Genomic DNA, 144,179 nt, shown 5'->3' with positions numbered 1-144,179 from the left:
CTACATGGAGCGACATGCAGGGCCAAGATCCTGGCTACTCGATGAGTCTCATGTCATGGCAATGGAAATGTGAAGTGGGCAGGTGATTGATGTACCAATCCATACTTTACCTGGCTGAAAGGGGCGGGGGGGAATGATGCATACTTTACCTGGCTGAAAGGGGTGGGGGAATGATGCATACTTTACCTGGCTGAAAGGGGGGCGGTGATGCATACTTTACCTGGCTGAAAGGGGGGGGGAATGATGCATACTTTACCTGTCTGAAAGGGGGGGGGATGATGCATACTTTACCTGGCTGAAAGGGGGGGGGATGATGCATACTTTACCTGGCTGAAAGGCGGGGGGAATGATGCATACTTTACCTGGCTGCGAGTAGCAGAGGCAATGGAGCCAGCTCATACCCTAAAGCAGCACAAACGTCAGCTGACACCTGTACAAATAATGCCCGATGTAAGCAGCCCTACCATGTGAATGAAGGTGTGTCCCAACCATGACACAACCATCTGCAAGTGCATTGTACCGATTCGGACCACATTGACTTCAACGAAATGCACCTACATGCACGGCACCAAACACCATCAACTGAAAGGCCTGTCTCCCATAACTGCGCACAAAGGAGGCACGTGAAGGACAGAAACATCAATACACCACTACACAGAGACCGAGGCCCCAGAAATGTCCCTATCAACATTAGTAGTGCTCAGTGGGGTCATCATGAGGCTGACAGCAATGTTGCCATGATGAGAGCGTTGATATCACAGGACACCTGCCAGGTCACCAAAACAAATGCCATGAACGAACACAGTGGATGGGCACACACAAGGCACTTGACCCCCCTGCATACATTGGTTGATGGCATGCAAAACAGTCCATGAGAGGAATACACATATACCGGTCACATAGTGTGAATCCATTTGTGCATGTAAAAGTTGAATGCATGCCATGGTGGCACGTCATGTTTGGAATTTGATGTCATGACTGACACATACATTGTTGCCCACATACAGGTGATGCAGGCTATCCCCTGAAGAGGTGGCTTCTTACACCAGTCCGGAACCCACAGAACCAGCACGAGGAGGACTTCAACCGTTCACATGCACGTGCCCGTGTGGTGATTGAGCAGGCATTCGGCCTACTGAAGGCACGGTTTTGCTGCCTCAGCAGGTCTGGTGGGGCACTCCTGTACCGCCATGAGAAGGTGGCAAAGATTGTCATGGCATGTGTCATGCTACACAATATGTGCATCAGACGAATTGTGCCCCAGCCCCCTGACGCAGAACTGCAACCACCTGACGATGAGGATGAGGAGGGTGGGGATGGGGCAGCACCTCAGGGAGGCAGCGATGCACAGGGGGGGCGTGAAATGCGTCAGACTCTGATCAACCAATGTTTCTAGCACACACGGATGGGGTTGTCACATGGAGATGGCAATTGGGGCACTGTGTGTGTCTGGGATATGGACACTGTGGACTGTTCACCAATAAATCACACATACGCAATGAGCAATGTCCACACATGTGACTTGTGATCTTGAAAAAATTGTATTATAAATGTGAATTCAATTAACACACCCACTTCCCCCTCCCCCCTCAACTCACCAACACACCCACTCCCGCCTCCCCCCTCAACTCCCCAACACACCCACTCCCCCCTCCCCCCTCAACTCCCCAACACAACCACTCCCCCCTCAACTCCCCAACAGACCCACTCCCCCATCCCTCCTCAACTCCCCAACACACCCACTCCCGCCTCCCCCTCAACTCCCCAACACACCCACTCCCCCCTCAACTCCATGGATCCCTGTGTCGAAGTGCCTAATGTGGAATTTATCCACTGAGTGGCCTCTACTGGCAGCCCCCTCTGCCATCTCCCGGGGCACCCCTGCCTGTACTCCGCAGGTTCCTGGCCGACCTGCGGACGGGGCTTCTTGGGGCAGAACTGGCAGCGGAGGAGGTACTCGGCTGCTCGCTAGGACGCATGTCCCTCATTGTCTGTACGAGCTCAGTGAGCACGTGCCGCACCGCGGCAAGTTCAGCACAGATGTCCTTGCTGGAGGATTGGATGGCTGCCTTCACAGTCTCGGCACATCTTTGCATTTCAGCACTGGCACCTCCACAATCAGCCACATGCTGCGTGAGGAGTGAGGACAGTTGGTGTTGCCTTGTCAATATTTGGTCCAGCGACTGTTGGTATTTTGGGGCATTGGATGATGCAATTGGCGGGGTCATTGGGCTACTCCCCTCCTCCACACCTCCCACTGGGCAGGGAGTGGCTGGCCAGGAGTTATCAGGGGATGCCCCTGTGTGTTATCAGCGTGCAGGCTACATGGGGACAGGTGGGGGGAATGAAGGTGGGCAGTGGGGGGACATTCTGTGTCATCCTCATCATTCCCCACATCACTATCAGAGCAGGCTGCAATGGCAGCAGTCTCCCCAATTGTACTGCTTCCTGCAGACACATTCCCTTCAGCGGCCACTAGTTGTTGCATGTCTTTTGCTGTGGTACCATGCTGCTTGCCTTGGGGATCATCGCTGCCCTGGGCTGTGTTGTGGCAGTCAATTTTGGCTGCTGTGGTATTTTTTTGGGTCCAGCAGAGGTGGAGGGTTGGTGTGGTGTTACCTCTGGCCTGGCCTTCTTGGCAGGTGTGGTGCCAGTCTCGTCCTCGCTGGGGTCCGAATGGGAGCCTGTGGTGGAGCAAAGGAGGGAAAGTGTTATTGATGGGTCAGCGGACATTGAGCAGGCATTGTGATGACTGCCATGAATTTGATGAATAGATGGTGCACTTTGGAGGCTGTGACATACAGGTTGTCTCCCTTTTAGGTGGGTTGAGCATGCAGGAATGTGGGTGCCTACTGTGGAGTGTGCATACTGCATGTGTACAGGGTGTAGGTCAATGATGCCTGTTGGCAGTCTTCTGCTGATGTGTTGCGTTAACCCTATTGGGCAACATTGTGATTCCCATGTAAGTTGACTTCAGGGAGTTTAGCATGTCTTAATTTGAGGCACCTACCTGTGTCACTGGATGTTGGGGCTCCTCTCTCCATTCCACCGACCCCCTCGATGCTCTCGATGCGATCATTGTGGCACATATCTCCTCCCACGGCTCCATTTTAATTGGAGAGTGTGCTCCTCCGCCAGTTGCCATGCCCATGTTGCGGTTGGCCGACAGTATGCTCCTTACACGGAGCCGGAGGTCGTCCCACCTTTTACGTCACTGTTTGGTGGTGTGGGGTGTTGTTCCTACGGCACTGACCCGTTGTGCAACTAGTTCCCATATGGCCTTTTTCCGTCCTATTGCCGGTCTGGTCATTTCGGTGGAGAATACGATGTCCGCGTTTTCCTGGAGCGTTTCCGCCAACATTGTAAGCTCTTCTCTACTGAAGCGCTCCTGCCGCTGCCGATCGCAAGATTTTTTTACAACTTTCGGCATTGTGGGGATGCGTGGATGTGGGTGAAGTTTTGTGCCAGGTCTCGGGTTCAGATGTGCACTGGTTGTGGAGGATTGCAATGGATTGTGTTTTTAAAGATGGCCGCCGTGCTCTTTCCCGTTCCGGTGCGATGGCGTAAGTTCCGGATCTGCTTCTTTACGGTCACTGCTAATAGCGGTCACCGATATTTGCGGTGCTCGCTAATATCGGTGGGTAGGGTGGCAGTGTTGCAGTTTGTACAGCATACAATGCCGGTAGCTGACGTTTTTGGGACGTTACCGGCATGGCGCAGATTACATTACCGGCATGGCGCAATGCTCGTGCCCGAGAGGTCGTAATTTACCGCTTTTAACGGTTCAAGGCCAGCACGGACACGTTAGTTGCGCCATGCCGGTAATGTCCATTACTTACCGCCGGGGTCGTAATGAGGGCCAATGTGTTATAATCTGGCTGACATCACACACCATCTGCACATTTATCGAGTGGAATAGCTTTCAATTGCAGTACACCGTCTTCATGGCATGTGGGACTACCAACTCTACGTGGGCATGCCTACCAGTGCATGAAATACTATTTTGGTGGCATTTGCCTCCTGTGGTGTCCGTGGTAGGGATATGTAGGCCCTTGAGTGCTTTAGTAGTGCATCCAGAACTTGGTTTAGCAAGACAGAGAAACATGGTTGCGACATGCCATGCATTTGGCCCACTGTGTGCTGGTAGGTGCCCGTGGCCAGGAAGTGGAGTGGATATAGGGCTGGGGGAGGGGCAGTAGCTATGAATGACATATTCATCTACCTCTAAACAGCATTAAATGTCTGCTCCACAGAACAGTGAAAAATTGACTGACTAAAACATTTCACATGGTCAGTGTGATTTACTTTCAGTGCCTGGAGAAAGTGTGGAGGTGCAGTTAGTTTGGCTTCACACTTTCCAGTGATGGGGAAAAAAGGTAATTTGCCAGGTGCTGCTTGTCTCGACAAAGGGTCTCATATTACAGTAAAGGGCCCATCACCGATATTGCAAACATTGATGGCAAGTACTGTATTTGGGATACATGGACAGACCCCGGAAGTAATTGAAAACAATGAAGACATCACATGCACAAACTCCAACAATCTGTAAACTGGTACAGTTCAGCCTCACAGAATTCCACAAAGGTCCCACAAGGGTAAGAACACGGCTTCCAGATGATATGGAGAGAGAGGTTAAGCTGTTAGGTATCAGTGTGGCATATTGAACTACAAATGCAGACATTCCAGTCCCACAATTTGCAATGTACAAGGAGGCACTAGCCACAGGGACACTTGTCCCCAATAGGAGGTACGTATAGTACTGCTGTCCACAAATAAGTCTCCACCCCAAGCATTGATCATCAAATCACCCTTCATTGCTTATTACCAGCAACAATTCTTCAAATGTATTCAATCTTCTTATGAATAATGCTGTGACATGGATGAAGGGAGCCAATGCACATGTCCCCCAAAAGGGGAAAAATTCCCATATTGCTGTTTGGCGATGATTATTATTTTGAGTACCAACAGTAGCCTTCTAACATGGGTCAAGGCCTTCAGAGAGTATTGCCAAGTCAAAGGCCTAACAGTGACCGTAACTAAGGCCAACTTGATGGAAACAGGCTTGCAGCAGCAGTAGAAGCACTGTTTGAATAAAAAAGGAGGATGATTTGAGGCAGTTAAATTTCATTATTATCTGGGTGTACAAACTTCTCTGAAGGCTTGTAGAAAATTGTGCATGGCAAGTGCTGCATATGGAAGTAAAGAATGGTGTTTCACAAATGTTGCAAGAATCCAGGTTGCGGAAAATACATTTTTGAAGAACTTTTTGAAGCCTCTCCTTAAGAACTCCCAATATGCTTGTGCATGAAAATCTGGGAAATTACCTTACCACTCAGCAAATAATTTGAACCCTCTGCTATATTGTGCAATGCTGCATTTCAGTGTCAATAATTTAGAAATGTTGTATTAAAGAAGTTGCTGTCCTTGAGGGAGTAGGGAATCATTCATGGCTTAGGCACATCATGAAATGGCCTGCAGTGCTGGGACTGGCAAATTTATCGCATTCTCATGAGATAACTAAGGCTGATATATAAGTTCAAGATGACTTTTGGAAATACCAGGAATAATATTCCATGTTAAAACATGCAATAATGATATATATCAATATCCTCTATTAGTCTTCTGAGGAAGATATTACTAAGATTGAATTGGCAAACATTCCTGATTTGCGTAGTGCATCGCCAATGACAAGGCTTCAACCAGAGATTGGTGTTGCAGGCCACAAATCATACATTTACACCCATTTAAAGTGCATAATATCTTGCCTACTGCCTAGAAAATCCATTTCAGATTTTAATGTCAAATGAGCAAGAAAGAGAATGTTTGAAGTCTTTGTGGACACTAGCATTTGCTTTCTTTTAATGACATTCTGCTTGGAACTCATCCCACTGAAAATTGAAGTTTGGAAATTGGAAGGGTTGCTTGCTAGGGACTTCCTCTGCCCCCACTATTCCTCTCTAAGAAGTATGTGGCCAAAGCATCTTGTGAAGAAATCCAGAGCACGGGGGATTCGAGAGGGGATGACATGGGCAAGGGAAGACACCTACAGGATGGTATCATTTGGTTTTGCATCGTTTTTGGGTGGAACTTGGAAGATTAGATATAGATTGAAAAAGGGGTTGTCTCTAGAATAGCAGAGGGTTTAGGGAAGTGGACCTTTCTTTTCTCATTACTTGAAATGGCAGCAGGACAGCTGTATTGTAAGTGTGCTTGTAAGTTAAGCGTTGGCCCCTCATCCCTCTTTTTTTTAGCAGAGTTGTATGCAATGATCAAGGTTTATTGTTATCTTATTGTATGCTTAATGGTTTTAGTGCATTTATTTGTAATTGTTCTGTTAGCAAAAACAATTGCTGTTGCACAACAAACTAAACTGCTAACAAAGACAACAAAATCCTGTCAAAACACCTATGTAATCTTCTTTTTTATATGCGCTTAATGATAGTTTATGAGCAGACCGTTTTCATCTCATGCCATTCAAAGCAGAATCATTTGTGGCAGTTATTAGTTCTCCTGCATAACAGAGTCTATAACATCCCCATGGTCCTAGAATCCCTCCTTGCTCTATCATTTCACATTCTCTATTTGAGGTCGTTCAATTGCTAGGTGTGTGGTAATATTGCCTATATGCAGTGGAACTATAATATTATCTGCAAAACTCAAGAGGTGATGGCTGGAAGGTTTAAAATACATTGTAACACCTAGCATTTCTCTATGCAACCCTACAGACCATAGTTCTTCATCTGCCAAGCCATTACAAAAGGGGAAATACCATATACAAATCAGGCATGGTCCCACCCCAAAAAGGGCAGTCCCTTAGCACAAGACCACAAGCATCCTAAGACATGTTTGCCAGAGGTTAAGATTAATTCTAAACCTTCCATCCATCATCTCTATCGTTCTATTTTTATAGTCTCAGCCACTGATTCAGGTGGTCACTAACAGCATGGTATGCATCCCTTTTCACGTCGAGAAACATATGCAATGAATGTTGCTTCAATCCACTCACAAGCAAACACCTACCCTGCATATTCCATGAGAAACAGGGGCATACACATATATTGGACAAAACCCCTCACATCACTATATGCAGGAAACATGATGCTGTAGGAAGTTAACCAACAGTGCCCCTTCCTCTGGTTATTGAGTAGATTTGCAAGTTTGTGATTTTTCAGGCCTCAATAACCATCAGGATAAATCAGAGCTGCTATCCTTGATTCCATCCCAGATTTGACTGAAGACATACTCCTGTTTAAGATAAGTTAATACACCACTGAGATTCGGAGGGTAGAATCTTCATGTAACCTGTAGATTACATTGGGGAAATTATGTCAGGATACCGAATGAGCTCAAGGTTAAAACCAACGGATGAGTTACTGCTAGCAGCTCGAGCCGTACTTGTTACGAAATGGAAATCAACTTCACTGCCCACCAAAAACGAATGGGCTAACGTTGCCACCAATATATGCACAATGGAGCATATCACAGCATCGCTCCATGGAAGGTCAGCGCAGGTAGAGGGCCTATGGATGGACTACAAAACCAAATATCTCCCCAACCGACTCTGTTGAGGTCCACCATCGACCCCTCCCGTGTAAACTTGAAAATAAAAATAGGAAGCGACCCGCCATGATGCTTCACCCTACTCTCACCGATGAAGCTGCTACTTTGACAAATGAGAGACCATGACTGCCATTTGTAAAACGCTGCAATGATCGAACTGAATGCTGCATGACCAACTGGGGGGTGGAGGGTGGGAAGGGGGGAATGGTGAAGTCGGGTACTCATACAGAACTTAATCAGAGACAATGGGCTTGTCAATATGAACTTTTGCTGTTATTAAGCTTCACTGATGTGTCCTGTATATCAAAGCCTTTTTTTCTGTTTTTGTACCATGACTTCTGTTTGTAAACTGAATAAAGACACATTTAAAAAATAAAAAAAATAAAATGGATGGGTCGTGTTACCCTTACCGATCCCTGGCCTGAAATGGTTGTCATGCCTACATGTTGCTGTCTCTTCAAGTGACCCATTTTACTGTTCATGCCTACCTCCTTAAAAAATTATCACGAAAGCATGGCGGATAAACAATGTTCTATCCACTGTGGTAGCTTCATATGAATTAGAGGCGCGGTGGCTCATGATCACGTGGCATTTTTTTAATCTTGCCGCACAAGCACGGTATGCACACTGTGGGATCTGGCCTACCGTGACTTTCCTTACATCGCCTGAGAGAAGGCGGTGGACTACCCTTGCACTTCTTCAATGTGCTCTTAGGATCCTACACAAAGCCCTAAATTGAGGTATATCAGCATCACTCGATCTGCAAGAAGGTTGCATGAAACTTGGTAAAGGCAACCGGAGAGTGGTTCCCAGACACGCTTCTCACTGTTCAGCCTTCAGGGTGGGGATGCAACATTTGGACGTGACCTCGTTTTAATTGAAGATTTCAGCATGAGTAGTCTCTCTCTAGGAAACACATCCGTTGATGTCTGCTTCCGGTCACTAGAGGCACAGAGGTGGGCTCACTATGATTTCATAATTTTGCCAGTGAATTACCTTCAAGGCAAAGCCACCCGGTTTTCCTCAGACATAAAGGGCCTCTGCACTGTTAGGACACAACTCCAGACAAGCAACAAACCATAACTAGTTTCCAGTCTTTACAACAGTGCTTAAGCTGAACACCTACCCCCTCTGTTGCTGAGAGGAGTCACAGGGCCAGTCAGTCCTTGACGAGGATTGGCAAATATCCAGTCACCAGACCCAAGAGGGCTACGTGTACTAAAGGCACAAGTGATTGCACTTCAAGTTACTACGTCAATTTTACTATCCTCCACATAAATTACACTCCATGGAGGTCATTTTTTCTGCACCAGAATGCAAACATGAGCTGGAAAAACAAGCAGAACCGTCAGAATCCACAGCATTTACGCCAGCATGAAAATGTTGCACTTGCGTAAAGGCTGTCACATTTGTATAGTGGAGAGGCAGGGTGAAGCAGAATCGTAGATTACGATAGGTGCCCCCCTCTCAGTCATGCGAATGCATGTGAATGAGGAGTACAAATAAAGCTAACATTTTAACCTTTGATTGGACACATTATTTGTCTGTAAAAAGAGCCCCCAGTATGACCTAAGACGCCTTCAAAGCCTGATAAGTAGCCCTCAGATATAACATTTTACTTTTTACAATGATATGGAAGACACCATCATATGATATCATAATGAATGCGCTCGAGCCAAGGTATCTATGGTGCACCTTCAAAAATGGTGGAAGAGTACTAGTTTTGTTTGCATGAATGTACTATATTGTACAACCCTTTTTGGAACCGTTCCTCAATTACAATTGGCTCATTTATCTAAATAATGTGTCCTGACTATTTTCCATCTGTATCATCCTTACTCTATCTGTTGGTGTGATTGTAACAGTGTTTCAATTGTTTGTATCTATGTTGTACCTATGTTAAAATGAATAAACAGAACTTAATAAAATGTCATGCAACCACTGACCTCTCAGTTGGCGTGATGGTTTGGGGTGCACGTGATCTGCACTAGTATCAGTGGGTTAGTGTGGCAGTACATTATTTGGACCCCCCTGCGAGTGTGCCCTTCACTCAGCCACGCTCTTCCCTATTTTATTCCGTATGCATGCAGGACTGACAGACCAATGCAGTCCCAGATGCCAAACCCCATCAGGGTTTAAGTTACCACTTTATCTCTTTGTCTTTATTTGTTTAATTGTTTTAATTGTGACACTGGTCTTGGTGGCGGTGGCATCTCTGGCTGTCGGTTGTTAGGAGATGGTTGCGCACTAGTATTATAGGACTCAGTTTCCCTTCTGGGTCCTTGCTTTTAGATCCAATGGGCCTCATTAGGAGTTTGGAGGTAGCCATGCTGTTTTTAGCGGCATGGCTATCCCCAAACTCTGGTCCGGGTCCTGAAAAATTGGAATTACCGGGCCATTCCGACCTTTGCGGGCCTTGTAATTCTCATTGGCGGGACCCAGACCCGGTACGTCCCCATTCCCATTTGAGCCCGCATAGGGCTCAGTGCGAATGGGGAGGATGCTAACAACGGTCCCGTTAATGACAGGCCGTTGTTAGCATCCTGTTCTGCTAGCGGGTGCCGCTCTGCACGTCTGGTCTGACCAGGCGTACAGAGCTGCCTCACAAGCAGAACTCGGAATGTTGCGGCGAGTTAACAACGGTGCCGGTAGCACTCATACTGATACTCATAATGTGGCCCAATGTCTGTTAACTAAAAAAATTATTTTTTTCTCATGAACGTAATTTGTTTTGCTTCTGTAGAATTTTAATAAACATTTTATATTTGATGTATTAATTGAATCATTAGACGTTATTTTGATTATGTTCAGCATGTCACAAGGACCTATTTTGCCTTGCATGTTTGGTAGCTCCCACTCTTGGTCCTTGCAACCTTGAGATGGGTTTCCTCTTGCATGTGGGGTTCATGCTCCTCCGTGTAGGCAGTCCTTCTTGCAGTCTTTCTTCCCTCTCTATGCATTTCCCTGCTATTTGACGAGTGTTGTCCGCTGGGTGAGTGTCTGGTTGTGTGGCTATTTTACTTGACGTAAACATTGTTTATGCACACCTATGTCCATCTGCACCTTTTTCTTTAGATGGGTGAGGATTCGTTCATTGCGAAGATTCTGAGGCCAGATTATAGAAACTTTGGACCAGTGCAAGTGCAAAGTTGCACCGTATTAACACTAGGGCAATGTTTGACCTAGTGCAAACAAAATGTGCACTGTAACAAGAGCAGTTTTTCATGGTATAAACACTAGGGCAATAATGTCCCTAGTGCAAAAAACATGCACTTTTTATGCATGCTTGCACCATGGCAAAGTTTGCGTTGTGCTAATATGGTGCAACGTTGCACTTGCAGCGGTGCAAAGTTTCTGTAGTGTAGCCGATGCGGATGCATATTTATTCATATTTATGTATTCTATTGCTTATATAGCTCCACATGCCCTTAGGCCTCTGGGCGCACAATAAAAGACATGGACACAACAAACACCACACAAACAACAGAGCGCCAATCAAGGAACAACAGACAGAAACAGGCAACAATTTAATCTGGCATACATTTTTTCAGCATGCTTATGTTTTTCATGCAAACTGTATGGTGATGATGTGGGCTGCAAAACGGGTGCATTGTTGCCTGAATCTGCCTCTCTTTCTGATAAGTGTATCTTTGTGAAGCAGGCCTTGTTTCATCATCGCTCAACAACACATTCTGTTGCTCATTATGTGACCTCCAGATGTTTTGGACTTCAACTTCCATCATCCTTAGCCTGCACAGTCAGTGGTGGATGGATGAACATGGGAGTTGTAGTACAAGGCATCTGGGGCAGACACAAGATGAATGACTATCCTTCCTCTTCATCTTCATATAATAGGTAACCACCCTCTTCGTCAAGTTGTCTTCGCCCCAAGCATTTTATCTGTAGGGTTATGGATTTGGGATTTTATGCTCATTTCACATAAGAGACACTCATATTTTTTGCCTCAACAATAATCGGCAGTGAGTCTTCATAGATAAGTATATTTGTGGCTGTACCCTTCTCATAATAACGCAGGTGATTGGTCAGGCAATGCTCTGTGTTCGTAGTCATTTGTTTCTGAGACCCAACTGCACACTGTATTTTTTAGTTTACTTCTTTCCCTTTCAGATTCGCAATAAGCACTTATCGTCTGGTTCAGGTCATGACCTTCGCCATCAATGAAATCAATGCCAACCGGAACTTCCTCCCTAACATCACCCTGGGATCCCTCATCTACGACACCTGCCTGTACTCGCCGAGAGCACTAGCGGGCACACTTTGGATGTTGAGTGGCCAGCCGATTCCCACCCTGAATTACAGATGCCACCAGCGCGCCCCACTGGTGGCCGTTGTTGGAGAGTCTCGCTCCACCACATCCATATCAATGGCCAGAGTGCTAGGACTCAACAGATTGCCACAGGTGAGGATGGATATTGGAATGCCAAATGTGAGCAAACACATGCCACCATAGGTGCCTTTTCATCCAAAAAGGTGCACATTTGGCTGAACCTTTGCCTGCAAAATTCAAAGAAAAACACTATTACACCGTTTTCTAGCTTTTTATTTCAGACGGAAAAATAAAATGTACTTTTTGAAAGCATGAATTCCTTTTATGATGTCAATGAGAGCAGGACTCCCCTCTGACCTTGGAAAAGCGTGAAACAAACAAGATAAGCTTGAAATTGCAAGTTTGGCTGTGCAGGAAAATAGTTGCAGTAATTCCGTTACTGATCTTTTTTTTTTCGTGGTAACAGAATTCCTGCAATTTTTCCTGCAATAGTGTTGGATTCACCTCCAGCTTCTTGCTGGAGGTAAATCCTCCTTTTTTTTGTATTCATGATAATTGCGCCAAGGCAAACATTGAGACGAAGAACAACATACAAAGTAAACAAGACAGACGGGAGCTACTTAGTCAAACCTTGAATGGTCTGCTGTGTCTAAATAAAGACGGTGGTCTTCAGAGCCTTCCCTAAAGACAGGTAATTGCTCCCTAGTCTGATTACAGTCGCCAGTGCATTCCATGATTGGGCTGCTTTTCCGGCAAGGATCTACCTAGCCCTTTTAATCATTTAAACGCTGTGCAAGCGATCTGACCCCTAGATTCAGATCTCAACGATGTGCCTGGTATATGAGGGCAAATGAGATCTTTCAGGTAGGCGGGAGCCCGCCCATGAAGACATTGGTGGACTAGGGTCATGGCCTTGAATGTGATCTGTTCTTTAACTGTCAACCAATGCAGTGCTCTTCTGTCAGAGGTTATACGCTCCCTTCTGGTTTTCCTCTTGACAATTCTCACTGCACTATTCTGAATGATCTGACGTCTTGCAATGTAACCCTTATTTGCTCCTAACATCAGTGTATTTCCGTAATCCAGACTAGATAGAATAATAGCTCTGGAAATGGTAATGGTAGCACTATTCTTTTCATTCACAAATGGTCTGATGTGACTGATGTGATTGAGCAGACGTAGATAGTATTAGCAGCTTTTGTTGACATTGCTCACATGCAACTCTCCATTTAATGAGGCTTCCAAAATGACACCCATAGTCTTTACTTTTTTATTTTTTTTATTTGATATGGCTGAAAAATTAAACTTTTCAATACAAAATCCATTTACTTCATTAAAACATATAAAATGTGTCATAACACTACATAAATATTATATTCATTTAACTGATCACAATTCTCATAAATTATTCTAAACTATTCTAAGCATAAATCATTTAAATTCATAATAAAACAAAGAGAAAAAATAAGCAACAAGAAAATATAAAAGTATAGAAACAAAAAGAGAAAGTGCTGTGTTCAGGGTGCAATCAAATGGCAGTTATTTAGCATACAGAGCAAGGTGCTTTAAACAGTTCTCAACATAGCATATCATTATTATTTGTTTTGATTGAGTTATTTGTTATTAGAAAGTTTACCGTTGCATATCCTATTGATTTGGAGTGCACATGAAATATAAACTTCCATAGATCTTTAGCCTCCATGTGTACTCGATGTTTAAAAATGTTTTTAAAGTATTTAACTCTTAAGCAATCCAACTTTGTACACTCAGTGAGCAAGTGTTCTAGTGATTCCTCATGCTTACTACAGAAGCGTCATAGACTACATTCTACAGCATCAGGAAACCATCTAGATGTAACTTCCCTGGTTTTCCATTGGTTTAACCTCAAGCGCAGAAGTCCTGCTCGATGCGAGACATTTGGTGATTTTAAGAGATACTCTTCAGGGGAGCCAAGGGATTTTAAGGCAAAAGGATTCTGTCTGAAGCATTTATAGACTTGACATTGTTCTCTAGTGCTTATCCAATCCATTTCCCAGATCTTTTGCTTAGCTTTGTCAGGATTTTGTAACAAAAGCTCATTCCCTACGTCTGCTTCTTGCAAAAATCTCTGCGCTTGGGCTTTCCAATGCTTAGCAAAACTGTCATTCAATGTTTTTACATAATTTGCTAAATGTTTTACCAGCCTATTCTTATGATCTTCCAGGGCACATTTCCTGTATAGCATGCATACTCTCCATTTATAGGTGGCTTGCATCGATATAAGCCCGAATTCATGCGTTATGAGGGCTATGGGTGTAGATTTCGAGAGTTTCAAGAGATTTTTCCAATATTCCCCTTCTTTCTTATCCCAATAGTTGCGTATTTTGTATAATCTTGTCTCTGACCCATACAATTGTATTGGCAGAGCCTTTTGCTTATAGTATGTCAGCAGGGGAGCGTTGGTGAATTTACAATACTTGCCACTGATGATTTTTGCTTGGGAGATTAAATTATTCCATGTTATTATTGCAGTAGTCTCATATGGAGTGTCCTGTGGGTTGTTAATATTCACTCCCAGGTAAATATATTCACCCACTGATTCGAGCTGCTGATTATCTAAAACCCACCTATGTTCTTTGTTTCTTTGCTGTGAGTTTCGAAATTGGATCACTTTTGTTTTTTTAATATTTATGATCATGCCATTGAATTTGGCATAATTCTCCAATACATAAAGCATATTACGTAACCCCATCGGTGTCTTCGATAGGAGAAGGAGATCATCAGCATACAAGAGCCATTTAATCTCGTGCTTGCCTAATTTTGGGGAGTCAGTTATGGTGTTAAGAAACTCTTTACCCATGTCAGAAATTAAAAAATTAAAAATTGCCAAAGCAAGTATACACCCTTGCTTAAGACCTCTCGATGTGTCAATGGGGTCAGTCAGCAGACCATCACTGTTTAATCTTATTTGGAGTGAGGTACCCTGATGAAGCTCAATGATCCACTTCAAGATGTTCCATGGGCAATTGTTTCTCATTAGCTTCGCCACTAGCAGCTCCCTCAGCATAGAATCAAACGCAGTTTTGAAATCGATGAATGCAATATACAGTGGTAGATTTTTACTTGCTTGCTTTGCAATAATGGCATTTATAGTAAATAGGTTAATACCTGTTCCTGGGCCTTTAATGAAACCTGTCTGCCAAGGGTCCCTCAGGTTCTCCCTGTCTAGCCAGTTGTTAAATTCATGCAAGACAAGGCGAGCAAATATTTTCCCTGGACAGTCCAGAAGGGCTATCAGTCTATAGGATCCTGGATCAAGTCTGTCTCCCTTCTTGAATAACGGGATTAAGATAGATTTTTTCCATGATGTTCGAATCAACCCGGTGCGCATCACTTCCGCAAATATTTTCATCAGTATTAGTGACCACACTCCTATCTCTTCTTTGATGGTTTTATTATCAAGCCCATCCGGGCCAGGGGCCCTTGAGGAGCTTAGTTTTGAGATGTAAAATATAATGTCACTTTGATCGAATTGTATCGTGTGATCCCAATTCGTACCTTTAAGAGGCATTTGCTGGATCATCATTGCTGTCTGATATATTTTCAGGAAGTAATCGCACCAGGTTTTGGCCGATATGGAGTTAATTTGAACAGAAGACTGGTTTTTGTAGGTGACATTATTCAGGTCCTTCCAGATTTCCGCTGAAGATTTGGAGGCTATTTTTTTAAGCATATCCTCACTGTCTCTCTGGTAACATTGGGCCTTTCTACCTCTTAACCAGTTTTTATATACTGTCCGTATGTGCCTTATCTGCGGGAGTTTCTCTTCTAATGTTAAATCTTTTAGTAGTCGTATTTGTTTTCTCATGTTAGCTTTTTTGGTTTTGACATCAATGTCAAAGACATGAGCATGTTTGTACCCTTGTCCTTGTGAGGTGTTTTTCACATATGCATATTTCTGCATTATTGATACATAATCCAAACCTGGATGTATGGACAAATGTTTGTCAAAATCCCACAAGGAAGCATTAGACCACTTGATTTTATTCCTCCTGTTGTTAGCGGTTATATCTCCATTATAGGTCTCACAAATGCTTTTACTGCGGGGTTTTTCTGTTTCCCACACCAGGCAAAGTTGGCTATGATCACTTTCCCTTTTTGACTTGAATTCAGCAGTGCACTGTTCACAAATATGTAATCTAGTATGGCTTCAGATGGAGCATTATGCCATGTGTTAGCAGCCTGCGTGCCCCCTCCACGGTCCCATTTAGCATAAATAACTGCATGTCTTCCATTATTGCTTTCTTCTATGGTTCTTTTTCTTTTTCCCTTATTCAGCAGGTGCATGTTAAAATCGCCCATGATCATTACATGATCGACATTTCTTTCTTTAGCAATTCTGGCAAATACCTCTTGACAAAGGTCAAAAAAACAATCAGCAGTTAGATGAGACCTTCCCCAATAGATGTTTATGAGTATAAGTAGATGTGAATTACTCTTCAATTTTATTGTTTGAATAAAAGGGGTGGTGCAATCATACATAGCTATTGTAAAGCCTTTTGATTTCTTTACTGCAACCAGAAGCCCTGCCATCGGTCTACCGCGCGGTAGGCATATTGCTGGTTCCAAGTATATTTCATATCCATTCCAGATTGGGGCTTCGGCCAACCATGTCTCCTGCAAGACCACTATGTCAAACTTGTCAAGTTCAGTATTCGCCGTATTCGTAAAATGCTTGAACCCCCGAGTGTTCCAACATATCAGTTGGAGTTTCTCTTTTGCTATGGGTTGTTATGAACGATCTAAATGATTACCTCTGCCCTCATTTGATGCAGCAAAGTTGGCGCCATAAATGCGGGGAATCCACTTTGTGGAGCCTATGACTTCTTCATTCGTTTGACAGTCTTCTTGATACAAATTAAAGCCCATTTGAAAGAGAGCATCCCTAGCCTGCCAAATATATCTGCAAGAATGGTTGAGTGTACAGAAACTCTGGATCGTGTAAGACCCTGATCATCCATAAACTCAACTCTGTCAATGTCCGACGTTGATATGTTCCTCAATTGAGATATCTCCCTGCAGATGTTATTGACGCTTGATCTATTCAGGTCAAATTGCTGGAATGGTTGGTCCCTACATTCCAGTATAAAGCAGTGACTGTTCTTCTGGGCCACTGCTCTCTAAATGAGACCTCTTTGCTCATATTCTTATTCTTTTGCCATTGTGCTGTTTTCTTCATACTAGCATTCTCCATTGTCTCTTTATTTGAGGACATTACGTTGTTTACAAGACCTCTCACTAGGCGACCTTCTGGCATGGATTTTGTCTCCATCTTGCTAGATCCAGTTTCCGTAGTCTCCTTTAACCTGCTGGCCATGTAATTTTCTACAGTTTTGTTTATTTCTACTCTCATTTGCACCTCATTTAACCCCCTCCACCTTGAATCTATCTTTTCATTGTTGGGGAGTGCCTGAGGTTGGGCACTTTCACTTCTTCTCATTGCTGTTTCCACTGCAACTAAATCATTTAATGGTTTGTAGAATAGGCTTGGTGTGATTTTATTTATACTGCTTGAGGGCATAGTTCTCATATGCTCACTGCTTTCATCAGTGATTTTTGATTTTTCTCTGGTTTCTTTTATAGCACTTGTTATCTTCAAAATTCATCTATTCTTTACTTTCACTTTAACACCTTTTGCTACAGACATGGTGCTTTTCATTTTATTTGTTAAAGATTGACCCTCTTTGTTTTGCTTGTTCTGTTTTGCATCTGTTTTCTGTTGTCCTTTTTCACTATTATTGGTCTCAATAGTTGCTTCCACGATTGGCTTAGTCGTGGACAGCTCACCATCGCTACCTTTTGCAACATTCTGTAACAGATGCTTTGAGGGTTCTTCAAGTTTATTAATACTAGGCGCCCCACCAAAGTTGAATTGTTTTGACTGCAAAGGAGTCTTAAACCTGCAGTTCGTAAAACTTGGGGGGAGTGTGGTCTGGGTTCCTGTCACGCACGGCGGTCGCTGGCAGCTGTGGAGACGCTGGCGGTGGAGCGGCCATTGATTTAGCCGTCACGCCGCCCGCGCTTTCCTTGGCAGCGGTCTAGTTTTCCAGCCCTTCCGACCAGCGACGTCCTTTTATCGAGCGCCAACCCGGAAGCAAGCGCGTTGCAACCTTTTCACGTTAGGCTTCCGGGTTGGTACGCTTCAGTCCTTTCCTTCGCGGCCTCCGCTGCTCCCTTTCCTTTTTCTCCTGTTTGCTTGCTGACAGTCTATTCGCCCTTGGCACGCCTCGCTCTGTTGGAGCCTTTTCTCTGCCCCACCTTAGCTCTCTCTCTCTCCCTCTCCCCGGTTCTCCTGGTTCCTTCCCCTCAGCTCATTTCATTAGTCACCCCATCTTTGTACTGTTGTTTCTCCCCTGGAGCAGTCGCCTTACTCTACTTTCTGTGGATTTCCTTATCAGCTGAATCAAGTTACACAGTTCCACCTTGTATCCTGCTGCCATCATCAACAAAGAAGGGGTTTTTTGCGCCTATCGGCTTTTTCCCCTTAACCGGTCTGCCCCGCTACGGGGGCCCCCTTGGCCCCGGTTAGAGGGGCAGGGTGGCTTCCTCTCGAGGCAGGCCTCATTCACTCTCCAGAGAGGAGGCATTGAGAATAAAGAGATTCGGACTTGCACCGGACGAGGAGACCACAGGTGAGCAGGAGGGTGTGAAGGGCACTCAGGGAAGAGGGGTGAAATTGACGGAATCCAGGAGTGAGCCTGACAGTTTGCAACGCCAAAAAGGGAAAATGGCCACCCCAGAACAAATACAAGAACTAGTGGCCGCAGTCCAGGCCATGAACGTAGAATTACAGAACGTGAAGGCTGATAACGCAGTCTTGAGACAGATGGTCTCTACTCGGGAACCTAGGGATTCCGACTTACCTCCTATGGCCCTATCCTCGGGCAAGTTTGACGGAACTCTGAAGCGCCTCAAGGAATTTCTGGAAGCCTGCTCCATTTATTTCGCCTTTAGACCTCAGTTGTTTCTCAATGATCACACCAAGGTGGGATTTATGGTATCCAACTTGACAGGGAATGCCTCAGCTTGGGCCGCCCCTCTAGTGACCAACAATAATCCTATCATCAGAGACTATGAGGGCTTTTTGACCTTACTGCGTCAGACTTTTGAACAACCTGAGATAATACATGTTGCTGCGGAAGAACTCTTGGATGTGCATCAAGGTTCCAGTGATTTGCTGACATATATCTCCACTTTGAAACGTTTGGCTTCAGAGGCTTGATGGCCAGAACGGGCCCAGTACACAATATTCTGTCGAGGTTTGAAAGAGGAGATAAAGGACTAACTGGCAAGGATAGCCCGCCCCACCACCCTGTCTGATTTATTCTCCATTGTTACCCAGATTGACTATCGCCTCAGTGAACGCAAGGCGGAAAGGAAGAAGCAAAAAGCCCCTGGCCCCTTTCTACCAAGTGCCCACTCATTGCCCTCCCTGCCTCACTCCAGTAACAAGGAAGAACCGATGCAAGTGGGGTCCGCTAGATCCCCCTTGACACCTGAAGAGAGAAGACATTGGAGGGATGCTGGCCTCTGCATGTATTGTGGATCAGGCGCCCAATACATGTCCAGAAGTCCCGCCTAGACAGTCGGGAAACGAACAACCTCGGAACTAAAGGGGACGAGTAACCGAGGTCAGAGCGCTAGTCCCTATGTCACTGTGACGGTAGCTTCACACCCAACCATGTAGGACTCTCTCCTTATGGCTGTACCTATCCAGTTGGAAACTCCGACAGAAGTACTTACCACCATGGCTTTGGTGGATTGTGGTGCCGCGTGGGTATTTATGGATACCATGTGGGTGCACCAACAAGGTCTCCCTCTGCTAAGACGGGAATAATTCCAGAAGGTAGAAGGAGTAGATGGTTCCCCGCTTTCGTCGGGGCCTATTACCCATTCCACAGTATCCTTGAAGGTCCGCATTTTCCAGCATTCGGAACAGATACAATTCGACTTGATTCGAGCAGCCCATTTCCCAGTAATCTTTGGGATTCCTTGGCTGAGGAGGCATAATCCGCTCATCGACTGGGCGCAGAACACCATGGCCTTTACCGCCCCATACTGTAAACAGAATTGTTTATTTCATTCTTCAGAAGAATTGGTCCAAGTCCTTACTCCCCAACAAGAAGGAGTAAATGAGATTTGTAAGGTTCCCCCGGAGTTGGCCGAATTCAAAGAAGTCTTCAAAGACAACCTTGTCTTAGATCTACCCCCACATAGGCCGGAAGACTGTGCCATTGAGCTGGTGCCAGATGCCCTGGTTCCGTTTAGCCGCATGTTTTCTTTGTCTCTACTGGAGAAGAGGACTCTTCGTAATTATTTGGACTCTCATCTGACCAATGGCCTCATTCGTCCCTCCAAATCTCCGGCTGGAGCCTCTCTATTCTTCATACCCAAGAGGGATTCCTCTGAGTTAAGGCCATGTATTGACTATCAGGGTTTGAACAAGGTCACGGTTCGTGACCGCTATCCAATGCCTTTGATAACAGACATATTGGAAGCTGTCCAGGGTTCTACCACCTTCTCTAAGTTAGACCTCCGGAGTGCCTACCACCTTCTCCGAATAAAGGATGGAGACGAATGGAAGACTGCTTTCCGGACTCCGTTTGGCCTTTTTGAGTATCGAGTGATGCCATTTGGCTTGGTTAACGCTCCTGCCATATTCCAGCGCTTTATGGATCGCCTGTTTTCTGATCTGCTATACCTCAGTGTCATAGTATACCTGGATGACATTTTAGTTTTTTCGAAGTCCACCTCGGAACATACATTACATCTCCAGACGGTCCTACATTGTTTACAGTCGCAACATGTATTAGTTAAACCCGAGAAGTGCCTCTTCAATAGGTCTTCCGTTCCATATTTGGTATACATTCTTTCCCAGGAAGGCATCACCATGGACCCGAGGAAAGTATATGCTATCCTGGACTGGCCCTCACCCACCTCTTTGAAAGATGTTCAACGGTTCCTGGGTCTAGCCAACTTCTACAGGAAGTTCATCAGCCAATTTTCGCAGATTGTGCTGCCCATTACCTCTCTACTTAAAAAAGACGCCAAACCTTTTCGCTGGTCGGAACCAGCTAATCAAGCTTTTATCGATCTCAAAAGGAGATCCTGCTCCGCTCCCATTCTATCTCAACCAGATCAAGACCAGCCTTTTATAGTCGAGGCCGACGCCTCTGCGAGCGCCTTAGGTGCAGTACTCCTTCAACTGAAGGATGGCAAGGAACATCCAGTAGCATATCTTAACAAGACTCTTTCCACAAGTCGACAGAACTACTCTGTTATTGAAAAAGAACTTTTGGCTCTCAAGGTGGCCTGTGAAGAGTGGAGACACCTGCTACAAGGCGGAACCCATCCATTTACATTACGTACTGACCATAAGAATCTTAAGATTCTCCGTAATATGGAATGTGTCAATTCAAGGCAGGCTCGCTGGGCGCATTTCTTCAGCCAGTATGACTTTACCATTACCTACATTCCTGGCACCCAAAACAGCTTGGCGGACGCCCTGTCTAGATGCCGATCTGCAGACTACCACTCTCCCTCCGTTAGCCACCCTATGTTTCCCCGAAACAGAATCGTGGGGATAGTTTCCTCGTTTCTGCAAGAGATTAAGACAGTAACCAAACCTGATTTGGCAACCACAGTACCCGGTGACTTACGGTCTCAAATCCATTGGTCTGAGGGTCTTTTACTGGTGGGACAGCGTTTGTACGTCCCCTCTAAGTCCTTACAACTTAAGGTTCTGGAATGGGGTCACAACCATGTAACCGCAGGGCACAGGGGAGTCCGAGGTACCTTAGAGCTAATTTCTCGATCTTTTTTTTGGCCTTCACTCTCCCATGATGTAAGGCAACACTATAAAACGTGTGTTGTTTGCGCCCAGAATAAGAACTCCACCCACAAACCCTACGGGTTGCTTATGTAGCCAGTCTTGCCAAACCGGCCATGGTCCCAAATTTCCACTGACTTTATAGTAGACCTGCCCAAATCCCAGGGGTCGACTTGTCTCATGGTTACGATCGACACATTCACCAAGCTGGCCCATTTTTCCGCATTGCGGGGAGTGCCGTCGGCCACCGAGATGGCCGATGTTTTTCTCAGGGACATTTTTAGGCTCCACGGACTTCCTGACAAGATTATTTATGACCGGGGTAGTCAGTATACATCTCGATTTTGGGGTGCCCTGTGTCAACGGTTAGGGATAGAGAGGGCTTTGTCATCAGGCTTCCATCCTCAGACCAACGGTCAGACGGAGCGGCTTAATGCCACTCTCGAGCAATACCTCAGGTGTTATGTCAATAAAAGTCAGGACAATTGGGTGAACCTTCTGCCCACCGCCGAATTTGCGTATAATAACGCTGTGCACTCGGCAGCGGGACTCAGCCCTTTTTTCTGTTCTTATGGCTATCACCCTCGCAATATTCTCCCAGTTTTTTCCTCACCTACTAATATACCCACCATTGAATCCACCCTGGATCAAATAACTACAGCCCACACCACAGTTCAACGGAGTTTAGCTTCGGCTAGACGCAGGTATAAAGACCTATCTGATCGAGCTCGTTTACCCTGTCCTGACTGGAAGGAGGGCGATCGGGTCTGGTTATCTACTAGATACTTGCCTAGGTGGGTACATTCGACCAAACTAACCCCCCGATTTATTGGTCCCTTCAAGATAATCAAGAGGATTAACCCAGTGGCTTTCAAATTGCAACTTCCCAAGTCCATGAATCGGGTGCACCCGGTCTTTCACTCCTCCCTTCTCTGCCCAGTTGATCCAGACACCCCCATTAGTAAGACTACATGGCTATTGAGTGATCCCTAGTCTATACCTGAAGAATATGAGGTGTCTGCCATCTTAGATTCCAGATATCGTAAGGGCAGGTTGGAATACCTGGTGTCGTGGAAGAACTATCCCAGTTCAGAGGACTCCTGGGAGCCCAGGTCATACGTACATGCGCCTAGGCTCGTCAGGCGTTTTCACTGGACACATCCAGGGAAACCCGGAGGGTTCGGGTCTGGAGGGGGGTATACTGTCACGCACGGCGGCCATTGATTTAGCCGTCACGCCGCCCGCGCTTTCCTCGGCAACGGTCTAGTTTTCCAGCCCTTCCGACCAGCGACGTCCTTTTATCGAGCGCCAACCCGGAAGCAAGCGCGTTGCAACCTTTTCGCGTTAGGCTTCCGGGTTGGTACGCTTCAGTCCTTTCCTTCGCGGCCTCCGCCGCTCCCTTTCCTTTTTCTCCCGTTTGCTTGCTGACAGTCTATTCGCCCTTGGCACGCCTCGCTCTGTTGGAGCCTTTTCTCTGCTCCACCTTGGCTCTCTCTCTCTCCCTCTCCCCGGTTCTCCTGGTTCCTTCCCCCTCAGCTCATTTCATTAGTCACCCCATCTTTGTACTGTTGTTTCTCCCCTGGAGCAGTCGCCTTACTCTACTTTCTGTGGATTTCCTTATCAGCTGAATCAAGTTACACAGTTCCACCTTGTATCCTGCTGCCATCATCAACAAAGAAGGGGTTTTTTGGCGCCTATCGGCTTTTACCCCTTAACCGGCCTGCCTCGGTACGGGGGCCCCCTTGGCCTCATCCACTCTCCAGAGAGGAGGCATTGAGAATAAAGAGATTCGGACTCGCATCAGACGAGGAGACCACAGGTGAGCAGGAGGGTGTGAGGGGCACTCAGGGAAGAGGGGTGAAATTGACGGAATCCAGGAGTGAGCCTGACAGTTCCCAACTCTTTTGATTCACAATGTCCAAATATTTCGTATTGTTGAATGCACTCTCTTCGTTCTCCCATTTCCTGGCAGCTGTTACTTTGATCTGTCAACTTATTCAATAATATAGTTTGATAGTTCATTTTTTGGTCCATTGCTCCGTATAGTTTGGCCAACGATGGCAGAGCTGTGTTCATTGCTAATAGGACAGAATTATTCTCAATCAGGGCCTCGGCCTCTTCTGCAGGACTTTCAAGAGGGATCACTGGCTGTGCTTTCCCACCAGTAAGAATTTTGTTTCCCCTTACAGCTTGCCTGGGGGTTGGAGGAGCAAAAGAGAGTGATTTCACAAACACTTCTTCCTCAGAACATTCTAACATTTCTAAAGATGTCATTGCTTTGTAATTTTGTGATGCATTCATTATGTCATCCTCTCCAACTCTACGCCTGCTTGTGTCATGTTGATGTTGTATTGGGATAGGCGACAGATTGTCTAATTCCATTAAGTCTCCTGTATTGGAGTGTACAAACACAACTTCCTCGTCACTCATCGAGGCAGAGCTACAATCCATAAAATGTATAGCTTCCTCATCTACTTGACCTGTAATTTGCAAGTTATGATAAGCCTCTCTTAGTTTCTGCTGTGCTTCGACCGTACAGGGCTTGGGCGGACTTTCAACAATTTTTTCAAGTGTTTGAGGTGCATACACTTTATCATTTTCACACCGTTTGCTCTCATGTTGCATGGTAGTGTCTGAGATTGCATTTCCCACTCCGACATTTGATATTACAGGTGCGCTTACTTTAATGGCAGCTACTTCCATGTCAAGGCGCTTATTCAGCACAGTGAGCTTTTCTTGATTCAGATGACAATTTTTAATTTGTTGTTGTTGTTCTTGGGGAATTTCGGTCCCTGTACTTGTATTCAAATTATAATATAAGCGGATATCAGGTACCTTTGACATTAAGCGGTTCCTGTTTTTGTTTCCCACTTTTTTCTCCCCTGCACAGGCAGCTCCTTTCTTCTTTCAGAGTAGGACTGTTGGAGTATGCGGCATACCCACCATGTTTTTTAACTTTGGATTAATTCCTTCTTTAAATAGTGCGCCATTCATGGGCGGCATACCAGATTTCAATGTGTAGGGACCCTTCTCCATGCTATCACAATTAAACACAATTAAACTACCCCCTGGATTATTATTATTATGTCTTGCTAATATTGATCGCCAAATCTACAATCTTTTTCCACTGTAGTTTTGTGCACGGTACGTAGCCTAGAGATTGCAATATGGGTGGAAATAATAATACAGGCAGTAGCCTCTTACCCTTTCACATAGTGCACAGTTTTCACCCTTTTTTTTTACACCTTTCTTTCTCCTCCTCGTTTACAGTATGGCTAAGTCAAGTGCTGCCAACCCAATCCGCGCACCAAGCACAACGAACAGCGAACAGAAAACAGTACTTATCCGTACTTAGTGCGCGGCGCGAGTGCGCCGGGGAAACAGTACTTGTAGGGGAGGATGGGAGGAGCAACTTGCACGTCACGCGATTAGCGAGGGCAGAGTCTCCCTCCAGGAAGTGCCCTAAACAGAAAGAATGAGGACACACTCTTAGTAAGGCTTGGAGTATGTAAAGACAATAACAGGCTTATCCAAGCACGAGTCCAAAAAGAGTCCAAATATACTCATAAGACACGAGTCCAATTAAATACACACACACGGGGGGCTGGGTACTTAATCACCTTGTGGATTAGGAAGTCAGGCAAGCCAGGCGCCGCATGCAAAGACGTCCTCCTGGACGATTTACTTTGCGTTTACACGGCACGGCAGCGGGCTCAATAGGAGTCTTGTGGTGATTTTCTTCAGTGTGTCCAACAGGTCCAACAAACCAGCAAACAGTACTTATCCGTACTTTTACCTTTTCTTGGACCTGGGGGGTGGAGTTCTTGATCAGTAAGGTCTTATATGTGTGCCCTAATTTGGCTGTGAGCCAAAAATCAATATTTCTGTTTTATTTCCATTCAAACACATCCAGTTATAGATTGACTCGAGGTTGCAGGCATCTAGCTTGTAATTACTGCTCAGTTCTATCACCAGCTGAGTATCATCAGCTTAATTCGTGAAGAACACTCTGATGCCTTCGAGAACAGCGCAAAGTAATCTAAGATAAAGATTGAAAAGCAGGGGGTACAGAATAGCCACCTGGGGGACTACACAAATAATGGGTACCAGGAAAGAAAAGTCATTTCACCAATGAATTCTTGATCTTCGATTGGCAAGAAAGGAAAATACCATTTATGGTTTATATTGAAAGTTTACCACTACCACTGGGATAGCAACGCTCATAGTTATGGGGTTTTGGGAACAATGGATGCATATATTAGAATGCATGACTTGGATGTCAGTGCATTTGTCAGAGGGCACCTGTGCTCACTGAACATGCTCTGTGCCACATGGGAGCAGGCACTGCACATCAGGATACTGATTCATCATTGCACAGGTGTGCACTATGCTTTTGGCAAGGAGGTTGTGGACCAGGGGGTCTCATCAGCAGGCCACCATCTCCTCTAGAGAGTTACCTGCATCATTTTATATTTAATAAGAATTTAAAAAAGCCAGGCTTCTGCAGCTTTGCCAAATGGCAATCTTTCACAGTATGTGCAAAATTGTTGCCCATATGAATAACGAGTGTTAGCCAAGGAACACAAAAGTGAATTCCTCAGTGAAGTGTCACATCCAAAGTCCATCCAAACATTGTAAACATCAAGCATTTTGAAAAGTCACGAAGTATTTCAAGTGCAAATAAAAAATAACAATTTGTCACATTGGAAAAAAGTTTAAGGCTTGTTTTTAGCCAAGTAGACAATAACAAAAAAGGTACAGATCTTGGACACTCACTTTATATTATCTACTATAGCCTATCGAGCAAAGCTTCTGCTCACTGATGTTGCCCAATGAGGCTGAAACATGTCTGTGGTTGCTTGTTTTCTTATGCAGGAGGGATGTGACCAGACAGTTCGGGCCGGACTGTCCCTAAGGGGGTGGTAGCAAGCCCGATTGGCATATGATCTTTCCACTTTCTGTAATGACTTGACAGGCGATGAGCGATGGTCTGGATGGTTTCCTAGAGCGATGCCATAGGTTAAGATTAATTATAAAACTTTCAGCCATCACCTCTTCTGTTTTTCTGAAGTACAAAAAGTGTAAACATCAAGCATTAAGAACGCTTACAAAGCATTCAAAGCTCAAACAAAAAATAACAATTTGTCACACTACAAAAAGTTTAAAAAAGGTACCGATAATGTACACTAGCTTTTTGTTGTATACCAAAGTATTTTGATCAAAGTTTCAACAAAAAGATGTAACCTATAATGATATAAATGTTTCAACCCCTGTTGATTGTTCACTAAATCTTCCTCAGTTTATGCTTTTTTATACGACCTGATTACATGCGCATTTAATGGGTCACTATTTAAGAAGGGGTAATTGCATGGAGGAGTATAAGAATGACATTACCACTTACGTGCTGTTAGATCCCTTCCATGCATTTTTCCACAATTGTAAAACGGAGTTGAGAAGTAAAGTGCAAAAACATGCAAACTAGCCTTCATGCCTTGCCTTTATACTTCGTTCGACAAAAAAGTGTAAATGTCTCTTGACATGAATGCAGGACAGACAGCATTTACAATGGATTCCCATGGAATCCACCTGTTTTTAGCAGGTGCTAAAACAGGTGGATTCCACAGGAATAGATTGGTTTTCAGGAAGCATTTGATGTTGGAGGAGAAATGCATTGTCGATTTGTTAAATATGTTCTGTGCCCTTACTTCGCATTCAAATGCCATCAAGATCGCCTGAAGTGTAAATGTAAGGCATAAATGGCCTTCACCTTCAGCCTTATTTTCTAAAACATGTACATTGCATGCAGTAGACCTCTAACATTAGCGCTCATGTGCCGTGGGGTCCCCTGCATTCCATTTTAAAGGTCTAAGAGGCGGAGTGGACAAGGAAAGAGTTAACAAAAGGCAAACTCATTTTTACTCTTTCCATTTTCGACTGTCTTATAGAAAAGTAAACGCTGCCTGCAACTAATAGTAGTGTCTATTAAGGGATTCTTATGAAATCCACTTTATTTCACCAGGTGCAAAACCTAGGTGGATTCAGTAGGAAACCATTTATTGGCCTGCATGAAAATGTCATGCAGGCGTACAATGAGGCGCTCTCATGAGACAGAGGTGGATTGCACAGCGGAGATCTTGTCTCCTTTTCATGACCATTTAAAATGAGGCTGCTTGCCTTTACACCGTACACTTGCACTCCATGGCTTAGAAAATCGCCGCCCTTGTAGTCCTTTATTATACATGTTGCTCGGTCGGGTCGATTGTACGGTTCCAATTTCCTTCCTATGAAACTGAGAGTCATCAATTTGAGTAAAATGGTCTATAGATTGAGTAGAAGAACGTTTTAGCAATGCAATTTTTTCATATATTTAAATTATTTTACCAGGTTTTGAAAGATGCACATTAACTATTGGGCTTTGATTCAGGATTGGTCGGCCAGACTCTTTGATGTATACCTGAATAATGAGGCAGAGCAGCACATGTTCACGCTTAGGGAGGGGTCTCCGGTATTGAGCGCGCTATTTAAGCAATATGACCCGAGCGGCGGTGGCATTACTGACTCAGGTAATGCCCCGGGGCCCATAGTTATACGCTGGAGGCTTCCATCGTCCCCCGTCGGGGCCAAAGCGGGCGAAAGGTAAGTGGGGGGGAGAAACAAAAAAAAACGTACCCGAGGCCCCGGTGGGAGCAAAGGCAGCTTCTCTGCCGAAGAGGCTCGGAGCGGGGATGGCTGTGGAATCCCGGCCGAAGGATTCCCAGCCGGGTAATGCCTCAGTGAGGGCCAGTCAGAATGGTTCTCTCATTCTGATTGCACCCTCGCCGGGTACTAAGAAATATTAATTAATTACTTAATTAATTGTAGTCTGTTTTATAACATGTGCACCCCTATCTGGGAAATGAAAGCCATTTTCATGACATACTAAGGACCTCTGTTGAGTCACATGAATTTAATGATGGGAACATTCGCTGAAATTCAATAATGTCAACTGGTTCACTGATTCATGGACAATTTTAATGGAACAGAAATGATGCTGTCTCAATAATTTTAGCAGTTCATTTAATATCTCAAGGAAAATCAAATTCTCGAGAAGGCTGTGATGGTAAGCCAGGTGATGAGAAGTTTAAGAAACCTTAAGGCTACCCAAACTCTGATTTCCTGCGCTTGTTCCTCCCTATACATTAAGTTGTGCAGATTAAAGACCATTTGGGGAAGATTCATTGAATTATCTGTGCAGAAAAAAGGGTACTTGCGCTTGTAACTGCGTGCAAATCCCCCTTCGTCGATTCATGGAATTGAATGTGCAGTACTTTTGCTGGACTTGCGTGGAGTTTGCGCTGGCTCGGCACGTCTGTGCAAGCCGTCAAGGTCCTTGCGCGAGACTCCAAGCAGAGTGTGGGCGTGGCTTGCGCAGATGGCTTGGAAGGGGGCGGAACACCACAAATGGGGAAGAACTTGCAAAAAAGTGGGTGTTCTGAGGGACGGCCTGCAGGCAGACGCCCACAATTGTGCAGCATGAGATGTATTCATGGATTTGATAGTGCAACGTCCTCTACTGGGAAATCGCCATGCAAGTCCTTCATACGATCCACCATCTGAAGGAATTCATAAATACCCTTGCACGTAGGATTTTAAGCACACAGGTGGGCCCGAGTTATTGCTGAGTTATGATTTTTATACGCGTGTTGTCAGGGTGCCGGATACAATAACGGCGGACCCCATGCAGAGTCCCAGAGTCACAGGCCGGCTTACAGGGGACCCCGCTCACTGTTTGAAGGGTGCATGTATTCGCACCTGGGGGTGTTTTCCAAAGTACCTGATCTGGCAGTTTTCTGCTTTGATTGTGAGCGTGTCGGGGGAGGTGCAGCTGTGACTTGCGAATACGGTTACTTTGCATGAACAATTCCATGAATACGCGGGGCATGCATTTATTCTTCTGTGTGCAAGTTTTTGCGCAGTGTCCTTCTCGGATTCCTGCGCGAAATACCATGAATTGGCCCTTATATATACATTTTTATAAAATATGTATTTGATTTTAATGTTTTTGGAGCATGACATTAGTCCACACGGATAGTTAACATATGTGCCTTGTTGGGTGTCCTGACCCACGTTTGAGCTATCATGCTGCAACATTTGGTGCTGTGGCCTTAGAAAATCCAAGATGGCCAAAAAGCCCACATGTGCGCCAGAATCCAGGAGAACCACGTAGTTTGTGCGCACACCAAAATAGTTGCCTAACTTGCCACCCACCCGTGCAAGCATGATGGGCCAGGGTGCCATGAGTGGAATGGGTGCCAAAGGTAAAACAGCAGCACCTGTTAGCAAAAAACAAAAACGCTTTAAAATTACCTTTGGTTTCTCTGAATGCCAGCTCAAAATGCCTATTTTCAAACATTGCAACACATCCAAAAATCTCACTGAACACCAGCAGACATCTGGCAGAATGAAGTTTTATGTGCCTACAAAATCTGGGAAGATGAAGAGCCCAAAATAATGTTGATAACAAGACATACTGAGTGCTAAACTGAACTGAAAGACACTAAAATCGAAATGTTTAGAATAAATGAGTGACCTACTTTTGAGTGTCACATAGTTTGTCACTGTTGAAATGTCATAGTTTTGAACTTAGAATCAGCATTCTAGCTGCATGTGTAAAAATTGTAAGTTTGATTTAAACTGGGAACCCAAAATGACATGTAGCTAAAAACTGGCTTAAAGAGATTCCAATTCTGCCTGACATCTACCCCCACAGGAGTTGAAACTGATCAGCAGGTTCCCAGGCCTGGCTGCATTCTGTTGCCCCTGCCAAAAGGAGGTCACACACTCTCTGACTGAATTACCTGGGGACTGCAGGAAACTAAACAAAGGGCCCAGGCAGATGGTTTATTGGGGGGGGTCGTGAATGGCTTCCTTTTGAACAAAGCCCTTCCTTGACTCAGGCAGATGGTTTATTGGGGGGGGTCGTAAAGTGGCTTCCTCTTGGCAGAAACGGGGAGGGGCAGCCCCCTCTGAGGACAGGCTGAGCTTAAAGAAAGTGGATAGACTGGTTTCTCCACCATGTGACCTGGGAAGACACACCCCTGTTGGCCAGAATATGATTTTAAGAAAGATGTATAACTCATGGTGTGGACTTGTCAAAATTATCTAAATGGTACCATAATTCTTGTGATTTTTCTGCCCACATTTTAAGAGGTTTTAGGACCCGGTGGTATGATCTGGGGGTTTACGAGCGGAAAAGAGGCTGTTACTCTAAATGTATGCATGTTAAAAATCTGACACTTCCTTATCTAAATGCCCACATGCCTTGCACACAATTGTATAAATTTGGAGAAAAATCCGATATGGGGAAAGCTACTAAAAAGCGCAAAAAGTTGCCATTTCTTTACCCAAGCTCCTAGAAACGCCAGGGTCGGAACAGTGCCCCCCCATCAGTAATGCATGATGTGTGTATGCAATGACAAACAACTGTGTATCTGTGGAATATGTATTTGGGTCAAATATAGATTTGTGTGCAATTTGACAGGGGAGTGTCCTTTCTGCAGGCCATAAAACAGCATCACCATGACTCACATTTCCTTTCCCCTATCAAGGAAGAGAGAAAAGCTTGACCAATGATCAGTTGAGAGAGGGGCTGGCTTAGTGATGCTGCGCACACAACCACTTTCAAAAGACATAAAAAGAGCCACTGGAAGCTAGAGAGGACATTCAAATCCAGTTGCTGCGGAGCGTTTTGCCGGACCACACAACATCCAGACGATACCAGTTCCAGACTGACTCCAGCTACATACTCCAGAACCTAGAACTTATATTTTAGAACCTAAATCAGAGGCCTAAAACCACAAGCTGAATTCTCTGCAGCAGGCCTCAAATCATTGCAAGCTACTCGCAGCTGGGCGAGCTGCTTGAATCCCTTGCCAAGAACTTTTGCCAGGACCAGTGCACAGATCCAGGAGCCATGCAGAGACTGCTGTATCCGGACAGACCAGACCAGTGCCAGACCAGACCAGACCGTGCAGAACCGCAGTCCCAGAGACCAGATCGCTGTGAAGTGCTGCTAGCCTGATTGATCAGATCCGTGACGAGGTCCAGTCCTTCCAAAATATATTGTGAGTACTTAGGTCAGATTGTGACAGAAATAAGCTCTTAGTTTAAAATAATCTAATCCAAACTATTTTAATCTAACCAGAACTGTCTCCTAGAAGTTGTCACTTGTCATTTTGTAAAGCTGCACCACTGTCACTTGTCAATTCTGCAGCTGCATAGCTGTCACTTGTCAATTTGAGTTTACTTTAAATCCGAAAAACGACCTTTACAAAATCGTTCATATCTCTGGCACCGTTTGTCCTAGGAACTTGGTTTAACTTTCCTCTGAAGGCTTAGAATCTCAGCTTTCCAACAAACCTAGAACCGACTTATACTCTTGCCGTAATCACGATTCACGCACTCGCAAATTTTGCCGCGATTTGTGATTTGGCCTGATTTCTTTACCTGTAAAAAGATAGCAGTTTTTTGCTTTCCTCTGCTAAAAATGTGTTTGCCTCTTAATAACCATCCCTGAATCATTGCTAAAGTGAGCCTGAGCTCATCCCAAGTATCTCTCACTCACCCTGAACCTCCTAAAGGGAATTAAAAGCATTTTCAGCATATTTCTCACTTCATTGCCACCACATTCAAAGCACTTGGGCCTGTGTTTTAAAACTCATACCGGTTTTCTCTAAGCTTACTGGGGTGGGAAATAAATTTCGTATTGTATTTGATTGCATTCCTGAGAACTGTGTGTGTTACTTCCATCTCCTTCCATTTCTTACATTGCATAGGGGAGGGGGGTGAATTACCAGAGAAAAAGTGATTATCTTATCTTTTGCTAAAATCATATAAAGTATTTCTGTACTGCATTTTATTCCTCATTGCTTTTCCCTTGGAATCATAAAAGTATTTTTGCTACTTTATCCATCCTATACTAACTCCTCATTGATTATAAAGAAGTGTGCTAGTGTCAGATTACCCATTGTTGATTAACATTATATTTATAAGGGCGATATCGATTATTAATTATCATAAAAGTGTGGTATCTATATTTTGTTTTATTTCTCAAATAAACCTTTTAAACTTGCAAAACAGAACTACTTTTTGGGTCAGGGGGATTCTAAGAGAGGGGTGTTATATAGGGGTAGTCATCCAGAACTCATGAACTGGACATAAAGATATATCAATAAGGGTTTCCATTCAGTATCCCAGACTAGGCATTGACTTAGCTGTAGTGTTGAATTGAATCCTCTTACAGACATTATAGCTGAGAAAACCAAAGAAAAACAATACAATATAAATGCACAAAAACCTAATCACTACCAGACTAGCAACAAAAGAGTATTTAAGGAAGAAAGAATCACAGAGAAGAGAAAATGCTGCATGTGTACTTGGCACATACATGCCCACTCCTTTGTGGAAAATATAGCTTTTTGTCGATCTAAATGAATGGTTATTTATCCTTTCTAGGTGAGCTACTTTTCCACCAGCCCTCTTCTTAGTGACAAGCTGCAGTTTCCCTCCTTCTTCCGAACTATCTCCAGTGATACCGCTCAGACCCGCTGCCTCACCCAGCTGGTTGCTCACTTTGGATGGACTTGGGTGGGCATGCTGTCCACTGAGGATGACTATGGTGAGCTCGGCTCTCAGATTCTGAAGAAAGATCTGCAGACGCTTGGTGTTTGCATTGCCTTCCATGAGACGTTCCCCACCGTCTTCCCGGCTCTAAAAATCCAGCGGCTCCTCAGTGTGGTTAAGAAGTCCTCGGCCAAAGCTATACTAATCTTTGCCTCTGACCCTTTCGTTGTGCCGCTGCTTGAGGCACTCTCGATGCAAAACATCTCTGGGAGGGTTCTGGTTGCCACTGAGGCCTGGTCTACCTCGGCCAGGGTTTTCACCAAAGAGCTTGCCAACCTGATGGAGGGTACGATTGGGCTAGCCACACCCGAGGGAGATATCCCAGGGTTCAAAGATGTCTTCCTGGCTGTCCGCCCTGCTACCTCTTTAGGTGATATCTTTGTGAGAGAATTTTGGGAAGCAGCTGTGGGATGCCAATGGCCAAACCAGGAGAAGAACCGGACCTTGGAAAATGGCGGACTTTCTTCAACGAAAGAATCTTGCACGGGAGAGGAACATTTGAAAAGTGGCAACTTAGATAGCATTGAGTCAGCGCTGAGAATAAGTTACACCATGTACAATGCAGTGTATGCTGTGGCCCACGCCCTACAGGACATGCAGTCCTGCGTGCCAGGGCATGGCCCGTTCTTCAACGGAGCATGTGCAGGACAGACAAGTTTCAAGCCGTGGCAGGTTAGTAAACATGCTTAGAATTGGTTGAATTTCATGGAAACGCATTTTATTTATGTATTTATTTATTTATTTATTTATTTATTACATTTGTATAGCGCACAAGCAGCCCACTGGCATCATGTCACTGTTACTTGCGGGACACTTAGTTACAGAGCAGGTACAGGTAAAATATACATTTTGGGGTTTACATTTGATCTTTTTAGGCACAGAATGAATATACATTTATACTTCTACATACAGATTGAGTAAAACATGCATTTTCAGTCTATTTCTTCAGATGGTACTTGCAGGAACTGCTTTGTTTATTCAAACACTGTCCTGCATGTCCGCACCTTGGGGTAGAAGCAAAGCGGTAGGAAGCGCAATGTGCTGGTGAATGTGTTTACAAAATATATCATCCTCCAAATAGAGAAATAACTATTCATGAGGTATGAGCAATGATAATCCTGTCAGAGATAGCTCTTTCATGGATAAAGAGACAGCATCGGTGAGACCGGGGTTGCAGCATTCTCTGGCACGTTCCATGCGCAGAACAACATGACAATGATGCCCCATGTTTAGGCCATGTGCCTTAGGTCTCATCATCTGTGCAGCAAGGCACCAACGGAACAGCTACATCGCTTCCTAACCTCTCTTTCAACTCTGCATCCTCAGCAGTGCCAGATTCCATTTCGTACTGTAGGGGTATAGTCTCCATTATGTCATGTTAGAACAGTGTGCCAGAGCACTTCAGGTCAAGTTAACAAAATGAAGTCTAATTCGATTATGCCCAGTTAGCACAGTGACCGATTCCATTATGCCCGATTAGCTCAGCAGTGGCAGATTCTATTTTGTACAGTAGGGGTATAGTCTCCATTATGCCATGTTAGAACAGTGTGCTAGAGCACTTTAGTTCAAGTTAACAAAATGAAGGCTAATTCCATTATGCCCAGTTAGCACAGTGACAGGTTCTATTATGCCCAATTAGCACAGCAGTGGCAGATTCGATTTTGTACAGTAGGGGTATAGTCTCCATTATGCCATGTTAGAACATTGTGCCAGAGCACTTTAGGTCAAGTTAACAAAATGAAGGCTTATTCCATTATGCCCAGTTAGCACAGTGACAGATTCCATTATGCCCAATTAGCACAGCAGTGGCATATTCCATTTTGTACAGTAGGGGTATAGTCTCCATTATGCCATGTTAGAACAGTGTGCCAAAGCACTTTAGGTCAAGTTAACAAAATATAGGCTTATTCCATTATGCCCAGTTAGCACAGTGACAGATTCCATTATTCCCAATTAGCGCAGAAGTGGCAGATTCCATTTTGTACAGTAGGGGTATAGTCTCCATTGTGCTATGTTAGAGCAGTGTGCCAGACCACTTTAGGTCAAGTTAACAAAATGAAGGCAAATTTCATTATGCCCAGTTAGCACAGTGACAGATTCCATTATGCCCAATTAGCGCAGCAGTGGCAGATTCCATTTTGTACAGCAGGGGTATAGTCTCCATTATGCTATGTTAGAGCAGTGTGCAAGACCACTTTAGGTCAAGTTAACAAAATGAAGGCAAATTTCATTATGCCCAGTTAGCACAGTGACAGATTCCATTATGCCCAATTAGCGCAGCAATGGCAGATTCCTTATTAGCACAGAGTGTGTGTGGTACCATTTTGCAAAGTTAGCACAGCGTGGTCTGCCGTCACAGTAGCAGATAGTCATGTGTATGTAATGGGGCTCATTGCCTGGGCAAATATCAAAGCAGATTAATTTCCTAGTTGCCACTCCCCACCTGTGGCTGGAATGCCTGAGGATGATCTCAAGCTGCGAGAAGGGGCTCCTTGCACTGGCAGGGGAGCTTGGAAGAGTCTAAAAGGCTGCCTAGCTTTACACTGCTTTATTTTTTTAGCAAAACACACACTCCCCATCCTGCTGTCAAGGTGGAGCAGGGCCCACAAGAAGTTCCATCGCATCCCAATGCCACACAGACCGCAACTGCCCACTCTGGGACCCTGCCCCTGCGTCGTGGGTCCACTGGAAGTCCGGCGCTGTTGGCCGCAGGCACAGGCTCACTTGTATGAGGGGCAGGTTCACCACTGACAAGGCTGCAGGAGGGCTCCCACTCTTGTCTGGTGCCTCACCGGAGCTTCCTCGGCAGTCAGGAGCTGCTCTGCATGCAACCCATGCGTTTGCTATTGAGGCGCAATGCATGTTAGGTCCCGCTGTAAGAAAGCTGCGCCATTTTAAACTAAAGCGGTGTGAGATGTACGCGAGATGGTGAGATACATGAGAATTGAGGTCTCTGGCATAGTGATGAAGCTACACAGCGCTTAGAGGCGATTTACATTGCAGCAGTGCGCTTGATACATGATTACATAAATGCTTAGACAGGGAGGTGCGATTGGACAATAATATGCTGGAAGTAATGGGCATAGCCATTGGAGTGGTATTTGGCAAAGGAAATGCAGAATCACTGAACACATACTAGAAACACATTCAGAAACACAATCATGTCCACGTACTAGGTCCAACTATGGACATGTGCCAATGACAATGAGATTGAAATAAACACACAGAATAACCTTACATGACTTACATTACTCTGTAATGGGCCTCGATACATTTTCAATGAGAGCAATGATTGTTTGTTGTGTTAAACGTGAGACAAGGTAAACAATAAATTATACTGAAAAAAAAGAATTAAAATTAGCTTTTTCACACAATTACTGATTTAAAGATGATCGAAGCTAAAATAGCGCAACATGAACATGTGATACAAAAATCATAAAAGTGATCAAAAACAAAACGAAAACACTTCAGGTCATGATCAGTATAGTTTACAGCAGGCGAGAAGGGAGGATATGCCTGGGGTTGGTAGGTTTCCATCTCCTTTTTAAAATATCCACCGGGGCAGTACTAGAAAGTATCAGAAGACAGACCCTCTCTCTCCACACCCCAATACTGGGGAACCTTCCATATGTCACCATCAGACTCACCCACTTACTTCTCCATTTAATTTCAGGATGGTGCTCAAGATCCTCCTCTTGAAGGATTAGTTCCTCCCTAACGTCTCGGGTCACATTCTCGCCACTTTCTACCTAACCCGAGACTGGGCGGCCTGCCCCGCCCTCCTCTGTTTCCACCCCTGGTTGCTTGTAGAACCCTTGCTGCCAAATTGATAGACAGCCGCCCTCCCTGGTTGTTAGCTTCCGGTTCCCTTGTGTTGATCTCTGCAATCTGCGTCCATCACCGTTTACCACACTGTTGTATTCTAATTGTGCAAGATCATTCTCTTTTTGAAAGTTGTAGGTGTCATCACGCGCTCCAGGGTTGACAGTTATTGATGACAGTAACCTGTTATGCTGTCAAGATCATTTTATTTGGAATACTAAATACTTCCAATAATTTCATCACTGATGTATCCTGGTCTCAATTATATCATGTTGTAGCGACGAGCTGTGTGTGGAAGGACCTTGACAGTAAAAGGTCGGACAAGGTGCTCAGGAGGATCCCAGTTTGGAGATCAGAAGTGTGGAGATGCACTAGGAGGTAGCTGGTGGAAGGAAGAAGGAGGCTACTAAGAGAGTGGTGAATCACAAACTGCAGTGTCAGCTGGTGAGTGTGTACCCACGCATGTGGTACGGCAAGACTACTCAGCTGCAGTTTGAATGGAGCGGGCTGGCCACATAATGCAGGCAAGGGACATTAACATTGATAATGGCTGTATGTAGGGCCGGGCAGTAGGCAAGTGTAACTGTGATTACACTGCTGGGACATTGTGCACTGCTGCATTAGAACCTGCTCCTGACCTCAGGACATCGCCGACATATTTCTTAGTCGGGTGGACTGCGGCTTGGAGGCAGAATATACATACGTGCAAGAGTGCAAGCCAATAAGGACGGCCTGATTACATGACATGCACATGGCGGCCATCATATTATCAGGAAATATTAGACTGTTCGAGCCCAGATAAGTGTATGGCTATTTCTGAGCCAGTCAAGAGCAGTCAGTGTCGGCGAGATGGAGGGGTGTTTTTAGACTGTGAGTGTCAGTGCACTTAAAGCTGATATTTTGGAAAGGCGCGTACTGGATAGCATTACTCACTGGTGCGTCTCCTTGTCCCAGTGCAGTTAAAAAGTGATCTGCATTACCCACTGGTGAGCCTCCTCGTCCTAGTGTTGGGCAGTAAGCATTGGTGAATATCTTCCACAGTATTGAGTAGCTGGAAGTATGCAGAACTTGGATCCTTTGGAGAAATTTTCGGCCACCCCAGGAGAGCCTCCTATTCAGGTGGAAAGACTTATTCAAGCTTTATTTTATTGCTTCAGGGGGTGAGAGGATTTCGGACGAATAGATGTTTTCAACCTTGATGTGTTGTCTCGAGGCAGTCAGAATTATAAAAATGTTGCCCGATGTGGAAGAGGTCAGAGAAGGGGGAGAGGGTGGTAGAGGTGAAGGTGGAGGTTGGCCATGAAACAATTAGAGGCACCATTTGGGAAACAGATAAATGTGGTACTTAGAGAGATATCCATTTGTCTTGAGAAAACAAAATGTGGGAGAATCATTTATTGCACAGGGAGGGAGGATGAAAACATCCAGGATCAATTGAGAATGAACACGTCAAATCCCAAGATTCAAGAATGGTTGTGGCAGGCCACAAATCCACCTTTGCAGGAAGCATTGTCTATCACAAAGGGAATGGAACTGACGAGCATGTGTTTGAAGGAAGTCAATGCTAAAGTGTCCAAAGAGAACATACAGGTGGTAAAGGAAGACGAGAATGATGGAGACTAGGGGGAGGAGGTGAGGGTGTGTATACTAAAGAAAAAGTGACACGTGGTTGTGGGCAAGCTACATCACAATAGTTGCGCGAAGGTTAATGTACTAGATGTGGTTTTGAAGAACATGCCATGAACCCTAAAGAATGTCCTGCCATGAGAGCCAAATGTAGAAAGTGTGGACAAATTTGCCATTTTGCTAGGCATGCAAGTTGGGTAACAATGACAAGAGAACAACATTTGTGGGAGAGGAAAGGGCAGAGTGGGCAAACAAAGTAGTTCACAATGTTGGTGAGGAGGAAGACAGGGAGTATATACCACCTGAGGTGTAGATAAATGTTTCAGGGTGCTGGGTGACAGGTCTTGCTTTTTTGGAGTCTGCACATACCATTATATCAGTAGAGAAATATAAGGAAATTTGAGCAGTAAAGAAACATGTTCTACATAACATTGATATGAGGCCAAAAGCGTATGGTGGGGATAGGATTGATGTGCTGGGTATAAAGGTGATTGTGGCAGTCAAAGAGAATTGTTTACTTTGTTGGAAACACCACAGGAAGTTGGGTTTGGAAGTGTATCCGGGGAAGAAGCAGCAAGTAAGAACAGATGGTATAAACAGGTTAGATACCAATTCAGGAAGCTACTGTGGCATCGGAGGCGGCCGCAACCCTCGGATTCCTCCTTCCTCGCAGCCTGCAGATCACAGTTCCCGGCGGCTTCCAGCATTGGGAGACAGGGTTAGCGCTGAACAACTCGTTACCCGGGCTCATCAGCTGTCTGTTAGCCGTTCAGAGGCGGGGGCTGGGATGTGGGGCTTGGTGCCCCCGGTCGGTTGTGGTGAGTGGCTGGAACGGGTACTATGTCTCGGCGCAACCACAGGACGGGGCTAAGTGTTGGCCTCATTTTAATTGACTCAGCTGCGGAAACCACCCTGATGCGGGAGTGCCTGGTGCTCAGCTCAGTTTTGACTCCCTATTTTTGGCGAGTCCTGAGGTGGATTACCGTTGTAGGTTGTCTGCCTCATATATAAACAACAAGCGAACAATTAGTAAATAGAACGCAGAGCTTTCTGTTTCTGGCTTTGAGGATTTCTGTCTTTTTTATGGCAGTAAGCAGGAATTGTGGCATGACAAGCTCACTGCCCAGGAACCAGGATTCCAAAAATCCTACCCCCGGTCTAAGGGCAAAGCCGGTCTCGATGCTGGCTGAAGCTGACCTTGTGGCCTCGCCTCCTTTGGCAAACAGGGACCGCATATCAGAGGTCCTTGCCCTCAGTTCTCGTAGGAGACTGAGGTTACAAGATAGCTCTATTTCTCTGGCGGTGGAGAAGTCTAAGGTTTTTGACTCCCCCCCGAAAATGTTTAATTAATGTACTGGACTGTTTGTCACCGAATTCCGGTCTCACACGACCTGTCATACCCGAATGTACACAAGGAAGAAGCATTGTGTTATGATGTAAGTGTAAGTTAAAACAAGTTCATAAAAATATATTACCAGATCCTAGTTAAGCATTGAGCTGCACTATGAGCTCATTAAGTTCTAAGAATGTTATTTTAAGAATGTTGATGGGTTACAGTTCAGACTACAGGGAGAGAGCCATGTTGGCACTCGGCTCTCATAGGCCGCTGTCGCTGTAATGAAATAAATTACTGTTTCTTCATCACTGCTGCCTGGAGCCCTTATTTCCTCATTGGCGACGAGGATGGCTCTCAGCTGTGTCTCCCTACTCCTTTGAAGTCTCGTCATAGCACGGCCTGCATTATTCCACACTCCCGTGCGACAGCGGACGCTGCAGGAAGGTCAGGAGGAGCGGAACAACAGGTCAGCAGGCACGTCCCCTGGGGGTGTAATCTTGTCTTCCCCATTACTGTATTGACTCTGTCTCAAAGCAACAGTGTTTACTTTCAAGAATCCCCGGCTCGAGCACTAGTCACTGAGCAAGGAAGTGGGCGTGGCCTCCCTAGCATTGACATTATCGTTGCTGAGCAACCTGCCCATGCAGTTCTGGCAAGTTTCAGGAGCCAGCCATTATGACATGTATCCATTCTGTGGATGAGCAGCCATCACGTTCCAATTCAGACTGATGTAAGGAGGATTGTGACATCATACACAAGGCTGATCCCTTTGTCTGCATAGCACAGCACTATCACTACTCAGTATGTGCATCCACTGGGCATACTTGAACTGATCCAGAGTCTATTGGTTGCATCTAGCAAGCCCACTCTTTACCACTTTTTTTTTACCGCTTAAGACATGGCAGCTTCAATACCTCCGCCAATGTCATTTTTGAATGAACCTGGACGCCCCCAAGTTAGGTGGGACAGGTAGAAAGACATGTTTGAAAACTACCTGGTGGCAATGGGAGGAGAGAGATTCAGCTCAACTCGCAAAAAGGCATTATTACTTCACAATCTTGGTGTGGAAGGCCGTGCAGTGTTTGATGGGTTAGGCAGTGTAAGAGGATTCAATTCAACACTACAGCTAAATCAACGCCTAGTCTATAATACTGAATGAAAACCCTTATTGATATATCTTTATGTCCAGTTCATGCGTTCTGGATGACTACCCCTATATAACACCCCTCTCTTGGAATCCTCCTGACCCCACTGAGCCAAGAAGTAGTTCTGTTTTGCAAGTTAAAAGGTTTATTTGATAATTTAACAATAGATATATAGATCACACTTTATAATAAATTAATAATTGAATATCACACTTAATCTAATATGACAAATATTAACAACGGAGAATCTGGCACTAACACGCTTCTTGATAATCACTAAGGAGTTGACATGAAATGGATAAGGTAGCACACTGGTAAATAGGTACAGAAGTATAATGCGGTAGAAAATGCTTTATAGGGTTCAAGGAAATGCAAGGTTGAATGAATGAAATGCAGTATAGAAAATACTCAATATGATTTCCACAAAACAATGTAATCACTTTTCTCTGGCTATTCACTCCCCCCCTCTTTATGCAATGCAAGGGAATGGGAGGAAAGCACGCAGTTCTCAGAAATGCAATCAATGTAATCAGTTCAATCCCCCCCAAGCTTAGACAACAGAAGTTTAAACACAGATAGGAGTTTTGAAAACACAGGCCCAAATGCTTTGATATGTGCTAGCAATGGATGAGAAATATGCTGGAAATGCTTTTTAATTCCCTTTCAGAGGTTCAGGGTGAGTGGTATCTAGTTAATATTAGTCCAGGCTCACACTAGCAATGGGGCAGGGATAGTTAGCAGGTTAAACGAATTTCTGGCAAATGGAAGGCAAGCAGCAGCAGTTTTTACGTGTGAAGAAATTTGCAAATCGCGGCAAAATTCGCGGATGCGTGTTCCGCGATTGCGGTAAAACTATAAGGGGTAGGAATGCGGTTCTAGGTGCGATTCAAAGCTAAGATTCTAAGCTTTCAAATAAAAGTTATTGCAAGCAGCAGCTGATTTTACATGTGGAGAAATTTGCAAATCGCGGCAAAATTCGCGGATGCGCCGAGCGCTATTACAGAGGAACCACAAGGACTATCGTTTTGGGGTCCTAGGAAAGCCTAGGATCTCAGCTTCAAAATGAAAGTTACTGCAAGTCTCTAGCACAAACGGTTGCGGAGATATGAGCGATTTTGTGAAGGTCGTTTTTCAGATTTGAAATTTTAAAGTTCAAAAAGACAAGTGCAGCTTGCGACTAGAAAATGACAAGTGACAGTTAGGAGGCAGTTCTACTTAGATTAAATAGATTGAATTATATTATTTTAACTAAGAGATTGGTTCTGCACAGTTTTCTAGGTACTCACACTATATTCTTGAGTGAAATGGGCCTCGCCATGGATCTGGTCAGGGTTTTAAACTGAACTCTGGTCTGGTCTGGTCTGGCCTCTGCACTTCACAGTGATCTGGGTCAGCTCTCTCGGCTGGTCTGGGTCTCTCTGGGTACAGCACTGCTTTCTCTCTGGTCTGGCCTGATGGATTTGAAGTCTCTATGTTGCTCTCTGAAGGTTTGATGGAGGTAAGTATGGATTTTTCCGGCAGAGCGTCCCGCTGCAGATGGATTTGGAAGGTCCCTATCTGTCCTGACTCTCTGCTTTTATGTGTTTTTGAGAGTGGGTGTGTGTGTTGCATCACTAGACTTGCCCCTCTCACTTGTCATTGGTCCAGCTTTCATTCCTCCCCTTGATTGGGGAATGAACTGTGAGTCAGAGTGATGTCATTTTATGGCTTGCCAAGAGGGCACTCCCTTGTCAGATTGCACACATTCTATATTTGATAATAAAAGACATATTTCACAGTTACACAGTTGCTTGAAATTACATATACATGGTGTGGCTGAATTTAGCCATGTCTCTGTCCAAATCTGTTGTTTCTAAGAGCTTGCATTCAGAAATGGCAACTTCTAGCACTTTTTCATGTGCTAAACAACATTGGATCTTCATTAAATTTTATACAACTGTTCCTCACATATCTACCCACATACCAATGCATTTTCGTTTGTCTAGCTGAAACAGGGAGTCTGTAATATTAATAAACAATGGGGTTTTGCCCCAGAACATCACACAAATTCGAGTTTGGGCTTGAATTAAAGGTACATTTTTTAAATTTAAGCTCTCAAAGTTATACATTTCTGTCATTTGATTACAAAGAGTTATCAGTGTTTTTGTAAAATATATATTTTACTTTCAATTCAGTCCTCAGAGTGTTGAAGTCCGCCTCCAAGACTTGGGTGGGTCAGTCACAGATCTCTGCTGGCTGGCAGATCTTTGTTGACAGCAAACATCCAGAATTAACATATTCCTTTCAGAGGAAAGGGTCCTTTGTGTGGTGTCTGGCAAGCTCACATCAGGAGGCCAGGGGGCCACTTTGCATTTAATTAACAGAACCCTGTTATTTCCTGGCTTCTTGTGTTGAGTTCTGAAGTGTCAAGAGTTCTCAGGACATGCAACCCCTTTCAACCTTTGATGAAATAAGACCCCTTTCTTTGCACTCATGCAGTTTGCAAGACAGCTCTCCTGTCAGAGTTTAGACCGCTAGCGCCACCATCAGGATTTTGTGGTTACTGCATCCATCCTTGGGATTTTTTCTTTTAGATTGATTCCTTTCAGCAAGTGATATTATATGGAGTAGATTGTCCATGTTCAGGACATGGCATTGGTGTGTTTCTGCAGTAAAGTAATTCTGTGCCCATGATTTTGCCATATTTGACATTCAAGAAAAATGAATTCCCAACAGTATGGGTTTGTTTTTGGCAATCAGCATTGCATCTCTGAACTCACAATATAGGCAAAATGGGATTTTCCTGTGCATTTTCTGGGGAGCTCTGGCCATTATGATGTTTTCAATGCCAGTACTGCACAGTTTTGAGGTAGGGCCCGGATGCATGGGTAAATACATCCCACAAGCCCCCCTTCTTGCGGTGGCCATCTGATCCTTCACTAATGGGACCCGCAAGATCTGGGATGTTTCCTCATCTTCTTCCAATAAATGGCACCGTTCAGCATCTTTTCCTCCATCCGGTCGGATCGATCGGTTCTCCTCGCCGGTCCTGATGGGAGTATTGGGCGGTACACTGGGCCCATTGGATCTTCGTTCCCGGTCTCCGGATCGTCCTCCTTGGCCAGTCTCAAGGTCTTCTTTCTCCTAGGACGACAAAGGAAGAGCGGCAATACCTACTCATAGACGTTTTTCCACCACTGTTGAGATGGTGGGACAGCATATGCATTTCATCATGACGAAACATTACATTCTTATTTTGATAAAAAACAGTATAACTAAGAGACAGTTTCATGCAAATCACAATATTTTAGAGACTAGATGTGGTATGTTTTATGATTGGAACTGAATTAGTCTGAGACAGTACCTGCTAGGATTCCAGAGGATTCCTCCAGTTGTTGCAGAGCGTGCCTGGGATGGCAACACTTCAACTGGTTTATGTGGACCCACTTGTCTTCTCCCTCTGCCGAACCGCCTTTGGGGATGCGGATCTTGTAGGCCACAGGGGAGATCTTATCGACGATCTCAAAGGGTCCCTTCCATGTAGGCAAAAATTTGCGCTGCTTGGCCTGGTTCCTTTGGAAGTTGTATAGATAGACCCGGTCCCCCACCTGATATTCCTTCCTGGAAGTTTTCAGGTCATAATGGGTCTTCATGCTATCAGCTGATCTTTCTAGATTCCGCTGAGCATAAGCAAAAGCATGTTGGAGGTGTTTTCTTAAATTCTCTACATACTCATGAGTAGTGGAGGCATTTATCAGTGTCTGCTCTTGGGTCCTGTAGAGCAAATGCTGAGGAAGCACCATCTTGCGCCCAGTCATCAACTCAAATGGTGACATTTTGGTTGCAGATGAAGGGGTAGATCTGATGGCCATTAGGACCAGAGGTAATCGGATATCCCAACTTGGCCCAGAATCTGCCACAAACTTCTTTAATATGCTCACAATTGTCCGGTTATATCTCTCTACTGCCCCAGAAGAAGCTGGTCTATAAGCAATATGCAGCTTTCTCTTGACCCCCAATATCTCCCACATCTTTGTCATTACTTCACTGGTGAAGTGGCTACCTCTGTCTGACTCAATCCTTTGAGGTAGACCAAAACGGGAAAAGATGTGGTTAATCATCAAGGCAGCTGCAGTTTCTGCCTTGCAATTTGGGGCTGGGAGACATTCCACCCACTTGGTAAACAAGCATGTCACAGTCAACATGTACTTATTCCCCCTAGCCGAGCGAATCACAGGGCCTACAAAGTCGATTTGTAAATCTGACCATGGCAGTGTCATTCCCCTCTTTTGGAGAGGCGCACGGTGCGTGAGGGATGATGGCTGAAATCGTGCACACACAAGACAACCCTTCAAATATTGGTTGAGGTCCTGGCCCATGTGTGGCCAGTATGCAACCTCTCTTAATATTTCCAGTGTTGCGTGAAACCCCCTATGACCGGCGGTGGCCGCATCATGGGCGTGACTTAACATCAGACTTCGGAATGAGGTAGGAACCACCCACTGATCGTGGCCAGCTTTGGATTTCCTTACCAGCAAACCGTCTTGGATTCGGAACATTTTTGGACATTTCATCAACACTCTTAGGTCCTCTTTCCCAATGTAATCGGTATCCGTCAGGGGAAAGTTCTCAGGGTCCTCAAGGTGCTGGTAAAATTTACCAATAATTGGATCCCCCTTCTGAGCAGTGATCAAATCAGCATCAGGGGTCTCCTTACTCCATTGTGCAATTGAAAGGTCGTTGTGAGCATTTGTCTGGGACCTAGTGATGGCAGTGACCTGGATTTCCCCCAACAGGGACTCAATCTCAATTAGATCCCCTTGGATGGCCCCGGTTTTGGCCAGCTGATCAGCTAAGTCATTTCCAGTTTTGTCTGGTCCCTCTACTTTGGAATGACCCTTGATCTTTTTCCAATAGATGGTCATCTCATTCGATGTGACCAGATCATCAATGTTTTGGATCAACTTCCCATGTTTCAAGGGTTTGTTGTTAGCACATAACATGCCTCTGGTTTTCCAATTAACCAGGTGCTCCACGAACCCGTTCCGTACATAATCCGAATCTGTGATTATGACCAGTTCGTGGAGTTGATGCTGGGCAGCAGTGAGGATGGCCTGATGCACAGCCATCAATTCTGCCACCTGACTACTTCGGGGACCAATTTTGTATCCAGCGGAGGGTTCTGGGGACTCATTCACCCATGCATTCCCTACGCCAGCCACCAGTTCTTTCTCCCCGTCGTTGTCAACATGGTAAGAGCATCCATCCACATACACTGTGGGCATTCCCTCACACTTGTCCTCTTCAAAGACTTTGTGGGGGGAATTAAGGTATGCCTCCATGTTGTCCTTTATTTTTAGACTTTCGTCCTCGAGACAGTTTTCTCTGGCACAATCATGCAAGTCAGCCAGACCTTGCGCGAGGGGACTCTTCTTGTTTTGGCCATATCTGACCTCCACAGGAAAGCCTTGCATTGACAGAATCCAGGAAGTAATTCGGGAATTACTCACATTTCCGGCCCGGATTCTGTCACTTTGGAGATATTGCAGAGGCTGGTGTGGAGTCTCCACTATGATGTGTTCCCCCTGGATAAACGGGCGGTAATTCTTCAATGCCCACACCGTTGCCAGGAGTGCCTTCTCACAATCGTTGAATTTTTCCTCCACAGAGGATAAAATTTTGCTCGCATATGAGATTACTTTATTGACCTTGTCATGCTTTTGGTATAATACGGCCGTCAAGCACGTATTAGAGAACCCTGTCTCCAGGAAGAACTCCTTGTTTCTGACAGGGTAAGCTAGGCAAGGCGCTTGTGAGAGGCTTCTCTTGAGTTGTCTTACTGCCTCGGATTGTTCTGGACCCCATTCCCACTTGACCCCCCCCTTTAGGAGATGAATCAGGGGTCTGGTGATCTCTGCGTAGCCCTCAATGAACTTTCTGCTGTAATTAGTCAGTCCAAGGAGGCTCCTTAGTTCTCGCAGAGTTGTGGGGTCTTTCAGTTTCTGAAGTGCTTCCACTTTCTTTTCCTGGGGACAGAGACCCTGAGGAGTAATCTCATGCCCCAAGAAATTAACACGGGTTCTACACCACTGTGCTTTCTGAAAGGAAAGTTTTGCTCCGGCAGCCCTCAACTGTGTCAGAACATAACGGATCTCCGCTATGTGTTCCTCCACAGATGAACTTTTGATGAGGACATCATCTACATAAGCCAGGTTACCCCTTGCACCCAAGTCAGGCATGGCCTTATGTAGGAAAATGTTGAATTCATTGCCGGAGTTGAGGTATCCGAAGGGAGTCCGGGTCCATGTGTACTGCTGGCCCCCAAAGGTAAAAGCCAGTTTGTATTGGTCCTCCCTGCTGACAGGCACGGTCCAGTATCCATTGGTCAGGTCTATTGCAGTGAATACTTGTGACCCCTAAATCTGGGCCAGCCCTTGGTCAATGTAGGGCAGAGGCCATCGGGAAGTATGGACCCGTTTGTTGAGCTCCCTGAGGTCGGCGCAGAGTCTCCACTGGCCGTTTGGCTTCAATATTCCCAGCACCGGATTATTGAAGGTGCTGTGGACTGGACGGATTATTCCCCGGGACTCAAGGTTCTTAATTATTTCAGTAAGGGACTCCATTGATGCGAGAGGCAAGCGATATTGCTTCACAAACACAGGAGTCATGCCAGGGTCCGTGGGGATTGTTGTTGTGTGGATGTCAGTGCGACCACAGTCATATGAGTCTACCGCAAAGAGATCTTGGAAATCCAAGAAAACTTGTTTCAACTTTTGCTTTTGTTCCAGAGTCACACAGGCATCAGCTAGGTTGACTCTCTCTTCCACCTTCTGCCTGAAGCCTGGAAAGACTTCTGGTTTGGCTATTTCAGCGGCCTCCTCCAGCTGGGTGGAGAAGTCCCTGGTCAGAGTGCTGATTTGGGCCGGAGGCTTCAGGTGGGAAAGGCAGCCTTCATGAACCTGGAAAATCACCTCATCCCTCCTGAAGTCACACGTCACATCTTCCTTACCATACGGGCAGGAAGTGTACACCAGGAAGTTGCCCCCATGCCGGGTAAAAATCCTGTCTGGTGTTGCGTTGTCATCACTGTCACTGTCAAAACAGTCCTTGGGGATTGGTCCTAACAGTTCATTTCTAAAAACAATGGAGAAATGTCGGTCATCAACCGCCATTCCAATAATGGTGCCTGCGGCTAGAGTAATACTCTTTAAGTCGCTGTTATCCACCTCTATTGGAATGGTGTCACGTTCTATGTTGACTAATGGTGTTGGGTTTACCCCCAACCCTTGCTGTTGGAGAGAAGCATTTAGATGTATGTAAGCATCAGGGTTTTTCAACTCTTGTCCCCTTTTAACTTTCACTTCCAGGGAGAATTGTCGGGTCCTTTCTGGGATGGTGACTTCCTCTTTAACCTGAATTTCAACTGCATACGGTAGCAATTGAGCTGACCTAAATGCTTTTTCTGGATCATCAAAGCCCATGGGATTATCCGCTAATCGGGACCAAGCTTTGAAGTTTATTAGGTCCAAACTAATGGCAAAGCGATTGAGAATGTCACTGCCTAAGTAAAAGGCGGCAGTGACGTCTCGCACGACCCAACAATTATGGACTATGCTCTTGTTGCCAATGGAGATTTTGAGCATACACCTGCTTGGCAGGAGATGTTTTGAATTGGGTGCTTCCAGGTCCATTTCCCACTTGTCTATCAGTTTGAAGGTGGGAATGGCTGGATCTTTTGGGAGTTGGCGAAACATGGCTTCGCTGATGAAGCTCTTACCGTTGTTCACACACACTCGAGCGAGAACAGAGTCCTTCCCCTCATTTAACTGAACAGGGATGAACAACTGCTCTCCAATTTGCTGAATATCAGCCAGGCTCTGAGCTGATTTCACATCTTTCTGGACGACAGGAGTGGGAGTTTCAGATTGTGGATTGGTATAGAATTTCAGAGTGTTTCCTTCCAGCGTGGAGAACCACTTTAGACTGGAAGGAAGGTTGATTTTCAGAAATAGAGAGGACCCCCCATCACTAGTCTGTTGTCCTACTGCTATTACTGTCACGTCTGGAATCTGGTTGTTCTGGAAGTGAAATTTTACTTGGTCAGATTTTTGTTCAACCATGTGGCAGGTGCCGTTTAAACTAACATGGTTGACACTCTGTTTTAATTTTATTGGTCGGCTAGTCTGGGTCCAGAGGACCTTGTTTACACAATCTATTAGGGGTGACAACCTTCTCAGGAGGTCATTCCCTAGTAAACAAGGGGTGCCCTCTGGGGTCACAACTATGACCGGGTGTTTCAGCTTGTGTCGCCCAATTTTAATGTCCAAGTCTGCCGTCCCCTCGACAGGAATTTCCTTCCCGTCAAAGTTCTGGAGTTGTCCAGGAAGAGAGGTGAGAGGAATTTGGTAATTCTCTCCCCTTCCTGCATTCAGTTCATCAAAGGCCCTTCTGGACAGAAGGGTAGCTTGAGATCCAGTGTCCACCAGTGCCGAGATTGTACCCTGCCCCTGTACTTGTACCGGGGCATAATATCTTCCCTCCTTCTCCTCAAGGGGGCACAGATAATGCACATTTTTGGACAACTGGTGGGCTAACTTTCTGGTTTTGGACATCGCTAGCGAAGAGATTTGGGCAGAATTCTGTGGAGAGTCTTGGGAATCTGAAAGAAAAAGTTGGCAACTGGAGATCAGAGCCATTGTGGGTTCCCCTGGTTCCGGTTCTGGGCCGCCCCCCCCCCTTTTTGGAGGCAGTCACCAGGATGGGTTTGAACCAGGGGATTTTCTTGCTGTTGGTTCTGGGATGAGATGGTGGGCGGCGGTAGCTCAGTCTCCACATCTCCCCAGTCTGGATTTGCATCCCTAGGGACCCATTTTTCTTTGGGAGGAGTTCCCCCCTCTCTGAAGGAGAAGATCCTTTTCCCAGGATCCTCTGAGGATCCCTCTCCCTCAAATTGGAAGATCTGTACCTCCTCCTCAAACTGAGTCTGTTTGGGTCTTTTGTTTCTCCTACCCCCCCTCTGCTCCTTAGGAGGCAGACTTTCAGGGGCAAGAGATTTTGTTTCCGGTTCCTGGGTTTCCAGGGGCTGTTTACAAGTGAGGAAGGAAGCTTCCTCCAAGGCTTTACACCCCCCTTCCCTTTGTGCCTCCTCCCTGGGAACCGGTGAGTTATCGGGGTGCTGCCCCCGTCATTGTTCTGGAGCACCAGGTCCAGAGTTGGGTGCGTTCTGCGCCGGCAGGCCCATCTGAGGGTTCTGCTGAGCCCTCAATATGTGACCCAGGTCCCGCGCCATGTTTTGAACCTGGCGCTCTAACTGGGAAACCCGCTCAGGCTGATACGGGGCCCTGTTTTCTCCCCTGGGCTGATCCCGGGAAGGGTAGCTGTCCCTCCTCTGGTAATACCCCGGGTTGGGAAGATTTGGGTACCCCTCCACCCTTGGGCCTCCCCTCTCCCGGATTCAGTGGTCTGGGCTCAGGGAATTGGGGAAAGAAGGATGGATGGTTTTGGGGCTGAAAGTCGGGTGGATCTCTGGGGAAAAAGTTCTGCCCAGGGTTTGGTAAATTTCTGCCCTCCTGTGGGAAGCTTGGAGGGAAGTTCCCTGGGTTAGGTGCTTCTCTGGATCCCCCCCCTTGGGCTGGAGGAGTCCACACATAACCCAGGATGGGTCGATTTCCCTTGTAACGGGGACTTACATAATCAGGAGAGCGAGGGACCTCATTTGTGGGGCTGCCTCCTTGGCTCCCTGTCTGTGACTGACCCGAGGACCTTCTGGGCCTAGCATTATTAGGTGCAGGTAGGTTTTTAGGCCCCCCCATCTCCAAATCCAAAACGGGAGTGATCTTTACCTCTGCCACCTTGGCAGCAGCAGGGGTGCTGTTGGCTTTGGGGTTTTTCTGGGCATTACTTTTGCTATCTATCGGTTTCTGCACCTCATAGATCCGGGTAGCCTGTTCAATGACCCAGTCTAAAGATCTTTTCTCGTGAAAATCCCTCACGAGCTGGGTCATGATATATTTGGGCAAGGCATGGAAAAACGTATTAATAAATTCCCTGCTATCCGTGCGCACCCTTCTTGTGGTCTGTGCAAAAGCACGCTTTAACTCCTGCACAAATTCTTGTGGGGCCTGATCCTCCCCACATTGCAAATTGTAGGCTGCCTTGCGAGCCTCTTGAGGATTTCTGTGAACAGAAAAATGTTTCAAGATGGCCGCCTTATAGGTGGACCATCTTAAATGATTTTGGTCCTCCAGCCCCGCAAAGAAACTGGAGTATTCCGGGGAGAAGGTCCACTTTACATATTGAATACAGCTTTGGCTGTCCTTCAAATGGAAGGTCTCCATCATTTGTTCAAACAACTCTAAGTGCTCCCAAACAGAATACTTAGCGTTCTTATGGTAAGGCGTGATGACGCTCCTGATCGCCTTAATCTGCTTTAAGGGGTCCTTAAGCAAGGCCCTTTTTGCCTTATTGGCCTTTTTGGTTCGGGTAACCCTTGTCCATTCTTCCTTGGACTCAGAGGCACTGCTCCCAGAGGTTCCCGTCTGTTCTTCCAGGTTTTCCCGGATTCTGCGAGCCTGGGAATGGCTGGCAGAATGTGGGGACCTGGTCTCCTGTGTCCTGCGCAGTTCAGAGGAGTCTTCAGATTCCTCCTTGCTGCCAGGATTTGATGGGTACCCCCTCCACTGACCTAACTGGGCAGAGGTTTTCAGGATGCCCTTAATGGGCCTACTCTCCTGGGGTTCCCCATTGAACTGTACTGTACTTGGGTGCCCATACCCGGATGCCCACCCCTCCATTCCTGAGTGGTACTGGCCTATGAGCCCCATACTCTTAGCTGGATAGTAATCTGCCATCCCTGCGGCCCTGTGCTCATGTGCGCCAGGGAACATGGGGGTGGCAGAGTCCAGGGACTGAGAGGTATGAGGGCCTTTGGTACTAGGGCTCCTGAGGTTATGCTCCGGAGTTTCCCTTTCCCAGCGAACCTCATCTCTATCCGCCCCTGCTCCCTGTTGCAATGCAAGAGCCTGCATTTGTGCCTTCAGTTCTTCAGTTAAGGCCTTACTGGACTCTATCAGTCTCTCCTGCATCGCTACCTGTTGTTGGAGCCTATCATTGTGTTCACAGAGGGCCTCGTTTTCCCTCTGTGCTTCCTGGTTGGTCCTGGAGAACTGGGCCAGTCTTTGCTGCAGGAGGGTTACCTCCTGAGCTGTGTCCCTATTGGCCTGCTCCTTTCTTGCTAGAGCATCCTCCACCCTCCTGGTGTGCTCTAGCAAGTTCTGGTGTTCTTTTTGGAGGTCACCCAGTCCCTGGTGGGCCAGGTGATTTTCTTCCATTTTTCTTTTTAAATGGCAGACTTCCTGGCCTAAGGTATCCCTTTCCTGACTAAGAGCCTGCATCTGTGCCGCCAGGTCGTCCCTTTGCCTTTGGAAGGCACCAGCATTCTGGCGGTCCTGATCAAACTCTGCCTGGGTATCCAGGTCTTTCAGAATTAGTTTGTTGCTCTCTGCCTTCTCTCTATCTAGGTGACTTTGCAGGGTGACTACCTGCTCAGCACATGCCCTATTGAAGTCTAGCTGTTGCTCCAGCTTTTTCTGGCTTTGCAGTAGGGAGTCCAAACCTTCTTGGTGTTCCTTCTGCAAGGCCAGAAATCTGGTATCCTGTTCTACCTTTTCCTGTTGCAGCACATCCATATCCTTCTTTATTTTAATGATGTGCTGCCTACTATCATCTTCTGACTCCTGGCTCCTCTGCAGCCTCTGCTCAGAAGAGACCAGGTCAGATTGGACCTTCTCTAACGCCATCTGTTGCCTATTTGCCAGATTTTGGCTTTCAGCACATCTATCCTGCATGTCTCCCATATAAAGGTACAGGTATGCCGCTATCCTGGCAATCTTATTGTGTTCCTCTTTGGCTTTAGGAGCCATATATAGTTCACTCAGGGCCACATGTAAGGGACCCTGATCTCTATATATATCTGACCCTGTTTCAGTGACCTGTTGTGTAATGGCCTGCAACCACGCATCCTGGCCCTGTTCGGTCCATTCACCTCTCACAAATAGCTTATGCAAGAGGTGCTCTCTGGCTATTTTCATGTCTACTAAGGTCGTCATTCTAGAGATTGGTCTCTGTCCTGACTTACAGAAGTTAGTATTTTATTTTTGCAGAACAGAACTTTTCTTGGAGTGTCCCTTTTGAGGAATGCTTCACAGCGTAATGCAGCGTGGTGATCCGACCGGATGTATGTATCCCGTCAGTTAGCACACTGTATTAAGCTGCACAAGTGGTATTCTAACCCAAACGTCCGGCTCGAGCCCCCAATTTGTAAGAGGATTCAATTTAACACTACAGCTAAGTCAACGCCTAGTCTATAATACTGAATGAAAACCCTTATTGATTTATCTTTATGTCCAGTTCATGCGTTCTGGATGACTACCCCTATATAACACCCCTCTCTTGGAATCCTCCTGACCCCACTGAGCCAAGAAGTAGTTCTGTTTTGCAAGTTAAAAGGTTTATTTGATAATTTAACAATAGATATATAGATCACACTTTATAATAAATTAATAATTGAATATCACACTTAATCTAATATGACAAATATTAACAACGGAGAATCTGGCACTAACACGCTTCTTGATAATCACTAAGGAGTTGACATGAAATGGATAAGGTAGCACACTGGTAAATAGGTACAGAAGTATAATGCGGTAGAAAATGCTTTATAGGGTTCAAGGAAATGCAAGGTTGAATGAATGAAATGCAGTATAGAAAATACTCAATATGATTTCCACAAAACAATGTAATCACTTTTCTCTGGCTATTCACTCCCCCCCTCTTTATGCAATGCAAGGGAATGGGAGGAAAGCACGCAGTTCTCAGAAATGCAATCAATGTAATCAGTTCAATCCCCCCCAAGCTTAGACAACAGAAGTTTAAACACAGATAGGAGTTTTGAAAACACAGGCCCAAATGCTTTGATATGTGCTAGCAATGGATGAGAAATATGCTGGAAATGCTTTTTAATTCCCTTTTAGAGGTTCAGGGTGAGTGGTATCTAGTTAATATTAGTCCAGGCTCACACTAGCAATGGGGCAGGGATAGTTAGCAGGTTAAACGAATTTCTGGCAAATGGAAGGCAAGCAGCAGCAGTTTTTACGTGTGAAGAAATTTGCAAATCGCGGCAAAATTCGCGGATGCGTGTTCCGCGATTGCGGTAAAACTATAAGGGGTAGGAATGCGGTTCTAGGTGCGATTCAAAGCTAAGATTCTAAGCTTTCAAATAAAAGTTATTGCAAGTCTCTAGCACAAACGGTTGCGGAGATATGAGCGATTTTGTGAAGGTCGTTTTTCAGATTTGAAATTTTAAAGTTCAAAAAGACAAGTGCAGCTTGCGACTAGAAAATGACAAGTGACAGTTAGGAGGCAGTTCTACTTAGATTAAATAGATTGAATTATATTATTTTAACTAAGAGATTGGTTCTGCACAGTTTTCTAGGTACTCACACTATATTCTTGAGTGAAATGGGCCTCGCCATGGATCTGGTCAGGGTTTTAAACTGAACTCTGGTCTGGTCTGGTCTGGCCTCTGCACTTCACAGTGATCTGGGTCAGCTCTCTCGGCTGGTCTGGGTCTCTCTGGGTACAGCACTGCTTTCTCTCTGGTCTGGCCTGATGGATTTGAAGTCTCTATGTTGCTCTCTGAAGGTTTGATGGAGGTAAGTATGGATTTTTCCGGCAGAGCGTCCCGCTGCAGATGGATTTGGAAGGTCCCTATCTGTCCTGACTCTCTGCTTTTATGTGTTTTTGAGAGTGGGTGTGTGTGTTGCATCACTAGACTTGCCCCTCTCACTTGTCATTGGTCCAGCTTTCATTCCTCCCCTTGATTGGGGAATGAACTGTGAGTCAGAGTGATGTCATTTTATGGCTTGCCAAGAGGGCACTCCCTTGTCAGATTGCACACATTCTATATTTGATAATAAAAGACATATTTCACAGTTACACAGTTGCTTGAAATTACATATACATGGTGTGGCTGAATTTAGCCATGTCTCTGTCCAAATCTGTTGTTTCTAAGAGCTTGCATTCAGAAATGGCAACTTCTAGCACTTTTTCATGTGCTAAACAACATTGGATCTTCATTAAATTTTATACAACTGTTCCTCACATATCTACCCACATACTAATGCATTTTCGTTTGTCTAGCTGAAACAGGGAGTCTGTAATATTAATAAACAATGGGGTTTTGCCCCAGAACATCACACAAATTCGAGTTTAGGCTTGAATTAAAGGTACATTTTTTAAATTTAAGCTCTCAAAGTTATACATTTCTGTCATTTGATTACAAAGAGTTATCAGTGTTTTTGTAAAATATATATTTTACTTTCAATTCAGTCCTCAGAGTGTTGAAGTCCGCCTCCAAGACTTGGGTGGGTCAGTCACAGATCTCTGCTGGCTGGCAGATCTTTGTTGACAGCAAACATCCAGAATTAACATATTCCTTTCAGAGGAAAGGGTCCTTTGTGTGGTGTCTGGCAAGCTCACATCAGGAGGCCAGGGGGCCACTTTGCATTTAATTAACAGAACCCTGTTATTTCCTGGCTTCTTGTGTTGAGTTCTGAAGTGTCAAGAGTTCTCAGGACATGCAACCCCTTTGAACCTTTGATGAAATAAGACCCCTTTCTTTGCACTCATGCAGTTTGCAAGACAGCTCTCCTGTCAGAGTTTAGACCGCTAGCGCCACCATCAGGATTTTGTGGTTACTGCATCCATCCTTGGGATTTTTTCTTTTAGATTGATTCCTTTCAGCAAGTGATATTATATGGAGTAGATTGTCCATGTTCAGGACATGGCATTGGTGTGTTTCTGCAGTAAAGTAATTCTGTGCCCATGATTTTGCCATATTTGACATTCAAGAAAAATGAATTCCCAACAGTATGGGTTTGTTTTTGGCAATCAGCATTGCATCTCTGAACTCACAATATAGGCAAAATGGGATTTTCCTGTGCATTTTCTGGGGAGCTCTGGCCATTATGATGTTTTCAATGCCAGTACTGCACAGTTTTGAGGTAGGGCCCGGATGCATGGGTAAATACATCCCACAGCAGTGCACAAGCTGGTGAAGCGGAGGACACAGATGAATATGCCCTTGCGATTAAACAACTCAAGGATCATTTTGAGCCTAAAAAAATGTTACATTCGAGAGGCACAAGTTCTTTCAGCGTACGCAGGAGTCCTCAGAATCCGTGGAATCGTACATAGCCTCATTAAGAACATTAAGCCACTCCTGTGAATTCGAACATCTATCTGACTCGTTAATTAGAGATCAGTTAGTGAGGTGCACAAATAATATTAGGATACAGGAGAAATTGTTGGCAAAAGACATGAAGTTGGATGAAGCAGTGGACCTAGCCAGAAGCATAGAACAAACCTCACAATATGTCAAAAAACTGAAGTCTGACAAACAGAGTACCCAAGCTGTGTGCGCAGTTGATCACAGGAAGAGACTTAATGTCAATACAAGCAGGAAAGGAACATGGGGTGCGAAGTGTACCAGACGTGGCAGTGTCAAGCATGGACCGAATTACCCTTCGTGCCCAGCAAGGAATGCTGAATGTTTCAAGTGTAGGACCAGAGGACATTTCGCTAATGTATGCAAGAGGTCATCAATAAATCTCTTAGAAACCAGAGACAACCAAGAAGAAGGTGCTCACTCAGCTTACAACATACAGGATATATACTCCTCGCAAGACAACCCCAGACATGTCTTCGAGATTTCGACCATTGGAGGAGGAGACAGCAAAGGTCCAACAGATGTTTTTGTAATTGATGGTCAAGAAATACTCATGAAAGTTGACACATTTTCCCATGGACCATCATTTCTAAAGAGACATTTAAAGATGTTTTAAAAAAGGATGAATCAATGCTGGATCCACCAAGAATTCGGCCCTGCGGCTATGCGGAATCCCCTATTGAGATGCTGGGACAGTTTACTGCAAGTGTGCAATACAGAGGTGGAGAATGCATAGCTGACATTTTGGTTGCAAGAAAGGGAGCCTCCCTTTTAGGTTGGGAGGAACAAAGGAAGTTGAGAGTCAGGGTGCAAGCTAGCGCCACTGAGCCTGTCACTATTGCCGGGATTGATGATATGTGGTCAAGAGAGTTCCCAGAGGTCTTCACCGAAGGTCTGGGCAGACTCAAGAACTTCGAACATCATATTAGACTAAAGAAAGAATCTCAGCCTATTGTTCATAAAGTGAGACATGTGCTGTTAAACATGAGAGCGCAACTACGCAGTGAACTCGATAACTTAGTAGATAAGGGTGTCATTGAACCTGTTGAGACCACAGAGTGGTTGTCCCCCATTGTCTTAGTGGCCAAAAATAATGGTAAATTAAGACTCTGTGTAGATTTGCGCAGTCTTAATCACAATATTCTGGTGGAGAGACATCCCCTACCCAACATTTCCGAGACAATCTCCACTCTTGGCGAACCCAAATTGTTCTCTGTCATTGATCTCTCTGCTGCCTATCACCAGGTTCCCCTTTCCCAAGAATCGCAACATCTCACTGCCTTTATCACACCTGAAGGCACTTATAAATACAATCGCATGCCATTTGGGTTGGCCTCGGCCGCATCTGTGTTCCAAAAGGTGATGGAGGAAGTGTTAAAAGGGTTGGAAAATGTTACGGTGTTTCAAGATGACATTCTGATTTTTGCAAGTAATGAGCATGAGCATGACAGAGTACTTAGGGCAGTACTATGCAGACTCAAAGAGGCTGGGTTAACGGTCCAAAGAAGCAAATGTAAAATAAGTGTTGAGGAAGTGGAGTATCTGGGACACAAAGTTTCGAAAGAAGGTATTTCTCCCAAAAAGTCACTCATAGAAAGTATTAGTAATACCCCTCAGCCCCAAGACAAGGACCAACTAAGTTCTTTCATGGGACTAGCGGAATATTACCATAAATTTGTGAATGGCTTTGCATCCATCTCATCTCCATTGAGGGAGTTACTAAAAAAGAACGTGAAGTACACATGGTCCAAAGAGTGTCAGGAAGCATTCTTGCAAATCAAAGATTGTATAGTCAAGGCCCCATCCTTAAGTGGATTCATGTTTGGCAGGAAAACGTTGCTTTCAGTTGATGCTAGTACCCTTGGCTTAGGAGCAGTTTTGACTCAGTTTGACTCAGGTAAAACTGAATACAAAATTGCATTTGCATCCAGGCCACTTAGAGGAGCAGAAAAAAATTACCCGGTCTTTGAAAGAGAGGCACTAGCAGTATTTTGGGCAGTCACGCACTTCACGTTCTTTCTATGGGGTCGACCTTTTATTGTCAGATCAGATCACAAGCCTTTGGTTCAATTGATGAACTGTTCTGAGTGGGCCAAAGGGTCTCCAAGAGTTTCGAGGTGGATGGTAGAACTCTTGGGTTATAATTTCAAGGTGTGTTACATTCCCGGGAGGGAGAATGTGGTACCAGATTGTTTATCCAGATTACCTGTGTGTGATGGTGAATTGGAGGGAGCACCTGAATTTCAAGATGTGAGCATTGCAGAAATTGAGCATGATGCCATTGATAAAGAGATGTGGATAAGAGCTGGTGAGGAGGATTTAATATTGAATCAAGTTATGATTTGGACCAGAGAAGGATGGCCTCACAAGAATATTGTGGGAAAAGAGTTTGACAGATATTTTGGTGTGAAGGACGAGTTAAGTATGTCTGAGGACGGATGTAAACTTAGAAAAGGAAATAGGATAATACCCCCCAGTGGAGTCAGATCTCATTTAGTAAATATAGCACATCAAGGTCAACTGGGCATGGGAGGAACAAAGAGATATTTGCAGCAATATTTATGGTGGCCCGGGATTGACAGCGATGCAGAGAAGCGTGTTAGGGGTTGTAGAGAGTGTGATAAGAGTGACACGACCAAGATGGTTAGAGAAGTACCAATAAATCCTGTCAAAGTACCGAGTGAACCATGGCAAAAAGTTGCAGTTGATTTGATAGGACCATTACAAAACCTTGACAATGGGTATAAATACATTGATGTGTTAGTAGACTACCATTCCAAATGGATTGAATGGAAGGCTTTGTGTGAGGCAACCACTGCAAAGATGGTGTTATTCTTCGAGGAAGTGTTTTACAGGGAGGGTTTCCCGACAGAATTAATCACTGATAACGGAGTACAATTCTGTTCTGAAAGGATGTTAACTTTCTTGAAGAAATTTTGCATCAGACACATTAGACTGCTTTATATCATCCAAGGGCCAACAGCCTCGTTGAGAGAGCCAATAGGTGCATAAAGGGTGGTTTGCAATTGGCCATGGCTTCTAATCTAAGATGGATTGGTGTAGTAAGAGAAATGATATGGAACTACTGTACCACACCACACTCAGTTACAAATGTATCTCCGTTCATGTCATTGAAAGGGAGATACCCTGGAACAAAACTATGTCCAGGGTGGATGGACTTAGCCAAGAGTTCCAACATTGATCGCAAGAGAATTATGACTCTCATCAAAGAAGCACAGGATGTGTACAAAGAAAGATTTGATGAGGACAAGAGTGTCAAAAGTAATACCTGGAAAGTGGAAGATTGTATTCTCATAAAGAACCCTAGATTCACTCCCAAATGTGTAGAAAGCAAATACATTGGTCCCAAGAAAATATCTGCAGTAAGAAACAATGTAGTAATTGTAGAAGGGGGGAGTGTTGGTCAATGTCCAGAATTGTGAAATGTCCAGAATGCATGAAGGACAATGCACATGATAAACATGACAATGGTGAACATGACAATGGTGAATTTGCTAATAAAAGTATCAGAGACTCTAGTGTCATAGATAAGTGTTCCAAGGATGACAACAATTCAAGGTCTGCAGCAGAGACACATTCAAATAGAGTCAAGAACAAACCCAGCTGTTTTAAGGATTATTATGTGGAGTAAACAGCTGTATGCGCATAAGGGATGAGATGTGTTATGATGTAAGTGTAAGTTAAAACAGGTTCATAAAAATGTATTACCAGATCCTAGTTAAGCATTGAGCTTCACTATGAGCGCATTAAGTTCTAAGAATGTTATTCTAAGAATGTTGATGGGTTACAGTTCAGACTGCAGGGAGAGAGCCATGTTGGCACTCGGCTCTCATAGGCCGCTGTCGCTGTAATGAAATAAATTACTGTTTCTTCATCACTGCTGCCTGGAGCCCTTATTTCCTCACATTACCGATATTATGGCTCCAACTTTTTCTACAGCTGTGACACACTCCTTGGAGGGATAAAGAAATATGCCAGAAGGAACACACAACATATAATATCTTTACCCCCTGCCTCAGTATGGGGTGCCAGGCTGTTACAATTATTACGATGTACACCTGGATATATATGAATGAGTAACTTTATTGTGAGACCCCACAGCCTCCTCCTAAGCTCCCTCAGCACCAACCGCCACTGTGGAATGTTGATTGCCAAACACGCATCAACATTCCACCAGTGTGCCTATGCACGAGCCCGTGCATATTACAATATATCCTCTTCCCTTGTATAACAATGTTAATACAAATTTGAACAATGAAACAATGAACAATGGAACAATGAACAAAATGTTACATGACTTGTCATTACTACGACATGCATCCAGATATAAACTAAATATTGAGTGCAATTTAATATAGTTGTACTTTTAACAAATGTAGTCTCTAAATCTTATGGGAGGACCACATCTTCTACCCACACGACCCCTGTTTTGTCTCTCATCATGTTGCTGATCAATAGCATTCTGACATTCCACACCTACCTCTGGACCAACAGGATTTGGCATTGGAACAATCTCTTCTTGTTCAATCCTTATTCTTTGTGAATCCACAGGATCATAATCTAGTACTGTTTCTTGCAATTCCAAATTAGATCCCACACCTGGCCTAACTTTACTTTTACAGCCACTCAACACCACTCTTCTCTTACTCCAAACAGAGCCATCCTCCAAGTGCACATGTCCCTTTCCCACCTTGATAACTCTCCTTAAGGGCATGAAAGAACTGTAACCTTTGTGAACCATCCTAGGATTCTTAATGTACACTTCATCCCCGGGCTTAACATTCAACTCCTTCCTAGTTTTTTGTGAAGACATTGTACTCTGCTGTCGCTCCAAAACACTGCGATGAACAGCTCGCAAGTCCATATCGCATGGCCCACCACCCCCCATGGCCAAGGTTCTCAATGTTGTACCTGACTTCCTACCCCTCATGAGTTCAAATGGAGATCTTCCCGTAAGTATGGCAGGTGTTCTCCGATATGCAGCCAGGTATTGTGTTAACACATCCTGCCAATTCAACCCATTGGCCAAAGCCAATTGTATGGCTGCCTTAATGGTACCATTTGCTCTCTCAACCAATCCATTCGCAGAAGGATTATATAAAGCTGTCCTACAATGCGAAATGTCATGCTGCTCCAAAAATTCCCTCATTGCTCTAGAAGTGAACTGCACCCCATTGTCAGTCACTAAAGTTGCAGGTAATCCTTCACGATCAAATACTTTCTTTAAAAATTCAATAACAGAATTCGTTGTAACACTAGAACATGCCGCCACCTCAATCCACCTGGACGTATAGTCCACCAAAACCAACATATATCTGGACTCAGGCTCTAAACAGTCAAATGGACCCATGATATCCAAAGCCAATTTCGACCATACCTGCTCTGGAACCTCTACAGGGTGTATAGGTTGTGGATGCAATACCTTGCTCTTATCACTAACAGAACATGCCATACAATCTTTCACTACTTGCTCAACATCCTTGTCCATAGATGGCCACCAGTACTCTTCTCTCAATCTCCTTTTCGTTAAAGATCGTCCCAAATGACCCACATGTGCCAATTCCACTATTCTTCCCCTCAAACTTACAGGAGGTATCAATTTGTAACCCCTAGACACACCCCAGGGACCCTCGGCCAATTCGTCAATAACCTGAACATAAGCTTTCCCCTCCAATCTGTCCTTAACAGTGTGCCACCCCTTAAGCAAACCTTCCCTAATCCACCTCAACTCAAGATCCGTCTCAGACTCCCGATCCAACACTGACTTCTCCACAGCTGAAGTCACCAAAGCAACCTGACAATCCTGCGAATCATCCTCTTGTACTATTCCTGCCTCACCATCACCCTGTCCCACTGGCAAACGGGAAAAACAGTCCGCAACAACATTCAACCTTCCTGGAAAATACTGCAAGAAAAAATTATAATCCTGCAACTGTACTGACCACTTTGCAATCCTTGGAGACACTGCCATGACCCCTTTGGTAGAAAATACCTGCACCAATGGTTTGTGGTCCGTTCTGACAATATACGGTATACCCCACAAAAATGTCCTGAAGTGTTTTGAAGCCCATAAAACTGCCAAGGTCTCTCTCTCAATTACAGAGTACCTCGTTTCCACCTCTCTCAAGGTCCTCGAAGCAAAAGCCACTGGTACCCATTCACCTTTTATCCATTGCTCTAGCACTGCCTCTAGACCCACCTCACTTGCATCCACAGTCAAAACAGTTTTATTTTTCAGATCAAATGACTTCAATGAGGGAGCATTCTCTACTTCCTTCTTGACCAACTCAAATTCTGCCGCACACTCCGCGGACCATACAAACCTTGCACACTTCTTCATGAGAGCTCTCATGGCCACCGTTTTTTCAGCATAATTAGGAACAAATTTAACATAATACTCCGCAAGACCCAGAAAAGCCCTTAGCTGATCCTTATTGCCTGGAGCTGGCGTATCTCTCAACACTTGTACTAACTCCTTTTTTGGACTCACACCTCGTGAACTCAATGTGTGTCCCAAATATGTGACCTCCTGCACACCCACCTGACACTTGGTCAACTTTACCGTCAAACCTCTCTCTTTAAGAATGTGCATGACCTTCCTTACCCTGACATCATGTTGTTTCTTGCTGCTGCCCCAAACCAAAATGTCATCTTGAAAATAGCTGACACCCTTCACACAGCCAAACAACTGCTGCATCAACCGCCTAAACACAGCCGAAGCCGAAGCCAATCCAAAAGGCATACGACAAAACCTGAAAGCCCCAAACGGAGTCACAAATGACGTAAGGGGTCTAGAATCTACATGCAAGTCAATTTGATGATAAGTGGTTGACAAATCAAACGTTGAAAAGTATTTAGCTTCCCCCAACGTCAACAACAACTCATTTATATTTGGCAAGGGATGCCGATCCACCCATATGTTGGAATTTAGTTCTCGGAGGTCTACACACATTCTTATGTTGCCATCACTCTTCTTAACTAAAACTACCGGAAACAACCACTCCGAACACTCAATAGGCTCAATTATTCCTGCTGACTGCAACTTAGTCAGTTCCGCTTTAAATGCCTCCCTGGCTGCAACAGGCACTCCCCTCACTTTATGCACTCTCGGAATCGCCCCCTTCTTCAACACAATGCGATGTGTAAAACCTTTAAGTTTGCCAAGGGTGTCTGAAAATACCTCAGGAAACTCACTCATGAGGACTGTGGAAGTAACCGTTATGTTATTCTCTTCTCCTCCCTCCATGACACTTAAAACTGGTTCCTTTTCACCTGGATGAATTTGTATTTTTAGTGCAGCCTGCTCATCCCAACCCAGTACACTTGTGCCCTTTGAAGCGACATACAATTTACCCATAGTTTGCCTCCCCTTGAAAGAGAAATTCGACCAATTATAACCCAGCAGGTCAATGGATTGCTGCCCATAAGCATATGGTCTTATGTCCGGGGGCAACAAAGTAGACATTTCTTTACCCAGCACTTTATGATAGATTTCCGGAGACACCAGAGAATAAGGTGACCCCGAATCCACCAACATATCCACAGGATGCTGGTCCACTAATACCGACACCCATGGACCCTTCCGCCCACAACCCTCAACATGTAAAATGACACTCTGATTGGAGACGCTCTGATTAGAGCCACCACCCGATGCCCCTTCTAGCCCCATGGTAGCATCCTCTGTAATTACACTAGCAACCACCTGCCCCTTACACATACGTGCAAAATGACCCATACGTTTACATTTCCTGCACTCAACATTGTTAGCAGGATATAACTTCGAACCAACATTGTGACTCAACCAGCCACAATTTTTGCATCCCTCCTTGACCTTAGATGCTCTATTGCCTTGTGTCACAACTTAACCCCAGCTTTTCTACTCCTTGGCACCACAGCATGTACCATCTCCCTACTCCCATCCCTTTCAGTAACCACTAGTACACTCGCCTTTGAGGCTTCAATTGCTCTGGCAATCTCCAAAACCTTATCAAGAGAAGGATTGTTCTCAATCCACAATCTCTCTCTAATTTTTTGATTGGATGTCTTCATCATGATCTGATCCCTTATGTGTTCCTCTCCATTACCCGGGAACCCGCACGTAGCCATGAGTGCCCGTAAAGCTGTAACATATGCATCTATGCTTTCCATAGAACCTTGTGCCCTAGAGAAAAACTTATATCGCTCTAAAACCACATTAACTCTTTTACCAAAACGTATTTGCAATTTTTTTAAAGCAGTTTCATAGGCACTTACCACCATTTCCCCTTCACCTCCCCCATGAACCATCACATTCTCTCCCGGCAAATGACGAAAAACCCTCAACCCCTCAGTACCAATGCAATTCAGTAAAGCAGCCTCCTTTTCATCATCATTAAACTTTGCCCCACCTGCAGCCCTCAAATATACCTTAAAAGCATCTACCCACTGCTCCCAAGGAGCAACCGGCTCTCCCGGATTCGGAAGAAAAGTGGTGGAGGCCTAGCAGCTGTATGAAACATAGTTGAGTATACTCCCCTGTTTCTTATGTCCCCAAAAGTAACTTGCTAACTTTGTGCAATGCTAAAATCTTAATTCCCTAGCGGCAGATAATTATTTCATTGACACTTTGTGCACCTGCCCCCCAGAATTACATACAGCCCCAAAGTATTGTCACTGGTGGATCACCATACACCAACGATACCAAAACAGACAAATATCTTCCACTGTTGCCTTGAGCACGTGCACCCACACGTAAATGCAGTACAGCCCGATACTGGCACTGGGTGAGTCTCAACTGCTGCCTAGAACACTTGCACCCACAGTAATTGCAGTACAGCCAAGTTCTGGCACTGGGTGAGTCTCAACAGTTAATCCAAAAATTCCTTGGCAGCAAATCCAGCCCAAGCAAATCCACTAACCTCCTGTTGTCGGCGCTTCCACCTTACCTCCAACCACCTTTAGGAGTAATTTGCAGCCCTTTCCACTTGCCAGGATTAATTTGTACTCCTAGTGATTTACACCCTTTCCACTTGCCTGCATACAGTTGTACTCCTGCACACCCAAATTGGCAGCTGTCAGTGCCACCGCAGCCCCTCCTCCTTCCTTACGGCGACCCAGACCCGTAACCAGCCTTGGATCAGGACGCTGTTGGGGGCGGGGCCAGCGGCTGGCACATTATTGCGAAGCGCCACCACAGCCCCCCTCCTTCCCGGAGACTCACAGTCCCCGAAAAACAGCGTTGGAAACAGACGCTGCTGGAGGCGGGGCTATGCGCCGGCCTCTGCTCTATGCGCACACTCTCACGTGTGCCGGCCACCGTACAGCTCAGCGGCAACACTTCCTGCCAGCCCCAACAGACTCCGAGCTGCAGAAGCCTCCTTGGCGAATGGAGCTCTCCAGCCCCCCGTCGCTGCCACCGATGGCCGGGCACCAAACAGCCGACCCGCGAACTCCCTGGGTCTCAGCTGCCCACCGCAGACCGGCAACACTGGCCTGTGCGGTGCCCCGACTGGGCACCCGAACCGCTCCTCCCTGCTCAATCAAGCAGACGCGGACTGGCCCGTGACCGTGCCCCGACTGGGCACCCGGACAGTTCCTCCGCTTCCCCACCTGGGCGCCCAGACACTCCTCCTTGCTACACGGGCCGGCGCGGACTGGCCCGCAGCAATGCTCCGGCTGAGCGGCACCCGGACAGCTCCTCCGCTTCACCTCCGAATCACCGACAACACCGAAGGTGAGGTAGAAGCCAGACAGCTGCTCCGCGCACACGTAGGATGGGGTCTCACACCTCCTCAACGCCAATGTTATAATTATTACGATGTACACCTGGATATATATGAATGAGTAACTTTATTGTGAGACCCCACAGCCTCCTCCTAAGCTCCCTCAGCACCAACCGCCACTGTGGAATGTTGATTGCCAAACACGCATCAACATTCCACCAGTGTGCCTATGCACGAGCCCGTGCATATTACAACACAGGCCTAACACTTCCCAATCAGATCACATTGCCTTTTCCCAATGGCCGCACCTCAAGGCGTGTATTTCTAAAGAGCTCCTCCAATGCAACTGCCTTTTTGACCTTTGCTCATTGATTGACGTATTGGATGACTTTGTGTCAGACATATGTCCGTCTAGAGTGAGCATTGTGTCTCAGACAGATGCACACCATAATCCAATTGCACGGCTGCAGCCGGCAAAGGCAAATAACGCCTGTCAAGTTAACTTCCAAAGGGAGAGGGCTGACCAAGCTTCTCAAACCACATACACCAGGGGTGGCCCTCCAGCATCCACAGTGACAACACTTGATACTAATGAAGAGGCAACAAACCCCATTGTCGACATTAAGGGTAATTCCCAGGAAATTCTACCATCTATCCCGTTACTTGATCCTAAACCCTGCCAAATTCCTGCCAAACAAAATGCAGCGGTGAACGCCAAACTCAAGCAGGTGACCTCCCGGAGATTGCACATAAGAAAGTCACAAATGCCAAAGATCAATGACACAAGCACCAAAGCCTTTGTTATGGATCAAAGGAACTTTGTTATCACAAACATTGATAAGGTAGAAGGAAAAGAGTCCAGAGAAGCGCTGCCTAACAAGGTGCTTGCATGGCTCTGACAAAGAATTGGGCCAGGAGTTGTCAGAATGTCGGACTTGAAGATTCTACGTAGGGTTGATCTGAGTGATTGGTGCTCGCCACTAAAAAGTGACTGAGTCCTAGTGTGTTGTGGGTTCAGCACTGTACCCTTGTATCTAGGATTGTATAAATATCTTCCCAGGGGGTGTTTGAACTGTAAACTGATACTTTGATGCTCCCCGCTCGATCCAGTATGGTTCTTTATGATGTTTAATCGACCCTCTCAGGTCATTGCCATATTTTTGTGGTGATGATTCTCATTGTTTCTTGGCAATTGTGCTGTTTTTGACCTACTGTATTTTGCTCTCCTTATTTATGTTTTATGTTTTATAGGGCTATGGTGCACGGTATAAATGTAATAAAGTAAAGTAAAAAGTAAAAGATGTTGTTGCTCAGGAGTTGGGGGAGAGAATTAAGGGAGTATTCCAGAAAAAACATTGGTAAATTGCAGGGGTACTGTCACAAAATGTTATTGTTGGCGCAAGCAGCGGTGTGTGTACATAAGGTCAGAAATTTGCTTTTGGGGTGAGACAAAAAGTGAGAGAGGAGTCACGAGTGTTGTGTGAGGAGGGGATAATTGAGCCTATTGAGAGTAGCAAATCCATAATCGTGGTAACACAGTGACCTGATGGTGATGTCAGATTCAGTGTGGATTTATGGGACCTGCATTGGAATATCTAGGCTAACAGATATCCTTTACGAAAAGTAAATTAAATGCTAACAACCATGGAGGGAGGGGAATGGTATAGCACTTTAGATCTATCATCTGCTTACCATCAGGCAAACTTACATCCCATTTCATTACGGCCATGGGGACATATCAATACAAGAGAATGCTGTTCGTTTTGGCATCGGCTTCGCCCATATTTCAGAGGTTATGGATCTTTTGGGTGACGTTCCCGGCGTAAAGTGTTTCCAGGATGATATATTGATTGGTGAGAAGACAGAGGTTGAACATGATGGAAGAGTGTATGAGGTGTTGAGGAGGCTGGCAAGGGTGGGTTTAACAATTAAGAAGGAGAAGTGCCAATTAATAGTTCATCAGGTGTCATATTTGAGTCATAGGCTGACTAAAGATGCGTTGGAAATGCGACCTAAGATGGTTGATGCTTTTCCTTTGGTAAAGTCACCTGTGAATAAGGATGAGTTCAGATTCTTTTTAGGATTAATAGAATAGTATGCATAGTTTGTTGAAAGGTTTGCAATGAAGAGTGCAGATATTTTATATAGGAAATTCAGGAGGAGAAGGCATTTAAGTAAAATAAAGGAGGAGATGGCTAATGCACCCTCCTTATATAGGTTTGATCCTACAGCTGAGACTATTATAACAGTTGATGCATGTGTCAAATGTTTAGGTGCTGTTTTGGGTCAGGTTCAGAGGGGTCGTGAAGTGCCTATAGCCTTTGAATCTCGTGCTTAATCTGATGTTGAAACGCAGTACTCCACTATACAGCTCAAGAGTTTGGTGTGTTATTGGGCATCGATATATTTTAGGGCATATGTTTGGGGCATACCATAAAAGATTAAGAGTGATCATAAGCCTTTGATAAATTTTGTTTTTTGACAAGAGGATCAGTTTAGTGACACAGAGAATTGCAAGGTGGTTGGCTGTGCTACAACAATATAATTTTGTGGTGGAATATGTCCCTGGCCGGCGCAACCTGGTGGCCGACTGTTTATCCAGGGCACCTATGGAGGTGAGAAAATGGGAAAATAATGGATGGGAGGAGTGGATAGGGCAGGTAGAGGAAACTGTGAGCAATACTGATCAACAGCAGTTCTGATCTGGGTCTGGCAAGGGGTGAGAGGTTAGTACCTGCTGCTTCTTTGAGGAAGAAGCTTATTTGACAGGCACATAGTGGTCATCTGTGAAAGAGTCTTACCAAACAAAGATTAAGAGCCATATTTTGGTGGCCCAGTATGGATGTGATGGTGGATGAAGAGGTAGGGTCACGTGTTCCATGCTGTATGAGTGATAAGTTGTTGAGGATACAGAGCATGGTGATGGGTAAGGTGGACATACCTGATGGAGTGTGGGGAAAAAGTGGCAATAGATTTGGGCCCTATAAGTTTGTTGGATCTAGAAAGTAGGTTTGCCATTGTGTTGGTGGATTATGCCTCAAAAGGGTTTGAAATCATTGTTTCGAACAACGGTGTTCAGCTTGCTAACGATAAATGAGGACATATCTAGAGGTCAATGGATTTGAAAACCATTGGACTGCTCTGTATAACTCCAAGATGAATGGGCTGGTTGAACATATAAATGGTGCAATTAAAGAGACAATTCAGCTGGAGCATGCTAATGTATAGAGTGGAGGGTTTGTGTCCAGGACATGATGAGAGCTTACAGAGATACTCCCCATATGTTGACTGGCGTGGCACCTTTTGAAAAGATATGGGGAAGGGAGATGCAGTCTAGAGTGTATACACATTGGTTGGCTGATGATGGTGAGGAGAGAGTCATAAGAGGTGAGGGTAATGTGCGTCCCATTAAGGTGGGTGACATGGTTAGAATAAAGAAGGCTTTTGGTGTTCCAAAAGGGTGTTCACAACACTATGACCATATAGTAGTAGTGAAAGTTGGTTAGAGACGTGGTGACAAGTGATGGCAAACAAATTGACTATGAGTCGGGTTGCTTTCCTCAAGAACCGAGATGTTTACCTTCCAACTTCAAATCATCACCATGTAAATTCTGAATGTGAGGAAAATGGTATGTCTGGGTATAATAATGAGGAATGGTATAGAAAAGGATCTGTAGAGAGAGGGACAGATTCCGGTGATTCCCAAATACGGGAAGACTACCTAAATATCCCTGATAGGTATTCAAGTGAATCATTAGAGAATGAGAATGGGGTTGGAGAGGACAGTGTAGAACAGAGTGATGATGATGGTCAAACTAGATTTCTGGTAAGAAGAAGACCAGTGAAGTATGATGGTTACAAGATATACAGTTGAAATACAAGATATACAGTTCAGCATATTCTATTTGTTATTATGCCTTTTTGTTAATTTGTTTCATCATTTATGTTTCAATCTAAATTGTAATGTATTTGTTTTATGAAATTGTTGTTTGGTATGCTAAGTATAAGGAGGAACATATGCTGTATTCTAATTGGGTAATTGGTGCGCGTAATAACATTCTCTTTTAGGATGTTGCAGGTGTCATCAAGTGCACAAGGGTTGACAGTTGTTGTCAGTTATGCGATTGAGAGTTACTTGATGACAGTTACCTGATTGTTATGCTCTCTAGGTCATTTTATTTGGCGGCGTAAATCCTTACAATAATGTCATCATTGATGTATCCTGGTATCAATTATATAACACGTGCTTTGACTTGTAAAGTGCTTCTTTTCTTCCTAAAGCTAAGTGCATGCTCAATTAATGCCATACTACTACTGCTACTACTACTACTACTGATGATAATAATAATAATAATAATAATAATAATAATAATAATAATAATAATAATAAGTATAGCTTCACAGGCAGAAACAGGCACGTTGAAATGGATGGGTTAATGACCTGTAGCCAAACAATACAGACATAGTACTACACTAGCAACAACACACTTTTGAAACACATTACATACATTTGGATGGAATTTCTTTTTTTGTTGAAAAAAACAAATACATTATTTATTTATTTTATTTATTTTTATTTGTATTTAATCAAAAAGATTTTTACAAAAACAGACTTTTACTCTTGGTCACTTTCAATGTGAAGTTTAGTGGATTGGCCCAGCAGTCTCAGGTAGCAGAATGGCTACTTCCATTCTCAGTTTAAAGTCATTCTGTTGATGGGAAGAGCTTTACACCAGATAGGAGACCACCTGAGCCTCTGAAATTCCCCATATTCCTCATCCTCCTCCCAGTCCTTGCTTTTGAGAGGTGACCCCAACAACAGGACAGAAACATGTTCCCACTGTTCAGAATGCAGCCCTGATCACTCACAATTTAGTTTCGGACCTGTCCCTTGATGCTGGGCATGAACCCCTTCTAAATTAGGTGTAATTTTCATGGCTCACATGAACGTCTAGCCCTTCAGACAAGGGTTAAGGGGGTAATTACTGCTACAATATGACACCCCTCCATGGGATGCTTGTGGGCATGCACCAGGTTGAAAGACGTCCATTGCCTATCTGTGGTGGGTATTTTGGAACAGAAATGATCCAGGGCATGATCCTTGCTGGATACATTTTTTATTACCTACAACTACGCAGACTCTTTAAAAGCATGAGCGCTCTTCTGGTAGAAAAAAGAACATGCAAGGGTAGGCTTGTTCGAGGGGTATTCTCTGACCCCATCATATGGAGAAACATGGTTTCAGCCATTTTATTTATTGTACATTTGTATGGTGCCTATACAGCCAAGGTATATTGAGGCACCACAAGACAGGTTAAGGGGACAGGAGGAAAAACAACAATAGCAGTCCTACTAGGCATTGCGACATTCGGATTGTGCAAGTGTAGAATTGGAAGTGCTAAGGAGGGTAGGGTATCAGGGAGGGTGTCTGGGAGGAAGGAAGGATGAAGGAGAGGTTTGGGGGAAGTGCAGAGTGCTTCAGGGACTAGTCAAGTGCTAAAGGACACAAGAGGGCATGTGCCAGGGAACAGCGGCGGGAGTAGAATAGTGCGATTAGGGTGTACCACGCTCAATGAGCTAGTCCAGGAGGGGACCCTAGGGCAAGTGCTGGTTACAGGGAGTTGGGGGGAGGATTGGTCGAGGAGGGCCATGGTCTCAGTTAGACTCATAAGGGACCAGGAACCAGCTGCATGGCAGGGACATTAGCAAGGGAGAGAGAGGGGGAAGGAGGAGGAGAAAAAGAAGGTCTTGAGGAGCTTCCAGAATTTAAGGAGATCTGGCTCAAGTCTGAGAGGGGTGTGAAGGCCCTTCCAGAGGGAGAACCCTGCAGAAGAAAGAGATCTACCTCCCACTCTCTGCTTGGAGAAACGTCTGACCTGAAGTTGGAGCTAAAGGACCAAAGTGTTCTAGCAGGGGGGTAATTAGGGAGTGAAAGTTATATGTAGCAGGGTCTTAGGCCAGAGAAAGCCTTCAGGATGATGGTGAGAGGGACCTGAATGTGATCATTGCAGTCACCCGGAGCCAGTGGAGAGACTTTAGGGCTGAAACGATGCAGCTTCTGGGCTTGAAGCCAAGGATAAGTCTTGCAGTCCTTTTCTGGATTAGTTGAAGAGGGCGAAGGGAGGAAAGAGGCAGGCATTGTGAAGGAAAGCATGAAGGAAATATGGAGGAATCTGAAGAATTGGGGTAAAGGGTACATGTGACAAATCATATTCCGGGGTACCAGTGATCATGGGGTGAATATTGGTTTCTAAACCATCAATCAGCCCCACACTTCTAATACACCAGAATGGATCTGAACAGATTGGATTAAACAAGTTTACAATTAAAATAATACACCTCCTTGTCCAATTTTGGTAACGTGGACCAAATGGCAGTCTTACTTGCTCTAAAGATCATGGATCCTTGGTTATTTGCAATACAGCGAACATACAATTGTTACACACTAATAAAAGGAGTGTCCAGTCAAGGTTGCATAGAAATATCTGCTTTATTATTATCACAACAGACAATCTAATAACACTAATATATACAAACCACCCAGTAAAGGAATCCAGAGAACAGACAGCTTCTAATAAGGGAAAGGGATGCACTCTGGATACTGACAGGAGGGTAGTTGGTATGGTTAATAACCACAATAGTTTTTTAAAAGGCTTTTTGGCTTCAGCAAAAATGGAGAGTGGGTCTTAACATGTCTCTAGGGGGCTTCTGGGAAGGGCCAGGGGTACAGAACCACAATGGTATTTATTTATTTATTTATTTATTTATTTATTTATTTATACATTTCTAGAGCTCATTTAACCTGTGGGTGGGTAGTTGTTTTTGGTGTTTGACAGCATTGAGCCGGCTTTAGGGCACTTTTCAGGCCCCTGCGACAGAGTGCGAAATGGGAGTCAGTGGCGGGTATCAGGCAGCCAGTCGATTCGATGGGCGAACCTTGGCGAACGGCTGCTGGCTGTCCTTCACGACGAATCAGGGTCCGGAATCATTGTCTCAGTGCTGATCAGCCTTTCTGAAGCACTGGTCTAGAGGTCCCGTGTTCATTCAGCGAATGAGGCTTGATGGCGGTAGTGTGAGGGTGACGGCGGTCTGCGTTGCAGGCAGTTGTGGATTGAGGAGCTTGACTGGCTGGAGAATGTCCTTTAAGGTGGAAGGGAGCAGGTGCGTGTCGTTACACTTCTCCCTGCTTCTCCAATGGCTTGAGTTGTCCTTTAAGGCAAAAGGCCCAGAGCTACGGTATGTGTTGCAGGAGATGCTTTATCCTTGGTTTCGGGTTCAAAGACCTTCTGGCATTCCCTTTCCATGGAGCTGGCGACAGAGCCTAGCAGGATGCACTGTGTGTTGGCTGGGTAACAGTTCTGAAGTGGCTGAAGGGTCTTCTGAGTTCTTATCTCCTCTGTTCCTTGGGATAAGTTAAGGGGTGGGATCCTGCTTCCCCCTACTGATGTTCCTGACCTTCCTTTACTGGCAGAAGCTGTAAAGCAGACTGTACCTGCAGCCAGGCTCCAGGGATGAGTTCCACTTGTGCTTCAAGTCAGTTGATCTGCCTGAAAGAAGGGTTCCAGCCCTCTCTTAAAGTCAAGTGAGCCACAATGATTGGTGTAGGCTGAGCCTACCTTTAGTGAATCAATCCTGGGGTCCCTACTGACAATTGCCATTGATACTGGGGTGTGAGCTGGTTGTTGGGTTTCTTGTCTCCTTCATTATCCTCTACACCCAGGCCCCATGGGGCCTGTTTGAAACACCCTCTATTTGTATGTTAAACGCAGGGCTAACAAAAGAGCAGGGTGGTTCCTTGGATCCCTTGTCAGTTAATAAGGCTGTCCATGGCAGGGGAAGACCACCCCACCCTCCTTGGGATGACATTGGGCGCTCCTCTGTTGTCATATGTTATGTTATGATGATTTATACCGCTCACTGATACCACCCAAGGACAGTCTCCATGCACTCATGTGGTTCTGCAAGAGAGGAGGGGTGGGTGTGTTAGTGGGGATAGGATGATAGGAAAGGGTTAGAAACAGGAGGAACTGGCATCTGTGAGCATGTGAGAGTTGGTTTTGGAAGCCCCATGTGTTATAACCGTATGGGTGGGACTTAGTGCCTCGGATGTGTGCTAGATTTTGTGTTGGTGTGTGTGTCGTGTGATGTTAGTGTGGATTGTGATTGTGCACACTGGTTAGTTGTATCCATAAGGGGTCCAGAGTCATGGCTGGCTGTTGGTATATGACTATATATTGTGTTTGTGTGTAATTGTGTAGTTGATGGATTTATGGACTATGTGCCAAGGAGTTCCCTCTAGCTTTGCTTCCAGAGTCTCAGAGAGATGGTAGGGTGCGAACAATAGATTGATTATTGGTGAGGCTATGTGTAGTGTGTCTAGCCCCTAGTCAAGTATAGTGGTGATGGATATGTTGGAGGAGTTTGAAGGGGAAGTGGGTTGGTAGGTCGGTCAGTTTGGTGAAGCCTCTAGTGTGGGTCTTTTGTTGCCAACATTCTTGGTTGTGGTTCGTTGGCCCATCTAATCTCCTCTCTCGGTAAGGGGGCTGACTTCTCTGCGGAGTATGGTGGTAGGTGGATGGTTGTACCTACTGTGTTCCTGGTTACTCATCCAGGTTAGTCGTGGCCGGTGGGTATGGACCTGATGTCCGTGCGGTTGCCGAAAGGGTGTGCAGCAGGAGTTACAAAGATAGAGGGGGAGGTGCTTGACCTAGCAGCCCTAGTTATGGGTGGACAGGCTAGGGTGGCCCTTGTTGTGGTGGGCAGACTAGGCTGATGCTTGGGTTTTAATGGATCACCTGTCTGAGTTTCCTTGGTGCATAATAGCTCAAGGTGTTATCCTTAAATCTGTCCATTGTTTGGTCGGCCTTCTCTTCTTTGAATACTTCAGTTGTTGGGCATGGTTGTGTGGGCAGGCAGGAGGAGGGGGGTGGTGCAGCGATCTGACACTCTAAGATAATGCCGCTGTTGTCTGTGACTGTATTTTTTAGTGTATTTCTTTTTGTCCGCATTGTTATTACTGCCGATGTTCCTTTGTAGTTGCCATTGTCTATTGAATAACCAGGTTTTGAGTCATTTCCTGAAGATGAAGGTGTTCTTCTGTGGTTCCAATTTCTTATGAGCATCGTGTTCCAGAGGATAGCAATTAGACGTGAGGATGCTGTTCCTCTAAAGTTTCTTTTTTCGTAAAGTTGTGTCTCTATTTTTCGGCTGGTAGCGGCTGATCTCGGCTGGAGGAATTCCGCTCATTGTCTGGGTACGGCTTTGTGGGCGATGCAGAGTGCTCATATTCCAACTAAATATGATCAGGCAGGCTGTACCTGTAGGCTGTGTCCAGGCCAGAGTAAACAGGTCTATGCGTTTGCTGTGATGTGAGCATAGGAAAATGTGTGTGGATTAGCTCCATGCACTTTCTTGAGGAAGGTCTTCCATCATTCATTTACTTTGAAATTTCAAAAAAGCTCAGACGAAACTGCACCGTCCAAGCAGATGTTCAAATTCCACACAGTATACTATATAATTTTCTTTATCTACGTGAGAACAACAATACGTTTAATAAGAGTCCATTGAATCACACAGAGCAATACATAAACACATCTAAAGCACGACAGCCAATGGATCAATAAAAATACATTTATTTTATTTTATTGAGAAAGCAAATTACCTACTTTACAAACACCACAGACCTTAACAACAGATTATAAATTACATTATTCAAAATGTTTAAATAAATTAGGACCCATGCAACAGTAAACTCTTCCTACATGCCCAAATTATTCTTACATGATTGTGTACAGCAAAACTTAAAGGCCATAGGCTTCCTTCATACTCCTGATTACACCATTCCCCCGGCAGGGCTTAAAGCAAGCTCTCCCCAGATTATCATAAAGGTGTGGGGTGGGGGACTAAAACGAAAATGAAATAGATCATTGTGCCCTATCATCCCCCATGCTACAAAAAGAATTCCTTTCTGTGTGCCCAGGATTCCATTTGCCAGGAAAGCCAATGAATGCAACAAGGAGCAATTAAAAATGTATGATTTTAGCAAAAAAAGTATCGGTATCAATTATATAATTCCATAAGCGAAAGGAAGTCTTTACATCAAAATAATCCATAGCCAGAGAAAACTTCTAGCAACTCTCTGTTCAGCCCCCTTAACGAGCGCTTTTGTGACCTCCAAGATTGACTATGGAAAAAGCACTCTCCATAGATACTCAGGAATAGGGCCACTACTTTCTGTTTAACTGTTCTGTTTAAGGGCCCAAATGAGTGCCCTTTTGTAGTTGTTAAGTGAGGGGGCACTCCAGACTTTCACCACCTAGATCCACTTGCAAAGGAAAAGAGGATGGTGGGCTGCTAAGTAGGGAAAAGGGTGGCCAAACAGGAAGGCACCAACCGTTTAGCAGTGATTTACAAGTGGGTGCTGGTTAGGCCACGTGACCATGATCCACTTGCAATTGCAAAAGAATAGAGGCTGGAGGGCTGCTTAAGTAGGGAAAAAGGGCAGGAAAACAGGAAGGCACCAACAGTTTAGCAGTGATTGACAGGTGGGTGCGGCTTAGGCCACGTGACATAGACCCACTTGCACCTGCTCCCCAAATGCAAAAGAAAAGAGGCTGCTTAAGTAGGGGAAAAGGACGGCAAAACATAAAGGCACCCATAGTTTAGCAGTGATTGACAGGTGGGTGGGGTTTAGGCCACATGTCCTCCATCTACTTGCACTTGCTCATCAACTGTAAAGGAAAAAAGGCTGGAGGGCTGCTTAAGTACGGAAAAAGGGTGGCAAAACATAAAGGCACCAACAGTTTAGCAGAGATTGACAGGTGGGTGCGGCTTAGGCCTTGTCACCTTGGTCCATTTGCACCTGCTCACCAAATTATTATAACATCAGGTCTTTTTTCTGTTGAATCAAGGCACATCAGATCATATTTGAAGCTATTTGTGTTGCACCAGCGAGGGGTCGTGGAGGTAGTTAAGTAGTCATATACAGAAAGCAATGGTATTGGTAATGTGTAAAGTCGAAAATCAAAATATGCTCTGACATTAGGTTGAAGGAGTCACTTTAACTTTATCACCACATAGTCAAGGAATCTGTGCGGTGTGGAAGCGACTTAGCCCCAAATGCATTTGATAAATTAACACAACACAAATGCATTTGATAAATTAACACAACACATACGTGTTTTGCTTACTGTGGACAGGTGACAGGTGGTCTGACAACAGAATAACTGAGATTCAGGGACCACCTAAAATCGTAACGTGATGCTCTTCTGTCCTCTCTCCTCCCTTTTGAGACCCCATTGCTCTTACTTGGTAACTTTAATCTGATATGATATGATATGATATGATATGGTATTTGTAACGCGCCTATACACAAGTGTTTCAAGGCGCGACGAGGCAGGGAGGGAGGGAAACAAGGGGAAGACGGACAAGCGATCCTACTAGGCCAGGTGTCATTCAGATCGCGCAAGTGCAGAGGTAAGGGGAAAAGGAGAAAGTGCAGGGGGAGGAGGTGGGGGGAAAAGTGCAGTACAAGGTAAGTGGCGTAATAAAATAATAAATGATAAATAATAAATAAAAAGGGCCAGCTGGTGGCAAGTGCGAGGTAAGTGCAGAGCAAGTGCTGGGTAGGGGGCTGTAGGGATACAGTGACAGTCCCACAGTGCAGGGGGAGCCAGGGGGGCAGTGCAAGTGGAGAGTGGCTGGGCCCTGGACCGAGGTCGCTGAGAGTGGCCCAGATGCAGGTTAAGTGCAGAATTCAGTGGGGAGTTAAGCAGGTTTAGCAGGGGAGAGGGAGAGAGAAGGCAGAAGCGAAGAGGAAGCTTCTCTTCTGTTCCTCTCATATCTCTTCTTGACTCTGTCTTTTCTCTATTTCGTCTCCTCCCACACATACCTCGCTTCTATGTCTTTTTCCGCTTTTTGAAGGTCACACAAAAAAAGACTGATTTATTCCGGTCCATTGTATGCAGCCTGCAAAAAGCTGGAAAAAGCACATAGAATAGGCATTTATTTTTAATTTGGGGATTTCAACCCCCACACCCTCAGTCTCACCGTAGTACACCACTCCTCCACCCTCACCCACAATGCATAGTTTCTTTTTCACCACTCCCCCACCCCACACACAAACACAGTTCCGTTTTCAACACTCCCCGACCCTTTGTTCTCATACACACAATGACACACACAGACACACACATACCTGACACTCCCTGATTCCTTTTCCGGGGATTGCCACGCCTTTTGGCTCATGCACGCACTCGGTTGCATCGCAGGGGTTGACAGTTTGATTTAGAAAGACCGCTCTGTGGGGTCACAGATTGGTATTTCTAAATCTGACTTTTTTTAATCGTTTTTTTCACTTAGGAGTCACACCTCTGGTTCTTGTTTAGACCACATTATTATCGATCCAGAAATTCCCTCTCCTCCTCTAATACTTCTCACACCTTTCTTTTATTTTTAATTCTGCTATTTCCTCTTTCATCTCTGCATGAACTTGCTTTCTCTTCTGTGTTTTCTGCTTTCACCTTTTTCTCTTCAGCCATCTCTGATACTCTCGATTCTCTCAATCCTGCTTCTCTGTTTAGTCCTATGCACACATCTCATCAACCCTGGATGCTGCCTTTACTTAGTTCACTACATCGATCTCGCCACCGTGCTGAGTGCTATTGGCAAAAGTCCCTTTATACTACTTACAATGCTGCTCTACTCTACTCTCCCGCCTTCCGATCCTGCCACCACCTCTTCCCTTTCTGCCTCTGATTTGGCAACTTACCTTTCTAATAAAGTTGACCTCTGCCTCTTGTAGTCCCACCTCTTCAACCCCTCCTGCCACCAATTCTTCTCTTCCTCTGTCGCTTATTTTCTCTCTTTCTCTCTCTCGCAGTCGCCAATACTGCTATCTTTCTTTTAAAGCCTATCCTACTGAAGCTCCCACTGATCCTCTCCCCTCTTTGTTAATTCCCAAGGTTTCCCCTTTTCTCCTCCCCATTCATATCTCCCTCTTTAATGCCACTCTCCCATTCTCAATCTCTCACACTATTTTCAAGCATGCCATCTCCTATTCTTAAAATATCCTCACTCGATCCCTCTCTACCCACTTATTTCTGACCCATTTCTTGTTTTTCCTATTTTTCGGAGCTCTTGGAAAGTATTGTCTATTCTGAGATCTCCTTAAATAGTAACTCTAACTGTCGCCTCCCACTTTACCAATCTGACTTTCGACCTTGTCATTCTACCAAGGCTGCTATTCTTTCCGTTACTAAACCTTTCTTTCATCTTGCTATTGCACTCGTCTCTAATGGTACTCTTAGATCTGTCAGCAGCGTTCTGCACAGATCACTCCCTTCTGCTTCTTTTTCTTGATTCTCTTAGCTTTAAAATCTCTGTGCTTTAGTGGTTCTGTTCTTATCTTTGCAACCGTACCTATCTCTTGGGTGTGTGATTCCTCACTAAAACTTCCTCTTAGTCACGGTGTGAACCAAGGCTGCTCTGGGTCCCCTTCTGTTTTCTCTGTGCACTACTCCCCATGCTTCTATTATTTCTTCTTTTGGTCTTTCTCGTCAATTTTACATGGAGGATTCTCAAAATCTTTCTTTCTATATTTCTTTGCTTTCACTCCTGCTATTCACAATACTATACCCTCCTGTCTTCTGGATATCCACTATTGGATATCCAACCACTTTCTTCACCTGAATCCCTCTAAGACTGAGGTTGTTTTCTTTCCTTCCACTATTATCCCTTGCCCTTGCCCTCCCAACTCTCTATCATTTCTGCCTAAATCCCTCTTTATTTCTTCATATGCACACAATCTTGGTGTATAGTTTGATTCTTCTCCTGCCCTTTCCACTCAGATTTCCTCTTTTGCCCCTTCTGGCGTATTCATCTCTTCAACATTCGGAAAGGTGGACCCTTTCTCTCCTTCCAGGCCACTAAGCTTCCTGTATCCTCCCTCCTCTTCTCTCGTCTGGTCTATGGCTACACTTTTCTTCTTGGTCTCTCCAAGTCTCAGTTTCTGCTCACTGTTCCGCCCATGCCATCTACCGCTTCCATTCCTTTTCCCTGTTGATCCTGTTTCACTGGAACGCTCTTCCTCTTTCTCGTGGGTCACTTTCCTCTTATCCTATGTTTTGTTTGGACTATTTTTCTCCCTCTAATTAATCTCATTGTTTCATTGATTTGTATCATTTTGTAACATATTTTGTACAGCGCTTTGGCGTAACGCATTATACAATCCAAATATAATACCAATATACATGGCTTTATGAATGTGACCAAGGATTTGTTCTTGATCTTTCCTCCAATTGAAACTTCAGACTAGGTCATTCAGTTGTTTGCAATTTATTGTGTCCGCTTTACTAATTAACTGTCCTAATTAAATAGTATTTTAAGCAAAAGTCTCAATGAGTGATGAGGGCATGTGGGGAGAAAACATGTGGGTCTGAATTGAGGTGCACTGGCATAGCTTTATGGTATGTGGGTGGGAATACTTCAAGAGCAGGTAATGCTGCAGGTTAGGGCTGTGATGCACTGGCAGAGCCTTTAGCATGGTGTTCGAATATTGGACGGTCATGACGTGAGCACTGGCAAACCGTTACCTATCCAGGGGTTCAACACATAACTTTTGTAATAACCTACTCATCTTTAACAAGGGGTGTCCACACAGAGTCATAACTCCTATGATACCAATTGTTGCTATTCCCCCAAAGGACTAGCTGGATGATAATATCACACAATTCATGGTGAAAGACTTCAATGTTCCTCACAATGCTGTATCATGCCAATCTATGGCAACACTATTAAGTTATGAAGTCAGCGCCCATAACTTATGACAGAAATGTAAGATGGCCTGGTATGTGCACCTTGAAAATATCTTCCTCTTCTTCTTCTTCTTCTTCTTCTCAATTATCGGAGGCGTGGGCGGACCCACGCAGGCGTTTCCCCATCCTAAAGGATGATGTGCGCCAGACCCACCAATCAATACTTAGCACACATAAACTCACAACTCCTCCCACCGCCCCGTCTGCCTCACAAAATCCAACATCACACTGCTCTTCCTCCTGCCTCTCACCCCGTCACCTCCCAGCAAAGCCCTCCCACTCAGCTCAGCCACACCCAGCGCAGTCAACCGAACCCTCATCAATTCTCTCTTTTCAACATGTCTCTCACACCTAAGCAAAACATGTCCCACAGTCTCAGGCACCCCACACACCACACAGTCCCTCGACCCACGCTTCCCCACTCGAAACAGACAGTCATTCAGCCCCACATGCCCTATCCTCAACCGATTCAGCATCACCTCCTCCCCCCTCCTCCATTCCAGACTCCCTGCATCCACCTTCACTGACACTTTCCCACAAACACCAAACATCCACCTGCCCTTCACCCCACTCACCCACCTCTCCTGCCACTCATCCATGACCCGTCTCACCATCACAGCCTTCACCTCATCCACACTCAAAGGCAACCTCACATAAACCGCTCCCCTCTTCATACCCTCACCCACCGCCAGATCCACCAACTCATTACCCAAAATGCCACTGTGACTGGGAACCCATGCCAATTCCAAATCCATTCCCCCACGCACACACTGATCAATCTTCCTCTTGATATCCAAAATCACATCCTTCCCATCACCATCCCCTGCCACAATCGCCTGCAACCCACTCAATGAATCCAAGAACACCACCACCTTCTCATACCCCAACTCGCACACCCTATCAATCGCCAATGCAATCGCCGTACAACTCAGCCGTACAGATCGACACATCATTCGTCAATCGTCTCACTCTATACTCCCCAGTGCTTTCCAGATAATACGCCATACCCACTCTCCCAGACACAGGGTCTTTCGAACCATCCGTGAACACCTTGTATCCTTCCTTTCCTGCCAAATACGCCTGACCCAAAGCTTTGATCTCGCCCCGCAATCCTCTCTTCTTCGTCTTCAAATCAACTAATAAAAAAATGGTACCATATATGATTTGGTAAAGAAAAAAGTTAACATGTAAAAGCACCAGATAACATGTGGATGATGTTCTAAAACATTATATAGATGATTATTTCTGAAAAGTAATGGGTTAAATATCATGCGGAAAGTATGTATACCATGTAGTAATTCCATTACACGGTTTGATGCACGACATCCATGTGCTTTTCGACCTTAGCTCCTTCACTACATGAAGAAGGTGCGCTTCAAGAACACGATTGGCGAGGAGATATTCTTCGACAGCCATGGGGACCCTCCGACCCGATATGATATCATCCGATGGAAGGTGGAGCCTGATGGGGCCATGAAATATGTGAAAGTGGGGCACTTTGACAGCCGAACAGTTGAGGGCCAAGAGCTGCTGGTCAATGCCAGTGCCGTGCCATGGAAAGCAAGCACTAATGAGGTACTGTGAGATGCCATAGCATGCTTTTCAAACCTGTGACATGTGTTCCGTTCACTGATCCAATGCACAAGGACACCTGTGAAGAAGCAAATGTCCCTTAGTGAATAGGGCCCAATGAGTGGAAATGTTTACAGGTTGGGGACCTTAGGGACATTGCCTCATTATGAGGTGGGCACAAAGAGATACCGGGCACCCTTAGCGGGAGACACAAAGGGTCCATGTAGCAAATAACGGTACTGCAAATTGCGGGACCGTTATTTGCACCTACCCCATTCTCATTGAGCCCTATGGGGGCTCAAATGGGAATGGGGAATGGTATTTTCAATGGGGACTTACCGGTCCCGCAAAGGTCCGACTAGACCGGTAAGTCCCCATTGAATGTGGGCATACTCGGTACCGTTATTGGAGGCAGCCATGGCGCTATTAGCGCCAGAGCATTTCAAATAGGCAGGTGTCTTTCCATGGATGGTAGGGCTGTGGTAGAGTTAGACACATGGCAGGCATTTTTGACATGTGACTGAATGCTCCGCCCTTCTCTCTTTACAGGGCAAATACCTCTATGTGATTCTACCACATTCCCTTTAAACCACTCTGCCTCTGTCTTGAGATCCACATTATTTGTTCCAATACCCCATGGTACCCACATTATAGTACTAGCTTGTTATTCTCTGCAAAGTAAAGCCTTTCATCCTTCTTTCGAGTTTCAGCAAAGTTGTCCAAGCCCTGGTCATTTTCCACTTGGAGAGTAGAAATACCTTAGTTGCAGGTGCCCCTTTGGCCCCTCTGAAAGCAGTCCAGCACACTGCAATACATCTCATCAAAAGACCAAGATAATTGAACCACATCGCTCTCCATCCTAAGGGAGCTACACTGGCTACCCTTTAATGTATTCATCCTGTTCAAGACTGCCTGCAACACCTACAATGCAGTAACAACCGAAACACAACTCTACTTGCCAGACAAACTCACCATGTCTGGCGTCCAGTAGACCACTAGAAGCACAACATTATCAGGCTGAAAACAAAGAACTGCAAGTAACGTAAACAGGCCACAGTCCTTTTGCTGCTATCCACCTTGGCTTTGCAAAGCGTTGCCAACACAGATCAAACTGGCCTCCTCCATCCTACACTGCAAAAAGGACCTGAACACCCTACTCATCATAGAACATCCCATCAATCGATGATCGTGCCACTCAATCCAATTCCCCCCTTAGACCTTCCCTTACTCATCCCAGCTCAAATACTACCCCTGCACCACACTTGTAACACCCTGGTTGTGTCTTTCGCTTCTTATCCAAGTTTGCACTATATATTAAACACATTCATATATACATGCATGCCACAGATAGCACAGAAATCACTCAGTCTTAAAGATAGTTCAAGGGGTTTTATTTTTTTATTTGTATGGCCTAGGACCATTCCTCTCTCTCTCTTTATCTCTCTCTCTCTCTCTCTCTCTCTCTCTCAGCTTGTATATAGCCTCCACCCTAACCCAGACATATGTCACTCCTGGTTAGTGCTACCGACTGTTTGCTCCTACCGTCTAATTGCTGCAATGTACTAGGGTGTTTCTCTAAGTGGGGCTATCTACACTCTGTCAGGGTTTCGTAGCTCTCTCTACTCTATCCAAGGCTTAGTATTATAATGAGAATTGGAACTTTACCTTGCACTTTACTTGCTCGGTTGAATTCAGGCTAGTTCACGCATGCCCACGCTTACCTCTTCTTTTCCTTTTCTTTTTCACCGTCCTCCTCCTCCTCCCAGCATTCTGGCGACATCCTTATCTCTAATCTGGTCACCACCCCCCTATCTTGGTCTGACCACTCTCTCCTCTCCTCCAACCTGCGTCCCCTTGGCCCTCTTTCCGATCCACCCCAGCACTGCCAGCCTCTTTTACCGTCATCCGACCTATGAGGCGAGTGTCAGTCACTGCTTCCCCCCACTTTCATCCCCCTCACACTCCGACCAACGATTCTCCCCCTGACTGTCATTGCTAACCGTCACCTCTCCATCTCTAACGTGCTTGACATCCTTGCCCATGTTATGAGGATCTGCCTAATACCTGCCTCCAAGAACAACAGCTTTTATGACTTGGTTCTAGCATCTCTGAAACACAAGTGCAGAGTAGCTGAACGGAAGTGACAGATCTTGGGCTTAACCTCTGACAAACTGGCCTGCCCCCTTCTACAAAGGCAACATTGCTTCTCTATCTGTTTGAAGAAGCAGGCCCACATCCAAGCCTGCATCTCTGGAGCCACTAACACGGCCAAACTTTTCAAAATCTGCAAGGAACTCATCCACTCCCATCTACACTCCCGCCCCAGCCTCCCTTGGCTCCTCCCCGTCCACTCCCCTCTCTCTCCTCCCCCCTGCCCATAGCACTGGATGAGGTCTCTAAAGTGGTCCACTCTATGAAGGTCTCCTCCAAACAGGTGCACCCCTGCTCCTCCAGAACCATTAAGGACAACATCTCCTCTCTCGCACCAGCTCTTGCAGACTTGTGTATCCAATCTTCCGCCACTGGCTCTTTCCCTCTATCCCTCCAGAACTCCTGGGTGTACCCTCTCCAAAAAAAGCTGTCTGCAACCCCTCCTGCGTGGGTAACTATCATCCTATTTCCACTACCCCCTTCCTGGGTAAACTCCTGGAGAAGTTGGTCTTCCCCCCAACTGACCCTCCACACAGATGTTTTTGGTTGCCTCCATGACCAGCAACCTGGATTCTGGGCATCCAGAGGCACGGAAACTGCTTTCCTGTACACCCATGAAACCAATGCTTGCAAATCTTGACTCCAGTTCTCCCACCATTCCCATTCTCCTTGATCTCTCCTCTGCTTTTGATATGGTCAACCATTCCATCCTCATAAAATGACTCTTTCACACTCTCAGCATCACTGACCAGGCACTGGATTGGCTGCCGTCTTGTTTTACGAACCGCCCTTCCCAGCTGCAAGTGTGCCCTTTCTCTTCCACCACCTCCCTTTCTACATATGGCATAGCCCAGGGCTCTATCCTATCGCATTGCTCTTCAATATCTATCTTGTTCCTCTTGCTCAACTGATTTTTTCCTTCTCGCCTTATTTCCAGTGCTACGCCGATGACACACAGTTTTCCTTCGAACTTTCCTCTACTACCTCCTCCTCTTCCTCCTCCCTGATCCCTGATTGCCTCTCCACCATTCAGGCATGGGGTGCAGCCAACGATCTCTGACGTAATTCCAGTAAGACAATGATTCTTCTGATTGGGACACATGCATCCTCTTTTTTTCCTACCCTCAGGTCACCCTCCTTGGGCCCTCTACTACACCATCCTGTGAGGTAAAAAATCTCAGGGTCATCTTCAACTCCGCTCTCTCCTTTATCCCTCACATAATGGCTCTGGATTCCTTCCTGATAGGCTTCCCGCCCGTGGCTGAGGGGGTTCCAGAACACTCTTGATATGACCAGCATACTGGCCTTGTCTCACACAGCCGGCAATTCCAACATTTAGGAAATGTGTTGTCCTGGTGCAGCCTCCACTCAGCCTACTCCAATGCTACTACTTCTTCAGCAGTGGATTGCCGCAAAAGAAATAAGCAGCTGGTAGGCAGTGACCCTGTTGACGGCTCCGAATGGTGCAATTTTGATATCTCTATTACAGAACACGGGGCACACCAGCAACGTTAATATAACACTTAATTCCAAAGGCGTCTTTGTTGATAGGCCAATCAGTGATCAGGTGTACTAGGCTTCCAACTCTGCAGCATATGTCCTGTGCTATCTGGTGACACATATGCAGCAAGGCACAGGACTTCACCCCCTTCAGAACTGGTGTCACAGGTGAAAAACCTACAAAACATATGGAATTTATCATCTTTCCATCTTGTATACCATTAAAAAATGAGATTTGGAGATGTGGCTATGGAAGGGATCAGGGGGTGACACCAATCTTCTATGTAGAGTTATGGAAAGTGTTTTGATGGGAATTCGGCGGTGTGCCATTTTTAACATAATATTGTCTTAAGTTTAGCATTCAGATGCACTCGCAGGCAAATCCCAGTTATGGATCAGGCAAGATCACTAAGCAATGTGAGGGATATGTTTCCTGAAAAAGTAAAGGGTGGGTGCTTCTTGGATGGGTTGCAATCCATTGTTATAGAGTACCTTTATGTTGATTGCAAAAGTCAGGTGGCACCTGAGAAGCATTGGAGGGACAGTCTAGTGTGACGGCTTGCAATAATGTGCTCACTTACCAACTCTGTCTGAATTTCACTGTTCTAGACACATGAGCGATACCTGTGAACGTCTTGAGGCTCACTGCATATGTGTCTTTCTTCACTTGGCACCAGATTCCTCGTTCTGTGTGTACTGAGAGCTGTGTCCCGGGATATCGCAAAGCGCTTCAGAAAGGACAGCCGGCCTGCTGCTTTGACTGCATCCCATGCTCCGAAGGGACAATTTCAAATGAAACTGGTGAGTTTCTCATGCCAACAGAAATGTTCTTCAGAAGAAATCTTCCTAATTACGAAGGTAGTTGAAACACACATCCACCCTCTCTTTCATCCCTGTAGCTTCACCCTGCTTTCCTCCACACACTCTCCTTTAATATTGTACATTGCTTTCAGCTTTTCAGTAACACCGCTCCGGCACCCTCTCTTTCAGCTATGTCCACTGTTGACATCTCTTTCAAGCTTTCCTTCATCTATCTCTTTGCACTTATATCCTCTAAAGTTAATTGATTGCCAGTCCTACCTGTATCTCTCTTCACCTATTTCTATAGATACATGTCAAAATATCCATCTTGAGCTGTGATACATTTTCTGATGGGCGCAATATAAGAAATTATACATAAAAAACATATTTCCTTTCACTTTTTACTACAGTAGAAGCCAAAAACTAAATTAACAATGGTGACAACAATCCTCTAACGAAAAAGGCTTGGTGTGCCTCTTGCAAAGATAACTGGGTTTTATTTCTCATACAGAAAGGAAATAATGTGTCAGTGGGGGCATTTAAACCCAACTGCCATGGAGCACACTTATTAGTTCAAAGGAGATGAAACATTCTAAAGGACATTGTCATCACCTATGACGCATACAGTATATAGGTAATCGTTGGCAATCCCCTATGTACATACCGCTGGCTCCTTATGGGATGCTGGTTGATTACTTGTAGTTTCTTTGTGCCGTCCACTTCCAAGTGATCTTGGGCCTTGCCACCTTAGGTTCTAGAAACATGACTGGCGACCCTTTTGAGAATATGTCCGTTCCTGCGATGACATCACGTGATGTGCACCTGGTAATTAGACATGGTCTCAGTGGATACTCTTGAAGTCAAATTGGCCCTCTGAGATGCAAGGTGCTCTTTTGGATCCCAGAGACATGCAGGCGACCGAAAAAGTCCTCCCCGGCACTGCACTAGATTTATTGGCATCACCCTGTGCACCTTGTTGTTCAAATCAGTAGACATCCTAATCTATGCTCCCCCTTGGCAGCTGCCCCTTCCCGAGGCCTTCACCTGGGCCTCTCCAGGACCCCACTAATCAGTCAAATAGTGCAGGATTTAGGAGTTCTGCTAGTGGCCACGTGGCAGTTCAAACATCGTTACCATTATCTGCAGGGTGCTAGTGCTCTGTATCTGAGTTGGGCTATTTGGAAGCTCAGGACCTCTGCCCTGGCTCTCAGGATATTGTCCTTCAGGGACAGACACAGCCATAGCCGCACTTTGTTATTCACAGTCCTTTCTGATTGTACAGGCCTGCATCATGAGACAATGGATGGTTTATCTGTCCAGCTAGAAGGTCTCCTAGTCAGATGACTGGGCTGGGAACAGGGATGGGAAAGTGAATTTGTGCTGGGTGCCAGGATGCGCCATCGCTGTTACCGTGGCCTGGGCCTTCCTAGGGCTCAAACTTAACACTGCCAAGCTTCAGTGTTTTCTACCATGGGACGGGGCTGCCTAATACGTGGTTCATTTACATCACTTACTGTTATGTTCCCTAAACCCACGGATGTACCCCCTTCCCTGCGACCTTTCTAAGCCACTTACCCCACTACCATCATGCCCTACATGCTACCCTTATATCGCTTGTGGTTCCCCTCAATCTGCCCCTACAGCCGAGTTTTTTCGTTTTTTCGTGATCATAATATATTTTCCTCAACCCAACTGCTTTGTCGGGCAGGGGAGTTGGACATGCACTGATGCATCGTTGTTATTTTTCACATAGGCTAAGCTACAGTTCCGCAGAAACGCAAGTCGCAAGAAGAGCTCGTGCACATGCTTTCAAATGCTCCATCGCTACTAAAACCATGCCGACACAAGGCACTTATGTATAAGGACCCCTGTCGCCCACCGCGACCCCTGTGTTGTGAACCATATGCCACCACCCATGGACCAGACCCGAGTAGGCCTTAGCATCAGAGTAGGCCGCAAACTCAGAAGCCAAAGGCCCAGAGCAGCTCGGACGGAGCTGCACGGTACCGATCATGCAGAACAAATCCCGACAAGGGCCTCACAGCCAAGGCCACGAAGTTGCAACTTACACGCCGTTCGCCCAGAGCCAAGGTTACACCTGCTGCGGCTAACTGTCCCTCAGAGCTGAAATACAAATCAAATGCACCAAGGACCAGGTAAACTCTGGGGTCTCACATTTGGGACACAGACTGCAACAATGAAGTGACAAATTGGATGCTGGTGGCAGTGAGAAAGAAGCGCTCCTCCAGCAAATGGCAGACCTGTCCATTGTCGACCACTGACACTTAGTCACACATTGTTTCTAACATCAGGTACACTGTGAGCTGGGAGTGACGATGGTCCCAGGCTTGGGGGCTCGCAGATGAACCAAACAGGGCACGGGGGGCTAACCACTGACGGCATCACAACCTAGCCAATCACCAACCTTCTCCATGTAGCTGGTCTAGTGTAACAATTTCTAGGGACGACCCAAGCATACCACCTGACCTCTTCTCTACCAACCACTAACTCATCTGTATGTATCTATACTAACCCTATCACTCGGGGAGCCAACCTGAGGTGGCGTTAGGTTTTGGGGGAAGTTTTCCCAGGTGACACACAATGAGGCGTCACGTATGCAGAAAAAGAGCCTGCGAGCCCTCCCGTTCTGAGAAGTGTTTGGATGACCTGTGATCCCAGAACCTATCCCTGCCGTTTTGCCTAATAAACAGTGACGTCTTGTGACGCCTTGCTCTTGCGTGTCTCATACTCATTGGGGACTGCGGGAGGAGTTGGGGCCTCCCTACCCCCAGAGGTCTGCGGACGGCCCTGCCAACCCCTGGGATAACACCGACACCCTGGTAGCAAGATACCCAAATAACAAGTACCCTGCCAATCCCTAGGTAGCCACGGACCCATCGACCGAGAACCATTCCTTTGTATGCAGAAGGAAAAAGAGTTGGGGCTCTGATTAATAGTATAGGAAGGTGGCGTGGCATCCCGGTTGCTTACGGGAGCCATCTTGAAAGAGATTAATGATTTAAAAGGTCTAGATAGTCTATCGGAAGGCCTAATAACAGCAACATTAAGCTTGCTCCTATTTGCAAAAAGAGAACATCCCAGAGGCATCAGGACTCGCCTTTCAAACTCATTTAAAGTAGTCCCGTCAAAGTTCCCTGAGATGCTATCATTCCAATGACCAATGAATAGTGCCCTTAGAGAGGCATAACTTGCAGTAGTGAGAGGCAAAGGATGAATATACCAGCCCAACCCTTTTTCCCTGTGTTGCGGCAAATGCGAACAGATCCAGCAATTAGTTATGTTTAAGATCGCATGAGTCGCATTCATAATTAACAAAGGTGTGTTGTTGTGATAGCTCTGTCTGTGTTGGGAGTCCCTAGGAGATAGAGTGTGCAGGTGCACGAAAGGTGTAGACATAGTGGGAACACTCTGAGTAGGCAAAAATGTTGCAAGTGGATGCACTTCTTCAATGTGCCAAAAGCCAAGAGCAATTACTACTGTAAGACCGGTTAACATAATTACAAGAAAACAATACGTCCTCAAGGACCTTGTATTTGCCTGTCCAATGTCTTTGTTAGCCACACAATCGATCGGTTGCTCCGTACGAAAAGAGATAACGACAGGCATTGTTCCTCAAAGCTCTTTCCTGAAAAGTTCTTGCGAAAAAACACCATAGTCCGTTTGCTTAATTGAAGATAGTTTTTCTCGGTCCCCAGCCACTTGCTTGTGTTTCAGTGCAAAAGTGGCAAAGGACAAGCTCAACAGTCATTACCTGTGTGCACAGCTGTGCTGTGCAGTAAGTCTAGTGCCGTGAACGCAGATCGTACCTCAAGACTCAAGGTACTGCGTGATCTGCAAACAGTGTGTTGTTGCTTCTTGATGGAAGTGGAGAAATAGCGACAGAATCGTACAAGGGTGCAGAAAGATCCAGAGAACAGTTCAGAGACAAAGCAGCAATCTCCCCAGGCCCCACGGGCTCAGGAAGTGTTTCCGAACCACCCTTGATGTTCTTCAAGACTGACTGATTGATGGTCAGAAACAGAGCAAGTAGTTTTTTCCTTATCTTCTCAGTCGTGTGACAAAGTGAAAGGAATCCTCTTGATATGCGTAGCATGTACCCAGTGTCGTTTACCAGCTACTTGTACGGCAGTTTGTGTGGCCAACAGGACCTGAATTGGCCCCCTCCAACGTGGTGCGAGGCTGGATTCTCTCTCAAATGACTTTGTGAGCACCCAGTCGCTGGGTCGAATTCTATGACATGACCCCTCGTATTTAACTGGGAGGGCTTCTCGGTCGCAGTATTCATGTGGTGAAAGGGCTGTCTAAACTGCTGTTAGGCTGTGGCAAGTGAAGCGGAGTCGAGCTGCACACTCAGCGTTCATTCGAGAGGTGCGTGTGCCTTTAAGGGAGGAAGACCTGCTGACCGGCAGACCTTAAAAGGCCGCCTCTAGCGCCCTTGTGGCGTAAGCCCTGTAGTGAAAGGGCTGTCTAAACTGCTGTTAGGCTGTTTGGCGAGTCACGCCTGTGCAAGCGGACAACAGATTGCCACTGCCGCGTCTATAACACGGTCACAGAAGAGACGCGACAAAGATGAAAACGGAGTCTGCAGCATTATGTGCCTTGTGCAAGAAAAGTAAGTCGATTTTACACATGCTCATCAACGCGTGAAGAGCTATGTGCAGATGTTAATAACACTAATATCAAATTCAATAACTCTGGCAATATCGTCAATGGGGTCCGTGTAGATGCCCTGCACGATCATTCAACGCAAAGTTGTGAGGATGATGTTGGATCGGAAAAGGACCCGATGCTGATCTGTAAAGCTAGCGATGTTGGTTACGATCGGCTTCATGGAAATATTCCTCACCTCATGGACAGCAGCATTGCCGACGGACTAGGCCCCCGCCAGAGCTCCACACACTCAGATGAGCAGGAGCTCAATCACCGCGATCATTTACCTGTGGCGTCACCGGTCCGGGGTGGCGCGTGCACACTGTTGGATGTCCGGGGGCCGGCGTTGGAGTTGTGTGGAGGAGTTTGGCGTCTGGTTCCATTGGTGCTCCCAGCTGATGCTGGGGGAGGCGAGGGAGGAGGAGCCAGCAGTGGACCACGAGTTGGGTCGCAGACGGATGGCGATGTGCGCATGCGCGTGCATGGGACACCCAACATAGAGTGCGTGGTCCACTCCGTTTGCGAAGGTAGTCTTGTGCCGAGCCCGGGAGGGAAGGCTGCTTCTCCCTCCGGATTGGGAAAAGCCTTGGTTGGAGCGGTGGAGCTCGCTGGCGAGGTTCTCTTGACTGCTGAGAGGGGGGGCCTTGTGAGAGCCCGACCTCAGGAGTACTGGTTCCTCGAATAGAGTTAAGACCTGAAGTGTGCTCTATTGAGAATATCTCGGTGAAACTTCACGACGAGGTATTCTGCTCCTCGACGGATCATACAAATAATCCCAGTATACTGGTATGGCAGGTAAGAACATTAGCAACAGAAGAGTCAGCGGATCCCAGGAGAGATGAGCACCGTGATTCGATAGAGGTTGTGAATAACATATTGCATAACATGATTGAAATGAACAAAATATGTAGTAATAAACTGAAAAAGGGTAATGCTTTGCATGATGAAACACCTCAAACGCAGAAAGTAGCCCTGAAACGGCACAGCACTCAACTAATGGAGCCAAATGAGGATATTTGGGCAAATGTTCATTATAAACGCGCAAAGCAGTCCATATGCGCTTCAAATGAGAGGATAAGTGAGTCCTCCTTGCAGGACTTGTCATTCATTCAAATGAATTCACAAAAGAGAGCTGTGAATGTGAAACAGATTGAACACGAAATAACGTAAATGACCATGCAAAATTCACAGCCCAATAGTTGTATGAATTCATCAGCCAATTGTGAGCAATCTGACTAGTCCTTTATGGAACGCCCCTTTCCTAAAATAAGGAGGGGCAGATTCTCTAAGCAAAAGAAAGTAAAGAAGCGTATTACCACGGCCAAGACCATGGAGGTCAATGAGGTTGGTTTAACAACGGACCTACAAGCGACCATAATATCCTCACTTGCGATCTCTGTGGCCCCTTTCATGAAGCTTTATGAACACCTGAATGATTCAATGAAGGATTTTACAACTCTGATGGCTTTAGTGAACACTAAAGTTGCTCATTTGCAGCAAATCTGCAATCAATCTTCGTCTACAGTTAATGAAGGATTAAAAAGCTTGGATGTTTCACTTAAAGTTTTGTGCGAGCAAAAGAGAAATGACTGCTTGGACAAAAAGCTTTTTGCTGAAGTGGCCCGGGAAGCATTAGCTTTATTCAAACACGAAGGCCTGACTGGTATAGGACCCCAACGTGATAATGACCTAAATAGTATTAACATACAGGGAAGAAGTACAACATTACCTCCAACTGTGTGTACTGAGATAAAACAAGTGAATGCTGGAGGCAGTAGTGATGCGAATTTAGATATATTGGAGAAGCTACCTAATGAATCAGAGGTGTTTTCATCATCAACTCAGGCACATGTGATTGACCTTACTTGTAGCAAAGACCTGGTTCAAGTTAGTCAAGTTCACTGGAATCTAGTTGGTGCAGTGTTAAATCCACAAAGACGTGAAGTAAGTACCCCACTCGAGTGTGAAAAAACTGTTGATGTTTCATTTAATACGGCCTTTGAAGAGGCAAGGGCCTGTAAGAGACAGTTGGGTTTTGTCGAACAAAGGCCGTCAACATCTAACCTAGTGCTTCAGTCCAGTAAGGAAGAAAACGCGTTAACCACTAGTAAGGGTGCAGAGAAGCCAAATGTATTCTCGATTTTTGGAGGCACCCTGGTGAACTGTAAGAACCCAGGCAAACCTAAATCGAATTCCACAAAGATGGTTAAAAAATCAAATAATTTACTGAGTAAGAGAACCAACAAAAACACAGGAGCAAGAACATTTCTGAGGAATTTAAACTTCGTTCAAATAGTGACGAAAGATTCAAATAAACCCAAATTGAAAGAAAACATCCAAAGACTGGAACCGAAAAAGGAAGTGGTCCCTCTTCAATCTGTGAAGGAAGCTGTTAAACCGCAGGTTGACATCTCTGAAGAGCTCCTGAATATGTCTACATATGACAATATGAATGAAGCAGAGACCAAAAGTGGAACTGAAAAACGCACCCAAAAAACTCCCGTAGACATACAGGAGGGCGCATCCAATAATCGCCAAGTTGAAATAGAGTGTGATACATCCACAGTCTTAGGTTCGAGGGTTCGGATTTTGGATCAGACTGTGTCACCGCAGATGGTGAGAACAAAGATCGTTAGAACGTGTCACCTTGTAAATGAACCTGCAATTACAGAGGCAGACTATAAAACTCTGGGAAGACTGCCGTTCATGACTCATTATGAAAAAAGGGCTAAAATAAGTAACAGACTAAGAGATGTACAAACGAGTGAAAATCCCCAAATCAGCTTATTCAACGAAGGGAAACTAAACAACGATGACACTCGTAGAGCTGTGACTTGTTTGGATAGAACCTCCAACAGAAAAACAGAGGAAACTTCAGCAAACACTAAAATGGATCCTCAAGTGTTCTCCAAAGGAAGAGATAGAGGCAAGGACAAAAGAGAGAATGACATGGAACTAGGTTTTAAGGTGATGATTGAGAGGATTGACTTGAAGGATAAGCTGATCTTAAATCGCACAAACATCCTTAGATTATTTGACTTGATTCCCAGCTTACGTGCTATCATGTCTAAAGATGTAAAGATGGTTGAATTTCCTAATGAAAAGCGGAATGACAAAGTCATTCTTCATGTCTCTTCTTTATTGATAGCGAATACAATCATAGAGGCAAATGTTGCGCTATTTTCACTGGGATTCTAAGTTTACATGTTGGACTCACAGAGCCTGAATCATCATGCATCGGATTCACGAGATAAAAGAGACAGGTTAAGTTGTCTGCAGAAGACCACTGTGTTGCGCTCTTTGAATAAAAGAGAACCTTTAAAAAACCAATATTATGGAAGAAAGGCCGAAGGCTGGCGGTAAACTGTCGAGATTAATACGTGAAGGCAATTTGATTGACGAATCACTCTCTAAAATTATGATGAATAATGATATGAGTGTATCTGAGGCACCTAAAACAGAGATCAGAATCACCATAAGTGTCAATCAAGGTTCACAATTGTCAGTAGCTAACACACACAATTGTTTCAGTACAGGCAAGCACAATGGTGATTGGGGTTGGCTTGCTGCCACACTTAACACAAAAGATCAACAATAACACCAAGAAGAGTCAACCTTAAATGAGTGTTCCGTGGCCTTCTGGAACACGCAAGGCTTTATACATCTTTTTAACCCGAATTGGCTGGAGGGCTTAGCGGTTGCATGTCTGCAGGAAACATGGCTAACTGAAATGCCACTTGTGAGTAACTTTGAAATGTCTTTGAATCCAGCAATAAAACTGGCAAAAGGACGACCGATGGCGAGGTTGTTAACATTGGTAAACAGGGCTTCGGGCTTTAGGATCTTAAAGTCCAGTAACCACTCCCCGTTTATTCAGGAAACGACAATCACAAAGCAGAAATTGGGTCTTGAGAATGATGATGAAATAACACTTTTGAATGCTTACTGGAATCACCAGAAAGTAGGTAAATTGGAATTCATAGAGAAAATCATGGACATTTTGGATTCCCTGCAGGAAGGGAAGGCAAGGGCAAACATCCTGTTATGTGGCGACCTGAACATTGATCTCTTTAAACTGGCAACAGAAGACAAAAAGGTGCTTGCCAGTGATTGGCTTGAAGAAATGGAAATTAGGCAACTGCAAATGTTGAATGGAAACACAATTGGGGACATGCCACCTGCCTCAACGTGGCAGCGTGCCGATTCTACATCAATAATTGATTATGTCTTTGTGTCAACAGATCTGCACGCCAGAATAAAATCCTTTGAGACCAAGAAGCAAACAAATAGTGATCATAATATGTTAATAACAAAACTTATTATATCACCAAAGGAAGGTCCGTTGAGATGGCAACATCCTATCTTGGCTACTGCAAATAGGGTGAGACTGCGTCTTGAAGAACAAGAGGTCGCTCAGTTGTCAACAGCTTATTGTCAGGACAAAACTGAACTAGAATATGATCAACTCCTGTTTCAATTGAAGACCAAGAACGCAGGGTCAAAAAATGTAAATTTAGTTCGAAAACACTGGTTTGAAACCGAAATTCAGAAACATAAACGGCAGATGCGACGGGCCATTCAACAGGCCCGCTCTGCAGACTTGAATACTAGAAAGACGCAAATTAGAGAAGCCAAACAGTTTTACAAAAATTGGCTGAAGACCCATATACACCTCACTCTTCAAAATGATGCCGAGACAATGCTATCCATTTTAAAGAACAAAAATACAAGAGAGTTTTGGAGGATCACAAATAACATGCAGGCACCGCAAAATCCGCTGCAAACGTGTCTGGTGACAGAAACAGTATGGACCACTTATTTGGAGGACCTATATAGGGTCAATAAAATCATGGGGGGTGAGATAAAGCCAACATTTCCACCCCGAATCCTTACATACTGCAAAGATGACATTGTGACCATGATAATGAGGGCCAAGAATTCAAGAGCTCCTGGCCCGGATGGCCTAACGAATTACACCATAAAACAACATCCCGAGATTTGGGCTGAGATATGCGTAGCACTATTTGAAAGAATAAACAACTTAGGCAAGTCTCCCAAATCATGGAAAACAGCGATCATTGTACCAATTTTTAAATAAGGGGACAGGACAAATCCGAAAAACTATCGACCAGTGGCTTTGCTAGAAGTGTTGGGCAAAGTTTATGCCACTGTCCTTCGACAAAAATTGGTTCATTGGGCTGTAAACACGGGTCATGTTGATGCTAGACAGGCTGGTTTTGTCAAACAAGTTGGTTGTTCTCTAAATTTACTACTACTGAATTTGGCAAAAATGGAGGCCATGAAAACTAATACTGAATTATATGTGGCGTTTATCGTTTTTTCTAGCGCCTTCGATACTGTTGACCGTGACCTTCTGCGGGCAAAATTGCGGCAGTGGGGTTGCCCGGAAGATCTTGTATCTGCGATCCAAGAGCTCTACACGGAAACATCTATCAAGATTTGCTTGGATCAAGCTGGAACGTTGTCATCAGCAGTACTAACAGGCAAGGGTGTAAAGCAAGGCCGTCCTCTTGCTGCAGCCATATTTAGCTTGTTTATTTCAGACATTGGTATCTCGATAGATGCAGTAAGTTCATTCCCGCCGAAAATAAATAGATCACACATAAATTGGCTTTTATATGCCGACGATCCTGTTATGATGGATTTGACACCTATTGGCTTACAGAGAAAACTTGATGCCATTCAGAAATATGTAAGCGAGAATTGGCTGTTGATTAACCCAAGTAAAAGTGAAATCTTAATATTTAAGAACTTGAAAGGAAGATCCTCGAAAATAGCAAAGAAGTTTAGATGGACCTTAGGTGGAGCAACATTGAGGACTTTGCAAAGTGTGAAATACTTGGGAATGACACTAAGTTCCTGCATCAACGGTGGTCCCTGAATAGCGGACACTAAGAGGAAATGTGTTCAGCTATCCAGTCAAGCGCTAATTGTGACAAAGAAATTCAGGAAGTTCTCTCTGGAACCATTAAGGTTGTTTTATCAACAGAAGGTCATTCCAGCACTGATCTGTGGGGCCGAAAATGCTTTGGGCTGCACACATGAATTATGGTCCTCCTTAGAGAATCAATTCTGGACAAAGGTACTGGGCCTTCCAAGAGGAACGACGACAGCATGAATTAGATAAAAACTTTCCCTTATTTCACTTCAGGCCAGTATCACTTGGAACCTGTTATCCTTGTTTCGAAAGACGTGCGCACAGGAAAAAAATTCTCCAGTTTGAAATTCTCCATAGTGCAACGGACAAAGGTCAGAACTTAGTGGCTATGTGGATACAAAGATGTGAATGTTTATTAACTGAATTAGACATCAAGATAACCATGCTACACAAAAATCCGAATGCTGTAAAAATACAAATTTGGGGTGCAGACTGGGAGAGAACCTGTGCCCAAAGAGCTGTAGCGAAAATGATGACAGATGTACCAGCTGAAGCTCACGCATTTAATACGGCACAACGCTACATTAGTCTATTCCGAGACCCCAATGCACGTAGACACTTAATGTTATTTAGAATGAACTTATTTAAAACCAAGGAGCGATTACAAAAGTGGAAAGGCAATAATAACATGAATCTTATGTGTAGATTCTGCACAAGGGAACCGGAAACATTGAAGCTAGTTCTTTTTTGCATCAACCTCCGCAATGAAAGAACTTTACACCTGGGACCGTGGCGTGTTAGCCACCCCTCCCTATGTGCGGGTGATTGGTGGGGCCACATGTTTAATGGAAACGATTTGAAATTGTTACTTCCTCTGACACACTTCTTAAGAACAATCGAAGTGAGACTAAGTTTGGTTGCAGTTGTTTAGGAAGTAAGCAACAGCTAAATGGAGTGTTGGGGTAAACCGAATGTTGGAGAGAGTAGGTGGACTTGAGGAACATGTGGAATGATGTAAAACGATGTATGTTACATGCTGCTTGTTGATGTGTTTGGAAAAAAGATTTTAAAGGTTTGTATAAACCGTATAAAATAAAAATAATAAAAAAAAGAAAAGCAAATTATCCTCATCCTTTAAATATCTGGGCTTGGGTAGATTCCAAATGTTAGCTGGCATCCCCATGATGATTTTGTACGGGGAGAGTCCAGTTCCAGTCTGTGATGTTGTCCGCATGGACAGTAGTGCTATAGGTAAGGTGTCCAGCCATTCCAATTTTCTACTGGCACAGACCTTAGCGATTTTATTCTTCAAAATACCATTGTGGCATTCTACAAGTCCAGCACTTCGAGCGTGTCTAGCCGAATTGAACCGTTTATCAATCTGTAATCCTGCACATACTTGCAGAATAACAGCAGCAATAAAATGTGGACCATTATCCGACCAGATGACCCTTGGCAAACCAAACCTAGGAAAATATTCCTTAAGCATGGTTTTCGCCATTGTCATTGCTGTGGCATCTTTCACATGAAATACTTCAACGCACTTGCTAAAGGCACACATAACTACCAAAATGTACTTATAGTTGTTACAACGTTCCATCTCGATGAAATCGAAATGACTCACTTCAAAAGGCACAGAGGATGGACCAAAACTACCCCTCGGTGTCGACGTACCCTTCTCCGCATTATGCTGTAAGAAAACCATACAATTCTGGACAAAACGCTCAGCATTTTTTGAGATGTTAACATTTTCCCAGACAGATATTAACATTTTGCAGATCTTCCTAGCACATATATGAGTGGGACCATGGGCCATTGTAATCATAGCAATGACATATGCATCGGGTAACATTCATCTTCCTTTTGAATTATCTACCCAACACCCTTCCTCATCCAATTTTGCCAAACCCTCAGCCCATTGTTTAAGTTCTTCTAGAGTGGCATCTGCTTGAATATTTTTAATCGAGTCAATCCCTTCATCTATAATACAAGTGTTTGTGGCTTCCTTAGTAGTATACATATCTGAGTATAAATCAGTAGCAGTCTGTTTAGCTATCCTGTCAGCAAAGCATTCCCTTTTCCTACATCATCTATTACTTTCTGATGTGCTGCGCACTTCATAATTGCTAGTTGAGTGGAAAGCGCAAGTGCTGAGAGTAGATGAACTTTCAAGGTGCCATGTTGGATTTTCGTTCCGTGTGAGGTCAAGAAACCTTGTCCTGCCCATAATCTACTGAAGTTGTGAAACACCCCAAAGGCATACTGGCTGTCAGTAAATATATTAACTCTGAGCCCTTCGGAAAGTTCACAAGCTCTGTGGCCTGCGCAGAGTAATGCAAAATTCTCTTGGTTTCCATGATCGTGCTTAATGTAGTGATGGCATAAGCATCAGTGGATGTACCATCCGGAAGTTTGAAGCAGGAGCCATCGCAAAACAGCTCCCCTTGTGGTTCATTCAAAGGTGTATCTTTCAAATTAATCCTGCCTTTAGTTTCTTGTTTTGTAGTATGAAGGCAGTCGTGTGACCTTTTGTCACTGCAAGCAATATCTTGCGGAAGAGGTAACAGTTCAGCCGTATTCAGTATGCAACACCTTTTAATTTGAATAGGCAGTGCAAACAAGATCAATTCATATCTTGTTAATCATGCGGAAGTAAGGTGTTGTGTTTGCGTTCTATTTAATAGAATATTTACAGAGTGAGGTACCAATAAGGTTAAAGTATGGCCTAGGACCATACCCTCGCTCTACTTTACAGACGCAGCAGCAGCAGCGACAGGTCTCAAACATATCGGCAAAGCGCATACAACAGGATCAAGGGTGGAGGAAAAGTAACCGCACGGTCTATTCTTCCCCCATGTTCCTGCGTTAACACAGCCAAAGCACATCCATCACGTTCATGCACATACAACTTGAAGGCCTTATCATAATTTGATGTGCCCAAAACTGGTGCTGAACACAGTGCAGTCTTGAGCAGATCAAAAGCTTTCTGCTGTTCCAAGTTCCACGGTAATGGCAAAGAAATGCCCTTCTTTTTCAATGCCAACATTGGTTTGATCACTAGCGAAAAATTAGGGATCCACTGTCTACAGTACGAAGCCATTCTTATTAAGGCTCTGACTTCCTTTGGTGTATTTGGGACAGACATGCTAGAAATCATAATCCGTTCAGGTGTCAATCTTCTTCCCTCCTTTGACAGGATATAGCCTAAATAGGTGACTTCCTGTTGACAATACTGAAACATTTTCAATGAGGCCTTATGTCCATGTTTTGCAAGATGAATAAGCAACAACACAGTGCCTTCCTTACAAGCACTTTCTGAATCTGCAGCTAAAAGAAGATCATCGACATATTGCAGCAATGTACAAGTAGTAGGTAACTCAAGTGTATTGAGCTGCTCTTTCAAAACACTACTATAAATGCTCAGACTCTCCGTGTACCCTTGTGGCACACGGGTGAATGTAAACGAGTGTCCCCCTAGGGTGAACGCGAACAAGTATCTAGTATCCTTGTGTATAGGAATGCTAAAGAAGGCATTCTTAAGATCCACAACACTGAAATGAGAAGCAGAAGCTGGAATCATTGTTAGTATCATCGTTACGTCAGGCACGATTGGAAATTGTGGAGCAACAACCTTATTGATAGCGCATAAATCAATAATGAAACGGAAAGGAATTGCATTATCCCCTTTCTTATACACCTGTAAAATCGGACTATTGCACAAACTTCCAGCAATTTCTTCAGTTACTCCACGATGATCAAAATCTGAAACTATACACTTCAAAGCTTGCTCACCCTCAACTGAAATCTTATATTGTGGAATTTGTGGCAATTTAACTCCGGTTTCAAAACTATTTTAACAGGCTCAATTTGCAAAATACCAACATCATTGTCATCAATCGCTCACAAACACGCCTGAACATCACTAAATTCTGGCGGCAAAGGTCTAGTCAGAAACTGTGAGACAGAAAATTGCTGTGGTGCAATCGTCAAACGCACTCCGTCCGAAGAACAATGAATTACCGCATTTAATTCTTTCAACAGATTCAAACCCAACAAATTTTCTCCACAGTTCGTTGTCAGAAGAAATGGACAGTGATCCGTAAATGGACCCAGTGAAATTGGTACCGGCAAAGAAACCGGACTAACCACTGGCGTACCAGAAAACCCTAAAGAAACATTATTCTGCCCTGACAGTGGAATGTCTGGAACCCGTGAATGATCAATGGAACACTTCTGTGCCCCTGTGTCTATCAAAAATAGATGCTTCATATTCCCCACCATCATCTTAATGTAGGGACCTTTCTGATTAACGGGAATAGGTGATGGTTCCAGACCCTGCTTCGGGCTGTCCCAACGAAACAATATATCGTCGAAGAGAAGATCTTCAGAAAGATAGGCAGTGGAAGGATTATCAAAGATATTTCTGTTATCTACATTAGGTTGCTGATTATTTTGCGAAAATGACTGAGAATTTTGAGAAAACTGGCTCCTTCTAGGATCCCATGCCCCAGCGTGGCCTCTGGGTCATCAAACCCAATTCACCAAATGTGTTATTCGACCTTTGTTGGGGGATCGGGCATTGTGCTCGCCAATGACCCTCTTGTCTGCAATAAGCACATTGGTTCGCATGTACACAACCCAATGGCACATTACTTTGTGGAACAAACTGACCTCGAAACTGTGTACTACCCCCTCTAGGCCCTCTAATAAATCTGCTGCAATAATACCTTCGTTTTCAGATGACCCTTTTTGTTTTCACCAGCCGTCCTTTCTCTATCTAGCCTAACCAAGTTAACCCATGTGTCACCTAACCCCGCTGCATCATCTACAGTCCTAATCTGTTTCCATAAATCAGCAGGTAGAATCACGGAAACAAGTCTATAGGCCTCATTACACGGTAGGCAGTAACCATGGCGCTATTAGCGCCATGGTTGCCGCCGGTATTTTACCGTGTCCGCCTTGGTGGATGGCGGAATTACCGCCCTACTCGAAGGTGAGCGGGGCGGTAATTCCCCATTCACCAAGGCCCTTGCCCATTCCCATTTTTGCCCCCATAGGGCATAATGAGAATGGGGAAGGTGCTAATTACGGTATTCCCATCCCTTTCGATGAAGACATTCTGATCGGGAATACTTTCTAGATTAGAGAGTAGCTAAAACAGTACACTGTTCACCTTTCTCTATACATTGTCTAGCCCATGCATTCAAATCTCTCTTCCTCTCTTTGGAAACTGTATTTCGAGTTACAATTTTTGATTCAACACTCGCTCCTTAATCAGCTGTAAGTGGAGCAGAATTACTTGGGAAGGAAAGTGTAGACAAATCCTGTATACCAGGTAGTGGAGATACTATCACTGTCGCCAAATACGGAACCGAAACAGTCGGTAAAGGTAGAGGTACAGACAGAGGAACAACAACAGGAAATGGAGCAATAACTGGCAGCGGAGGAACAACAGAAAAAGCAGGAATAACTATGGGAGGAGGAATGATATCAGGAAGAGGTAAGACAGCAGGAATAGGTACATAAGGAGGTGATGCAGTTGCACCAGGCCTACTTTCATTTAAGAGTTTATCGATTAGTTCATCTGATGCATGAAAATCTTTAGACGGATATATTTTCTGTATATCAAGTTGAAAAGCCCTATCCATATTTCTAACAGACTCTGACTGTTTTTGCTGATCATACAATGATGCCTTTTCAGAGTTTGACATATGCCGACGTGCATGCTTCGCTTTACTCTTAAGTTGCTGCATAGCATCCTTTTTCCAATTTTGTAATACATCAAATTCTGCAGGTCTAGCTTTTTTCTTTTACAATATAGATTCTGAATACTCTATTCGGGAAATCTCAAAGCTACCATTGATTAGCCACTGAAGTTCGGAAGCATGTCTAGTCTGTCTATGCCAAATATCATTGAATACTATTCTACCAATGCCGTACTTACTGTACATAGTACATGCCGACGACCCCTTCTGTAGTGCCGGATGGCCAAATTCCATAGATTGTCTGTCTCTGCGGAATAATGCCCTGAAACAGGCAGACAATTTCCCAGGCATGTCAGATTACTGTTGTTACCTGGCACCGATTGTCTAGCGAGAACAAAACTACAACCAAATATCAGGATACTTAGGAATCAGGGCACGACTCACCTGATTCAAAGGACCAAGGGAGGTCCGATCGGATTACAAAGGACAACAAAGGACCCTCATGGTTGGTGATTTCAGCAAAACTGCCCACCTCGATTTATATGGACCCTCGTTAAGATGCCATCTCGGACTGCTTGCACCGTCCAGGGATCGGATCGTGCAGTACTGATGAGGTGTCGTGTCTCATCCATAAAGGGTCCTGCTTTCTCACCGTCCGATCTCGGTCCGATAGCCGCGTCAACCCTTCAATGAGGTGGCATCAATCTTGAGGGTCCCTATTCGGGCGCCATCTGAAAGAACAAGGAAATATCGAGGCTGAGTACCACAAAGGAAATACACCAATCACAGGCTAAAAGGTTCACAGATCTTTTATTACTGTACAGTTTACAAAGTAACACAGATAGCTATCTGGCTCCCAACACCCCGCAATTTGTACCAGCCCGACAGAGAGAGGTGAGAGAGTGCTGGACGTCTAAACTTTCGTACTTTTATACAATTTCAAGTAATATTGTCCAGCCTCTCTTCACGTTAATAATTTGTGGTCTAGAGTTTGTGTCTAGTTCACATACAGTTTATACAATGTTATGCAAAGGATTACATAGGTTTGCATTTCCATGGAGGCACAATAGTGATGTATGTTCTCGGATCCCGTGGTAAGCCTTGTGTAGTGTCTTTTTACAATTCTATTCGGCCTGTGTATATGCTTGAGGTTTATTCTTCATTGTCCCAATGTGTATACAAGGATGAGTCTTTTGAGCGCAGACAACACCTAAACAACAGTTCATATGCAGCACAAGGTCTCATTGCCTAGTCTAAACAGTCGGCTCTCGAGCAGCCTAAACATTTACAGAACTCAAAGGTCGGGAGGCTTGGTTGCGGGCTGAAAACATAGTCCACCATTTTAGAACAAAGAACACACACGTAGAAATCAAAATGGCGGATTAATCTTAAAATGGCGGCAAAGTTAACCTGAAATCAGAACTTTGCAACGCGGTTTTCCGTGTAGCGTGACTAGGCTTAGGCCAATACAAATATGAAGGAGGTACTATATGATTACCGTTTAACAGCTGGGGGATCTATGGATCTCTCAAGTCTCACCATGTGGGATTTTGTAGGGTCATCTGTTTGAGCATGGCCATATTTTCTACCACGAGATGTACCACCTGCCCCAATTGAAACCATAATCGGGAGAGTCTTTCTGCAGCATTGAAGGTTCATCTGGCACGTGCAAAAAATCACCAACAGGAGCACTATGATAAGGTTCAATATCTTCACCAGTGCTCCGAGCTATGATTGTGCCCTTGAGAATTTTGTATCGAACTAGTCTTCCTCTTCAACTCCTGCTGCCATCTCCATACCTGGCCAAGGACACACCCATTTTCTGTGTCATTTGGGGGGATGTTTGTTGTTAGGTAAGATTTAATATCTCTGATGAATCTTCCTGAACTCTATCAACCCCAGAACATTTTGCTTTGGCTAGGTAACTATTTTACCTTGTCCCCAGGAAAAGGAAAATCTTCATCCCCTCTCACATAGTCTTTTACTCTTTTCATGGGTGACTATTGTACGTCTCTCCATAGTTTATGGTGATGTTTTAGGTTCCTACAACTTTTGAGCTTAGTTTGGGTTGGCCCTATGTGCTTCACTGTTAATTTCTCTTTCATGTATTTGGGTTAACTTCTTTTGCCAAGTAGCAAAGAGGGATTTTCATCCCCTTTACATTTTATATAAGTGAACCAGCACACTGCACCTTATGTGGAGGGCTGAGGGATGCTATGTATCCCCTTTCTTACTTACCTCTAACGTTTGTGTTACAATTGCAAGTTTGCTTGAATGGCTGGTGGCAGTGGTTTTACCTTCATGAAAATTAGTCATGTTTACTCGCAGGCTGCTAAATAATATTTTTTCTAAATTGGTGGGCTACCTTTTTCACCATTTCTTGCATGCTTGTGGTTTTTGAGGTCTTCCCCTGTCATTCTAGGTGGGAATGACCTCAGTGGGAGCTTTGTCTTTGGTGAGAATCCTTTGTATTTCCTGCCGGTGCTCCAGAGTGTCTGAGAAAGCAGGAAGTGAGGGAGGAGTCCAAAACTCTGCAGCCCTTTGTCTTACACCATGCCTGAAAGGAGCTCAGTCTCAATGGGGGCTGGATGTCCTGATTGTTTCTGTAAACTACAGAGAGAGAATGCAGAAGTTGTGCTGTAGTTCCTGATAAAACTCTGAACCTAGAAGCTGATGACAAGTCGGCCTCTGGAGAAGTAACCAACGAGGAAGATGAAGAAAAGATGGCTGTAGCGATTCCCAGCGAACAGGGGGCCTGCTGTTACCCTTCTTTCCAATGGCCCCATCATTAACGGGGGCTCAAATGGGAATGGGGATGGGTATTTTGAATGGGGATTTACCGGGTCCTCCAAGTTTGGAATGACCCGGTAAGTCCCCATTCAAGGAACCCGGACCCGGACACGAGTTTGGAGGCAGCCATGGCACTAATAGCATCATGGCTACCTCCAAACTCGTAATGACACATTGGGTCTCATTACGAGTTTGGAGGTAGCCATGCCGTTTATAGCTGCATGGCTACCCCCAAACTCGGGTTCTGGTCCCAAAAAATGGGAATTACCTGGCCATTCCGACTTTTGCAGGCCCAGTAATTCCCATTGGCGGGACCTGGACCCGGTACATCCCCATTCCCATTTGAGCCCCCATAGGGGATCTGACCAGACGTGCAGGGCGGCCCCGCGAGCCGAACTCGTAATGAGGCGGTGAGGCAACAACGCCACTGGTAGCACTACCGGCACCGTTGATACCTTACCGCCGGGGTTGTAATGAGGCCCAATATGTTGATACAAAGCAGCTGTAGATGTTGCAGGGTCCAGAACTGACAAGTGGTTCCAATCCTATCAAGACGTTTGGTCTTCCTCCTTGGGCATTTATGACAAAATGACTGGGTTGCTTAAAATGGGACCCATCACAGGCTGGGCGATAGCCCTTAAATGTGGCAGTAATAGTATAACCACCACATTTAAGGGCTGGAGGTGAAAATCCAATGTAGTGCCCTGTATTACCGCTGGCTGTATTAGGGGATTTACAGTTAACGCCCAACCCGTGACCCAGCAGTAATGCTGCCGGACCGGTGCGCACTAACGCTATTACAGTTGGGCAGTATTACTTTTCTTTCCCAAACATCTTGCCGATTCACCAAATGCCACGGGAGTCCTGTCTAGGCTCCAGATAGCATCTGGAAGCTGAAGGCCCACTCTCCCTGTACCAGGCCATACCCTGTAGCGGGACATACCCCTATTAAGTACCACACGGCCCACCAACTCTTTTTTCAGAATTTTCAGCCATGTTTGGTGGTTAATCAATCAATTAGCTCTATTATGACAAACAGTTTTAAAGCATACATAAAAAAGAACAATTGCAATTACAATAAAACATCGAGTTACAAATATTCTATAACAAATTCAATACAAAATCTATTATCCATTAAATAAAATAAATTACTCCTGCTGTGTACACAATTATATATCAATGTATGGCGAATAAGCACTTTTTTCTTAATGACCGTGCCTTCATTAAAAAGGTTGATATAATAATAAAAGTGCTTGCCACTCACTCATTTCCAAGAAAATGAAGGCATCTGTCATTGTTCTCATTTCATACTGTTTCAGCAGCGATTTTAACCACCGTCTCCTCAAATGCGTATGCAAAGGGAAATAAATAGAACATGATATGCATCTTCACCACACTGAATGCATAGAGGAATATAGGGAACGTGTCCTCTCCCCACTGGCTGGAAAATTTTAAAAGTGGGAGAATGCCTAAACGTAATTTGGAAAAAAGTATTTTTTGATACTTTCTAACAGGATAATCAATGCACTTTTTATCCTATAGTGAAAGTTTGAAGAGCAAATACTGCAATCCAAATTTTGCTGGTAACAGCTGGCAATTTGTTCATTTAGTGCCCGTCATTAAATGCCGTGATCACAAAAGACTTGCAATTATTCCTGTATTGACAGGTGTCATCAAAAGGAAATAGTGGTGGACTGACCTATAGGCAACTCTGGAGATTTACTGGTAGCCCTCTGAACTCTGAGCCTCTTTTGTGTGGTGTTTCCAAATGTTCACATAGGAAAAGGGTTGGGTTTGCTGAAAATGTGTACTATGGGACCACTTTGAACATTATTTCCAAGGCCTCTTTTGGCTCCCAGTCCACCCCCCCAGAAGTCCAAAGGAAGAACACTTGTCTTTGACATGTTTAAGCCAAAACATGTTCATCGCATGATGGGCCATCAAAATAGAACGCAGGACTGCTAGATAAATCCACTATTCAGGTGTTTTCTACATATGTAGCCAATGTAAAAGCGGTTTTAGCTTAGCTATAGGAGCAGTAATAGACCGGGCACTAAACGGTGATCCCAAAATACGTTTTCAAATTATATTGTCTCTTCTTTGCAAAATAGTGGTGTTGGAATGCATTCATATTTCGGCTGCATAGATTGCTGCTTGGACAGCCTGTGCTTTTAAACATCAATCACATGAAATAGAAAAACCAAAGCGAGCAGCAAAGTTCACAACCTCCTCTCTCCTCTTCTTGCTTTGTCACGAGAGGATAGCTCCGGGGCAACTTGCTTGGCTTTAAAGCAAGACCACAGGAATAACACAAGTTCGCTCCCCGGTCTTCGCTTAGAAACTTCTCAGTATTAAGCGCATTATAAATAACTCATTACAATACAAAGCCGCTTAGTTGCATAATCAAATGTTTACACCTCCTGGAGACATGCACCACTTAAAGGGCCTGATTCACAGAACCGTTTTATAATGGCTCAATCCCATAGGAAAACGTTCTGAGAATGGGCCAAAGTATATGTAAAGGTGGGAGAATTTCTATGGAGGCAAGAGGCAGGACATGTCATAATTCGTTTTTACAGTGTTGATAATTAAACCCAGGTCACAACACTTGACAGAGATGGTGTCTAGTTGCATCTGATAACCGTCAAGCATTTTTGATATCACTGCTACATCGTTTGCAAACAAGAGTATCCCCCACATATAATCACCTACTTTCAGAACGTCAGTATTCAAGTGACTTTGAGACAGTTTAAGGTTATTGATATATAATAGGAACACTAGGGGCCTAAAATGCACCCCGCCATAACACCCATATTCATCGCAGAAGAGCGTGACGTGCGCCAGATGAAGGAAAAGAGCAATTCAAAAAATTAGAAAGATATGTGGTTAGAGGTAGCCTGAAGAGCATGGGGCAGTGGAATTCCATAAGGATGAGTCAGCAACCGAGAAGGCACAGCCATGAATCCAGCAAAGCTTGAACCCTAGGTACCGAGATGAGACAGGCATCCGCAGAGCAGAGTGCTCGACCCGGTACATATGGACAGACTTTTTCCTGGAGGTATTCTTCACCGTGATCATAGAAGGCACGGTGCACTGGACATGCCACTTTAAATTGGATGCGTTGAGTGACGGGAAGCCAGTAGAGTTGTCATAGTACCATCAAAATGTGGGCACAGCTAGGCTTGGAAGACGGTAAGCGCGCTTAATTGTTCTGAAGGATCTGGGGGCACCACAGAAGATGGACCGGTTGTGCCAAGAATAAGGAGTTATAATAATCAATGCAAGATGTAAACAAGGCTGACACAATAAGAGCGCAGAGCTGAGCCGGGATAAAGGGGGAACCTAAGGAGCAATTTAAATTGTAAAGATAGGTCAAGTAATACTAGGGACCCCGTGCAACCCTAATCATGCATCCATGCCAGAACTTCCACCACAGAGACCAGCATGCACTCGGTCCCTCGACTTGGGTAAACACCAGACTGTGAAGGGTGGAAAAACAAAGGTTCTTTGAGAAAAGAACTGAGGAATATACAGACCAGGGATTCCAAATCTTCATAAGAAATGGCAGAAGAGAAATGGGGTGAAAATCATCAGGAATAAGAGGGTCCAGGTAAGGTTTCTTCAGGAGAGGGATCACTGTGGTATGTTTGAGAGAGTCAGGGATCTGTCCAGCTAGAAAGGAATTATTAATAGCTGCCAAAAGCAGAGGAACAATGTGTGGGAGAATATATTAAAGGATGCCCAGGGGGCTATAGTGTGAGATGCCTACTTCAGCTTAGAGACGGCCACTGCAATGTTTTCAGCAGTAAAGACAGGGAATACCGACCAGGACATGATGGTGGACAAAGTCGAGACTGGTGTGGGTGGAGCTAGCGTCCTATGACCCGAAGAATGAATGCCAGCACACGTGTTTTCAATATTATCCGCAACGAAGTGAGAACAAGAGTCACAGAGATCCTGAGAGGAAGGGGATGGGTTCAGAGGGAAGGACAGAGAGCGCACAACCTTAAACAGTTGTTTAGAGTGGTTAATGGAGCCCTCAATTTGGGAAGACAATAAAGCCTGTTTAGCAGCAAAAATGGCGTTATGGAACGCAGCTGAAGCTCGCTGGAAAACAGTTTAGCTGCCGAATCATATTTAATGCGCCATTTAAACTTGGTTTGTCTGCACACTAGACAATGGGCGCACAGATCATCAGAATACCAGGGTTCGGAAGACCGAGCTCGTGCTCTTGAGTATTTGAGGGGGGCAAGCAGATTGGCCACAGAAATGAAAGTAAAGGCCAGAGCATCAAGCTCAAGGGAGGACGAGTCCATATGATACATTTTAATCTGCAAAATAATCTCCTCTTTATGCACTGACTGCCAGCCAAAGCTGGGGGCAGCCTGAGGTCGAGAGGGAGACTTGACCAATGATAACTCCCAGGAGAATGAGATGATAAAATGGTCCGACCATGTGACCAGAAGAGCCGGAAATACTGATGACATGGAGAGGGGAGCAAATACAAGATCCAATGTATTCCCTAGCCTATGGCTATCTCCCAGGAGATCCGGGACCACAAAAGGAAAGGAAACAGAAGCTGAATGAAATAAAACAGTAAAACACACCAAATTAAATCACACAGCACAATGTCCTGAAATGCCGAATTTAGTCAAACCACAGAGGGGACTAACCGCTGCGCCTGCAAGCTGATGTCAAAGGGAGCAGACGGTCTTAAGAGCCACATAATGGCCCCTCTCAAGTCCCCTGCCAAGCCAACAGGGAAGAAAGACTGCCGTGAGTGCAGGCGAGAAAGAAACAAACACGTCGACCGGGAGCGAGAACCCAGGGCACTCAGGAGCCCAGGCACCCTCCCACCGTCTAATGTGGCATACAAGGACACACAGAGAAGGTCAAACCCAGCAAAGCAATAAACTAAATGAAAATTAAGCGTGAATGCGTAAATAAAATCTGATAATGTGGCGTCAACCTCACCGACCATGGTCCGGGAGATCTGGGAGCATTAAAGAAAAGAAAACAGAAGCTAAATGAAATGAAACAGTAAAACAAATAAAAGTAAATCACACAGCACAATGCTGTGAAATGCAGAATTTAGACAAGATGCAGAGTGGACTAACCGTTGTGCCTGCAGTGCGTTCACCAAACATGCCCCATCTTACAGATTCATAGTTATTACGATACAGGGAACGACTTGCAAAGAGCAAGTCGATTGAAATTTGCAAGCAAATAAGTGTTCGTAAAGGTTGGTGTGTGGTACCAGATCAAAGGCTGTTTTGAAGGTCAATAAAAGCCCAAAAAATAGTCTGTCTCCTAAAATGATCAAATATCTCTGAAAGCTTGATGGTCAATGTCATCACAGAATACTCATAATTCACAGTACAAGCAGTCCTGGACCGCAGCACATGTCATGATACAACTGATCAGTTTACCTGCCTATGTAATATTCAAAACCAGGTTTATTAGGAGGGTTTAAGTCATGCACTTAGATCAGGCACCATGTGCAACTCGCCGAAGTTAGTGTCCACACTGGACAATTGTACCCAAGTTATAAGACTGGTTGCCTTTTCCAATGGCCCTAGTTTTCCGGATGCAACTGTCCCTTGTAAGCATTCCACATGGCAGCAGAATTAGTACAGCCCACAGGCACCCTTCCACGTCTCTCTTCTTCCTTGGGGAAAATAGCACTCTCTGATGGGCTAGCCAAATGCCAGCTCCTTTTAGATGCTTGGGGAATTGGGAAGTTATCTGAAATCCTGATAAGTGTAGGGAAAATGTAACTGTGCCCAGGGAAGCACGTAGTACAGTCTACAACTGCACCATTGCATCTCCTTTGATCAGAGCAGTCAGTGTACCACAGGCTCTGCGTATGTATGATGGAATTGGTCCGAAAATATCTCACACTCAAGGTATAAAGAAGGTGAATAGTGGAACAGTGTGGGAGCTGCATCCGTGAATGAAAGCATCAAAGTGCAAACAATCCTGCATTCATCAGAACACAATGTTTCAGAGGATTTAACAGTTTGGACCTTCACTACCATGCATCTCTCAATAGCTTTGAGCTGCCACGATGTTTAATTCTTCAGGGAATGGATCAGAGGGATGGATTTCTCTGGGATAGTAATATTAATAGCTGTGTGTTTGAGTCTATTTAATCATGTGTTTTGCATTGGCTCAAGCATTTAGATTTTCTTTCCTGTGAATCAAAAAAATATCTATCTATCTATCTATCTATCTATCTATCTATCTATCTATCTATCTATCTATCTATCTATCTATCTATCTGTCTGTCTGTCTATCTATCTATCTATCTATCTATCTATCTATCTATCTATCTATCTATCTATCTATCTAGTGTAATGTGACATTAGATCACTTAAATGGGAGGCCTTTGGCCACTGTGTTTTGTTTGTATCTTCTACCACACTTGAGGGTTTTGTGAGGGTTTTGTGGTGACATATTGTATCACGAGTAGAGTTAAAGTTGTAGTTGTAGATAGCATTGTCTTATATTATTAAACTGATGCCAATAAGGAAGGGCATTACAAACTGGGTGAAGTTGCCCCTTAGTGCACTCACCTCCGTAGGAATAAATCCTAAAATGTATCCCCATAAAATCATGTTTCACTGTACCCACAGTCCCTGCCGGTATCACGGCGGATTTACCGCCAGGATACCGGCAAACTTGTAATGAGGCTGAATGCCTTTTATTGTGTAGGGGTTATTATTTTAAGCATTTGTTTTACAACAGTATGTCCTAAAATACATATAATATAGTTAATTTTGAGAGCCGTTAAAAACGCTATGAGTAGGACATTCGCCATAAACTGAGGATAGACCGTCTTCAATAGTTGCTACCTTCTTGCCCTAACTGGCCAAAATCCAGATGGACAATCCTTGGCATTTCACTGCTGCAGTAGAAACCAAAAATGCTTGATAGAGTGTCATCCAGCTTGGTGCTAATGTAGTCTTTTGCTAGTGAAACAAGACATACACCCTGTCGCCTTGTTCTAGAAAGTTCCACAAATGATACTGCTCCTTTGGAGGTGTGTCTTCAATATGTGAATGGTTAACCCTAACACAGTTGATAAGCGCCTTGCAGTACTTGCATTTTGTATTTTATTTTAATGAGCTCCTTCGCCAAGGCACTGTACAAAAGAACAAAATCAAAGGTCATGATGAAAAACAATTTCATAGCTGAAGATTTAGGAAGATACACTTTTAAGTGGCAGGAAAATATGTGAAAGGAGTGTGAAGAGGGCAAAAGGTCAAGAGGAGAGGCAGTGGTGTGAGCACGGGAGAGTGAAGAAGCTGTATTTGAGTCAGGGAGAGGAGAGAACCCGAGAGGAGTGGCAGGGAGAGTTAGGTGAGTCCATACAGGTAGATAAGCGAGTGATGATCGCAGGCTAGAGACCTTAGAAACAAAGAAGTCAGACGATCAGAGGAAGCGAGAGACAATGAGCTAGAAGGATCAGAAGCAGTAGGACAGAGCATCTTGTTAATGACCTCAACGAGGCGATGGGGTGAAGTGAGGGAGAAGAGCTAAGAGAGGAAAAACGATGCATCATAGGAAGCATAAAATACTGATAGAAGAGAGAGGTCAGAAGGGGTGTCTTTTTTCCAAAGGCGTTCTGCCTTCTGTGGGACAGTGATAAGGGAGACAAGGGTGCAAAGGCCAGGAGTCATCCAAGGTTGTGGAAGCTTGCCAGAAGGAGAGAATGGGCTAGAGGTTGTGGAGTAGGTCAAGAGGGGAAGACAGGGAGCTTTGAAAAGTAGAAGAAGCAGTGTCAATGGGTAGAGAGGAAAAAGCAGGATGAGGGGGAAGAACGTTCAAAAGAGAGGAGAGAAAAGAGGTTGGAGAAAAAGAGTGACGGTTGTGATGAGAGACAGAGGTTGAGGGTGGGGGAGAGTATTAGTAGGGAAAAAGAAAGATAACTAAGAATTATCGGGGGTATATTGGATGTGAAGAGACTGAGAGGTCAAGTGAGAGAGAAGAAACAAATTAAATCAAGCGATGAGCCAGAAGCATGGGAGGAAGGAGTAGCAAGCTGAAACATTCAATAGGATTCAAGAAGTGGGATAAATGCGGATGATTGATGAGTAGATGAAAGATGAAGGCTAAAGTCACAGAGAAGAAAGAATGGAAAATTCAAAGGAAGATGAAAAAAAAAGTAAAGAATGAAAGCCTTCATAAAAAGAGTGAGTAGAGCTTAGGGGGATGGTATATAGTGAGAAAAGTGACAATGGGCCTCATTATAATGTTGGCAGATACGGTATGAACGCTGCCAATAAGGCACCGGCACCGTTCATACTGGACCGCCGCATTACGAGTGCTGCTCGCGGGTACCCGACAGCCCAGTCTGTGCGGCCCCCGCGAGCAGAAGTCGTAATTGCCCTGGCACCGTTATCAACGGTGCCGGTGCAACCATGCTCCCCACTCCCATTCCCTAAGGGGCAGAATGGGGATCGGGAGCCCGGCAATACCGCCACGCACGAATGGGCAATTACTGGCCCATTTAACTCTTAATGGCCCGGTTATTGCCTAATGGCGGGTGGAGTTGCCGGTAGCGAGTTTGGCGGTAGCCGTGCCTGTAAAACAGGCACGGCAACCGCCAAACTCGTAATGAGGCCCAATATGTGGTTTGGATAATGAAGAAAGATGGTATTCGAAAGAAGGGTAGTTTGGGCGATTAGAAAGAGAAGCAGAATGAGTCCATGAAGAGTGAAAAAGAATTCCAGTACTTCGACCACACCAGTGGGTTGTGGTGAGTATGAACATTTAGTGGAGGGAGTGTTAAGAGAGGCAGGAGTTGGAGTGTTGTGCGGTTGTGAGCCATGTTTTGGTCAAGCAGAGAAATTGTAAATTTTGAATTGAGTATCGAGTGGGCCTTTTTGCAGATATACCCTTCATTTACCTGTTTTCTTCCTTGAATTGTCTGTTTGTATTGCTAGAAAGGCACTCTGTGGATGCTATTTCATGACATTAGCCTTGAGAAAAGAAAGAATACATATTTCACTCACCACCTGTTTTATAATACTTACCATTTAAAATAAACAACAAAAACCAGTTCTACGAGACATGTTCTAGAGAACAGTCAATTGATTTCAGACAATATGAGAACAATGGCACTCATCAATTATTCTGATGGGACTCAGTATTGGAGAGGTTGCGTCATGCAGCCTGAGCAGTTGCAATGTGTTAGGCAGCCAATATCACTCATAAACGCTTGATTGCGTTTGGGCTGGATCGGTAAGCCCTGAAATATGATTGTGGTCTAGCTTGGTAAAAACAGTATGTATGCATCCCGATTTGGGGACATCATGTCCTGTTCCCCCTCCACAAGTTCTCTTGCTCCGTCCAGCCCCCAGGGCAGTTCCATTTTATTTTACCCACATGAAAGGCCACACACCAAACAGACCGGCTTTTCTCTGCCGATTATTTTGGGACGTTTCACCCCTCCCTAAAATTCCCTTTCCTCAGACACAACACGTAACAAACAACTACACATACACTCACTCATCCACCCCATCCCCTCCACCCAAGAAACACTCTTCCCCAAAACCCCAGCAAACCACCTCACAAACAGAAGCAGACACACCTTCTCCCCAGCCCCTTCCCGTTAAAACACACAGCATACTGAGTGTTCTCAGAGTGGTCTTTCTAAATCAGTCTTTTATATTTTCATGAAAACTAAAGAGACATTTTCACTCCATACGCCCAAGCCCTCTGAGGAGGAAAATTGTGAATAAATGTTTGGTCTGAACAACCCTGTCGAAATGTGGTTTTTGCCCCTGTTTAAGATTTTATCATGGACACATAATGTAACAGCGAGCAAGCCATGACCAGGAAGTCTGATGTCATTGGGGAATTTTACATTACTGGCTAAAAGAATATGGGATAAATGGATCATTTTAAGAGTGTTTTAATGGCAAATTATTAAAGATGCTTAAGGGAAAGAAAATTAGGCTCTGACTGCAGGATTCACAGGACAGACTCTCTGAAACACTCAGTGGCAACATTCAGGGGGTAATTCATAGAAATCAGTGCACAAGTGGCGCACGCGGCTGGCGCACAGTGTGCGCGTGCGGCAGTCTGCGCCAACCGCATGTGCCAAAACCCATTTCAGCACACAGCGTATTCATGGATTTCAACATCCATAACCAGCCGTGGCGCAGAGTGGCGCAGCAACCCTGCAGCAGCGCAGGTTATGCCCCCAACCCTGCCACGTGCGCCATGAACAGCGCACACATCCAGTACATGGCGTAAAGGCCAGTGGACCAGCATACAGCCCCCCAACCATGAAAACGCGTGTAAAACTCCCCACGCACCCCTCACAATACACATACCCCTCTCTCGCTAGCAAAATCGCATGTAAAACTCCCTGCTCACCCCTCAGAATACACGTACCCTGCTCATGCCAGGTAAATAGCATGGAAAAAGTCCCTCCTGTGGTGTGGGCTGCCTGTGAGGCATGGTCAGGGTGGATGGGCTACTTGTGGGGCATGAGGAGAGTGGATGGGCAACCTGCATGAATTTCAGGGGTGCGTGGGAAGTTTCACATGCGATAGGCCCCGTGCAAGCGGGGTACGTCTATTTGTGGGGTACGCAGGGAGTTTCACATGCAATAGGCCCTGTGCAAGCGGGGTACGTGTATTTGTGGGGTACGCGGGGAGTTTCACACACGATGGGCCCTGTGCGAGTGGGGTACGTGTATTTGTGGGGTACGCGGGAGTTTCACACGCGATAGGCACTGTGTGAGCGGGGTATGTGTATTTCTGGAGTATGCAGGGAGTTTCACACACTATTTGGCATCTTGGGCCTTACCGGGTGTGCAGTTTCCCCCCTCCCCATGCCCTGCAGGCAGCCCATATGGTACCATGAACTTGTGAGCACACTTGTGAGCCTGGACTCATGTCCCCCACCCTCTCATCCACCCACCCCCAGTGACGGACACCTGCCTGCAGGCCCCGACTCATATCCCCCTACACCCCCACCCACCCAGCATTGACGGGCACCTGCCAGAAGGCCTTATGTCCCCTTGCACCCCCACCCACCCAGCATTGACGGGCACCTGCCAGCAGGACCCGACTCATGTCCCTCTGCACAAACCACCCACCCACCCAGAACTGACGGGCACCTGCCAGCAGGCCCCGACTCATGTCCCCCCCAACACGTCATCACAATCCACACTCATGGCCCTTATGGCCACCCAAATCCCACCCCACAACACCCCAGCCCAAAAACCCAACCAAGTATTCCATCCAGCCCACATTGAAATCCCCATGTCTTGATAGATACCAAATGGCAAGTATGCATATCAATACATGTCCGTCACACACACACAATGGGTGCAAGTGAATGAGAAAACCCATATGGTGACATGCATGAAACCAATGAGAGAATACCACACGAATGAAGTATGAAACCAAAATGTATTAAATACAAAAGCAAGGAAATAATAAACAAAAGGCTGCATGTCCAAAATGATTGAAAAATATATGAATGCAGAATCCAAATAAATCCAAAAGAAAAAGGCTCCAAAGCGTTTGTCCATCAAACCAAATCCAAAGGTAAACAAAAAAGAAAACCATTGCTCCATGGGTAAAAAAAAATCAATCAAGGCATTCCAGAACTATCAGTCCAGAACTATGTACAATGTAAAAATCCAGGGTCCATGAGCCCAACAATCCAAAGGAAACCTACAAAATACCCTACCTAACTAATAACTATATACAAAAAATGTGGGGCATAGTCCATGCGCCCCAAATGAAAGAAAAATAGGAAGGAAGCCTAACACTAATTAACTATATACAATGGCGGCGGGCAAGTCCTACGGCTCACTTGTTGATTTCCAAGGCCAGGGCATCATCGAACTCCTGTTCAATGTCCTGGAGGCGGGGCTGTTCCCTGACCCCAAGGTCTCGCAGGGATAATGCCATGTCAGCACCCTGTGCATGGAGTTCTCCGCCCTGACCATAGTGAGCCATGCCTCTTCCGCCCGCCGCTGCTCTGCATCTATTTGCTGGCCCAACCACTGCCACACGGAAGACACTCCCAATCCAGGGTCCTCCTGCCCTCCGGCCAATGCCTGCCCCTCTGATGTTGATGGCCCCGAACCATCATCGCTCCCACCTTGAGCCTGTTGCTGCCGTGCATGTGCCCTGCCTGTTGATGCCTACATGTCCTTCTCCTGCTGGGGTCCAGTTGTTGTGGTGAACACCCCTGCTGGACCTCCGACTCCCGACTGTGGCAGGGATGTGTCCTCCACCAGCCTGGCCACTGGGTCAGAGGCAGCTCCACAGGTAACCCAGGTGATACTTGGGCCGGAAAAGATGGCACAGAGGATGACTGGCGCATAGGGGGTTCATGTGAGGAGGGGGTCAGTACAAGGTCCAGCAGATGGAGGAACCCAGCACTGGTGACCTGTCCTAGTAAGTCGACGCGATCAATGAGTCCTCTTGAAAAACCTGCACATCATCCCGGATGCCATGTTGACACAACGCCACCCCAGCCAGGACAGGCTCAACACAGTTCCAGATTGCCACGTCCGCAGGGAGAGGAAGGCCAGTTGTTGTTCGCGCATCCCCTCCCTGAGAACGGGTCTGGACGAAGGCATCCCTGCCGGTGCGGGATGATGCAGTCACAGGATCAGGGACAGGATTACACACAGGCACCTCCGCGGCGCACTGTGCTGCCTCCTGTCCCTGCCCCTGGACTGCACCACTAGCACCAGTGGAATCCCCCCTCCAGACCCCGTGTGTGGTCCTTCCACGGCCTCCTCCTCAACCAAACCCCCCACCAACCTGGATGACTCCGTGCCATCTTCCTCCATAGGTCCCTGTGGGGTCTCATCTGCCCCTTCTGCTTCCGAGGAGTCCACCTCCGACCTCTGCCTCTTGGACCTACCCTCAGCAGCTGCGGCCACGGACACAGCACCAGACTCCTCACTCCCTGACGAGATGTCAACCCGGGAGGGGAGCTGGGCCTTGCGTCTCCGGCTGGCGGTGCAATCCCTGCGGCTGTGCTCCACAGCACCGTCACCGCCCTCTTCATCAGTTGACGCTGCAGACAGGGAGAGACAGAACACAGGCATCAGGGCACTGTACAATGGTCTGATACACACATGACAGTTGCACATGAGTGGCAGTGTAAAACTCACACATGGCATCACACTCCCCAAAACACATATCATTTGAACTCACACACATGCGCAAATCAACAGGAATGTTGCAGCATGCAGCACCCTCCATACACATACAACAGCACAAGCATACAAAGGTTAGCCTGACGTCACATGCAACACGGGGAGTGCAGAACACATGCACACATGCCACCAGACATACATACATCTGTACATCTCCACCACCTGTCGCAGTGATATCATCGCCATGCATGTCACATCTGCCAATCAGCCTCCTACATGTCAGTGTCTCATGCATCCATGGTGTATCACAATTGCACACTTGTCAAATGCACACACATGTACATTGTGCAGATACATGAAGGTGGAACCAGCATCCATGTGTCACACCGCAACCATGCCACAGTACATACACAGAAATTTAAGCATGTGTGCACACACACATGCATTTGGCCACCATGCATTTGAACAAATACACCATTGATGTGCCTCATACGTGACTGGACTCACATGCGGCAGGCTCATGTCCCTGTACATACACATTCATACATGGGCCTACCAAGACATATGTCTAACCTGCACACTCCTGGCACACCTCAACATGCACAGTGTCCAATCAGTATGCATGTACACTTACCGCTCGACTCCGAACGGGTCTGCCTCTCAAGGACCTGGAGGTGGAGTGCTGGGCGTATACGTTCCAGGACCCTCGTCTGGTTGTTGGAAAGGCAGACCCGGCATCCCTCAGCATCTGCTGCCTTCAAGAGGCGCCAGGCCTTGCTAAGGGTCCTGGACCTGAAGTCCTCCCAGCACTTCCGGACGTGTTGCATGTTGCAGGCTGCCACCCCCTCCATGTTGATGGCAGCCACAATGTCCTTCCAGATCCTCTTCCATCCTTCATTGTCGGTGCGTGAACTTCCAAAGAGGGCATCATACTTCCCTAGGACTTGCTCCACCAGGATGCCAACTTCATTGGCACTGAAGTTGGCAGCCCTCTGCCTCTCTGCTGGGGGGTTGCCACTGGTGCCAGATGGTGTTGTGTCGGACATGGCAACCCCCGAGGCAGGTATGAGAGGTCAACTGGGTCCTGGGGCTGGGCTGTGGAGTGATGGAATACCAGTCGGGAGTCTTCTGCTCCAGCAGGGGCGGTCACAGCAACTGGATCCCTGCAGAATGCTGACGTGCAGGCACCAAATAGCAGGGCACGTGGCCAGCAGGCAGGCAGCAGCAGATGGCAGGTGGGAGCGTGCTCGGGGCTCTGAGGGGCAGGACAATGACCTTCTGGGCAGGAGCATGGTCTTCCGTGTGTTGTCGCGTGGACAGCTTGATATGGAGTGATTTGGCACATGAAAAAAATGCATGTCAGTGTGTAATTCGAGGAAAGGCCCTTAGAACGTAAGCGCGTATGTGACGTGATATGCACGGGTGTTTCCCTCAGCATGGGTGCATCTGCACGTGCAAAAAAATCACTTACGCGTGTTATTCGAGGAAAGGCCCTTAGCGCGTATGTGAAGTGACACGTGCGGGCGTTTCCCTCAGCACGGGTTAAAGGTGAGCGGGGCAAGCAGTTTGCTGTATGTGCCTTTCGTGGAGACTGACGTGTGTGTTGCTACTTCGTATTGTTTCGCGCACCATCCCAACTTCACAGTGGATCAAGGACGTATCTCTTCTTTTGGCGGGGGTATTGGCTACACATGTTTTTCATTATCACGCTAGTCTGACGGTGAGTCGCGAATGCTATTTTTCCCACTGCGGGTGCCCCCGTGTATCGCGTACCCGTTTTCGAGGTCATTGTAGCCTGCGTGTCCCATGCGTACGTGTCTTTCATGTCCCTGTGTGCCACCGCGTACTGCGGGAGGTTAATTCCACACACGCGGGCTATCGGGGGTTGCGTGCATGGTTTTACTGCAGTTTTGGGGTGCCTGAGCATTGCGTGACCAGTCACCTTATCACTGTGGTCACATACAGCCTTGCAGGTGCAGGGGTGCTGTTAACATCTTGTATCCCACCTCCTTCACCCCAATTGCCCAGGACAATTGCCGTGTACACCTCCCAGTGGCACTACCACATCTGTGCTGCCACTACTACATCTGTGCCATGGCTGGGAGGCCACGAAGGGTGAGAGGCACCTCAGCTGGGCATACGCCACATGGCGGGTGTGGTCAGGGACGTGGCCGGGTTGACCAGGGAGTAGGGGGACTCCAGGTTGTCCAGGGTGGCTGCAGAGGGGGAAGAGGCAGGGGTGTGCCAGTTCGGCATGATGTTGTGCCACGTGTTGGTGCAGTCATGCCACCACCCCCTGAAGCTCTGGGAGATGCAGTTCTTGCATCTGGTACTGGCGCCCATGTGACCCAGCAGTCTGTTTCATCGATTGCCACAGGCCCAAGGGTAGTGGTAGCTGCAGGTGCAGCTGTGGACACCACCACCCAGGCTCAGGGTCTGCCAGCGCAGGCTGCGTTGCCACCTGAAGAGTCCATCGAAGATTTCCAGGAGGTCAGGGGGCAAACTGTAGGTGCACGCAGGTGCTGCCCTGACCGAGGCACGTGGCCCTGGGGCAGTAATGTCATCTGCTGCCCCGACCAGCCGGGTGTTGGAAAGTGCATGGGCAGATGCAGCCAACACCACCCCGGTTGTGAGTCTACCATCCAGGACAGTCCCGGTCAATGACCCTGGCACAGCGGATGTTGCTGCACAGGGTCCATTCCAGGGCACCCAGCAGCCACTGACGCAAGTCAGGGCTCCGTTCTTGTTCCACCTGGCACTCCCTCGACATTTGCCAGCCAGGGTCCGGACCACAATCCAAGAGGAGGAAGGTTACGCCTGCAGTACAGGCTGGGGCCCCCAGACACAGCTACGGCCTCCAGCACATCGAGGAAGAAGACTTTCTACGTGCAGGAACTGGACTTCCTTGTGGACTACGTGCTAGTGGGGCCGAATTGTCAAACTACGGCTGCCCATCGTAAACCCACTGGAAGCAAGTTGCGGATCATGTGAGTGCATTCAGCAATGAGGTGCGCACAGCTCAAGAGTGCAAAAAGCATTGGGATGACCTCAAACGCAGCACTAAGGTGAAGAGTGCCACTAATTACAACATGACTCTGGAGACTGGCAGTGGGCCACCACCTGAGGAGAATGACCTCACTCCGCATGAGTCAGTCGTTGCGGGGTTCATACCACCAGGAATGGTCGAAGGAGTGGGAGAGATGCTGGACTTTGATGCCCCGTCCAGTGAGTGTTACCGCGTGTTTGTTGAGGCCATGTGTGTTTTGCTTGTGTGATGTGTTGTGCTTGACTGCCACTACATGTCATGTGTGCATGGTACTCATGTGCAAGTCATGCAATGCTTCACTGATGTGTGCCTGCTGTGCAGGATAGTGGACATGTAGAGCAGACGGGGACTGTCCTCATCACCACACTTGCACCCTACTCACATGCTAGTTACCCGGCTGCCCCTCCAGTCCACGTTCCAGCTCACTGGCCCTTCTGCATGTAGCCTGGGGTGTCTTTCCTCTAAGCACTGGGACTATGTCATTGCTTGACCGACGTGCATGTGTCCTCTGCCTGCATGCAGGTACTCCACATAGGCATGCTCCCTTGCCCCTCCACCCCCCCTGCACTCCAATTTCACCATTGCACTGGTGTGCATCATGTTGGCGCACTACAATGGCCTGTTACTCCTGTGTACATGCAGTGGGGTACATCCTCTGTCCTTCATGCAGGGTGTTTCACTTGGACTGTGCAGATGGCAGATGCTCTGCAGGGACATGAGTGCCCATTCATGCTAAATGTGCATTCCATGCATGCCCCTATGTGTCCTTGACTGGATGATCATTGTAGTACGTGTCCAGGATGACTTACATTTCATGGCATTTGATCATCCATTCCATGCCCACTCTGGCTCAGTCCTGCATCACACAAATGTTCAGGGTGTCACAGTCTGTGTGGGGCACAGGCCTTCCCCTGTTTCAGGCCCACTGACTCTGTTCAACTGGTGTAGTGGCTTCTGCACACATGGGTGTACTACTGAGGGTCCATCATGTGTCCTGCTTACTGTCCCATCATCATCTGCTGTGTTGTCAGTTGACTCAGAAGATGCAATTGATGCTAGTCAACACTGTCTGTCAATACACAGGTCTCTGGACACCCTTTCGCTGCCACACAATGCATCCCTGCATTTTCACTTAAGGAGGGGTTTACTTGTAGCCCTGCAACCCATTGCATGCACATTGCACGTGATGCCTGAACTTGCCCTTGCACTGCCTTCACGTTTATTGATACACCTCATGATGTACTTGTTCATTTAGATAGTGGGTAACTTACACATGTTCTGCACTGCATCAACCCACTTCTGAGCCGTGTTACACCGTTCTACATTCTTACTCACTTATGCTATGTCAAAGTGACCTGGCATGCATGCCAGGTTCTCATTTGTGTGTGACAAGTCTGCTTCATGTATTGGCTGTCTATGTGATGTCTATGTGTGTGTGTTATGTGCTTCTGACATGTGTACTAATGTTATTTTTTCTCCACTTTTCAGATGATGACGCAATGGAGCCAGAGGATGGTGTTGTCATGGCAGACACAGGTTTGCTATCACACCAGCAACCCGGCACAAGTGGGGGTCGTGGGGTGGTAGACCATGAGAACCCACATGTGTTACAGACCATCTTGTCTATGGCTGGCAATGAGTCTAGCCCAGATGATCACTCTGACGACAATGTCGAGTTGGATATGCATCGGGTCCATTCGTCAGGGATGAGTGATTCTGATGTGGACGCTCCTCTGTCTGCGACACCTGCACTGAGGGGCCAGACAGTGGTGGGACCTCCGCCTGTGGTGGATCGGGATGCAGGGTCACCCTCCACACCAGTTGCTGATGTGCCTGGGGCATCACGTTGATGGGGGAATGTATTCCTGCAGCCACGGGTGGTGCCCACCCAACAAGGACAGCGGGCCCAAGCCCAGCAACGTGGTGGCCGCGCGCCACTTGGGTATACTGAGTGGGAGCAAGCCATGGTTATTGGCGCAGTAGCGTTCCTAGCCAGAAACTGATACAGCGCACAGGGACACCCAGTGAGGCAAAGACTCGTGTGCAGTGCATATCATTTGCCACGTGCACTACCTATTGAAATCCGCGGCTGCCAGAACACGACTTGTACTGAAGTTGCGCCTCGCTATACGCGTCTTGCAGCTCACCCAGGGATCATTGTATCATGTGTGATTCTTGACGCATTGGTCTTCCATTTCCCCCGCGCCCACGTGCACCTGCATTACTGCATTGACAGTGTATGAACCATCACGGGTCAAGCTAACATATACGTACATAGCAGCAGACAAGAGTGTTTCTTTGTGGAGAAGTCACTTACTTTGGGGCATGAATGGTGTTGTGTGTGTGTGTGTTGTAAACACACACAGATTAGTAACTCACACTCTCTTTGCAGCATTGAACTGCTCCTGTTACCGGATCTGAGAGTGCACAGGCAGGAGGCCAGCACTCACCCCACAGATAAGTCTCTCTTTGGCTTGCATTTAACTCATTTGTTAAAATATGCATGATGAACATGGTTTCTCTGATTGTATTTTGTATTTTGCCTACTTTCCCTTGCCAATTCAACTCCTCTTTACTGCCCCTCTTTCCGGTAACCTGAATACCAATGCCTGTCCAAACAACAGATCCCTGACCCTCCTTCCCCGCCGGGGTCTCGGAGGCCTGTGTAAGTTTGACCTTGCAGGCGCCCAGACCACAGAGGGGCTGGTTTGTTCGTGCCACTCCTGCACCTGGACACCGGAGCTGTGACACTACCCATCAGTTGTTGCATCCTCATTGTATATTATGTACAGGAAATGGTACCCATGCTGTTGGACCACTGTTGAAGTGTGCTACCTTGGTTGTTCTATCATTCTGCTTGAACATGTGCTTGGACATTTTCTACTACTTAGAGTCATCTACTGGAGACTCTTCCAGGGTTTTTTGGTGCCTACAGGCTTTTTCCCTGGTTTGGGGGTTTGGCTCCTTGGGGTTCTCTGCAATTTGGTATTTTTAACAGTCAAGGTGTCCTCTGAGGGGGCTGGCCCCTATTTACACACAAGGTGGAACATGGAGACCAAGGGGTAGGGTGATCCTGTAGCCAGGTAGACTTGAAGGAAGAAGGCTACATACCCCAGACACAGTTGTTCAGAAGGTCATGGTGATGTGTAAATTAGTGAGAGCCTTTTGTTGTTGGACAGTTGGCTTGGGCTACAGTGTTTGGGCACTCTGACATTGTAATTGTGGAGTACTATGTACATGATGTGTTGTGCTGGTCAATGCCAGTTCCTGTGTTCTCTTTATTTTTCAGTGTCAGGGGATTGGTGTGGTTTGACATGCTGGGGTGTACACATGAGCAATGTTCACATGTGATGTGTACAGGACACTGTAGGTCACTTGATTTCACATGCATATATTGAGTGCATGTCCATACTGACACACACAGTTGCACAATGCTCCACCACACGTACAGCCACTCTTCCATGGCCACAGGTGCACACAGATTGCCTTCTCGGGCACGCTGTGTCCCTGCAGTGCATGATCTATTACCATTTGGGGATCATGCGTCAATTGGTTATTTATTTTGTTTGTCCTTTTCATTTGATGCTCAAGGTGTATCCCCAACACAATGTCTGCTCACTGTGCTGCGTGCTGAGCAGTGTGTTGCAGGAGACATACCCAGCACACAGGTTCGGGAGTAGCGATTTTGGCTTGCCCAATGGGCATGTGAACAGGCATTCAGTGTTGTGTTCATGCTACGACTGGTGGAAAGCTTTTATGTATGACATGGTATGTGTGGAAGGTTGTTGGTCAGTCATTTCATCTGATTCCATGTCAGGCGTCATTGTCTCAGGCCACTTTCCATTTATCACATGTCACTTCGTATCTTATTGGTCAAGTGTGGGGCTTTTGCTATTGCATGCCATGTCATGGTGTGGCAGACTAGGGTGATGTGGGTTGGGAGAGTTTGGGTGACATACCAGGGATTGTCATGGCCTTTTTTCCGGGGGAGGGGTGTGATACACACCTTGCATGTGTTCCTTTTGGTCACACAGGATTGGTTATGTTTAAGTAGCTAGGGATGCACACAATGTAGCACTTCCATGGCAATATTCTCAGGGTGGTAAGGTTGTGACAGTTGACTGTCTTTTTGGGCCTCATTACGACCCAGGCGGTAAGTTACCGCCTGGGCCGTGACTATACCACCATGGCGTAAACTACGTTTACGCCATGGTGGTTGGCGGATTTACCGCCCCATTCCAACCTTGGCGGGGCGGTAAATCCCCATTTTCCCATTTACCCTTCCCCATTCCCATTTTGCCCCATAGGGCATAATGGGAGTGGGGAAGGCGTTAATTACGCCACCGTAAATTACGGTGGCGTAATTAACTCCATGGTCCCTTAGCACCATGGATTTTAACACCTGCTAAAAGCAGGTGTTAAAACCTCCATGGCGCTAAGGGACCTCGTACTCAGGCGGTAAGGGTCGGCGCTGTTTACGCCGCCGTAAAACCCTTACCGCCTGAGTTGTAATGAGGCCCTTTGTCATCATCAATTGTCACCTGGTATGTGCCAGGCCTGTGTGCACTCCGCAGGGGTGGGAGTTTAGATGAAAAATGTGTCCGCAAGCTGGGTCCGGGCTGCCTCGCCACATGCCCTTCCCCCTCCCATGGGCTGCGCCTGTGCCTGTGGTTGGGGATGTGGGGGCACCACCATGTCCAACGGTACACCCTGCCGTGTTGCAACATTGTGCAGGACACATGCTGCCACAATGATCCTGCACACTAATGGGGGTGCATATAGTAGCTGGCCGGGAGCGAAAGCGTGACTTGAGCACTCCGAATGTGCGCTCCACTATGACCTTGGTTGCAATATGGGCAGCGTTGTATTTTACCTGGGGTGGTGTGGTGGGGTTCCGGATTGGCTTCATCATGTGGTTGCTCAGAGGGTAGGCACTGTCCCCTGGGGAGGTGATAATGGTTGTGATTATTTGGGTTTGTGTATTTGTCTGTGTGTGACATGCATGCATGTGCACAGGCATTAGTACTCACCTAGGAGCCATGTGTCACCATGCTGCCCAGCTTCCAGGGCCCGGCTCAGGGCAGACATTCTGTATATTGTTATTGTTATTGTTATATGAAACTTTCATGGGTAGAGCCAGGGTAGTTTGCATAGACAGAGGTGATGATTCCCTTGGCATCGCATCGCATATGACCTGCATGTTGATGGAATGCCAGTGCTTGCGGTTTCAATAGATGTGCTCAGTGGCCCTAGGTGGACGTAGGGCCACATGGGTGCAATCTATGGCACCAAGCACTTTGGGGAAGTGTGCCACCCTGTAAAAGTCCTGGACAACGGCCTGCCTTTCTGCAAGTGTTCTGGGCATGTATATGTGCCTGCGTACTGGGGGGCGCGCAGTCATGATTGCCAGCACCTGTGAGACCCCACCCACTATGGCAGTTGTCCACTGAAATGACCCAGTGGCCAAAAAATGCAGGACATTGAGCACCTTCTGCAAGGGGCTCAATGCTTGGGAGCACAGGCTGGGTGATGTAAGGTCATCTTCCCACTCCCTGAGCAGGTCTAGTATGATACGAGGTGGAAACCTATACCTGCCATAGACCTGGTCGTCAGGCATCCCAAAAAGGCTAGTCCGGGGAAAGAAAATGCGGGGCCTGGCTATTCTCCTCCTCCTGCGGTGTCCCACGATCAGTGCTGCGACAAATGGGGAATTCATTGTAGCTGTATATACGTGTTTGTTGTTTGCGCGTACTTTTATACTGCGCTCGGGGACGCCTCCTGCTGCCTTCCTGTGGCGGAAGTGTAGATGCCTGTGCGCGTCTTTTAGCGTGCGCGGGTTTCCCGTATTCGATTCCATGAATACGTGTTGTTCGCGTGCGTGTGGGCATTCTGTGTATTTCCCTGCAGTACTTCCCCAGTTACGCCTTCTTTTTCACGCGTTGTTCCCCATTCCGCGTGTTACGCCCTATGTCCCGCCCCTTTTTTGGTGTGTGCGCTGACTTTGTACGCTTTCCCTGTGCGCATTGCACACAGGGTTTGGGATGTTGCAATGACGTATGCGCCCGTTTGTGCCACACACAGATTTGGCGCACATCCCGGGGAAAACACGTGCAGGCCCTTCCATGAATCGCACGCGTGTGCTTGTTTTTTCACGCTTGCGCCAAGATTTTCGGCGCAAATTTTTTCCATGAATCGGCCCCTCAATCATTCACTGCTAGGTACTTGTTTATATCCTTCTGAGCACCGTCATTTACAATTATATTTCTCTGCTTTGTAATCTTCATTAATGAAAGTCAATCAGTAGCTAGTTAAAACATTCAACATGTCCTTGGAATCACACGTTTCCCTGGAAAAATGTGTCCTATCTCTTTCTTTTTTATAATGGTTGCAAGTATTACAGCACACATTCCATTTACACAGCTTCAGAAAACAGTCAAGGCAATGCCTCCTTCAAAGGATTTCTTTAGAGCGCCACAGTTGACATCAATCATGTTGCTACCATACAGTTCCAAATATTTCCCATGCTTTGGTACAGAGAGTCAGCAGCATAAATACATGACTCATAATCCCTTTGCTCTGTGGTGCAAACACATAGTAGGCTGCCTTTACAAATGTTTGTTCATAATCTAGATTATAACAGGTGGGAGAACCGCTTTCACGATCAGGCCAATGCTGAAGGAAGAGAATCTTTCCATCTCGCAAGCTTAATCTACCTCTTCCCCATAGCCGAATTACTTTCCACAGCCTCCTGCATCGCGAGTGCCATCAATCATCCCCATTTCTAAACCACAGTAGAGCACATAGCTCTATTAGACTCGCTCTGCCTCATGCTTTAGGCCGCTTTATTGGTCATTATAATGACCAATGTCTAGAAGGCAAGGCTTTTGGAAAAAAGACAAACTCACATACTGAAAATTGTTCTATATGTAGTATGAATCTTTCATTCAAAGCATTTAGTGTTGTTAGATGTATGTCATTAAACATTTCTCATATTCAATTATTAATCTGTGTTTAAAAGGTGCACTAAAAGTTCTAATCTGTAACAAATGTTATCTTCCAGACTCCATTGACTGTTGGAAGTGTCCAAGTAAAACATGGCCCAACGAGAAGAGAAATGAATGTATCCCGAAGACAATAGACTATCTTTCGTATCATGAACCCCTCGGAGCAACATTGACTGGTACAGCAAATCTGTGCTCCATGGCGGCTCTGACAGTTTTATGCATCTTTGTAAAATATCGAGATACACCGGTGGTGAAAGCTAACAACAGGAACCTGACCTATCTTCTTCTGGGAGCTCTTATGGCCAGCTTCCTCTGCTCTTTGCTCTTTATTGGTCTTCCCAATTCAATAAACTGCCTTCTTCGACAATCTGCTTTCGGTATCATGTTTGTGCTCTGTGTATCCTGCGTGTTGGCTAAAACAATCATGGTGGTCATCGCCTTCAATGCCACCAAGCCAGGCAGTAACATGAGGAAGTGGCTGGGTGCGCAGGTTCCTGTTTTAACAGTCTCTGGTTGCACACTTGGTCAAGTTCTCATCTGTGCTACTTGGCTGCTGTTCTGCCCTGCGTTCCCAGAGGAGAACATGAATCTTAAGACTGGGACCATCATCTTACGGTGCAATGATTGTTCCGAGACAGCCTTCTGGTGCATGCTGGGATACATGGGACTTTGGGCTTGTGTTAGCTTCCTGGTCGCCTTTCTGGCACGAAATTTGCCAGACAGTTTCAATGAGGCCAAGTGGATTACTTTCAGCATGCTTGTGTTCCTCAGCGTGTGGCTGTCATTTGTGCCAGGGTATGTGAGCACTCAGGGCAAACACATGGTGGCGGTGGAGGTCTTTGGTATCATCTGTTCCAGTGCTGGGATACTTGCGTGCTTTTTTCTCCCAAAGTGTTACATCATATTGCTAAGACCAGACAGGAATACCAGAGAACATCTTTTGGGGAAAGGAAACAATAAAATAAAGAAATGACTTCTCAGAGGGTATAATCATGACACTGAATACCAACAAAACAATTCTAAATTGTACTAATTGAAATGGACCATCCAGCCATGCCGCCTCCATCCCCTAAACTCCTTAATGTGTGGTCTTCCTCTGACACATTCCAAGCCAAGGGCATGCCCCTCAAGCCACAATCAATAAGTGTGAGTGTTAGCACTTTGAGCAGAGCATTTATCTTGGTTGCTGTAATGGTCTGGAAGACACAGATAGACTCTCACACCTGGGAATCATAATTATGAAAGCATTTAGTGTCTGTCTTACACCGTCATATGTCGGACATGTTGTCTCTTGGCTACTGGCCAGTGGCTGTTTCATAGAACCTCCCTGATAACCCTTGATGGGTCAGTGAACTAGAATCTAAGAGTAACAGAATATAAAAAAAACGTAACTGCTAACATCAATGGTTGAATATGTTGGGCCATTGTAGAATGGTATGATCAAATAAATAATGCTGATCTACTCTACTTTTCCTTGTGGTTTACCTTTCTGTTACCCCATAATATTCCACTTCAAAACAGAAGTAAGTATTTTATTTTTACAAAATGGATTTTTCAAAGGCCTTTGATCTGCTGAATAGGGATCAGTTATGGAGAAAATTGCAAGCTTGGAGTTGTAGGAGTAGTTGGGGACTCTGAATAGCTGGGGGGTTGTGAGTTACAGGGGTTTATTATCTTAGTATACACAGGAAGTGTAGTGTGGGCTTTATACAGAAATACAGAAATATAAACATATGCACAAGTACTAGGTTGCAAATGCAAGCGGTTTATAGTGAATAAATCGAATCACATTATGTCGAAAGTCATAATGTCGAAAAAATAAAGTCGAGAAAAAGAAAATGTAGAATTTCTTTTTTTGGTTGATTTTTGTTCGAAATGGGGGGTTCCTCCCCCAGCCCCCCTTTTTTGTAATTTTGTTTTTTGTTTTACCCCTTTTTTTTACCCCCGGAACCCAAAATAAACATGTAAATAAAAAAATAAAACGTTTGACTTTTTTTTGTTTGATTTTTTTTTTTGTTGACATAGGGCCTAATTACACGGTAGGCGATAACCATGGCGCGAAGTGTAGTGTGGGCTTTATACAGAAATACAGAAATATAAACATATGCAAAAGTACTAGGTTGCAAATGCAAGCGGTTTATAGTGAATAAATCGAATCACATTATGTCGAAAGTCATAATGTCGAAAAAATAAAGTCGAGAAAAAGAAAATGTAGAATTTCTTTTTTTGGTTGATTTTTGTTCGAAATGGGGGGTTCCTCCCCCAACCCCCCTTTTTTGTAATTTTGTTTTTTGTTTTACCCCTTTTTTTTACCCCCGGAACCCAAAATAAACATGTAAATAAAAAAATAAAACGTTTGACTTTTTTTTGTTCGATTTTTTTTTTGTTGACATAGGGCCTAATTACACGGTAGGCGATAACCATGGCGCTATTAGCGCCCTGGTTGCCGCCGGTATTTTACCGTGTCCGCCTTGGTGGATGGCGGAATTACCGCCCTACTCCAAGGTGAGCGGGGCAGTAATTCCCCATTCACCAAGGCACTTCCCCATTCCCATTTTTGCCCCCATAGGGCATAATGGGAATGGGGAAAGCGCTAATTACGGTACCACAAATTGCGCTACCGTAATTAGCTCCGAGGTCCCTTTGCGGCACCCTACTTTAACGGCTGGTAAAACCAGCCGTTAAGGTCGGGTCCCGCAAAGGGAACTCGTAGTAAGGCGGTAAGGGTTTACCGGTACCGGTGCCCTTACAGGTACCGGTAAACCCTTACCGCCTAACGTGTAATGAGGCCCTGTCTTTCGACATAATGTTTTTGACTTATTGACTGCACACCAATGCATGCTGCACGCGGACTAGTTGGGAAATGCACAGGGTCCAGAAATAGAGAGCATGTTTTAAAAGTTTTTATTATTTCAGGATATTTCATTGGACTGGTTTGCACTAAACCTAAATACTACTATAATTCAACATACTAACCCCCTCCCCAGTAACATGTAACCTGTCCTAAATAATAATCAGTGTAAATCTGGTCCATATAGAAATAACCTGAAAAGGATTTTTGAAAATGCGCTTCTGCAATGAGGTTTAAATGTGCAGGTAGGAGCTTATGTGGCAAGCTGCAAATATGAAATATGAAGTTCTGTTTTGCTAAAGACAAGCCATTGTGTGCATGATAAAATCACAGGAAGAGATGTATCTTATTGCTTTCCAACAGTAAGATCACATGGGACTCATTGCAAGGTTGTAGGTAGCCTTGCCAGTAAGAGCGGCAAAGCTACCTCCATACCGGCATGAAAGTCTGGCACCTGCAAATGGACAATTACCGGGGTATTCCGACCCCAACGGACCCGGTAATTGCCCTTTTGCGGGTGCTGGTGCCGGTAGATCCCCATTCCCATTTCAGCCCCATAGGGCTCAATAGGAATGGGGATGCCTGTAGCGCCGGTCATAAAGGTACCGGTGCTACAGGCATGCTGTGCTCGCGGGTGTCTTTCATTCTGCCAGGGCAGACCTGGCGGAGTGAAAGTCACCCGTGGCACAACTCAGAGTTTGCCGGTCTGGTAACAACGGTAGAAGCAAGCATACCGGTACCGTTGTTACCGGACCAGCAACCTCGTAATGAGGCCCATGTTCTCCTGTGGCATGATTTAGATGGGAGGTATTTTCTTTTCAGTGGCAGCGGGAGGTCATAAAAAGGACTGTGAGTGGGTGTATGTACGCAGACGTCCAGAAACTTCTGGAGAGAGAGAGATCCAGGACCTTTCCGGATGCTGGGTTTAGAGGGATGGTGGATTGCACGGCAAAGTCCAGTGCTGGCAGGCTTCCTGTGGTTTGTAGGGATCTATGCCAGTAATTTTAAAATCAGCCAGCAAAATGAGTCCAGATGACGGTGTTTTCAATAGAAGCAGCCAGTAAAATGGGTGCAAATGGGAGCAGCAGATTAGGGATACAGGTCAGTATTTTTAGTGGATTAATATGAATGAATGCAAAGGGAGACAGTAGATTAAGTAGTGCAGGTGACGGCAGAAAAATTTGATGACCTTGTATTAGGCCTTCAATGGCAAAGCACAATGTTTGCAAAAAGACAGTGGATTCAAAGTGCATTATACATATGAAATTAAGAGAATTCCCATCTGTGTATAGTTGCATTGGGAAAATAACTCATATTAACTAACTAACTTCACCACTTAATACAACCTCTTAACTAATTAGGTCTTCTGGTTAAGATTGTAATGCAATGTCAGTAAACATGGATGGAATTTCTGTCTTATTTTCCTCTCTCTTTTCGCTCCATGGAAAGAGATGCACAGTAAAAAAAAAATGAATTAACTGCCTTTTTGTCCATTCTGAAGCCTCTTTGTTTGTGCAGGAAATAAATTGATACATACATGCTCTTGTGAGTGATTGGACAGTGGAATCAGGAGCCTAGGACTTGATGAGTTACATCAGAGGGAGGGCAGCTCTGCTCTTGATTGAGGCAGATTATTTAAATAGGGGTTGAACTCAAGTTCTGGGCTCTCTTCTTTCCTGCGCTTCTTCTAGGTGCTTCTGCTTTGCCGCCGGCTACCGAGGGGATTCAAAGGCTACAGTCCTAGTCTGCTTGGGAGTCCAAAGCCACTTCTCTGGAGTGCCACTGATCGTGTGGGTCTTCGGAAGGCTTCACTGCACACAGTCAGGAGTAAAAAGGAGTCGCGCAGATAACACACAGCTACTTCATGTCATTATGTAAGTATTTGTGGAACTGAGGAGAGAATTGGATGACTGCCAATTATCTCTGTGACTGTTTAGACAAGAATAGATCAGTATTTTCACTGGGTCATTGTGGTTTTGTTCACACACCGGGAACTAAAAACAAAAAGTTTTGCAATGCACGTTTATATTTTGTCTCTTAGATAACCACAGTGGTGCCGATCTGTTGGTAAGAGCTCATAAATGTGTTATCATGAAATGTAATATTTTGTTTCTTGTTCTATAAATAGTTGGATTATAAAAATAATAACTGCAATAACAGAAGCAAAGGTGGGGTTTATTGTTTTTTTTCTCATATGTCTGATGATCACTATTTCAGTGGGGGAAAGTAACTAGGAGACACTGTGGAGATTACATCACAGCGGTAAAAGTGTTTACCGCTGGAGGTAAGATAAGAAACAAAAGGATATATTTTTACAAGCTAGAAAGCTGGTGTGTTGTATGAATGCATTCAGCCATGCATGCCGGGGCTGAATGAGGCCCTTCAAGGGCATAGGCTAATGACGTAGATAAGTCATTAGCACAATTTATACACAATCTATGACATCATTGATGACCTTACCGGGTTCCCTCTAAATGTACTAAGACTGGGTGGATGCCTACAGTCACCCCTAGTGTAGGGCATAGTTATAAAATGGGGAAGGTTTGTCTTATCATATAGGGCAGTGTTCACCACTAATTTACCACCAAAATAAGATAGTGCCAATTTACTGCCAATATACCACTATACTAAATTACTGCTAAGCTAGGTAATAGCCCAAAGACAAAACCTTTTACAGGTCGTGGCAGTCCTTATCTGTGTGTGAATAGACTGAGTGGGATTCTCCAGATCCAGTCAAGCCAAGACAATCGCAGCCTCTAGGTAATATAGGTCACATTGAGGTGCAAGCAGTGTGACTGGGAAAGTTTTATAATTGCAATAGTTTGTTGTTTCTGTTAACCAGTATTTATGATTTCTCTATGTTATCTGGGCTCCATTTACAAAATGAGTTTTGTTGGACAACAGGCTCTTATCTGCTAACAATTCAAGCTTACCGTCAAGCGTTGCTGGCCAGATGGCAACAAGTGTGTAAATGAAACTCATAATTCGAAAGGCTATTTTATGTGTGGGAATACTCTGATGGAATGCATTTTTCATGTCCAAGTAATTTGTATTGCATTATGCAATTGTCTGAACAGCTTTGAATTTTAACATTTGATAAAAACCAAAAGGTTTGAAAACAAACTGGGTTGTGTTCTAATTATATGACTGAGTTTTATTAGCAGATAGGCTGAGGTCCAACAGGGGATAGGCTTAGTTTACCATAGGTGGTAATGCATTTTGCCACATGTGGTAAAATCTGAAATAAATTATTTTCTGATAAGTGAGTTGTAGGCGTGCCAGACGTGTGTGTGTATACAATTATGTATTTATGATATGATCCAGATATTTTACATTTCGGCCATAAGGGCATACAGCAGCATTGTACATACAATGCTGTGAGGTGGAATTACCATCACCTCACTGAGTGTACCAAGTCCAGTACCGTGTTGCAGAGAGTAAGCCTGGTAATAGGAATAGTTGTTAGGCTATATTCTGAGGAGAGTCTTACCACTGTAAAAGGGAATATACCAACAAATTGCCACAAGAGGCACTACACCACAATAAAATACCATTCTTTACTACAATAATAAAATACCACAGAATTAGGTGTAACCCTAGAATATATCCCAAAGGGTATACCACCTGCACTCCTGGTCATCTTGGAGCATATCCACATTTTTTTAAAGGCACTGAGGCAGGGGGGCATTTTTACCCCCTGCCTCTTCACAGGGCCGTCACGAGGGAGGTGCAGGGGGGGCAAAGTGCCCCGGGCCTCGCGCTTGCTGGGGGCCTTGCGGCCCCCTCTCCTAAGTGGAAGGCAGCACAGTCTCCCGTGTCCTTGATTCACACAGGGGACTGTGCTGCCCCTGCAATGATTTTGCTGTTTGTTGTGAAGCCGTTTGGCTCCGCAACAAACAGCAAAATAATGGGAGACAGCAGGGCTCAGAAGTAAGCTCTGCTGACTCCCGTTATTCAGCTGACAACATGGACAAGAGAGGACTCCTCCCCTGTCAGTCAATGGGCCTCATTACGACCCTGGCGGTAAGGGGTTAGCGCCAGCGTTAGCTGCGCCGACCCCTTACCGCCAATCACGAGTTCCCTTTCCGCCATGGCGGATTTTACACCTGCTTCTAGCGGGTGTAAAAAACCATGGCGGTAAGGGAACTTGATGTTAATTACGCCACCGTAATTTACGGTGGCGTAATTAACGCCTTCCCCACTCCCATTATGCCCTATGGGGCAAAAATGGGAATGGGGAAGGGTAAATGGGGATTGGGGACTTACCGCCCCGCCGACCTCGGAATGGGGCGGTAAGTCCGCCAACCACCATGGCGTAAACGTAGTTTACGCCATGGTGGTAAAGTCACGGCCCAGGCGGTAACTTACCGCCTGGGTCGTAATGAGGCCCAATGTGTTCACGTTGCTCAGCGTGACCACACTGACTGACAGGAGAGGAGTTCTCTCTTGTCAGTCAGTGTGTTCACGTTGCTCAGCGTGACCATGCTGACTGACAGGAGAGGAGTTCTCTCTTGTCAGTCAGTGGGCCTCATTACGACCCAGGCGGTAAGGGGTTTACGGCAGCGTAAACAGCGCCGACCCTTACCGCCTGATTCCGAGGTCCCTTAGCGCCATGGAGGATTTAACACCTGCTTTTAGCAGGTGTTAAAATCCATGGCGCTAAGGGACCTTGTTGTTAATTACGCCACCGTAATTTACGGTGGCGTAATTAACGCCTTCCCCACTCCCATTATGCCCTATGGGGCAAAAATGGGAATGGGGAAGGGTAAATGGGGATTGGGGACTTACCGCCCCGCCAACCTCGGAATGGGGCGGTAAGTCCGCCAACCACCATGGCGTAAACGTAGTTTACGCCATGGTGGTAAAGGTACGACCCAGGCGGTAACTTACCGCCTGGGTCGTAATGAGGCCCAGTGTGTTCACGTTGCTCAGCGTGACCACACTGACTGATGGGAGAGGAGTTCTCTCTTGTCAGTCAGTGACTGATGGGAGAGGAATTCTATCTTGTCAGTCGGTTGGCTCACGTTGCTCAGCATGACCACGCTGACTGACAGGAGAGGACTCCTCTCCTGTCAGTCAGTGTGTTCATGTTGTCAGCGTGATCACGCTGACTGACAGGAGAGGAGTTCTCTCTTGTCAGTCAGTGTGTTCACGTTGCTCAGCGTGACCACGCTGACTGATGGGAGAGGACTTCTCTCTTGTCAGTCAGTGTGTTCACGTTGCTCAGCATGACCACGCTGACTGACAGGAGAGGAGTTCTCTCTTGTCAGTCATGTGTTCACGTTGCTCAGTGTGACCACGCTGACTGATGGGAGAGGATTTCTCTCTTGTCAGTCAGTGTGTTCACGTTGCTCAGCATGACCACGCTGACTGACAGGAGAGGACTCCTCTCCTGTCAGTCAGTGTGTTCATGTTGTCAGCGTGATCACTCTGACTGATGGGAGAGGAGTTCTCTCTTATCAGTCAGTGTGTTCATGTTGTCAGTGTGATCATTCTAACTGATGGGAGAGGAGTTCTCTCTTGTCAGTGTGTTCACGTTGCTCAGCGTGACCACGCTGACTGATGGGAGAGGAGTTCTCTCTTGTCAGTCAGTGTGTTCACGTTGCTCAACATGACCACACTGAATGACAGGAGAGGAGTTCTCTCTTGTCAATCAGTGTGTTCATGTTGTCAGCGTGATCAAACTGATTGATGGGAGAGGAGTTCTCTCTTGTCAGTCAGTGTGTTCACATTGCTCAGCATGACCACGCTGACTGACAGGAGAGGGCTCCTCTCCTGTCAGTCAGTGTGTTCATGTTGTCAGCGTGATCATGCTGACTGATGGGAGAGGAGTTCTCTCTTGTCAGTCAGTGTGTTCACGTTGCTCAGCATGACCACGCTGACTGACAGGGGAGGAGTTCTCTCTTGTCAGTCAGTGTGTTCACGCTGTCTCTGTGATCACGCTGACTGATGGGAGAGGAGTTCTCTCTTGTCAGTCAGTGACTGATGGGAGAGGAGTTCTCTCTTGTCAGTCAGTGTGTTCACGTTGCTCAGCATGACCACGCTGACTGACAGGAGAGGGCTCCTCTCCTGTCAGTCAGTGTGTTCATGTTGTCAGCGTGATCACACTGACTGATTGGAGAGGAGTTCTCTCTTGTCAGTCAGTGTGTTCACGTTGCTCAGCGTGACCACGCTGACTGATGGGAGAGGAGTTCTCTCTTGTCGGTCAGTGTGTTCGCGTTGCTCAGCGTGATCATGCTGACTGATGGGAGAGGAGTTCTCTCTTGTCAGGCAGCATGTCTACGTGTCGGCTGTGTGGATGCTTTTTAAGGGTGCATGGAGGTAAGGTAAGAGTTTTTTATTTTAAATTAAAAGTGTATGTGTATTTCAATTAAATCAGTATGTATATGTGTATGTTGGTGTTTGTGTCAATGCTGTGTTTGGTTTTATGTATACATGCATGTATGGAGTTGTGTAACTGGTGGATGAATGCATGGGTCATAGTCTTTTTTTGTGAGTATGTGTTCAGCACCACCCCTAAATGTAGCCGCCCTGGGGGCCACTTCATTAAGGGGTGGGTTCATGGCATCAGAGGTGCACCTAGGCTAAAATGTCAGGGGGGAAAGGGGACTAACACTTCAAATGTTGGGAGAGGCGCTAACTAACGTCGTAGCCTGTGAGGAAGGGGCAAACTTCCTTGTGTGGGGGCACCTAACATCTTTCTACATTTTGAATGAGACTATTCTGGTAAAGCTTCAATGTTACAAGCAGCTACCTCTTGCCTTCATTTCTGAAACGTCACACTTATGGACTGCTGTGAGAATGAGATATCTCATGTCACCACTTCCCTTCTAATCACTCCCCTGGCATGCAAGTGCTAACCCCAAATCACGATTTCAATTGCCTAAAAATGTATGCATATGAATTCAGTTCCTAACAGTGAAATGACTTCTCATGGCCATGCTAATCCCTATGGCAAGTCTCACCCAGTTCCTGCCCTCCCCACCCAAAACACCTTCTCGCTGGAACTCTTTGAGCTAGCTTTAAACATGCCTTGCCATCAAACGTTGCTCTCAATGTGCCTGCAAGTGTTTCCTCAAAGGAGTCTTCTGAGAATTCATGACTTCATTGGAGTTGTAAACACGTAACTGGTGTAATAAAAATGTCAGGTCTGCCTTTGGCCACTCAATTTGAAAACACCCGGTGTGTCTTTCACTGAAGTTCTTTTTAAAAAAAAAGCATTGGCAAAGCCAACAGTTTTGGCTTGTGTATAAGTATTAGGCATTTACCAGGCACTGCTATTAGCTGCTCATGTGCTCAAACTATTTTGCACTGGCACTATCAATGGCCAGCTAATACCAATACAGAAGTGCCTTTCCCATGCCTACACGAATGCCCAAACTGTTAGCATTGCCAGTGCTCTTTATGCTTTACCATTGATGCACAGGACTATGCATCAAGGTTAAATCAAACATACTACTTGGCTAAATTGGCTCACATTGAATGTAGGCCAATCTAGCCAGTAATAACACTTATGGAACACAGTCAGCCTGGATATACTTTTTGTGGCATGGCATTTTTACTGGCTGGGAGTCCGTACATGGTAATAATGGCATATATTGCTCCAGCCTGCATCGACATAATTAGAACAACCAGCATGAATATATTTTTATACTAGCATATCTCGCATGGAAAGGCGGCATGAAATGTATTGGAAAATGTTCCTATGCACAATTTGTGATTTGCAACTATTGGGAATTTCCATGTGCTTCAATACAAAACCAATTGCAAACTGTATGGATTTCTACCCAATTTTGCAAAGAAAGTGCTGTAAAATGCATACTTTTTAACCCAATGTTTCAAGCATTTTCTTGGGAGTGAGAACCCCCCTCAAGCAACTCTTGTTTGGTTTGGGCGCCCTCACTGTGCTCTGTTGATCCTGCCTAATTGGCACAAACATTTAAGCCTCTTAAGTTCAGAAATGTACCAGCCTCCACTGTACATCATTTGTCACTGTGTATGATGTCTGTTTTAATGCGCACACGGCGGCAGGGTGCTCCTTAATGATATGATATCGCATTTTTAACGTGTCTGTACACAAGTGTTGCTAGGCGCGACAAGGCAATGAGGGAGAAACAAAAGAGTGGGACAAAACACAGATCTTACTAGGCCCTGTGTCATTCAGATCGCGCAAGAGCAGGGAAGGGGGGAGGGGAGAAGTGCCGAGGGTGGGATAGGATGCAGAAGTGCAGTAACAAAGGAGAAACAAGACTGCAGCCAAACGGGTGGAGAATAAGAGCAAGAGAGGGACTGTAGGGATACAGATACAGACCACAAGTGCAGGGGAGCCAAGCGGCAGTGCAGGATTGCAACAGTACAGGCAGAGACCTGGGCCCGAATTCAGAACTTGACCAGGTGACCAGTGTATGGATCAGGCAGGTGATCAGCAAGGGAGAGGAAGAGAGAAAGCAAAAGAAAAGAGACAGGTCTTGAGGCGCTTTCGGAACCAGAGATGGTACTCCTCAAGTTTCAGCGAGGCAGGGAGGCTGTTTCCAGAGGGAGGCCCCAGCCGAAGAAAGTGATCTGCCCTCAACTCTTTGCTTGGAAAAGTGACTGACCCTCAGAGAAATGGAGGTGGCGCAGTGGAGAGCTTATGCCATCTTATATATATTTATTCATATGATAAAAAAGTTAGTCTGGCATGAACCTTTCATCAGTAGAGAAATCTAAATTTGCTGTAGTTGATTTGGAGTTGTAGTAATAAACCATATTTGGGATCCTGCCCACAAACTCAAGGTTAGATTTCTCGAGACTCCTGTTTGCAGATGTGCCGCCGCTGGCCGAGTGCAAAAAATTGTAAGGGGGCCTCACCAAATGTTTTGCCCTGGGCCTCACTACATCTTCTGACAGCCCTGCCTCATCAATTTATATATGTCAGATTTTAGGAATGCTCTGAGGGGAGTGGGGCTAGGAACCTTTAAATTGGATGGGGATGTGTTTTACTGGTTGGCATACGCAGATGACTTTAATAGATTCCACCCCTGTGGGCTTGCAGCGATTATTAACAAAAACAAGTGATTATGTCAAATCCAATGGCCTAGTCATTAATCAAAGCAAGTGCTAGGTGATTCAATTCTCGCACCCAAACGGGACTAAAACTAAATTTAGATGGCATATAGAAAATATTAAGATTGAACTCTGAAGGGAGATAATTTCCCTGGGCTTTATTTCTCGGTTTGATCATCAGGGACGATGTTATCAGGTGAATGCTGGCTAAGGCCCTCATTACAAGTCAGGCGTTAAGGGTTTAACGGCGCCGTCGGCGTCGTTAACGCTTAACGCCTGATTCACACTTTAACGCCTGCTTTTTGCAGGCGTTAAAGTCCAAGGCGCTAAGCGACCTTGGTGCTAATTACGGCACCGTAATTTACGGTGCCGTAATTAGCGCCTTCCCCATACCCATTATGCCCTATGGGGCAAAAATGGGAATGGGGAAGGGCAAATGGTGAATGGGGAATTACCGCCCCACTCACCTTGGAATGGGGCGGTAATTCCGCCATCCACCATGCCGGACTCCGGCATGGACCATGGTGCCAATAGCACCATGGTCCAGCGCCGGAGTCGTAATGAGGGCCTAAGAGTGACCAGTTAAGGTTTCAACTGATGAAAATCGATGGGAAATATTGTAAGTATTCATTCCAGCCTTTGCTTATTACTATGCCTTCCTATGTTGGAAACGTTGTCTCAATATGGATTGGAAATAAACTCCATGGTGCAAAATCGAGGGACATCTGTGGAAAAAGGCACTCAATCTACCTTTGTCGACTCCGATGCCTTTCGATTTGCTTTGAGCTAGGCTTATTATCACTGGAATATTGGTTTCAATGGAAGGCACTCAACCTCATGGCTAACATTTTGAATCCAGATGAGAGATCAAGCCGGGTAATTACCTTTGAATGGCAAACCCTTTCTTAGGGACTTAGAGACCCACACAGAGGGTATTCTTTATGTAAGTGGGAATCAGAGATGCAATCTCAATACAAAAACTGAAGCTGTTAAAAAACGAGTTAAAGAAGCAGATTGGATCAAGACAATTGTAAGTGTAAGGGGCTGTAAGATCTCCTCTACATTTGCCAAGATCGATAAGTCACAACGTCAACTTCCAGCGTATCTTAAACAATTCCACTGTGTCAAAGTAAGGGCTCAATATCTGCACATATGGTTAATCATTCTTCCAACAAGTGAAATCCTCTCAATATGGGACAAAGGTTGGGGTGATTGCATAAGTACTTGCCAATATTGTAGAGTTTTGGGTTTGATTGAAAATCTATGCCCCCTATTGGTAGAATGTGAGATACTTGAGAACATGTTTCTTGAATGTATTCTTTTTAACGATAAGTAATGTAGTCAGTGCCCAAGAAGTCTGAGACAGAAAGAGTCCTGGAAATGAGGTCTTTGCGACAGTAGAAGTCATTAGAATGCTAGATGAATGGGGATTACACTAAAAAATGAAATAGTTTTTTAATTGTTTGATTACCTATATTATTGAAAACAGGTTTTTATTTAATATTGTATGCTACTTTTTGTTTTATTGATTTTTTGCATCAAAGTAAATGTGTATGTAATTATTTTGCTAATGTGTAAAAGTAAAAAGATTGAACATATGCACAATACAAAAAAAAAACAACTCTTAAGGGCTGAGCAATCCAGAGAAACCCACTTTGCTATTTTGACCATTTCATGAGGTAATTAAATTTACTGGAAAATTAAGTTATGGTTAACATTGTTCATATAAAGTGCACTGATTCTTCGACCTCCTCCCGCCCTCCCGTATTCACTCCCTGCACATGGTTACTATTGGACAGCTCTGAGGTCTGGAGGAACCTTGGAATTCCTCTATAGGTGGGAAAGAGGGCCAGGTCTCAGGAGGCTAATTTTGTGCAGTTAAGGCCTCTGAAAAATCTTCTGAATAATAAACTATTACAATAACTCAATGGTCACATTTTGAGTTTGGTGGTGTAGCCCAAAACAATGGTAATGCAGTGGTAACAGAGGTACCACTGTATAACTACTGTATTGCCACACCACAGAACTATGAGTTTGGAGGTAAGGTGGAGGAAATACCTGCAGCAAAATTCTGCCACCTTACCGCAAAGAAGCCTTTCCAGATTGGCAGAATTACTGTCGGTGGTAATTTGGGTGAAATCCCCATGGTGACCTATGGACTCCATAAATGGGGACTAACCGCCATTCTGTCGGACCAAGTGGTAGTAACAGTAAGTCTGATTGGTAGTATTTCACCGAATTTACCAGTGAGATACCACCAAGCTCACAATGAGGCTGTTTTGTTTCCATCACTATCGTTTCCTGCACTGTCACATACTCAGTATTAAACACTATAGAGGTTCTATAACGCTCCTGGCCTCTTCATAATTACTGGACCACATCAAAGCATTCTGCATAAGATGTATCTTGAAAGAGGAATGTGATCTTATTGTTACAACTTTTTGCTACCGTTAGAGAAACTTCATTTTACGTTGGGAGTGATTGCTGTGCTAATGCTGCATTGGAATTGTTGCACATGCAATTCTGTACATGCATCCTACAATTTGATTTCCAACAGCTCATGTTTGGCGGGTCCCCATAACCAAACACTCCACCCAGTCTTTCCCAAACTCACAAGGGTACTCTGCCTCCCCACAAGACACCCTTTAAGCTCTTTCTGAATACTCTGCTTGGTTCCCATAGCTCCACAACCCCCTTAACCCAAGACTGCTCACTGTAGCCCCATGTCCCCTTAGCCACTGCCGACCCTTCCACTATGCTCCTGCACTGTATTACGACATGAGTAACATCAGCTCACTACACTGCAGCAACATTATGTCCAACTGCGACATAACTCCGGCAATCAGACACCAGCCTATAATATCACTGTAATTCCTCAATGATAGATTTTACCCCTA

At 45.5% G+C, this 144,179-nt stretch overlaps 1 protein-coding gene across 1 annotated transcript; it reads left to right on the top strand.

The window, feature by feature from the left end:
- The first annotated feature begins 69,834 nt into the window (after window positions 1–69,834).
- LOC138471386 (vomeronasal type-2 receptor 26-like) lies at window positions 69,835–130,359 on the top strand. The gene is made up of 4 exons (XM_069609049.1): window positions 69,835–70,119; window positions 82,454–82,681; window positions 87,007–87,130; window positions 129,443–130,359. Exons 1-4 carry the CDS (start codon window positions 69,835–69,837, stop codon window positions 130,357–130,359), a joined length of 1,554 nt encoding a protein of 517 aa, XP_069465150.1.
- The last annotated feature ends 13,820 nt before the right edge of the window (window positions 130,360–144,179 follow it).

This window comes from Ambystoma mexicanum, chromosome 1p (assembly GCF_040938575.1).
Source record: "Ambystoma mexicanum isolate Mex_15411 chromosome 1p, UKY_AmexF1_1, whole genome shotgun sequence".
Lineage (NCBI taxonomy): Eukaryota > Metazoa > Chordata > Amphibia > Caudata > Ambystomatidae > Ambystoma > Ambystoma mexicanum.
Note: the sequence above shows the minus strand (reverse complement) of the source record. Positions and strands in the feature narration are given on the sequence as shown.

What these genes read in the sequence shown, in the direction of transcription:
- LOC138471386 (XM_069609049.1), top strand. Translation starts at nt 69,835, where the DNA reads ATGAGTCGGGTTGCTTTCCTCAAGAACCGAGATGTTTACCTTCCAACT. An exon ending in GGAAAGCAAGCACTAATGAG is followed by an intron (nt 82,682 to 87,006) that starts GTACTGTGAGAT and finishes ACTTGGCACCAG; the next exon opens with ATTCCTCGTTCTGTGTGTAC. An exon ending in GACAATTTCAAATGAAACTG is followed by an intron (nt 87,131 to 129,442) that starts GTGAGTTTCTCA and finishes GTTATCTTCCAG; the next exon opens with ACTCCATTGACTGTTGGAAG.